The sequence below is a fragment of the Grammomys surdaster genome, unplaced genomic scaffold (genome assembly GCF_004785775.1).
Source record: "Grammomys surdaster isolate TR1022 unplaced genomic scaffold, NIH_TR_1.0 126248, whole genome shotgun sequence".
Taxonomy (NCBI): domain Eukaryota; kingdom Metazoa; phylum Chordata; class Mammalia; order Rodentia; family Muridae; genus Grammomys; species Grammomys surdaster.
This window is the reverse complement of record NW_021621048.1, coordinates 5919228-6043275: the sequence shown is the minus strand read 5'-3', so window position 1 is coordinate 6043275 and position 124048 is coordinate 5919228. Positions and strand designations below refer to the sequence as shown.

At 37.3% G+C, this 124048-nt stretch overlaps 3 protein-coding genes and 1 non-coding gene across 4 annotated transcripts in view; 1 reads left to right on the top strand and 3 right to left on the bottom strand.

Moving 5' to 3' along the window:
• Xrn1 (5'-3' exoribonuclease 1) overlaps positions 1–12682 on the bottom strand; it is a 91783-nt gene extending 79101 nt beyond the window's left edge. Inside the window, exons 1-3 of the mRNA XM_028758974.1 lie at positions 12536–12682; positions 4244–4476; positions 939–1036 (exon numbers count right to left, since the gene is read on the bottom strand). Of these exons, the coding sequence (XP_028614807.1) occupies positions 939–1036; positions 4244–4476; positions 12536–12610 (406 nt within the window). The 5' untranslated portion in view covers positions 12611–12682. The remainder of the gene's footprint in view (positions 1–938; positions 1037–4243; positions 4477–12535) is intronic.
• Positions 12683–16674: 3992 nt separating this feature from the next.
• On the bottom strand, positions 16675–104476 carry Atr (ATR serine/threonine kinase). Its single transcript, XM_028758921.1, has 47 exons — positions 104367–104476; positions 98807–98898; positions 97458–97607; positions 94657–95534; positions 93710–93888; positions 92755–92946; positions 90316–90506; positions 89605–89757; positions 89185–89377; positions 88709–88965; positions 87830–88020; positions 87646–87746; positions 87222–87393; positions 86346–86516; positions 83691–83885; positions 81362–81547; positions 79787–79879; positions 77614–77744; positions 74713–74856; positions 71910–72003; positions 70729–70854; positions 66657–66863; positions 65189–65302; positions 62302–62417; positions 59939–60059; positions 58455–58592; positions 57247–57439; positions 54824–55002; positions 50217–50381; positions 47532–47623; positions 44273–44364; positions 43899–44076; positions 42910–43089; positions 41854–42013; positions 37722–37901; positions 36103–36245; positions 32421–32518; positions 31468–31700; positions 30365–30499; positions 28587–28787; positions 27111–27254; positions 25450–25600; positions 21014–21170; positions 20758–20911; positions 19609–19760; positions 17707–17812; positions 16675–16886 (listed from the first exon to the last, which is right to left on the bottom strand). Exons 1-47 carry the CDS (start codon positions 104423–104425, stop codon positions 16713–16715), a joined length of 7911 nt encoding a protein of 2636 aa, XP_028614754.1. The 5' UTR covers positions 104426–104476; the 3' UTR covers positions 16675–16712.
• Positions 33223–33390, bottom strand: LOC114613637. Its single transcript, XR_003710207.1, has one exon. It is a non-coding gene; the product is annotated as a U1 spliceosomal RNA (small nuclear RNA).
• Positions 104477–117602: 13126 nt separating the features above from the next.
• Positions 117603–124048, top strand: part of Pls1 (plastin 1) — a 90346-nt gene continuing 83900 nt past the window's right edge. Inside the window, exon 1 of the mRNA XM_028758925.1 lies at positions 117603–117693. The gene's annotated coding sequence lies outside the window, so the exon portion shown is untranslated. The remainder of the gene's footprint in view (positions 117694–124048) is intronic.

Below are 124048 nucleotides of genomic sequence, written 5' to 3'. Positions count from 1 at the left end.
AAAAATGTGGTATATTTACACAATGGAGTATTACTCAGCTATTAAAAACAATGAATTCGAGAGGTTCCTAGGTAAATGGATGGAACTAGAAAATATCATACTGAGTGAAGTAACTCAATCACAAAAGAACATACATGGTATGCACTCACTGATTACTGGATATTAGCTCAGAAGTTTGAAATATCCAAGATTCAACTCACAGACCACATGAAGCTCATGAAGAAGGAAGACCAAGTCAGGGTGCTTTGGTCTTTCTTCGAAGGAGTAACAAAATACTCATGGGAGCAAATATGGAGACAAAGTGAGGGACAGAAACTGAAGGAGGGGCCATCTGGAGACCATTCCACCTGAGTATCCATCCCATGTGCAGTCACCAAATGTAGACGCTGATGTGGATTTCAGGAAGTGCATGCTGACAGGAGCCTGATATAGGTGTGTCCTTAGAGGTCTGCCAGAGTTTGACATATCCAGAGGCAGATGCTCACAGCTAACCATTGAACTGATTATAGGGTTTCCAATGGAGGAGTTAGAGTGAAGACGGAAGGAGCTGAAAGGGTTTGAGGCCCCATGAGGAGAGCAACAATACCAACCAACCAGAGCTCCCAGGGTCTAAACCACCAGCCTGGGAGCACTTAGGGAGGGATCCATGGCTCCAGCTGTATATGTAAGGGAGGATGGCCCTGTTGGACATAGGTGGGAGAGTAGATCCTTGGTCCCATGAAGGCTGGACGCCGTGTGTGTGGGAATTCGAGGGTGGGGATGTGGGAGGGGGGTAGGTAGGGGCACATCTGCAGAGAAGCAGGAGGAGGGGTGAATGGGGTAAGGGGATAGCATCTGAAATGTTAATAAAATATCCAATAAAAAAATGAAAAAAAAATAAAGAAAAAAAAAGTTCAATTGCAATCTTACATCTTTAGAATATCCCTCAGTCAATTTACCTGGCGTAATACAGTTGGAATCAAATCTGGCTTCTGTAGGAAGTGTTTCTCCCTTTTCTATTGCTTTTTTAATTTTGTCTTCTGCCTCCTTGGCTGACCTTAAAAGTCAAAGAGAAAAAGTATCTTACATTTTCTATAAAATAAACATTTTTACACAAACCATTATTTAGTAGCTTTTACAAATAAAACAAAGTTGTCAACTTTATGGTTCAGAATTTATATATATGTATATGTATGTATATACTTCTGTTTAGACAGAGTTTCTCTCTGTAGTCTTGGCTATTCTAGAACTAGATCTGTAGACTGGGTTGGTCTTGAACTCACGGACAATAGCCTATCTCTGTCTCCTCAGTGCTGGGATTAAAACTGTGCATCACCATGCCAGGGTAAATTTTTAAAAATAATTATAATAAAAATGAGTAAGTCCAGGAATTCCTTGCTTTTATTTACAGAATTGAGGTTTTTCTTTTTTAATGTGAAGACTATTGAAGCTGGACATTAAAACAGTAAAAAATCACATAAATCATTACAAACACTTACATAATCACTTACATAATTCTAACATAAATATATAGCTAATTTATTCCAGAAACAAGATCAAAAGCTTCAAGTGTCAATTATGTTTGCCATATTTAATTATATCATTTGATTATTTTAATATTTTATTAATCATCAATGATATGAGTATACAGAATATAACAAAAATAACTTTAGGTTTTAAAGATTACACTTTACAAGGGAGGTAATAATGAATAGCTATGTTTAGTCTAGCTGTAACATAGAAAAGATTACTAAGGAAAGGTAAGGAAAGACAATGCAAGCATCCTCTGAAAGACTAGACTCTGCAAAGATGATGACAACATGTATAAGCAGGCTGTAGATGTAACGAATGAAGACATAAGAAGGAGCACAAATCACTCTTAGACTTTGGGTGGGGCAGCTCATCACACAGTATGGCAGCAGAAAATTTAAAGGAAAACGCTGCTTGGGGAAGATTAATTCAGTTCTGAACATGGTTAGCCTTCTGGTATTTAGGCTATCCAAAAGGAGGCATTCAGCAAGCATTTCAATACAAAGGAACTAGGGAGTGAGAAAAACACCATAAAGATAAATTTGGGAGTCATTAGCACAGACACAGTAATCAAAGTCATTAGATGTGATCACTTAGGGATCAGGATATAGACTCAAAGATGTAGTTTTATTATTATTATTATCATCAGTATTTTTGAGACAGGGTTTCTCTGTGTAACAGCCCTAGTTATCTTGGAACTTCCTTTGTAGATCAGGCTGGCCACAAACTCATAGAGACCTACCTACCTTTGCCTCCAGAGTGCTGGTATTAAAAGCATGCTACATCAAACCTGGCTTTCAAGGAAGTTAATTTAATGATAACTTAAGAAGAAAGAAGCAGAGAAAGGAAATATGATAGAGTCAAACATGGCACAAGCAGAGCAAAGCCAAATGAAGGTCATGAAAAGAAATTCCAGAAAGAAAGAAGGATGAACACTGATACTGTGGGCAGAGGAAGCAATGCAGACTTATTCTTTGGAGTAGGACATAAGCCTGAGCTCTTGTAAGGAAATTTTAGTGGCACAGTATGGATAAAATCCAGAAGGCAGATTCAGAGCTAAGACATTAATGATTAAAAAGTATGAAGATGCTGGGGGACTTTCTAGGAAACATGGGACTCTTGGTGACAGTCTAACATTTACTATATGTTTGTGATAGTTAAAATGGAATAGTCCTCAATCCCTAGCCAGTATTCTTCTATACTTCTGATACTGAAAAGGTTATGAAGTTAAAAACAGATAGAGCTGCCAGGCTTTCCTGAAGTTAGGTTTCTGGAAATGAGTTGATTTTTGTTAGTTAGATGGCTCCATAAAACTTTGGGAAGGAAGTCTGATGATATTAATGTGACAGTTGAGGCTCTAGGGCTGCTGGGGGTGGGGGCTCAGCAATGGGAGAAGAATGACCAGAGGAGAGGCCAGCACTTAGTAACTCGCTGCTATGAAGCAATGAGTAGGGTATCTATTTTGTCTAATATAGAACTAGTAGACAAAGCTAAGATACACTGACACCTTCTGGTGGCTGAACTCTCTATATAGACCAGGCTAACCTTGAACTCATGGAGATCTGTCTCACAAATATTGGAATAAAGGCACTGCACCATCAGAATCTTAACATGAATTTTTATGCTAGTGATTCCCTAAAACTAGTTTAATAAATACTATGGCAGTCTAGTATAAATATTTTTTTGAACATGGAGATTCTAATTAAGTCAACTCTTTAAGTAGTCCTTAGAAATCTAAATTTTCGATTTAAGAAAAACATCTTGGGCTGGAGAGATGGCTCAGCAGTTAAGAACACTCACTGACTACTCTTCCAGAGGTTCTGAGTTCAATTCCCAGAAACCATATGGGGGCTCACAACCATCTATAATGGGATCTGATGCCCTTTACTTATGTGTCTGAAGAGATCAACAGTGTACTCATATACATAAAATAAATAAATCTTTTTAAAAGAGTGCCTTTGAATTTAAGGGTCTCAGTATTTTCAGCATTTTGGGACTGTTTTCCTTTTAATAGTTAAATCAATACTCTTCACCGTCTTTTCCTTGGTCTCACTGGGAGTTCTCCCTAAGGCACTGCCCCAACTTTTCTGACAACTCCCACATTTGATGCATAAACAGTTCTGTTATTCCTTATCCTGCCCTATGTTTAGAGGGTCTTTCATTATGCTAATGACTCACCAAACACAAGTTTATAGTTCAGTCTCACTGTTGTTTAGATATGGCCTACACATGCAGAATTTTGATTTTAAGGCTCTTTTTATCTCTAACCCTTTTACTTCGACACAGTGGTAATGATGATGCCAAGTTCCTAATTGAACTTTCTTCCAATAGTCCATCAATTACTTCTAATCTCATTTGCCTTACTGCCCAATTAGGGCCCATATTTACTCAAAATCATCATCTAGACTAAGAGCTGGTCATTCAATGAGGTTTATTGAATGGTTGTCATTAGACGAACCTCTTGGTCTACTCTGCAGTACTACATCAAGGTAGATCACCAAGACCTCTACTTTTCAGATTATCACATCGAGGTTGGAAACTTGTGACTGAGAACAGTGACTTTATACGAAATCCAACACGAACTTGAGATACGATGAGTCATCAAAATTACTGGTTATTACTTGACTAGTCAAAAGCGATATTAAGTAATATAGCAATTACTTTGAGGATTTAAATAGAAAACAAATATAAACAGAAGATGCACTGTATTTTGTCAACTGTTTTACATGATTACCTAAAACGCCTCCCACGTTGCTGGTTCATTTTTGCTCGAGGAGCCACACCGTCAACAGCCATAAAGAACACTTTCCTAGGTTTAATAATTCGAAACAACACCTCCAAGTAGTGAAAAATATCAGTAAAGATTTTATCATCTGAAATTCTGAAGTGAACATCATCATCATTAGGATGGGAACATTGATGTATAATTCCATTCATATCCAGGTACAGGTTATCAAATTCTGGAATCTAAAAAGCAAAAACAATATGTTCCAGATTATTAATTATTGTAACTATTTTCATGCCTAAGAAAAGTGATTCTTCCATAGTTCAAAACAGAAATCAAGTCAAACCAAACCAAGCCAGGATGTAATGTATTCTGATTATATAAAAACTCCAGGGGTCCTCTTTCAGAGATCCAAGTTTGAATCCTAGCACTTAGATGAGGCTGTGCACAACCATCTACATCTCCAGCCCGCAGGGACTCAGTGCTCTCTTCTGGCCTCCTCAGGTACCACATGCATTTGTACAAATGTGCAGACACATAAACATACACATAGAATTAAAAATAAACCTTAAAAAACTTAAATAATTACAGTTGAATAAAGCAGGTAAAGGAAAGCAAATAGAAGGAACTAGTAATAGAGACAAGTTATGTAGTGGCCTCATCAAATTTACTATGAGGAAATTATTTATTTAAATTAAGGAAAATACCAAGTCTTTACATCAAAAAACTTAATAAAAGAGTATTAAAAAATTTTACAAGAGATTTAATTTTACATTTAGTTCACTCAATCAGAGCCATTTACTTGGTAAGATTAGTTTTTAAAAGCTTAGATTATGAAGCTGGGCAGTGATGGTGCATGCTTCAGATCCCAGCACTCAAAGGAAGAGGCAGGCAGATCTCTTTTGAGTTGGAGGCCAGCCTGGTCTACAGAGAGTTCCAGGATAGCCAGAGCTACACAGGGAAACTTTGTCTAGAAAAACAAACAAACAAACAAACAGACAGACAAACAAACAAACAAACAGCAAACGGTCAGGTTATCTGTAAATGGAGGCAGAAGAGATGACCTGATAACATTAGAAAGTCAGACTCTTGATGTCACTGTGGGGCTTGGTAGTATTGGGGTCCAGGAGTTGCCTCATAGACCACAGGAACACTGATCTCAGTCAGACAGCTCAGACAGGGATAGTTTATTGAGTATTCCCCCAGGATTGATGGATCAGGGCTGCAGGACAGACTTGGGAGCTGACTGCAGTGCTCAGTTAGAATTCTATAGATCTTTTAAGCTTGAGGTCCACAAATATCTGGGCCAAGTTATTTCACCAATCAGGATTTATGGATAAAGGATTTCTTTAGGCACATGTCTTTGTTGTCCATTTATCCTGCTCCCATTGGCTGGGGTATTCAACTGTGGCAGGGCACTTGCCTTGCCTAACGTTTATGTCTTAATTTGCTAATCAGGATGTCAGTTCCTAGGAGGTCTAGAAAACTTAAAACTTTACTCGACCCTTACTCAAAATGGAAGTCTTATTCTAAATAGGTGCAGGTGTCTCTCTTATGCTGGGGTCCATCCTAGAGGAAGCTTATAAAAGTAAAAACCATAAAAGCTTATACAGAGGTGCAGGAAGTACTACCTGGTAGTTAGTTCAGTTGTGGGTAAGTATACAAAGCAGTTCTAACTTATTCTATTGTGATTCTTTCCCAAGAATACAGACAATAACAGAATATGCAACCAACTTGGGCATGAAAAAGTTTCTTAGTAACAGTTGTAATAACAACATAAGTTTCCTTATAACATTAGTAACAACACAAGGTAGCAGGCTAGATATGTAACAGTTACCTAGGCCTTAACAGCAGGGGTAGGTGACAGCCTGTGCTATCTACTTTTAAGATCTTCATGAACTTTGGTTTTCATTTATTTTTGTTTTAAGTAAGTAATGGGAACACTATTGACACAAATGTACAATAACACAAAGCTAAATGGCTGTAACTAGCCAGTTCTATCTAGTATAATCAAAGAATTTTTGCCTAGCCTCTTTTATATATTAATTAAAGAAAATTAACTTGAATTTATTTAGTAAAAACCTGCAGGTAACAATATATTTGCTTGTTATTGAAAAATGACATGCCTTGTGAGGTTTGAGGGTAGCAAGTTTTAAATCGTTAAACACTGCCAAACATTTATCTAAAACTTCTACTTTATAGCATTAAATAAGTACCCATATAAGCTTTTGGGACTGTCTCCGAGACAACAAATACTTCAGGATAATACAAGTTACATTTACATCTGGCACTCAATGTGGTTAGAAGAAAAAGACGTGATTGGAGAAGAACAAAGCCCACCAACATTGCAGAAAGCAGAGAACATCTGACAGAAATGTCATAGAGGACAGGAGACATCTAACAGAAAGCAGTGGGGGCAGAAATTCACCCAATAGAGCATCAGTTCTTTATGATCTGCCAAGCCAGAGAGATTCTGGAAACTCCAAGATGGGGGTCTCCAGCCAAGAACAAGGGATGGTGTAGGAGTCTCTGTGACAGTGAATCACAGTAAGTCACCCCAAAAGACAGTTTTAGTTACATAGACAGCCTCCTCAGGACCTGGGTGCTGGGAACTGAATGCCAGTCTTCTGAAAGAACAGGGGGCATTTTTTTACTACACAGTCCTCTAGTCCCAGAGGTTTAGCTATTTTAATAGCATTGTGCTAGGTCAAAGAGCTATACAGCTCTAACGATTTATGATTTAGTTGTATGATTTTTGTAAAGAAGACAGGTCAAGAATATGTGTTTACCTTCTTTCCTTTCTGGACATCCACCCTATGGGAAGTCTCAGACAAGCACAATTTTCTACTAAGGAGTGATTAGGCTTGTATTAGTGGATTTTAAAAAAGGAAGGAAGGCTTTCTACACATTAGACAACAGCTATCCCCAGGGCTTCATGCATATTAGTCAAGTGCTATGCCAGGAACTACACCTTGACCACAACTGCTATCTCCTCCCTTCTCAGTGTGGTGCTACTGGCTCTAAAACCAAACCAGAAGCTCATCCACAATGAAATGGAATGTAATTGTCAGCAGGATAGGCCACAAATGTGGCCTCTGTCAGCAGTGTAGCCTGAAGAGTTCTCAGAATCTTGGGGACATCTGGGTCTTTGCTGTCCACCATAGAACAGAATTTCCTGATGAGTGAGACTGAAGCAAAGTTAAAATTATTTTATCAGCCAGAAAGACAAAAGGTACTGTGGACATCCTGAGAAGAATGTCTGCAGAGCAACATGTGTGACTGGAGGCTTGATGGAGGTTGGTCTGGTGCTACTATGTATTCTAATGCTAAATACTAGCCCCTAAGATCTGGTTGCAGTCCAGAATAAGCACTTTCTCATGTACACCAAATGATGTTGTGTAAACTTTGCTCGGTTTTATTCTCTAACTGGTGAAATAAAAGTGGCTGACAGCCAATTACTAGGGAGAAAAGAGGTAGATGGGCTTTGGTTCTCTAGCTGGGGTCATAGGTGAGGGGGAGAGAGGGGGAAGAGAAGACGAGAGGGAGGGGAAGGGAGAGAGAGAGAGGAAGGAAGGAAAGAAAGGAGGGAGGGAGAAACGACAGAGAGAGCAGGTTTCCATTAGCTGGGATAGACTAGAAGCATGTGACTAAGGGCAGTACTCCCTGAGGACAGACTGATGGAGCATAAACAGGCAAAATTCAAACAGTAAGTAATTTGGGGAACACAGCTGAGAAATAGCCAGTCTAGCATAGAAAAATATTTTAGGGATTGTGATAGCTATTCCTGGTTGTCAACTTGACTACATCTGGAATGAGCTACAATCCAGAAATGGAGGGCACGCACACCTGTGATCCAGATCTTGAGGTTGGAAGACACTAGTTTCTGACCTGGATCTTGACATGGAGATCTTGAGGCATAGTGGCCATGAAAAGCTTAGGTCCAGGCAAAGTAGTATACACCTTTAGTTCCAGGAGACTGAGGTAAGCAGGTTACTAAATTCAAGGTCAGCCTGGAACAAAGTAAATTCCAGATCTAGGAGTGGGTGCACACCTTTAATCTGGGCCACACCTTCTGCTGGAGGCCTACCTACATAAGGACATTGGAAGGAGGAAGATTCTGTTGGAACCTACTTCTACAGAAGACCAGCTTAAACAACTAGCCTTACAACTAGGTGTTCTTGTCCATGCTTCCTGTCTCTTGTCTCCCTGTCTGTCTGATCTTTTGGCCCTGGTAAAAACATAAATCATTTGGCCTATAAAATGCCTCATGCCTGACAACCTAAGATGGATTCATGGAACTCACAGTAGAAGCACAAAACCTGACCCCTGAGGATTGTTCTCTAACCTTTCCAATATGCACCATGACATGCTCCCACATTCCCACACGTGTATCATTCATAATAAATACACAGTAATAAAAAGTTGTTTCCCCTCCAGCAGTTTTGGGACATTAAACTCTGCAGCCACAATCCCAGCCTCTGCCCCTCTCTCCCCCTTTTCTGTGGTACTGGAGAATTAAACCTTAGAATGTCATGTGGGTTAGGCAAGTATTCTACCACTGAGCTAGCTATATCCCCACTGCTGTTTTGTAAAGTTTTTACTGTGAAATAGTTTCTCTGAGTTACTCAGACTGTTCTTGAACTCATTCTGCAAACCAGCCTCTAGAGTAGTTAGGACGCCAGGTCTAGGTCTTGGGGTGGGGGAACACATATGATATGACACTCAAGTCTTTGTTTTTTGGGTGTGGGGCAGGGGCAGTGTTTCTCTGTATAACCCTGACACTTGCTCTGTAGACCAGGCTAGCCTTGAACTCATTGATCCATACGCCACCACTGCCTGGCTCAGTCTTTGCTTTTATTGAGATAAAGTCTTACTTTGTAGTTCATGCTAGCTCTGAAATGGCCATCTTCTGCCTCAGCTGCCCTAGTGCTAAGATTACACATGTGTATCACCACAGCTGGGTGGGGGACGTAGCTTGTATTCAGGGCTGGAGAGATGGCTCAATGGTTAAGAGAACTTTTTACTCTTGCAGAGGACCTAAGTTTGGTTCCCAGCACCAACATGGTGATCCACAAATCAACTGTGACTCCAGTCCCAAGGATCCACGACTCTCTTCTGATCTCTAGGGGCACCAGGCATACAGGTGGTATACAGGTAACACAGTCATATACATAAAAATGAAAGAATCGAGCCAGGCGGTGGTGGCGCACGCCTTTCATCCCAGCACTTGGGAGCAGAGGCAGGCGGATTTCTGCGTTCAGGGCCAGTCTAGTCTACAGAGTGAGTTCCAGGACAGCCAGGGCTACACAGAGAAACCCTGTCTCGAAAAAACAAAAAAAGAAGCTGAAAATAAGAACAAATAAAGGTATGTCATTTGGCCTCAATACTTTTTAATATTTTTTTGTTGTTTTCTTATATGAACTGACATTTCTTGCACTTTAGAATGAGGAGGCGTCAGAAAAGCTTCAATTTGACAAGCTCTTTCTTTTGCAGAATGTTTTAAAAAATGGTAGTGTATTTTTAAAGATCCCTTGACTCTAATTCTTTCTTTCTCTCTTTCTTTCTTTCTTTTTGGTTTTTCGAGACAGGATTTCTCTTTCTCTGTATAGCCCTGGCTGTTCTGGAACTCACTCTGTAAACCAGGCTGGCCTCAAACTCAGAAATCCGCCTGTCTCTGCTTCCCAAGTGCTGGGATTAAAGGTGTGGGCCACCACCGCCCAGCTAATTCTTCCTTTCAACCGGATAATTTTCTTCTATGTTTCTAGTATCCCTTCCATGATAACATTTATTTTATTCTCAGCCACCTCTCCTTAGGGCATACTGTGCCGCATAATGGTCCCTTGGTAGGCCAGCTTTGAATGTACAGGTGAGATACTGCTTTTTCTTCTGACAGATCCTTCATTCAGTTAGTCTTTAAAAAATTAACACCCCCCCCCACCTAGTTTTAGGTACTGTTATCTAATTGGCTAGTACAGTCCTTATTGAAACTTACAGGGTATTCTGGAGTTCTGTTCACAAGTTCATCACTGTCTCTTGGTAGTTTGCCCTGTTAGTAGTATTTTGACTCAGTAACATGGGGATACTGTATCACATGAATTGTTGTAATTGTTTTATAGACTTTATCTAGTTTCTCTTTCTATTTTCATGTGATGACTCAAAGGATGAGTAATTGTGCTGATACCATCCACATTCTCCTCCCAAAACATATAGCTCCCCATCCTCTCCCTCTAGGTACACTCCTGTTCACCCTGGCACCCACAGGAAACTGTTCTTCATTTAGTTTTGTTGTTTGTTTTTTTTAGGCAGGGCATCTCAGTGAACCTGAAGCTCACTAATCAGTTGGACTAGTTGACCTGTGAGCCCTCAGGCTCTGCCTGTCCCTGTGCTCTAGTGCTGGCTACAGGTGCTCTATGCTACTCCTGGCTTTTATGTGGGTACTTGGGTCCTCCCCTCCTAGTCTCCCTCTTTTGGTCTTCTGTTAAATAAAATATTTGTGAAAGCCCTAACTTTGATACATCAAGTTTCTATTTATGTATTTATTTATTTTTATGTATAGGTGTTTTGCCTGGTCTGTGTACCATGCTGTGGAACTTGATTTACAAACAGTTGTGGATGTTAGAAACCCAGGTTCTCATAACTGGGGCTCTTAACCACAGAGCCATCTCTCTATCCTCTGTGTGTGTGTGTGTGTGTGTGTGTACATCTGTCTGTCTATTTACCTACCTCTGCCGGGATTGAAGGTGTAGGACACCATGCTCCACTGATGCAACAAGTTTTAAAGTTTACTTTCAGTGTAATTTTAAAGCAATATTTACTTTCAATTTTTCAATCTAGTGTAAAACTTTCACAAAATCTATCTTGCTTTCCGAGTCGCAATGTTGCTTTAAAAGATTGTTTGTTTTTGCAACAATCCAAGATATTTTAACCAAATAAATGTCTGTGACCAAAGAGCACAGAATGAAAATGTTATTGAACACATTAGATGCTATAAAATATTTATTGGATCAAAGATCTTGAAAAAGGCCGGGCAGTGGTGGCGCATGCCTTTAATACCAGCACTTGGGAGGCAGAGACAGGCGGATTTCTGAGTTCAAGGCCAGCCTGGTCTACAGAGTGAGTCCCAGGACAGCCAGAACTACACAGAGAAACCCTGTCAAAAAAAAAAAAAAAAAAAGATCTTGAAAAAGAAAAACAATGTCTCCATTTTCATTTTTCTCCCTGAAAAAATACCATCTAAATTTAACTCCACCAAATAAATACCATCTAAACTTAACTAAGTAGAAGACAAGTCAGCATTTTAGAACTTTTTATAAGACTTCTTTTATATGCCAACTATCATATCAAAACTTAATAGCAAAAGAATTATAGATATCTTAAAAAAAACCCATATAGTTGACAAATCCCAGTATTAATACAGCACTACTTATCACAAGTAATTTAATTAGCTATACAAATTTCAAAAACGCGGCTTTTTTTTTTCTGTAAACCAAAGTCATTATCAAAGTCATTCAATGTGACACACTAAATTATCATTCAAAGTCTAGTTTACCTATTAGAACATTTGGTTTCTCTCCTCCGTCATTCAAACATGCAAATATATTCTAGTATATAAACATACAAATACACACTTTAAGAACTCACATAAAGGCTGCTGTGGAGTCATTATACACTAAGTATTAGTAATAATGTTTTGAGGTCTTCCTGTCATATCAAAGCCTTTAAGCATCATCCTCCCCATCCCTGCGCTCCATCTAAACGTTTGTTCGTTTAGACAATAGGGGGTCGGTACTGTTTGGGGGCTAACAGGAGCATGAAAAAGTATCAAAAATCTAAGACACGAGCTAGCTACAGCAACCGGTCCAGGCGTCGAGGTTAAATGCAGCTCTTCAAAGCTGGAGTACTCCGCGATTCCACCACAGGGACGTTATTGCTTGTATACCTTCTGTTGCTTTGCTAGGGATGAGGGACCCCAGACGTCCCACACAGCTTCGCAGCCTAAAGCGAAGCGCCAGGTCCAGTTCCCAGGAGGACAGAAAGGACTCATTAAAAGCCTTCCTACTAAGGGCTCCTTTGGAAGTCCTGGAGTGCTCTCCCAAGGGGGCGCAGATCTGCGGCAAGCCACTCTGACCTGACCTGCCTCTACCCGGTGCGGCTCACCTGGAGGCCGCCAAGGCTAGGTTCCCCCTTCTCTTCCTCCCGTCCGGCCGCTGACCAGCACCACAGGCAGCTGGAAGGCCGGGGTCCCACAGCGCAGAGAGGCCCGCGGGCCCGCTTTTTGCGCCGCGGCCTGAGCTCACCCACCTGATGCTCCTTCACCACTTCACTGAGGCAGGGGTACCGCTCCGAGATCCATCGGTAAAACTTGGGGACTCCCATTTTGACCGTCGACACTAATTCCAGCCGGTGCAGAAACGAAACCAAACGCCCCGCCCGGGCCTCCGCCGCCGCCTCCGGCCGTCGCTCGGAGGATGACAACACAAGGTCCGCCAGACCATAGAGCAAACCGTGGGCCTAGAGGGGCAGGACGGCGCGGGTGGGCGGTGGGTCCTGTCTATCCCGCTGCCTCTCTACTCTTCCATACTCGGTGGTGACACCGCAAGAGGCATGATCTGTGCATTAGGTGAGCTCAGGTTTACGATGCCAATTGATTGAGGTGTGGATTTGCAGATGGTAATGAGAACGTTTAAGGGACAGTTGGTTAGATTTAGGTTAACTTGAGACATGGCAGAGTCGTTGGGAAGGGAAACCTCAACTGAGAAAAATGCTGCTTCCAGATTGGCCTGTGGGAATGTTTTGATTAATGATCAATGCGGGAGGGCCCATCTGATTGTGTGCTGCTGCCACCCCTGGGCCGGTGGTCTTATGGTATGTGAGAAAGGCGGAGTGAACAAGCCAGAAAGCAATGGTCCTCCATAGCTTCTTCGATTTCTCCTTCAAGTTCCTTTGATGGTGGGCTGTGATGTGGAAGTGTAAGCTAAATAAACCTTCTCCTTCCTAAGTTTTTTTAGGTCTTAAGTGTTTATAACAGCAATAGAAACCTTAAGTAAGACAGGTATTGGACACTGCATTTATACTGAGGTTTGCCCCCTCCTGGGATCGTTAAAATCACTATTTTTCAACACGGACTTGAAAAGCTCTAGTTAGTTTGTGAGGGGAATAATTCTCTGAGTAATATAAACCTATAAAAGAGGTTTTGTTTTTTGTTTCTAGCTTTTAAGAGTTTTAGTTTTCCTCTTTCTTTTATTATTTTATTTACATTCCAGATTTTGACCCCCTTCCCGCAGTTCTTCACCCCTCCTCCTCCTTCCCAATTCTGAGAGGATGCTTCTACACCCGCCCCCACCTCACATTTTGGCTGTTATCCCCATTGAGTCCTGATAGCCTCTCACATCCCGTATCTCTGTGACTTTCTAGAGGTTCCCTTTGCCCCTAACCTCCACTGCTGCATATTTTGATCCATTTTCTCGGCCCTCTGGGCATCTCTCCTGTCTCTCCCCATACCTGATCCTGCCCCTCCTTTTTCTCTTCCCTTCACTTCTCTGACCCAGTTTCCGTCCTCTGCCTCCCATGATTATTGTTCCCCTTCGAAGTGGGTTTTAGGTGTCCACACCTGGGCCTTCCTTCTTGTTAGGCTTCCTACGGCCTGTGAGTTGTATTATGGGAGAGAGCAATCTCCCACCACTTCAAGACTCTGGGTTACTCCCCTCACCCACAATTTTTGATACTCTGTTTCAAAACGAAGAAACCAACAAAATTCAAAAAGCCTGTTGTGGTCACCTAGGAGGCATTGGAGGATAAGAAGTTAAAGGTGATTCTCAGGTACATAGCAAGTTTAGGGATATCCCTGGTGATATGAAAGGCCATCTCAACTCCAAAACTCATAAATCTGTGTGGCATGAAAGTTTGAATCTCAGCACTTGAAGGATGGAGGCAGGAAGATCAGGAGTTCAAGGTCATCCTCACTTACATAAGTTCCAGACTCATCTGCCCTACATGAGAACCTGCCTCAACCAAACAGGACAAAAACTATTATGAACATTTCTGTTCCTGTTTTTATTATTATGTGACTTTCCTGACAGTAAGTACTTCAGACGTTATTGGATTCTTTCCTTTGGCATTGCTTGTCTTCCATGGTTAGCACTTGGACAATGTTCATCTTTAGTAAAGAGATCTCTCCATATAGGTGGCTTCAGTCTCCATGCAAAGACCGAAGAGAAGACTCATTATAGAGAGAAGATGCGTTCACATGCACTTTCTCCTCTTAATAGCTACAAACTCACACAAAATACTGCTTTATTTATTTTATTTTATTTTATTTTTTGGAGACAGGGTATCTATGTATGGTTGGCTATCCTGAAACTCTATGTAGACCAGGCTAGTCTTGAACTCACAGAGATTCACCTGCCTCTGACTCCCAAGTACTGAGATGGAAGGTGTGCACCACTACACCCAGCTTTCTTTTTTTTAAATTTCATTTTATTTATTTTTTATTTATTCACATTACATCCCGACTGACTCCCTCCTGGTCACCCCTCCTGCAATTCTTCCCCTATCCTCCCTCTCCTTCTCCCCCTACCCTGACACTTCAAGTTCTCTCCTCTCCCACTGAGTCCAGACAAGGTAGCCCAGCTAGAATATATCCCATTTACAGGCAACCCAGTTTTTTTCTTAAAGTGTTTCCCAATCTCATTGTCTTTATACAGGTTAGATTTATAAAAATATTTTGCATAGGAAATGAAAATCAGGTTGAAAAATTATAAAGCATTGACGTTGACCTGCTGTGAAAAGACACCATGACCAAGGCAACTCTTAAAAGGACATTTAATTGGGGTTGGCTTACAGGTTCGGAGGTTCAGTCCACTATCATCGAGGCAGGAAGCATGGCAGCATCCAAGCAGGCTCAGAGTTCAGCATCTTGTTCCGAAGGCAAACAGGGAAGACTGACTTCCAGGGAGCTATGAAGAGAATCTAAAAGCCCACGGCCACAGTAACACAGCTATGCCAACAAGGTCACACCTCTTAATAGTGCCACTCCCTGGGCCAAGCATATACAAACCATCACACATTGTATTTAGAAAATGATTCTTAAAAAAATATATTTATGGGGAATGGATATAGAAAATTAATACATGTGTATATATTTTCATTAATGAAGAAATTATATCTTTTGTAGGAAAACTGATGCAAGTGGAGATCATCATATTAAGTAAATTAACTGAGTCTCAGAAAGATAACATTTCCTTTCATATATGGTTCTTAAATTTTATATAGCTACTTAAAATCATGTATGTATATGTGACATGAAAGCAGAGACAATACTGTTCAAGGAAACGAAGGAGACTGAGGCAGGGGAACAATAGGAAGTGGGGAAGGAATTTGTTCAAAGAATATTATGTATTTGTTTGAAATGAACCTTATGTAATCTAGTACAACTAAAATACATCAATGAAATTAAACATGTTTATATGAATAAAATGCTCAAATCAAAATGGATAAAAAGCACATACATGCATGCCCCCAACACACAGAGTATCTAAAAAGATATTCTAATTATCCTGTCCTTAACTGTTTGCATCAAATCTGAGTAGGAAATTATATGTTCAGTTTTCACATTTATGCCTTCTGGCTTATTATGGTTTACTTCATTATACTTTTACTTAAAGGAAAAAATAAGGCAGAGTTCTATTCAGCAGTTTCCCATTTGACTGTAATAAATATTACTTTACAATTCTTTTCATTTTAATCTATTAGAAAATGTGCAGAAAACATCTAAACATATTAAAAATTTTAGATTTCAAAATCGTATACAATTTTAAATATTGGTGTTTTCTACAACTACTGTACTGGGTATTGTGGCACATCAACAGTGTGGTGTTTTTAAATGTACAGAATACTGGGGTTAAGATGTGGCTCAATGGCAGAACATATACTTAGCATGGTTCAGTCTTCAGTATCACCAATAATTACACAGCTGATTTAGTTTTCACATTCATATTTCTTGAGTTTCTCTTCTTTGATCACATTTTCACATATACTAGAGCTTTATGAAGTGAATTTAAATGATAAGCTGTCATTTCCTACAGGGCAGAAGAGGCAGCTCTGGGTACATGTCCAATCCAGTACTAACATGAATTCAATATAACTTTGTTGCTATTCCAATGAAATCTTATACTAATACTTTGAAAAGGAAATTGATATAAAGTATAAAATGAAATTACGTTGGCTGCTTCCTTGCAATTACATTATTTTTTGATCATGAGAATACATGTTTTATATTTCTAGTTAGACTAAACATGTTCTAAGAAATCAGTGTTTAATAATTAAACCCATTATTTTAAATACTGTTAAAAATCACAGAGAAATATTAATTTCTCTAAGAATGTAAGTAAATGTATGTTGTACTTTAGAATTAAAGGCAAACCACTGATTAATAACATGGATTTCAGATTATTAATATATTCTTTGAAATAATTTTATTTTACATATATGGGGTCCAACCAAGGTACATCTGGCAGAGTAAGTTTTCATCTGTAGCTTCTTGTATGAGGTAATGTACATGTCCTTCAATAGATAATGGCAGCCCTGTTACTCTATTTCGGGTCTTGATTACACCTTGTAGTCGTTGTTCAATGTCAAGAACATGGGTCTTGGCCTAAAAAAGATACAGAAAGTCATTAAGGCTACGGACCCAATACAATTTGGAGTTTCTACTTTTCTCACTTAATGTTAGCAGTGTTTGACTAAACAATATCCCATTGTAAAAATGAAACAAATCCAATTAACTTGAGATCTTACTTTGATGTGTACAATGACTGACTATGTACTAATGGGACGTGTTTCTGCAATATAAAAACCACTAGGTAGCTCTGCACATCATAATTCTAGGAAAAGTAATAATTTGAAACATCTGTTTTGAGGGCAAGAGGTATAGTTCAGCAGTGGATTGCCTGTTTAGTAGACAGGAGAGCCTGGGGTCTATTCCCTTCCACTATCAAACAAAATAAAACAAACAGAAAGCAACCTATTTTGAAATGTCAGTTCCTAAATATTTTAGTGAAGATTCTAACAATGGCGACAATGCTTTAATAGTAAACTTACATTAGTGCATGCAAATGGAATTTTAACTACTTGGGATTCTTTACATCTCTCTTAAGAAAAAGCATATCAGAATGCAAAATCAAGAATGATGTTATTAGAAAAATAATTTCAGACTGCGGGATGAGTCTGGGATTTGTTAACATTAGTTAAAGCATATACTTAGCATATGCAAAGCCTTTGGTTGAGTTTCAAGCATAAAAAGAAGGTTGGGGGAAAAGGGAGTCTTCAGTGTGTATCTGTCAACTCTGAGGTTTTAACCAAACTTTAGATTTCAGGGTAAATCAATTATTTTGGTCACTGATAATCTCTGGAGTCAATTTTCACTTAAAGAGAGAGAAACTATTAGCTCAGGCCAAGCTGCAGCTTGTACTAACCTTCTCATTGACAACTTCCCCGGTTTCATTCAGTGGTGCTTTGGAATGTCCTTTCACTGGTTTACTCCATTCCACGAGAGGATCATGCAGAAAAGTCTTTAAGACACTAAAATTGAAACATATAACTAGTAATAATACATTCATTCCCTTTGCAGAAAAGAAATCTTACTTAAATCAATACTTAAAAGTAGAATAAGTGAAGAATAGGAAGATAAAGGTATTATTACAAGATTTAAGAGTATACTACATTTTCAAATAGCTTATGTGAAATTATTTTGGGAGTAGAAGGGGCAAGTTAAGGGAAAGGTAGAGAGGTAATGTTGAAGAGACTCAGATGTTTTGGGGAGAGTAAGATGAATTCTGTGTGACATCTCAAGATGTATACTGTCAACTGTTAAATGAGTATTAACTTATTCTTGAACCATGTTCAAGGACTATATAATACCTTCAGTTACCATACAGATTAATCCCACATCTTTCTGTGCTCTAGATATCAACTCCAACTGCCTTTGGAAACTCGTCTGGATATATTATAAAAATCTCAAATTATCTTCCAAACAAAATTCATTCACTGTCTTTTTCTAGCTATTTTTCTATATTCCTAAATCAGTAACAAATATCATTTGTACTCTTGCCCTGAACAAAAAATAAACTATCATCTTTACCTGTTGTTCATCTGTCATCCAGTTTTACATACAAACCAGTTTAGAATCCCCCCACTCACTCCATCTCTGCTACCACTACTCCATTCAGGTATAGCCTGGAACTTGGATTTTTCTGCAGTGCAGAATGGATGCTTTCATTTCATTTTCTCTATTTCTTTTTTAAAATTTCCTTCATAAAACTCATTTATTTTTACTTCTCAGAATACTTTTCTCCTGTACTTGATTAATGATTTAAGATTTCAACAAGCCGGGCAGTAGTGGCGCACGCCTTTAATCCCAGCACTTGGGAGGCAGAGCAGGTGGATTTCTGAGTTCGAGGCCAGCCTGGTCTACAGAGTGAGTTCCAGGACAGCCAGGGCTACACAGAGAAACTCTGTCTCCAAAAATAAAACCGGAAAAAAACAAAAAAAAGATTTCAGCTACTTCAAAAGGTTATTTTTTGACTTTTCTAGAAAAAAAGTGTGTGTGTGGCTCTCTTACTGACACATAAGATGACGAGTGTTCCTTTATCTATGTTTGACAAAGTATTAGACTAGAATGTCTAGAATTCTGCTTTTAAAAGTATTTAGACAAGGAAAGAAGAGCATTACAATTTGAAAAGAAACAGTCTATTACCTGATAATTGAATAAATAAACCATGGTCTCATTAATATAGTAGAACACTATTTGGTAATTAAAATGAAGTACTTACATATGATGAACCTTGAAACCACTATGCTACATGAAAGAAGACAGACACAAAAGGTGGCACATTATATGATCAAACTGACATTAAATGTCCACTAAAGCCAGAGACAGGGAGTGGATTAGTGGAAAGGGAAAGGAGGAAGGAATAGAGAAGATCTGGTAATACTCACCGAAGTGTTCTATGTCAGGTGCCGAACATATCTTAAAATTAGAGGATGCTAATGAGTAATTATAGAACTATTCTGAAACCCTCAGAAGTTTTTTTTTTTTTGGTGTGGGGTGGGAGGTAATAGATCTTACTATGTAGTACTGATTGGACTGGAACTCAGTATGTAGACTGGGATAGCCTAGAACTTACATGATTCTTTTGGCTCTGTCTCTTGAGTACTGGAATGCCAAGCATGGACCATCATGCCAAGCCTTAAGTTATCATTTTAAAAAATATACTTTAAGTAACACAGAGTGGTTTCTATGTAAAGAATATGTATTAATAGACCAGTATTTACATTCAAGGTCACTAGTATATTATTTACAAAGTACATATAATTACCTCATTAAAGGTTCTCTCTGATCCCTCATCAGTCTCAGAGTAACTTCACATGCTCTTCGAAACAGACCCTCTGTTCCCATAGGACCCATTCCATTAACCATATTATGAGTCAGTCGAAATGGTACAATTTCTGGAACTTCAAATGTTTCTCCCTTAAAAATAAAAAGTTTTATTAAACAGTAATAATAAACTTACAAAACTTTTGCTCAGAGTTTGGAACTTCACGTCTGGACTCTTAGGAAAGAGAAAAAATACCCTCCAAATATTTATATAATTACATAGAGGCATCTGTTGAAAAAAGCCATATAACACTGCCTTTGCTTTTGGTCAATTTGAAACCATGGCTTAATCTTAGATCAAGAAGATGAATGGATTCGCCTTGTCCAGTTTAGTATACTGAATATTATAGTGCATAGTTACACATTCAGTATTCATTCTCAATAACATAATGTGCAACTATTCTCATGTCTATTGTCCTAAATTCTCCTTTTGTATGGTTTGATCTATACCATTTATTTATCTTTGATTTCTTTTCAGCCGAATCTATGGACTTTTTCATCTTCCTGTGATAGCTAATGGCATCCCAAAGAAGATAGGTCAACGAAAACTGAAATGTTCTTCTAGTCTTCCTCTAGAATTGTAATAGGAGAAAATTATTGAATTTCTTAAAGATGTATCCATTATCCTTAATTTACCTCAAGGACCCACTCTGGTACTATTTGTTGTAGCTGTTATTACCATTTAGTTGCTAGGGCTTGAAATCAGGACCTAGCATATTTGGTAAGTGCTCTACTACTGAACTGTACCCCAGCTTGACTTTTTCGTTAACCTAGATTAGACTTATATATACTGTCAAATTTGGAAATGTTAAACAACTCCAGCTTTATGGAACTAGGTCTCTGTAAAATGAACTGATCTGCCCAAGTTCACATAGCTGCCAACAAAGTCAGGATTAAAGCTCATACCTTTCATATACCATTCTTCTAACTTCTCTGCATCCTAAATAGCTTTTCTAAGGGATCCACTGATGAAAAGCAGTCAAGAGACTTTGTGTTATGCAGCTATGACTAAAAGGTATAGCTAGGGAGAACAATTGTTGGAGAAAGAAAATTCAAGGGAATATATCCAATAACCAAAGTCACATCATACCTTATTAAAAAGACAGTTGAAGTCTACATGTACACATTCACCAGTGAAAGAATCAAAAAGAATGTTTTCACCATGACGGTCTCCAAGGCCCAGGATGTAGCCAACCATAGACATGACTGCAGTAGAACGGCAGTATGCAGATCTGCTACTGTACCTAAAGAAGTACAATGCTTGTCAAATACTTTGTGCAGGTTAAGTAAAAAGATAAAAATTTAAAAAGAAACATTAAACTATAGCAATATTCTTGGTAACTTGCCATGATGTAGGATCAGGGAATGTTCTCAGAAACCACTCATGAAAAACAGGAGGGTGCCTGGGCAGGAGTAATTCTTGGAATACTTTGAGTTTTTCAGATAAAGCTGCTGACTTTGGTAGCATACACTGGCGAAGCTCCTTTCCTGTCATATACACCCCTACAAAGCAGAATGATTTTAATTGTTTGTACAGCCAAATGAGAAAAGAAGTAAAAATAATTTTGTTAAAATATGACAGTGTTAACTTTTGCTACAACTGAAAAGCAAGAATGGAAAAATACCAATTGTGCATATTAATGGTTATAACTTGACAGCATAACAACAATAAACCCTACTATGTTTCTTTAATACTTATTAAAAGTACAGCCTCTGTCACAGTTTGAATATGCTTGGCCCAAGGAGTGGCACTACTTGGAGGTGTGGCCTTGTTGGAATAGGTGTGCCACTGTGGGTGAGGGCTTTAAGACCCTTGTCCTAGCTGCCTGGAAGTCAGTATTCTGCTAGCAGCCTTCAGATGAAGATGAAAAACTCTCAGCTCTTCCTGCACCATGCCTGCCTGGATGCTACCATGTTCCTGCCTTGATGATAATAGACTGAACCTCTGAACCTGTAAGCCAGCCCCGATTAAATGTTCTAAGACTTGCCATGGTCATGGTGTCTGTTCACAGCAGTAAAACCGTAACTCAAACAGCCTCTTACTATTGAAAATTAATGTAAACAAATAAACCTAATGTTTCATCAAATAATTCCAGAATATAAGGTTTGGAATAATTCAGGTGTGAGCGATTACTCTGGACTGTGAAAATGCTACACTGTTACTAAAATTATAGTAATTTTTCTTGATCAGAATGTCATACTGGGGTAAACTGAACTGCTAGTAAAAAGGACACACTGGTATTCTGAAATAATTTACTCTGAGGCTAGTGTATGAAATTTCTCAATTACTATTATTGTTATTTAAATCCAGATCTCACTTTATAGCCAGGGCTATCCTGGAATTTAGAAATTTATTTTGTAAACCAGGCAGTCTTGAACTTTTAGTAATCCTCCTTCCTCTGCATCCTGAGTTCTAATATTACAGGCATGCGCCATTACACCCAATATGTTATTGACTATCTTTTCTTTTTGTGAGGAAGTGTTTCATTATGTTGCTCTGGATAGCCTGGAACTCACTGTGTAGACCAGACTAAACTTAAACTCAAATAGACCTGCCTGCCTCTCTTTCCTAAGAGCTAGGATTAAAGGGTGCCCAGCTATGCCTGGTATGTAACTAATTTTTTGTTTGTTTGATTTGTTGTTTTTGAGAGAGGTCTCACTATGTAGCTCTGGCTATCCTAGAACTCGCTATGCAGATCAGGCTAGCCTCAAACTCACAGAAATCCACCTGCCTCTATCTTCCAAGTTCTGGGAAAAAAGGCTTGCACCAACACTCCTGTCTCTAGCATATTACTAACTTTTAAGATAAACCTTAGACTGAAAATCATCTGGATACAAAAGTCTTATGGACAAGCTCATAGTTTGAGACTTTTAGCCTCATTCATTGCATATTTCTACCATATTTATAAAATGGATTCTTAACATTTGATTGAGTCTTTTTCAGTTCAAGATATTTATTTACCATGTGATCTTGAACTAGTTATTTAGATAATTTGACTTGTAAATTAACAGTGAAATGATCTATATAACATGCTTAGTATAATACTCCTACTATAGTAATTTGTCAGTACTACTATTGTTATGAACTAAATTGTGTTTCTTAAAAAATTATGTTAAACAGCTGCTGTTGTGGTGGAAGACTTTAATTCCAGCACTAAGGAGGTAGAGACAAGAGGATATCTGTGGATGTAAGACCAGCCTGGTCTACATAGTAAGTTCAAGGACAGCAAGGGCTATATAGTGAGAGACCTTGTCTTAACCCGCCCCCCCAAACAAAAGACAAAGCATCCCCCAAAATATGTTACAAAATGTAACACTATTTGGAAATATGATCTTTGCAGATAAACCAGTTTAAGAAGACTGTATTAAGGTGGAATTATAATTCAATAATCTAACAACTTGTATTCTTATAGTAGGAAAAAAGGGACATGCCAGGAAGATCAGGCCAGTGATAAAATGCCATGTAAACATAAGGATTTGACTTCAGATCCTGAGAATTCATGTAAAGCTAGATACAGAAGTGCCATTTTATTTTCCCAAAGTTTCCAGAGCAAGATGGGAGGCAGAGACTGGAGAATTTCTGAAAGTTCAAGGCCTGTCCTATATCCTGACTCGAGACCCTGTCTCAAACAAGGTATGTGAGGAGTAACACCTCAGGTCATCTCTGACTACCTCATGAATACTGTAGCTGTTTTTATGTACATCAATTTTAAAAAAAAGGAGAAAGATTAAAATACATTGTATACATGTATAAAAATGTTAAAAAATAATTTTTTTAAATTCTAAAAAAAGGGGGCATATTTGGAAGAGCACACCTTTAGTCTAGGCAAACTTTGGGAGGCAGAGGTAGGCAGACAGATCTCTGAGTATGAAGCCATCCTAATCTACATAGTAAGAGCCTGTATCAAAAAGAAAGAAACAAAACCAACAACAAAAATATAGGCATGTTACAAAACAGAAATTTGATCAGTTACTTTCTCTATTATACAGTTACTATGTTTTTTTTTCCTCTTCACAATAAACAATTATCTAATTGCAATGGCTACTCTTGTCAACTTGACCACATCTGGGATGAACTACAATCCAGAAATGGAGGGCACGCCTGTGATTGAGATCTTGAGGCTGGAAGGCACAGGCTTTTGATCTCTGAATCTTGACATGGAATGTCACATGCTTTTGATCCAGATCTTGAGGTATAGTGGCTATGAAAAGCTTAGGTCCAGGCAAGGTGGCCAGCCTGAGACAGAGCCAGTTCCACATAAAGAACAGCTTAGATCCAGGTGTGGTGGTACACACCTTTAATCTGGGCCATACCATCTGTTGGAGGTCTACATAAGGACAACGAAAAAAGGAAGTTTTGTTTTTTGTCTGCTTGCACTTACTTGCCAGTACATCTGTTGGAACATACTTCTTTAGGACTCCAGCTTACATAGAAGACAAGCTGAATCACCTAGCCCCACAGGACTGAGCAACTACTAGACTCTTGGACTTCCCATTCACAGCTGCCTATTGGGTTGGTTGGACTGGAGACTTAAGTCATTCCAATAAATTCCCTTAATATATACACTCCATAAGTTCTGTGATTTTACAGAACCCTGACTAGTAGATTCATAAAAAAGGATTTGATATTACAAATTACCTGTTTCTTATCATACTTTTGCCTTAATTTTTTTTCTTTTCAAAATTTTCGGACATGATTATCATCTGCAGCCATGGCTGACACTGAACTCATGTCCCTCCTGCCTTGGATTTCCTGAGTGCTGGGATTACAGACAAGCATCACCATGGTTAACTACCTTTCTCTATTATATTAGAACCCATATTAGAATAATTGCCTATGATATCTATTCCTATGGTGTTTGCTAGTTCATAATATTCTATTTCCTCAGTCTTGCATTTATTTATTCCAATTTTACTATAATAAAGACCTTTTCCTACTTTTTTTGACAGTATTTGCTCATTTAAGTATGAAGGTACATTTATTTTATCTCATGGGTTATAATTATTATAATCAACATCATTTTCCTAAGGTTATCCCAAGCTAGAACAGCTTTCTAATCCAACCAAATTTTTTTGTTGTTGTTTTTTTTTGTTTTTTGTTTTTTTTTTGTTTTTTTTTGAGACAGGGTTTCTCTGTGTAGCCCTGGCTGTCCTGGAACTCACTTTGTAGACCAGGCTGGCCTCGAACTCAGAAATCCATCGGCCTCTGCCTCCCAAGTGCTGGGATTAAAGGCGTGTGCCACCAGTGCCCGGCCCAATCAAATATTTTCATTTCTCAGAAAGCTAACTTTTTTTTTTTTTTTTTTTTGTTTTTTTTTAGACAGGGTTTCTCTGTATAGCCCTGGCTGTCCTGGAACTCACTCTGTAGACCAGGCTGGCCTCAAACTCAGAAATCTGCCTGCATCTGCCTCTCAAGTGCTGGGATTAAAGGCGTGCACCACCACCGCCCAGCAGAAAACTAACTTTTGTTATTCAAAGAATATTTGGTTATTTGCTATAGGCAGATGAAGATTTCAGAATTGCTAACAAATATTTCAGAAAAATAAATGTTCAGATTTATTTGTAAGCTACCTCAAAAGTTTTTTGCACTGAAAGATGGAGAAAGGTTTCAAAGGAAGGAAGGGAAGAAAAAAGAACTTACATGCTTCTGTATATAGAATATAAATTTCACTAGACTTAGGTAAAATATGTGCATTGCTATGATAAAAACTGTTATATGCATATTTTACATGTTTGTAGCTAACAACCTCATAATATATACTTGTAAGAATAAATATAATACCCTTTTCTTTATATATTTTGGTCAGAATAGGTCTCAAGCCAGCAGTGTTGTTCACCCATTCAATAATCCCACATTCATCATTCAGTGGAATAACTGCGTATGTTCGGATATGAAGTTCTCTTCGACGTGATTCTGCATCCTTTCTTAAGCTCTATGCAAAACATAGACAGAAATGAAAAAAATAGAATTCAGATTCCTATTATGTCAAATATATCAAAATATTGTTCATCTCCCAAGGAAAGCCCTGATGACAGCCTGTAATTAATAATTCAAAGTTAGAGAAGGAAGTTATGGGATAATGTCCCTATTCTACATCTAAACCTTAAAATGCCTTGTGGAATAGCTTCTTTTTAGTTCTCCACTATGCAAGGAACAGAATACTACATTTGAAAAGCAGTATTTATAACCATATCAACAACAAAACACTATTGTTTACTTTTCTACTACATTACAGATAATGGTTAACTTAAGCACAGAGACTGATGTTTAATTTTAATATAAGAATTGTTATTTTATTTTCCTCTCTGAAAATGTCATAAGGAATCATACTATCTACCCAAAAACAAAATTCCGCAAACCTGGAATGCATGTCAGTCTGCATATAAATATATATAATTAACCTTTTATTCTGAGACTGGATCTTGCTTGCAAAACTTACTAATAAAAAACTAAATTCCATTAGTCTACAATCCTTTAAGTCATTTTCAGCTTATATATTATGACACTTATGACTTTCTTTTTTAAACAGAGATCTGTGACTTCTGCACAGAAAAATGAATTTTTCCAGAAAGATGGTTTTTTGAAGCCTACCTATTCTTGAAACCTTCCTGATCTAGTCTCCTAAATAGTGGTACCACCATCACTCTAATAATAAGCCTTGAGTTACACTTCCCATATTTCTCTGAGTCAGATAGCAAGCACTTACTAACAAATGAAAAAAAAGGCTAATGATTACTTTTAAACAGTGAAGTCATGAAAACAGAACCTATTGTCTCTCTAGCTTTGAAACAAAACCCTGAGGTCTAGAAAAGAAAGAATGTTTTATACAAAGCCATTAAGCAGAAAATATTTTCCTTCATTAATGTCTTATATCCCCTATAAATAAAATAATTGTTAAACATTAGCTGAAGCAGACAATTTAAATCTATGAATATATCCAAAAATCTGATAAGAGGGACTTGAACAAATATTGGTATACTCATTCAAAGTATCAGGTAGAAGAAACTCAAGCACTCATAATGGATAAGTAGATAAATAATGTGAATACACTCAGTGGCACTGAGATATATACTTGATTTAAATGATAGTATGTATATTTTACCACAGAAATGAGAAAATTAAAACATATATCCCATTTCAATAGAAATCTGCCTATTAAGAAGTCCACATTACTATGACAATTATTTTCCTAATTCTTTAAAAAAAAGCAATGAGGTTGGGCAGATGGCCGAGTAGATCAGAGCACTTGCTGCTCTTCTTGAGGACTCAGATTTGGTTCTCAGTACCTATCTCAGGTGGTCCACAACCATCTAACTTCAGCTCCAGGGAATCTCATGCCTCTGGACTTAGCAGGCACCTGTATACTCATATGCACAGAGATGCAGTCATATACATATTGAAAATAGTATAACTAAATCTTTAAAAAGTAAACTGTTTCCAACCTTGTTAATCAAAGAATTGAATTCCATTAGTCTACAGTCTTTTCTCAAGTCATCTTTTGGTTTACACATCATGATGTAGAACTTTCCATCTGAGCCCTTTAAAGAGATTTTCTTTGGTTTCTGAAGAGAAGAAAGAATTTCTACCTAAAAAATAATGAGTATTATATGTAAGACAAGGCTGAAATTCTTTGTAAATCTGAATATTATATTGAGTTATGCATTATCATAATAAGAAAGAGTAAGTGGGAGTATATAGTAAATTTGTGTTTTAAAATTTTCTTTTATGTTTGTTATCTAGAAGCTAAAAAGTAAGATTATCTATGAATAGGGGCATTACCTTCTTAAACATTAGGAATATATAGGAAGTAAAAAAAAAAATTAAGAAAACCCTGACTTTGTCAGTAAAACAAGTACTTACACATGCATATTCAGGTGGTCCTTTCGGAGCATTCACAAAATTTTGCGTGATAAAAATTTTTATCATAATGTTCTAAGAGTATTATCAAAATACATCATATAAATGCATACAATTTTCAAAGAATAAGTTTATCAATTGAAAGTACTTTGTTTTTGAAAAAGAAACTTCTCTAAAATAAAGCCTACCTCATGAGGTAAATGAGCTAAAAAATACTGCTTAAGATAAAAACAAAACATGATTGTAATAATGTACAATGTAAGTGGTTATAAAAATAGTTTTAAAATGTCCTAAGCCACAGAAATTTTGGGATAAATATGGAGTTTTTAAAAGCTTTTCCCTAGGTCTATTTCCTTAAAATAAGCATACATTTACAGTCACGTTTCATGGGTAGGCATGCGGGACAGAAGAAAAGGGGATGCCTGGCAGGTAAGAGGTCACAGGCTCTTTCCCAGCAGTGTGTATTTAAAAAATGAGGGATGGGGTTGAGGAAATGTTCGGTTAGTGGAACACCTGCTGGGCAAGTGTGAGGAACTGAGTTTGGAGCATGCCTGTAATACAATGCTTTATAATGAGGTAGAAGGCAGAAGCACAACTGTGGAAGCTAATGGGCCAGCTAGCCTGAAATTCTGTGTGAAACAAAGTAGAAGGTGAGGACCAACATTTGAGGTTAATCTCTGACTTCCTGTGGACTGTGGCACACACACATATAACTCATGCACACATAGAGAATAAAAAGCTATCTGAATCTTGTTTCCTCATAAGAAACAAATAAAAATGTATTTTGTTCCATTTCCTCTCCATTTTTCTAAGACAAAAGAAAATATAGGAAAATACAATTATGAAAAAATAACCACGAAATAAGAGCATGTGAAAGTCAAACTTTTAGGCTTGTTAGGATTCCTTATCACTTAACTTTGTACTATAGGATAAGACGGTTTCACTTCTCTACATTTCTAAGGTTTGTAAAGAAACTCACTTAGATTTTTAGCTTAATTTGTAGATATAAACTTAACTACATTTAAGAATTATAGTTACAGTTATATAAAACTGAAGTTTACCACATCATCGAAGCCTGCAAGATAGGCCCAATGCCCAGGAAAGGGGTCATGATTGGCATGGGCACCCAGAATTGACGGAAGAGTAGGTATCATGACTGACTGCAAAGGGATGAGGATTTCACTAAATGTTGGGTCTTCTACCAGCTTTTTAAGCATTTTAAAGTGAGTGCTCATGCTTAAGGTGGAATTACTTCCATCAACCTGAAAAAAACAAGCAAACAGTATATTTCAATTTTTCTGAGTTAACCTTGAATCACAGAACATTAATCACAGTAAACATTTTCCTTTTACAATCTCAATTACAAAGCAGTGTGCAATGTCCTAAGTATTTTCTAATCATCTCATTTAAACCTCTTTTACCTTATAAATAACGTTACTCTATTATAGAGTATTTAATGATCAGAGGAGATAGTAGAAACCAGAGACCTATTATCAGACATAAGAAAATCTATAAATAACTTTGGTTACCAAATTTCATCTAGCAACAAAATGATCCTGAATTTCTTAATGTAAACATGAATGCTCTGTGTGTTTTGATTATGGGATATTCCGATACATTATCATCAGTTACAATAGCCACTATAAGTATGAATACCTTTAAAATCAGAATAAAAATTGAATTCCTAAGTGTAGTTTCCAATAAAGAACTAAGGATTCAGATAAAGGACTAAGCACCTGAACATGTAAAGCACTTACAGGGCCAGCATCCAATACATAAGTGTTTCCTAGTGTCAAGTACATCAGAAGTCAAGTAGAATTAATGGAAATAATGAAAGATTATGCTTTTGAGAACAGTTTATTCATGAAAGGAAGAGGAAAAAAATAGGGTGACCTGTATGTTTTTACCTAGAAATGGTTTCTGGATTTTGATCATCAAGTGAACTAGCTGTTTACTTGATAAAGAATTTTTCCTTTTAATAATCACCCCCATATAATTTAATCTCTCCTACATTTAGCTTTTTCCCCTAGTCCTTACACAGAACAGTGATTTACCCTTGTATCCACCTTCCTACTTCAGTCACAAGCATATTGAAAATAATAATTACTACTCCAGATGACAGCCATTGCTTAGATCCTTACAAATATACCAGCAATTCTAGACAGATTTCTATTAGTCATCTTTGTTCCTTCATCACAATGACTGTGCACTGAAATATACCCTGAAAAAAGTGAAAATCAAGGGCTCATGTATAAAGTGCTTGCCTATCATGGATAAAGCCTTGGGTTTAATATCTAGCACTATAAAAAGGCAACCAATTAACAAACAAAAACCCCTCCATTCTCTTTCCTACCATATATGTAGATTAACATATGAGTTGTCAAAGCTTAAGGATATGACAATATAATCAGAAACTGCTTTAATGCATTTTATATATATTTTACAGTTGATTTAGTATTTTTTACTTAAAACTATTGATAACTATTGAAATATACTTTCAGAAAAATTCAGAAACATTGGGGACATATATTACAAACTAATAAAAACAGATTTATTAAGATAAATCATACAGAGGGCAGAGAGGTATATCTCAGCAGTAAAGCCCTTGTTTAGCAAGATCAAGTTTCTAATTCAATCTTTAGCATATCAAGAAATGGGGTGGGGTGGGGTGGGGCAGATATAAAGATACATATTTAAAATATACCATTTGATATATTTTGATATGTGTATACTAATGTACTTAAAAACTTTAATGAAACATATAAGCCCAAATCACATGTAAGCTTCTATATAACATTATTTCACATTGGTTGATAAGCACTAAGATCTGTGATGGTACCGATTTGTTGCATAATTCTAGCAGCTTGTCTGTTAGGCGAGTTGCATCTCCAACAAACTTTTCTAAAGACTTTTTCATATGGATAGCTTTGGTAAGAATTTCCTTGCATCTGTTCACACGCATGGGATATGAAGACTGTTAATCAAAAAAAGGGTAAATACAATTATATATGAAAACTTATTGGCAAGAATCAACTTAAAAGAATATTTAAGATGTGAGTTTGTAATGATAAGTATCCAGGAAATCAATTCAATAACACCATTTTAATCCTACAGCCTATGAATACTCTTGATGGGCTCTACACTGAGGAAACAATCCAGTATTTTGAGATGTAGCACAGCAGATAAAAAGGAAAATAAAACAAAACTTTAATGATTTAATGAATAGTCAGCTATTTTAGTAATTTTGTCCAATTACAATTTAATTAAAATTTACTGTTAAAATATGATTATAAAAACATAAAACACTACAAGAAAGTACTAATGAAGTTTGAATTTTAATTCTTTTTATTTTTATACTAACTTTTCTATAATATTTACTTATTAAATATACTAATCAATTTGTATATACCCACTAATAGATTTTCAAGATTTTGGATTAAAACACTTAAGAAAAGTAAGCTATCACAGGACTGGAATTAAGGAATTAAGGGATTAAGAACCCTTGTTTTCTCAGAGGACTTGGGCTCAATTCCCAGCACCCTGATGGCAATTTATAACTGTTAATAACTGCAATTCCAGTGAATCCAACAGTTTCTCCTGACCTCTGAGTACCAGGCATGTAAATGGTACATAGCCATATATCCAAGTAAAACACTCATACATATAAAATAAATCTTTAAAAAACTGGCTATTATAATCATTTACTAAAAACTTCAAAAGGACAGCACTATTCAAGTCTTTAATCTTCAGACACTGGTCACTTCATTTCATTTAAGTATCTCAAAATATTTAAAGAAGGTAAAATTTTTCTCTATATAAAAAATAATTAAAAATTATTAACAATATAGGCCAGAACTCTGGAATTTGTATTTATATACTTGCTTTAAAAATACAGGACATAAGTAGTCGAAGACACTGTGGTGACTGACTAATGATTAGTACCTTTGACACAGCAGTCATCATCCACATCGCTTGCTGAGGATAGGCCAGAAATACTTTGGCTATTATTTCCATCAAGACAATAAAAACTTCATCATGAGAATGACAAATTCGAGAGATCAACTGCGAAAAAGCAGTCAAAAACTGATATGGTGCCAACCGATTTGTATGCTCTGTGAGTACACTATTTATTTTAGCCAAATCATTTCTCATTTGCAGACGATCAGAACGACTACCTGAGGGCAAATCAGTTTAAGACAGGAAAAACAAACATCATTATTTCAACTCATTTCACAGAAAAAAAAAAAAAAAAAACAACCTGAGAAAAACACCTTTAAAGATACGACATTTTATGCCCCCCGGCTAGCTGTCTGACAAGACTGTGTAAATAGAAGCGTTTAGATCAAAAAGGCATTTGTTTTCATCATCTGCTGGAAGTTTTATGGTATTACGTGCTTAAACTGACATCTTTCAAAGTATTAGGGTTATCAAGAAATGAAAAGACTATTTCTTTCCATTCCTGAATTACAATTACTTTGTGTCTATGGTTTTATCTTTCCCTTTTTTCACACTTAATTTGTTTTCATAAGATTAATTTTTATTATTTTTCAAGAATATGTTAGTGTTTGTGTGGGTGTAGCACACACATATGCATATGAGTGCATGCACCTGTAGGAGGATAAAAGCTTTGGATCTCTCAGGAGCTGGAGCTATAAGTAGTTGTAAACTGCTTGATATGGTACTGGAATTAAACTCAGGTCTTTTACAAGAACAGTATGTGCTCTAACTGCTGGATCATCTTTCCAGCCCCTCACACTTATGTTTCTTACATTATAATATTTTAATAATCAAATTATTTACTGGTTTTTATAAAGTGAAATTGTGATGCCAAATGTTATTTTATACCAAAGTTATAATTCTTCCTAGTGCTTTAAAATTTTTACATGAAGTTATACCTTTTTCCCATTCGTATGCCTTAGCACCAAAATCAAGCCATAGCGATAACATTCGTGGCATTGACTGATATATGAACTGATTTCCATACTGAAGAGATCTGCAATTACATGAGCGAGAAATACCATTACCACAGAGGTTTTTTGTAGGTTATATGAACTGGAATGTAAAAGCTTAAACTTTAGTTATGTACAGTCTTCTGATAAAAACTATGATATCACCTACTTATCCATCTATCTGGCCCTGAACTCAGTATATAGCTGTATGAGACCCTGAATCCTCTGCTTCTATATCCTAAGTTAGAGACTACAGGCATGGGTGAGTATTTGGTGCCACCTACCAAACCCAAGGCTTCAGGTATGCTAAGAAAGCACTCTACCTACTGTGATATAGCCCTAGCCCCTGAAACAATGGTACTGATATTTCTTCATAGTAGGTTATTTTCCCTTCTTTTATCTTTTCTTGCTAAAGTACTCAAGTAGCTCACATCAAAAATTATATACGATTTGAGTTAGTCAAAAAGGCTTTTTAATACTTAATATGGTCCTTAAAATCTGTACCTCAATTTGTATTCCATGGTAGTAAGCTTAATGCTCAGGCCTAATCATTCTATTTCTGAGAGATTTCATTTCTACATTTTTCTTCATGTTTTTTCCCCCTTTACAGATGATGCAGAAAGAGATCTATGTTTATAATCATGAAGCCAGTAGCTTGAGTTTTTATCACAGATTTTCCCAGAGTATATAACCTTTACATGTGTCTGCTTTGCTTCTGGTATGGTGCATATACATCTCCATCCAATCCCAGGGAAAAGTGGGAACACACGCCCTTACTACCACAAATTATGCAGTAGCTTTCCCACATTTGGAGAAACCACATATGACAGCACATCTTGAGTACAATGGCTAAGCTCAGCCTAAGAAAAGGCATCCTACTGATCCTCAATCTTTAACTTCTCTGCCAGGCAGGTAAGCTTGCTTGCTTGCTTGCTTTTCTTTTCTTTTTTTCTTTCTTTCAATATTTGTATCCTTCATTTTTATATCTACACACAAACTATTACAAACTTTTATCTAAATGTTTTATATATTTAAGGTTTCATATTTTTGTTTGTGTTTTTGAGACGGGGTTTCTCTGTGTAGTCCTGGCTGTCCTGGAACTCACTCTGTAGACCAGGCTGGCCTCGAACTCAGAACTCCCAAGTGCTGGGATTAAAGGCGTGCGCCACCACTGCCCAGCAAGGTTTCATTAAATGTAATATAATTAAATTGTTTTTAAGGAAAACATTCAAACTAAAGCAGTAGTAACATAGTTATTTAAGATACAGTCAGATATTCAAATGAGTATATCTCAATAGCTAATTTTTACTCTTTTAAAAATACAAATATAGGGGCTGGAGAGATGGTGCAGTATTTCAGAGCACTTGAGCACTTGTTGCTCTTGCAGAGAACCTAGTATTTCTAGCACCTATATAGTGGTTTATTATCATTCATTATTTCTTCAGTTTCCAGAGGGTTCAATGCCCTCTTCTGACCTTCATAGGCACCAACCACATACATGGTACATATTCATACATACATACAGGCAAAACACATAAAATTAAACAAGGAAATATGATAATAAAATCTTTAAAAACTAGTATAAAATCCAAAATTTATAGTATCACAGCTATAAACACACTGTAGAAGCTGTCAGTGGTTATATACATTTAATAATCCTAGCATTCAGGAAGCTAAGATTGAGAGGCCAGCTCGGGCTATATAGGCAAGAACCTATCACACACAAAATCCCCATAAACAACAAAAACAATAACAACTGAAAGACAGAAAAACAAACCCCGATGTAAATTACCTTTCTTCTTGGAAGTGTGATTTCAGAAATGTAATGAATACATTCTATATATTAAGAGCCCTGATATATACTAAGAGTAAAAAAAAATTAAAAATTGTTTAAAAACTCAATTAATAATTTTCTTATTTCTGATTCCATTTCAAATACCAACAAGCCATGACTACTCCTTTAATAACACAGCCATTAAGAAAATCAACAATTGCCAGGCGGTGGTGGCGTGCACCTTTAATCCCAGCACTTGGGAGGCAGAGGCAGGCGGATTTCTGAGTTCGAGGCCAGCCTGGTCTACAGAGTGAGTTCCAGGACAGCCAGGGCTACACAGAGAAACCCTGTCTCAAAAAACCAAAAAAAAAAAAAAAAGAAAATCAACAATATTTATAATTATTAGCAATTATAGCTTTGGAAACAAATTGATGAAATTAAGTCTAGATTTTTCAAAAATTGAAATTTTCTTAGGAAAATGAAACTTAGCTAAATGTTACTCTAATATGGAATACATAAAATTTGCTTTAATTACTGGAAAGCAATATTTAACTATGAAAAATAAAACCTAAAAATAAGGGATTTTAATAAATTTATTGCTGTTACGTCAGAGTTCTTCACTAGAAAGTAACAGCATATGAATACAAGAATTATGTACTGAAAAATTAATACATTGCCAAATATAAATACTAAGCATGACTATATATATTTATATAGATGTAAACATATACATAGATCTATATATGTATTGGCATCTGAAATTAAAGTTATATTCCAATCATAGCGGGAGGATCAGGAAGGTCAAGCCCAGACTTAGCTACATAGTGAGTTTGAGGTTAGCTTGGGCCCTATACAATCCCACCTCACAAAACAAAACAAAACAAAACAAAACAAAACAAAACAAAACAAAACAAAACAAAACAAAACAAAAGGCTCTATTTCATCCTCCGCCTAGTTCAAGAACAGGCTACTGACAGACGTGGTGGTGCACTCCTGTAATGTCAGAATTGAGAACACTGAGGCAAAGTATGAATTCAAGAGCATCTTGAGCTATAGAGCAAGACTCTATCTCTAAAATGCAAAAGCAAAATAAGGAGAAAACCAAGCTCTTTATTCTATATAACTTCAAAATAATGCCCTTATTTTGTTTTTTGTTTTGTTTTACTGGATTTGACTAGGAAGATACACTCAATTACCATTAAATTTAATAATTAAACATATTAAGTTTATGGTCTTCTGAAAGGTGACTGTCACAGCCTCCTGAGTATTGGGATTATCGGTATGGGCCAACCATTTCCAGAAAAAAGCTGAGTAAAAAATAGTTTTTGGTTAAATGTGCTAGGCAAGTGTTCTACTATTGAGTTATGTCTGTAGTCTAGTACTGTTGATTTTCTAAAACTGTAACTATAACACCTTTTCTATAAACCTATATCTATAAACTTTTTCTACATACACACAGAAGGTATTTTTGAAGACAAAGGAGAAAAACTGTATGAAGAAAAATATTCTGGGATGGGAGATGGCTCAGTTCTGGCTGCTCTTATAGAGGACTTGACAGTTACCAGTACCCACAAGGCTGTTTACAGTTGTAACCTAGTTCCAGGGAGATCTGGTGCCCTCTTCTGGCTCCCAAGAGTACTACACATGCACATGGTAAATAAACATACATGCAGGCAAGTAGGCAAACACTCATATACATAAAATAAGGAAAGAAAAAAAGAAAGAAAAATATTCTCTGTAATTACATTGTAGACTGGATTCAAGCATAGTAAAACAGGAAAAGCCCTGATTATGCTATGGTATGTGATAACATTCATCCATTTTTAATCTCAAACATGAAGTTCTCATATTTACCTTCCAAAATGTAGGACTATATATCGGATGAGATCACCTTGTTTTTCCATTTTGTTATCTGTTACCATTGGCATCAATTTGTCATAGTATTTGGCAAGGTAGAAATGCCCATCTTCCCACTCTGGCAGAAACAAGGTCACATCCTATAAAAAAGACATATGTTACATATCTAAGCAAATCTTCCCCTTGGCTGGGGCATAAAGTAGTAATAGGTGATTAAACATCAAGAGTATGTATCACATAGCAAATTCAAGTTATTGCGTGTTACTTTGGTTTGATACATAGTATTCCATCAGAACAATAAGCTCAAATATATGATGCTGATAAACATTTTTGCCAGATGTGGCAGGCAACACCTATAATTCTAGCACTCAGGAAGCTGAGACAAATAGTATTCAGTAAGTTTGAGACAAATCTGGGATGGAGATACACACACACACACACACACACACACACACAGACAGACAGACAGACAGAGTGAGTTCCAGGCCAAGTAAAATCCTGTCTAACATATGCAATTCCAACTTCTCCCACCCCAAGAATCAGAAACCAAAACCCATCTCAAAAAGAACATTCTTGCCTATAACCTTTGCAGGCATGATAGGTCAGATTATATTCATATTATATTGTTATATTAGCCTCTTATGAAATTACAGTTTCTCTTATGCTTAGTGTTACTAGTCTGTTTATAGATATGTCTCACCATGATGCACTAAGGTTGCTAAGGTTTTCAAAAGTGTCACCAGTTTGAAACTAGTATGAGATGCCCAAGTAAGTACCTGGCCAGCCAGAGATACAAGGCAAGATCTGATTTCAACTGCCCATCCCACCCTAACAAGGAAATTCTAACTTAGACTAACAGTTGATTTGTTTATGATGTGAAGGGATCAACTCTCTTACCCCGTAAAATGTCTAAATGACATAGCACCATGTCTTGAAGACTATTTTTTAGTACCCTATAATAATCTATAGCCTGTCTGGGCTTTGTTCTGTTCTTCTGGTTTACTTAACTGTGTATGAATATAATATTTTGATTACAAAATCTTTATAGGTTTGTATATATGTTTGGAGGCTAGTCTCTGTTTTCTTCAATAGATATACTTACTACTCTATAGCTTCTTTATCCCACTTAAGGATGCAATTCTGCTAATTCTATTATTGAGCCTGTTCACCCTCTAGCTTCTAATCAAGTATGAGAGAGTAGGAGTGAGGTCAAGGTTGTCATATTCTCTGGTTTCCTTCCTACTGAGCTGTTTCTGCTCCTAAATTCAGGTGTGGTCTAATTACTCCTTCCTACAATAATAATCCTTTAGTCCAGGAAATCCTCTCGCATCTTGTTCCTTCGGATCTAGAAATGCTACTGAATCACCATCCTCTGTTAATTTCCTTTAACATAGTTATTTATTAAACTGTTGATTATCTCTTTTAATTTGCCATCTATTTTCTACCTATATTCACTATAAAGGTATCTTGGATATACTGGAATATGTTAATAATAATAATGATAACAATAATAATAAATGACAGCTAATACTGTATAGGATCCTGAATTGGATTCTAGACCGAAAAAGACATCATTGACAAAAAAATTAAATGGTTTACAGTACACACATACTCACCTTATATTTCTTCATAATCGCGTTGCTTTCAAAGTTAGCTGTTTCTTCCATAAACCGGCCAACTAGCAGTGTAGCTCGACCATGGATTAGCATGTGCTTACTCTCAGTTGGGGATTTGTTTTCAGGAAAGCATAATTCAACACCCTTTTGAAGAACAATAAGTGCCTGGTGAACATCACCCTAAAAGGAAAAGGCAGTAATATGTCTTTAATTTAAAAATATATCCATAGCCAGGCTATGTTGGCATACAACTTTAATCCAAGCACTCTGGAGGCAGAGGCAGATGAATCTCTGACTTACTAATTCATTTGTAAATTAAAGTTCATCTACCACTTCTTACAGAAGCACTGACTCACTTCATGTAGAATGCTTTCATCATTCATCTGTTTATTCATTCATTTTAAAATTTAAAAAAATGTAAAAAAAGTAATTAAAAAAATGTAAAAAAAAGTAATTAAAATTAAGTACAAGGCACTGGAGATATATATAGATGATCTAGAATAGCAATGAACCATAAATTAAAATCTTTGGCTTAAAAAATTGTTACTTTCTTAATAGTTAATTGGATGTGATGATATTTGACTATAATATTTGTACTACTCAGAGATGTGGGCAGGAGGGTCACAAGTTCAAGGTCAGCTTTTGCTATAGTTTAGATATAAGCAACCAAACAAAGAGAATAAAATGAAAAAAGTTCACAATCAATTAAGGAAACAAACTATGTAAAACACCAACAAGTGTTATAACATATAAACATAGATGGGTATTTTGAGGGATAAGAAAGTTCCCCATATCTATCAAAAGGTACAGATAAATAAGAGAGCAGGAAACACTTAGGAGGCTGAGGCTGGTGAATCTCTGTGAGTTCAAGGCTAGCCTGGTCTACAGAGCTAATTCTAGGATGGCCAAGGCTATACAAAGAAACAATGTCTTGAAAAATCCAAAGGAGAGGGAGGGAGGAACATAGGAAAGGGGGGAGGGGAGAGAGGGAGAGAGAGAAAGAGAAAGAACAAGCACGAGAGCAAGATGGAGCAAGCAGTAGTCAGAAAAGAAAAAATCTCATTTTAATTTTAAACAGAAAAAAATCTGAATTTAGTAAATGAGTAGAAATTTTTCTGGCACACAATTTAGTAAACGGCATTTTAGACAAATTTTATTCTATGTGTACAGATGTACAAGGGAGGGCCTAAGTGGGTATATGTGTGCCATATACATACAGACGTACTCAAAGGTCAGAAAAGGGTGTCAGATCCCCTGGAACTGGAGTTACAGGTGGTTTCAAGCCACTTCATGTAGATGCTGGGCCTAAAATCTAGGTCCTGTGCTCGAAGTACAAACATTCTTTTTTCCCTTTCTTTCTTTCTTTCTCTTTCTCTCTCTCTCTCTCTCTCTCTCTCTCTCTCTCTTTCTTTCTTCTTTTTTTTAATGTATGAGTACACTGTAGCTGTCAGACCCCATTACAGATGGTTGTGAGCCGTGATATGGTGTTGCAAATTGAACTCTGTCGGGAGCAGCCCTGCTTATACACTGAAGGCCTAAAATCAGCCATAGGCCTAAAATCAGTAATAGGCCTGACATACATGCCTGCTCCCACCAAGTCTTGGGTCTCTGTGGAAAAACACTGAAACAGATAGCTGGGAGTTATTGTAAACAGACAGCTTTGGTGGAAGGCTGCCAAGCCTAGTCATAAGGCCTTGTAGATGGGTAACCTTGGTGGATAGTACAGACTTAGATAAAGAGAAGTGAATCATAGGCGGAGTCATAGTGGTCTGTCCCCTGAACCTTCACCCAGCTGACACTCTGTTCTGGAAGAGATCTGTACTCCCCCTGAACACCTACGCTCCTGCGTCATCCCCTTCCCCACATCCTGCCTTTTTGTGTATATAACCTGTGTGTGCGAAAGTAAAAATTACGATCTGATCAGATTATAGACAGGTCGTGATTCCTTTCGTCTTTGCCTGCTCCCCCCGCCCTCTTTCAGGTGACCTCCCCAGACCCCTGTTTAATGTCCTGCTGGACAGGACAGAACTCAGGACCTCTGGAAGAGTAGTCAGTGCTCGTAACTGCTGAGCCATTTCTCCAGCCTCAGAAGAAACACTTTTAATTTTGGTGCTTGAGAGTTTGGAATGTGATCACTATATGACCCTGGTTGGCCAGACTGTTCCCTATCTAGACCAGACTGTTCTGGATTTCTCTTCTCATGAGTGCTATAATTTCAGGTCTATACAACAACATCAGGCAGAAACAATACTTTAAATTATGATCTATGATCAAGCAGTGTCTAGTCAATGGTAGTGAGCCACAGATGCCAGTCTACATACTGATAAAAGTAAACAATTGATACTTACCATTATGCAAATTCCCCTTATTTGCAAAAGGTATATTCTAAGACTGCCAGTGGATGCCTTCAACTGTGAATAGTAAAAATCCTACAGATGCTAGATTTTTTCCCTCAAATACATACATCCACAGTGAAGTTGAATTTATGAATAAGGTACAGTAAGAGATTAAAACACTGTAGTGACTTAATATTTAAATATTTTTAAAATGTATCACTACAGTGCTAAAGTTTATGGGTCATTTTTGAGGTTTTCCATTTAATGTTTTCAGCCATGGTTTGACCTCAGGTGCCTGAAAGCAGGGAAGGCAAAGCTGAAGGAGACTATGTTTGCCAGTTTTGGGATATAAACGCACTTCTGACTTAAAGGTATTTTTAAATTTACAGTGAGCTGACTGCAATATAATCCACTATGAGTTGAGTGGCAGCAGCAGTCTCATTTTTGGTTAAGCTTAACTAAAGCATTTGCGAGACTAGGCCATAGGAAGCTGAGGCAACGGGACACACTCAACCAGAAATGGATTCGCCTATTTCCCAGAGTTCACACTTAATCCAAAATGTATGAAGACTATTTTGAAGAGTTTAATCTTTTAAAGAAGTAGTATGTTTCAAAGTGTGTTTTGGAAAGGTCACAGACTAGTTATGTAAACAGAGAAATTGTGAGATTCTTAAGAAAGATTGTTAGGTGCTGAAAATAATGGCATGAATTAAAATAGGAGAAAAAAAGAGAGAGATGATTCAAAACACATTTCTAAAATTAAAGAGCAAAGACTGGATGTGAAAGTGAGGGTGTGGGAAGAGTTTAAGATAAAGCCCTGATTTGTTCTAGAGAAAGGAATGGAAATGTGGCTTGTTCAGAAAAAGAAGCAACATGAAAAGAGAAATAGGTATTAGTAGATAACGAATTGCCTTCTTGGCATAATGAGTTTAGGCAACACAAAGGCTAACACTGCTATCATCTAACACAGGATTACCACTCTCCCCACTGGTCTAGAAAACATCTCCCCGAACTCTCTTAGCACCACTAAGTTTCTACTCTCACATATGACATTAAATAGAACTACAAAATGTTAACTGCAAAACACGCTCTGCCTACTATTAACTCTAAATTAGTGACTACCATTTAAATATAAGACATAAAATTAGTAAGTAGTTTATATATTTAAAAAGCTCCTATTTCTATTGCTGGAATCTGGGGGCTGGAAGTATCTGTTCTGAAGCTCAGTCCTGACAGGTAATAACATGTAATACTGACATGTCCACACAGAAGTGTTTCTTCCCAAAGTCATTAAGTGAGAAGGTGTTGTAATCATTTTTGAAGTACATACTTGAGGACTTACTACATATATCCTATATACCTACAGAAAGTAAAATACACCGAGAATTGGTCCTCAGAAATATGTAGGACAGATGAAAACTGAGAGAACATTATCGTAAGACTTAACAGCAACTATATCGTGGCTCACAGCCACCTGTAATGGGATCGGATGCCCTCTTCTGGTGTGTCTGAAGACAACTATAGTATACTCACATATATAAAATAAATAAAAATAAGTCTAAAAAAAGAAAATGGAGGAGGAGGAAGAAAAGGAGGAGGAGCAGCAGCAGGAGGAGCAGGAGCAGCAGCAGCAGGAGGAGCAGGAGCAGCAGCCTCTTCCTAGACTACAGTAGAGAATGAAGAAAACTGACAGCAAAAGAGTTCTGAATCTGGACTAAGGGTTTTCCTAGCTAGACTTTGGTAGACATGTACAATTCCAACAGAACATTTTCTGAGGAGGTTCCCTTGGCCAGTACCTTAGACCACAGCCACTTCGCCCTTTCCACATACAGTTCAGCAAGTCGTGACTCTCCAGCATTAAGGAGAGCATTGTAGGCTGTCTGATGGTGCCCAGCCTTTCTAGCTACCCTGGCACTCTGTAGCCAGCATTCTCCAACCATTTCGTTGTAATCTGGCCTAAAAAATGTAGCAAAACAGAAAAATAACATTTGTGAGTACATTCAATAATTTAAACAGCTCTTCCCAACATAAACTATTCTCAGTGTACTATCTCAATTCTTACTTTGTAAAGCAACAACAAACAAACTGTTCCATCAGTGTCTTATAAGTCTATCTGGGCTTTATTAATTTTTGTTGCTGCATTTTTTTTTTTGGATATTGAGAATGAAACCCAAATCTAACACTTGATAGACAGGCACTCTACTTAGATTTATCCTTGCTTAAAACTTTATTCTTGACTTGTGTTGGCATTCGCCTCCCAAGACATGTTTGTTAAATTTTTAAAAAAAATTAAAAGATAAAATCAACCACATATTTTTTCACACAGGTCTTCTAAGAAGATCTTCTTGTGTCACCTGCTTGAATACTGAGATTATAAGCATGAAACATTATGCTTGGCTAAAAAAACTGATTCTTTAAATTTTTCTTTAAACATTTTAAAATTTCTATTTATCTTAAAATTTTTTTACTTATTTATTTTTATGCATGTAAGTATTTTGTCTGTGTGTATATAAGTGCACTATATGGCCCTGGTGCCTACAGGGGCCAGAAGAGGGTATCTGATCCCCAGGAACTGGTGTTACAGATGGTCGTAAACCACCATGTGGGTGCCTGGAACCTAAACCTAGTCTTCAGAAAGAGCAGCAAGTGCTCTTAACTACAGACTGCGCAATCTCTCCAGTCCTTAGTAAAAATGATTATAAAGGTCTAGGTTTGTTTCAACTATGTAATGAATTCCCAAGAACTGAAAACAGAAAATGTAGATGTAGAATGAAAAATACTCCCCCCAAAAAGTATGAATGTGATACTAAATTTAAGACAACTGACTTTCTTTAAAAAGTAGTATGGACAACCTTTTGTTGAGACTTAATAAAGCCCTCCGGAGGGCCAGGATAGGCTCCTTGGCTCTATAGGAATTCTGGGTCATTTCTAGTCGAGCTGCCCAGTTCAGAGAGTCTTCATTACAACTGTCACCTGGAGACTTGTGAAAAAGTGGTTTGAGGCTGTGCTCCAACTCACACAACATGTGTAATCTGAAGACAGACAGAACATGTTAAAATGTTACAATACTCAGTCTTATTAATGTCAGATATGAAGCATGCATTTTAGATCAGCTATAAAAAAACCAAACTTTTAACACTTTTTTTGGTATATAAACAGCAACTTTTATATAATTTAAAGTTAAGTGTAAACAACAATGTATTCACACTAAAACATTCAGTACTTTGGTGTTATCCCTCAATTCTTGTGAATTAAACTGAAGGATACATAAAAACTAAACTCAAATGTAATTAAACTTTACTGCCAACATGAAAAAATATTTATTCATTATAACTGAATATGAAATATTTATATAATACTGGTAGTAATGTTAAGAGGGCCTGATATAGTAAATATAGTAATTTTTAGTAAATAGTTAATTTTTCCTAGGTGACAGAAGCCATGATATATAGTCGTACTATCTCAGTGTCTATGACTCAGTGTTGAAGGCACAAAAAAAGTAGCTGAGTAGCTACAGAATGAAATTCAATTCAGTGATCCAATAAGTGGTTTCACTTAAGATATTACTGAAGATCATAAAAAGTATAATAAATTCTAACAAAGAATTGTATTTGACTTTTAAACTTAAAGTACTTAAATTATAGCATTTATTTTTACCATTTTTTCTGACGTGAAAAAGTAGACTTAAAGGAGACTATGTCATGATATTTAAAAAAGAATGAAAGAGACGATTTATGTTATTAAGCAATATACCAAAAATATTATGAGATTATTTACATATAAAAATTGTCCTAGGTGACATATATAAAGGAGAAATATAAAAGTGGTATAACCAAAATACCTGACAATAAATTCATATCCTCGTTGGTAAGAACCTCTTTCGAAGCTTGCAGCTGAGAGAGGTACAATTTGTTCTGCTCTCACTAGTTTCAGTGTGTCATAGAAAGCTGTGGAGTCTCTCTTTTTAGCTGATAGCAGTAGCTGTCCTAGTCTGACACTCCATGTTGTGGATTTCCCATCTGAAAAACAAGTCAAGAAGTGATGTGACGAGCATGCCCAGGAGCAGCTGGCTTTGCTGCTACACTGGTTATATTCTACTTCAAACAACTAAACAGACAATCACAAAATGGGCCAGAGTAATTGTGAATTTGCTAAGTATCTAAATTGAAATATTTATAGAAATGTAATGCTGCTAACAAAAAGGAGTAACTTTACCTGCTGCCAAATAGTTTTCCACCAAATCCCACTGTGACAGTTTCCAAGCTGCTTCAACTCTGTATGTGTTTAATTCATCTGTCCATTCAGACCTATTAAGAGAGAAGCATATCAACTACATTTTAATCTATTTACACTTAAAGCAGCACTTATATTTTTATAGGTTTAGATATTTTGCTTGTTTACCGCTCTGTTGCATTTATATTGTATTTCATAGTATGACACAGAGTAATTACCTGAAACAACCAAAAAGATTTTAGTCTTTGTTACTGAAGAACATTTTCCACTAAATTTTAAAAAATTAAGTCAGGTATGACAGCATAACCTTTAATCTCAGCACTCAGAGAGGCAGGGTCAGGTATATCTCTGAGTTTGAGGCCATCAAGGATACATAGTGAGACTCTGATGATGGATGGTAACTTGTAAGCCAAAATAAAAACTCTCTCCTCCCCAAGTCGGTTTTGGTCAATGTTTTATCACAGCAATAGAGAAACAAACTAAAATAGCCACCCATCACCAATCAATGGGCTACTTTCCTCTAAGGATTCTACTCAAGGTGACACTAGGAGAAACTAGGAGAAACAGTGATATTTTGGGTTATGAGTGGGTTATGAAAGCAGCTACCCTTTCCGGTTTTTTAAGTATGTGATTCTGGATAAGGAATCTGGCTTATAGGCAATATTCAAATAACATATATTTAAAAATGATGATTCCTTATCTAATAACATCAAATACAGGTAGACAAATACCCATATTATTAAAAAACAAACAACAACACTGAAAAAATGAACAAAGTAACAAGGATGGATTAGGACCAATATCCTTAAATGCCTGCCTTGTTCTTTTTACAGCAAAATCATAAAATTATGACAAATAACTTAATAACATTTAGTTTTAAAGGTCTACAAATAGGGCTGGGATTAAGCCCAATTGGTAGAGTATTTGCGTGCATGCACAACACCCTATGTTCATAGAAACCCATTGTGGTGTTGCATAGCCATAATCTCAAAACTTGGGAGGTGAGGGCAGGAGGACCACAAGTTCAGGTCATCCCTGGCTACCCAGTGAACTTGCGACCAGCTGGGGCTACATGAGACCTGTTGAAAAACATCTCCTTCTCAAAGTCTAAAAACAGCAGTATACTAAACATACTTCAATTTCTAAGTATTAATATTACCGAAACCAATGTAGAACAAAGCTAAGAGCAAAGTAATAAATATTTAAAATTTTAAAGTCTAAATGAAAATAATTTTAAAAGCTTAGCATCAAATGCGAAAGTATCAAAATTTCGGGATTAAAATTATGATTATTATTGGAGAGTATCAGAAATGTGTCATCCCATCTTATATCAAAAAAAACTGCCGGGCGGTGGTGTTCCACGCCTTTAATCCCAGCACTTGGGAGGCAGAGACAGGCAGATTTCTGAGTTTGAGGCCAGCCTGGTCTACAGAGTGAGTTCCAGGACAGCCAGAACTACACAGAGAAACCCTGTCTTGAAAAACCAAAACCAAAACCAAAAAAAAAAAAAAGAAAAAAAAAAGAAACAAATGATGAGGATTAAGATGAAATTATTAAAATTAATTAATTAATTAAATGGAGTTATGTATTTAGGTTAAACACAGAAAAACAACTGTTTAAATCTAAGTAGAGATCCTCCCCCAAAATAATATGAGCCCTTGTGACCATTTTGCTTTACTGGAATACAGTTTCTTTCATTAACATGACCAGAGCCTTTTCACAACCCAAAGACTGAGATGTATTTGGTCCTAGACAGAAAACAAGATGAATTAATTTTACATTGTATATTTTAAAGAACTTCACACACAAATCTGTGCTACCACAAAGTCCCCTGTCAAACTCCCGTAATCCCTTGTTCATAATGTTTCTCAATTTGCAGAAACACACCCACAGCATGTAGCACTCTCCCCCATCTGCATTACTTCTCCTACTGCTTCATGAACGCCACTGTGGTAACTATCAAACTGAAGTGAATGTTTCTGTCTTAAGGGCGAATGGAGGTCCTTATTAATCATAGATTTTAACTTACAGAAATTAAATAAGTAGCTTCAAAGTATGTAATTATAAACACAATCTGTATTCTCTAATTAAGTGACCCATTCCTTGTAGACCAAATCTTTCTTCCTAGAATAGCTGGGGAGTGGGTTATATAACAAAACAGGGAGTTTTTGTTCTCAGGGAAAATATTTTTAAGAGCAGAGATAACTTCCTCATTAATCTTTGAATTGGAAGACATGTTCAGTCTTCACCTTTGCCATGAGCAAACTTTTTTTTTTAATTTGGTTGGAGGAATGGTATAATTTACTACAATAAATCCATTTTCTTTAGGGAAAGAAGACTGCTTTCATAATTATGGATCTTTTAGATAAAATCAATTTTATAGTAGTATTTCAAAAATTTTCCAGCATAAACAATTGGTGTTTATACTATAGTCAGAACTCTGATGATTTTTGAAGCTAGGTAACTATTCATATCAATGACAGGTGAACTCTGAAAAGTTCTTGCCTTAAAGAACAACCTAATTTAGCTAGGCATGTGGCACATACCTTTGATCCCAGAACTCAGGAGGCAGAGGTAAGTACATCTCTGAATTTGAGGCCAGCCTGCTCTACAGAACGAATTTCAGGAGGGCTAGAGCTACAGAGAGAAACTATATCTTGAAAAATAAAACAAAAGAACAACCTAATTCAAGAATGATTCTAGACTCTATGAATAAAAGCTAAGCTATTAACTGGGAGATGAAAGATTAAAAAGTACAAGAAGGGCAGCAAGAATGCTTAGTGCAGAGAGGTTTTGCTATGTAAGCCTGACACCTGAGAAGCAACATAAGGGTGGAAGGAGAGAAGTGACTCCACAGAATTGTCCTCTGACCTCCATACATGTATGCCTCTCCCACCAAACCCTGCCTACAGTAATTTTGGTGTTATCTCCAACATCATAAAAGCATATAAAATATTTTGGTTCTTTAGTGAATATAAAACCATGCAATTCACAAATCAAAAGTTCCTATCCAGAATAATAAAAGAAAACTATTCTTAGCCAGGCAGTGGTGGCGCACGCCTTTAATCCCAGCACTTGGGAGGCAGAGGCAGGTAAATTTCTGAGTTCGAGGCCAGCCTGGTCTACAGAGTGAGTTCCAGGACAGTCAGGGCTACACAGAGAAACCCTGTCTCGAAAAACCAAAAACAAAACAAAAAAAAAAGAAAAAAGAAAAGAAAACTATTCTTTAATAAAACATTACCTATTAGCATGCACTCCATTGACCTGAGTGATTACAGTAGACAGCTGACCAAGACCTAACATGGACTTCACGACACCATGATAATGAATGATCTAGAAATTAAAAAAAATCATTTAAGATAATAATTTAATTTCAAATACAGCTGAGGAAATAAGAACATCTTAGTTTCCTATATTGCCACTTATATGGACCTTTCCTAGTTTACCAATTATCTGGCTTGACTATGTAGCAGCGCTCACTACCAATGTTGTAACATATTGAACATAACAGAAAAAAATTTTAGTTGAATTTATTATATTTTTCCATATTTTTTTTCCCAATTTTTGGTTCAGATCAAATAGAGAACATAAAAGTATTCAATACATTTAATATCTTGCTTAAGATTATGCATCGTAAGTCAACAGATACAACATTAATATAGATTTGGGGCTCTAATACTATTATGGCTAATGTCAATTACCAATGTTACGGGATCTAGAACCTCTTAGAAAAAGGCAGTCCTTCTAAGTCACTTGTTCAGCTGATTTTCTTCACCTTATATAGTTCAAGAACCCCTCAGCAAATAGTCCTACCCACAGTCAAGATAGGTCTACCCATTAACTGAAGTAAACAAGATAATTCCCCACAGACATGCCTATAGGCTCATATCCAAAAAGATTCTACATTCTGTCAAGATGATAATTAACACAAGCATCATGTATTTAATTAAATTAAACATCATGAGAAGACAATTTGTTTGAGGCCAGACTGAGCTACATGACACTATGACCCCACTGCTCTAAATAAATAAATAAGAAAATGAAGAAATAAACTATAGAATTACTAAATGTACTTATCATAAATATACTCTAAATAATTTGGGAGAGTTCTTTTGTCTGTATGTTTGTATTATGTCAGGAGCCATAATGGGACAAGCTAATAATTAGCAGGTGATCATCCTGAAATGCTTGCCTTGGATTATTATATAATCTGCGACAAGTGAGTTCTTACCCAGCAAGGCTGTGAGGGACTTATTTTAGGAAAGATTCCTACTATTAATATGCTTTTCCTATTATTTAAACATATGTAACAATCACTAAGCAATAGCACACCCCTTTGGAGCAGATCTCTGCAGATCCACAAAGATGTACTGTCTTGTAGTGATGCTATATAGACAAATAGATGACTTCTTAAGTTTTAATGATGATCCTATAAGAATTCCTAAAATTGTATCAATGATTATTAAGCTCTTTTATAGTGGGACTGCTATTAAGTCCCTTTCTGATAGTCAAAACTGCAATGAGAACTCTGCCAGTCTCCCAAGTGTCATCAGTTAACAGCCCTTAGATAGTAACCAGACTTTCTCCTGCTCAGAGCACATTCCAAGAGGTTGTAAAACAATTAACCAAAGGTCACTAAATGATTTATTATAGGTACTAGGACAGAAGATAAAATATTGCCTGGGTTTATCTATACAAAACTTCACTAATTTCTTAGCTATAGTTTTAAACCTTCAGTGAACCTGTGGAGCTAGACAGGTGATGGATGTTTAGCCAGATAATTACTCCTAATGGATATGCATGTAAACATTCTCTGTTGTAAACTTCTATTTCAATTTATGATTTGATTTTTGGTGTGAACTTGTGATGAGCTTTGTAACATGTGACCATGTACTCAGAATGATGCGTAAGTACTGAAGACAAAGACAGAGAGTAGTAGTCGTGGTAGTTCTAGTAGTAGTAGAGTAGTCGTAGAGGTAGTAGTTGTTTGTCCCTTCCTTTCCTTTTCCCCTGCCTAGAATTCTTTCCCTTAGAATTTTTCCTTTGTTAGAACTTTTTCCTTTTCTCCACTTAGGACCTTTCCACTTTTCCCTTTAGGTAGCTTTCATAGGAAAGTTTTTACACTTAGTAATAAACTATATAACATCTCTAAGTGTTATTTCTTTCTGTGGCCTCAGACTAATAGGTTAGAGCCTCAGCGTCTTCTGCTGAGATAGAACAAAGGCCACATTGACTAATCCTCTGCTGTTAGACTACAGGTGTTAATCACCTAAGTCTTTTACCCTCAGAAGAAGTTTTTAGGACTTTTTAGAAGTTATCATCAGCATTTCAGTACAGGTCAGAGAGCCAGAAAGCCCTGAGACCCTCAGACTTTAAAGCCATCACCAGAGTCCTACTCTGTGCCCCTGCCACTACCCTCTCCAGGCTGGGGGGCTCTCAGCAGTATTAGTTGTGTGTGGGGATACATGTGTATGTTTGTCGTGTATAGAGACCAGAGGTCAATCTTGGGTACTGTTCCTCCAGAGCTGCATTATGCACCCCTACCCCTGTTTAAGATCAGTTCCTTGTACCCTGCAGCTCTCCAAGTCTGCTAGGCTGCTCAGCTAGGGAGGCCCAAAACCCAGAACTGGTATTACAAGTGCATGGCACCACACCTGATATTTTTATGGCGGTTCTGGGAACTGAACTCAGGTCTTCATGCATGTCAATCACTGAGCTATCTACATAGCCCTCATTAAGGGATTTCTTAAGTCATAGAAGTTTGGCATTGAAAAGAATTTCCAAAACGATAAAGCACAAGGCTCTAATTTGAATGGTCTGGAAATTAAAGTTTAAACATTTTCCAGATACATGACACTCAGCAATATGGTTTTGAAACCAAGCCTGCCATCATTCTTACTTAGCAGCTTTTAAATGGTCATCTTACCTGGTCTGGTTCTAGCTGAATAGCCCTGTCATAACAGGCAGTGGCATCCCTCAGCAAGCCAATACTTTCATGTTCAAGAATCTGTTCCTTCAGGGATGGTTCTGCTTTTCGAATTGCACTTACTCCAGCCACTCCATCTGGCTCATGCATAGCAGCATACAATTTCTTTTTTCATCCATTTAAAAAAAATAAAAAGGCAAAAACAAAAACCAAATCAATAAAAGGGAGAAACACAATAAAAAATAAAGCCAAAACCATATAGAAACATTTTTGAAACATTTTTACTGAAAATAAAACTTAAGTATTTGTTTTGAGGCAGAATCACAGTAAAATTATCAGGCATCCTGTTACCGTGACACTTTTATTCTATTTAAATACAAATTGACATTAGTAACTATTACTGATCCTGAAGACTGAAGAGAACCTCATATCCTAAAATTTTCTTTGAGTACAAATGAAATAGTTTAAAATTCAAGTAATTCATAATTTGGGAATGGGATACACACCTTAATTCCAGCATTTGTAAGGTAGAAGCAAGAGTGTTAAGGAATAATAGGCTACATATTAAGTTCAAGACTAGCCTAGACCATATGAGACCCTGTCGAAAGCAAGCAAGCAAACAACAACAACAACAAAAAAAAAACCCTCTATATTTAACAAACTGGAAAAAAAAAAACCACTCATAAATGACCACCAAAACCAAAACACCACCCTGGCTTAAAGAAGATATTTAGGCTTAAAGATAAAAATCTGGAAAGCAGCTAGCTTATTAAAGACATTCTTTAAAGGCAGAGAAGATATACTAGAAATAAACAGAATAAATGGAAGCTAAAGACAGATGCTGGAGTTTCAACCTGTGTGCACACTGAGGTCGAAACTCCAGCATACAGGGATACAGGGCGTCACCTCTGAGGCAAAGAAATGCAGGGTCAAGAGACAACTGAACCAACCACAGCTGTCTCTCTGTCCTGGTGGACATGAAGTTGTAGCTTTCTGTGATTATCATGTACACTTCCAACATGGCAGATGCTGAACTTTTGTTGTTTATCTCAACAAAAATTATCTACTCAAGGTTTAAGCAGAAAAATTGAATACCTTACAATAGCAAGTGAATTTGCTTATTATATTGAGAATGGCTGTAAGAGGTAAGTATGGAACCAGGCAGAAGTAGTAGGATATGTGGATAAATTTGATAGAGAACTAAGAAAAAGTAGTCAAGAACAATTCCACATCTACAGCTGGAGCATGTCGGAGAGATGTCTGACCTTGATGGTCACACTTTCTGCAACCAACTATGAATGAACAAATGATGCCACACTGGAATATGATAACTGAGCAAGCATGAGTATTGGGAATTGTTACAGATCTCGTTGCTCTGATCTTAAGGCTCACTTATTTGTATCTGAAATGTACCACAGGTTGATAAACACCACTTATTACTTTTAAGATATTTGATCTGTGTTTAAGGTTTATTACGTGGGAAAGTAAAAACTAGGAATAAAGCAGACCTAATAAATAAATGCCAGAAACAAGGAGTCAGCTTGAGTGTCATGCCAAATACCATTGGATTCATATTAGTTCTAAAATGTACAGTGGTAGTCATTATAATTAGGAAGAAGTTTAATGACACGTACAGTGGATTTGGCATAATTTCTAACACCTCTCAGGATGTTTTAACTATACATAGAGAGCTTATGAATTTCAAGAATGCTGCTCTGCTGAGCATTGAGGTGGTAGATACTGCAGATAAAATTACCCATGGCCTGAGGTCAGTATTTCTATTTTGGTCAAGCTTCAAAAATGGAATATATAGCTTGATCATGCTAGCCTTTTTTGTCCTGAAAATACTTTTATTCCTGCCCATTGTGTTAAGGCTTTTCTTCAACAACATCAACATGTTGGCAGACAAGTACATGGCTTGAACCTGAAGATGGACCCCCCCAGACAAAGTTATTAAATTAACAGGCTGGTAAGCCAAGAACGTGTAAGATTCTGCACAGTGCCTTATCAACCTAAGACATAAATGCATTGCTTTTGATAATGCATATTCCATGACAGGTAAGGAAGGCATTCTTGTCAGAATGACCTAAGACAGGCTCAGTCTTGTTAATGAAATAAAAAAGGAAGAGAGGCGGAGAGCCTTTGGGGCTGCTTGGCAAGAATCTGACATAGGCCAAGGACAAGGAAATGGGCTGCTTGGCAGGAATATGACATTGGCCAAGGACAAGGAAGTAGGCTTCAGGCAGGAATCAGACATTAGGCTAGAACAAAGAAGTTAATTTCAGGTAGGAATCTAAATCTTAGGCTAGAACAAAGAAGTAATCTCAAGCAGGACCCTAAATATTAGGCTAGAACAAAGAAGTAATTTCAGACAGGAATCTAAATTTTAGGCTAGAACAAGGAAGTAGGCTTCAGACATGAAAATGACCTTGGGCTAGGACAGGGAAGTTGGCTCAAATACTTTGGTCATCCTGATAAGCCCTTAGAAACAGTGATCACAGGAGTGTTGAAGTAATTGGGTGTAATGCCTTGCTTTTTCTTTGACTATTTGTGTTTATTGTATTGCTTGTTCCTTGACTGTTTGCATCTATTGTATTGCTAGACCCTCAACCTAGAACTAATCTTAACAAATGCATGTAATCAAAATGGTATAAAAGCATAAAGGAGGAGGGAGGATGGGATAGGGGGTTCTAGAGAAGGGAAATGGGGAAAGCGGATGGCATTTGTATTATAAATAAATAAAATATCCAATAAAAAATAAATAAAAGTAGAAAGGAGAAATGGTCCTTGTCATGGCCTGGAGATTTGGAGACTGTGAAATTACACATATACATTTACACTATAAAAGATGAGTAAGCCATACTGACTGAAGTTAGTGTATATTATTGAATTCTTAGAGTTTAATAAATGTTCTTATATTAAATGCTTTTAACACACATACACACAATCAATAAAGAGTATGGGAGAAATTTTTAGAAGTAATGATGCTCCTAGTATTATGATTACAGATTTTGGGTGTATTATCTACAAACATCATGTTGCACATATAGAACTTTTTGTGCACCAGCTATGACTCAATAAAGTGATTTTTGGGGGAGTAAGAAGTATGCACTGGTAAGGGAAATCAGTGAGAAGAGAATTCTGGGAAGAAAATATTCATGAGGCCATGGAAGAAAAGCAAATCTCTCCTATATTAAAAGACAAAACAACAACAAAGCACTTCTGTCTACGTGTTTTGAGACAGAGTTGTATAGAGCCCAAGCTAGCCTTGAAGACCTTGAACTTGTGTTGAGTTTAGCACTATACACCACAAAATCTAGCTGAAATCAAAAGTTTTGCTGAGAATAGAAAGGTTGGGCAAGTTTAAGAAAATATGGACAGATCATAGAGACCACTGATCTTTTTAGCAAGAATAGTGCTGAGACAAATGGGTATGGTGTCATACTGCTATAATCTCGGACTTTGGGAGGTGGAGGCAAGGGGATCAGGAATTCAAGGTTATTCCTGGCCAGCTTATGAATTAAGAAGCTAGTCTGGGCAGGGTTTTTTGCATGAAACCTTGTCTTAAAAACCCAAACAAACAAACAAGCTAGCAAGTTAAAAGTAAAGAGAGAAAGAGAAGTCTTTGTTCTTTGTTTGTTTGGTTTGGTTTTTGGAGACAGGATTTTTCTGTGTATTAGAACTGTGGTTGAAGCCGGGCGGTGGTGGCGCACGCCTTTAATCCCAGCACTCGGGAGGCAGAGGCAGGCGGATTTCTGAGTTCGAGGCCAGCCTGGTCTACAGAGTGAGTTCCAGGACAGCCCGGGCTATACAGAGAAACCCTGTCTCGAAAAACCAAAAAAAAAAAAAAAAAAAAAAAAAAAAAAAAAAAAAAAAAAAAAAAAGAACTGTGGTTGTCCTGGAACTCTATTTGTAGACTAGGCTGGCCTTGAACTTACAGGGATCCATCTGCCTCTGCCTCCCAACTGTTAGGAATTATATTATATATATGAGATAATATATTAGCTTCTTTTGTTTCTCATATAGCATCATATTATTTTATAAACCTTTGTTTCATTAGCATTCTTACATCTTTCCTATTCAATTACCCCAAGCTGAGGCTAATGCCTCTTGCAGGACAACAGTAATGCCCGGAATTATGGCCCTTTATACTCTTCCTCCACAACTGCTACAGATATTTGGCAAAATATCATCACACTGGTCCAATATATACCTTCTAATGTTCTCTATGACACAGAGCATTCCTTTATCATCTCTACATGCCATTCCAAAACTGTCATTTTACTGTTTGTCTACTTGATGCTCCTTTCCAACTCCATGGAGATGCCTCTAATAACTACCGTTACTTCAGACATCATGGCTATGAAGTTACTCATTTCCCTACTCTCATTTTAAGCACAAGTGCCTCTTATTCAGAACAAATGCACCAACACACTTAGGTATCTTACTAAATTCATTTTAGTCTGTTCCCACTGTCAGTAAGGATCTAAAGTATTACATGTATTTAGTACCTAAGAGTATCTGGAATAGTCAATTAAAAAAAAATGTCACCATAAATGACCACCAATGTTACTACTTTTATTAAATTAACTATATTAATTTCAAACCTGTAGAAATCCAAGATGCTTTTGAATATTTTGCTTCTTTTCTGTAATAAATGACTCAAAATGCATTACGGCTCGTGTGTACGCTTTGGAACGAAAGGAAGCTACAGCCAGAGTATCCTGAGGTATGAGGTCTAGAAAACGAGTTACACTCTGATAGTCTTCAAAATTCACATTTGAAACTAGATTAAAATAGTAATAAAAAAAAGTAGTTAAAGACTGATAAGATAAACATTTAAATGATGACATATCTAAGTTTAATTTTTTTCACTAAATAATACAAACGTATTAGTGGCTGGTATTTTGGTCTTTATGAAGAACACGATGTCTGCTTAGAGGATCTTGCTCCAATTCTCCCATTATTATTAACTTAACTGTGAACAACTATTCAATCATTGATCTCATTAAACAGAAATTGTGATATTTGTTTTGCCTTCCTTAGAAGTTATTGCAAGGAATAAATGTAAAACTATAATTAAATGTTAAAAACAGATATGAAGATGAGATAATAGAAATACATTTTGTTTTTACTGATGACTACAAAATACTGATAAGATTCAATTATTTAGTAAGGAACATGCAGAATTATGGAATACGACTTCTTTATAGTTTAAAGTTTAGAAGCTTTTTGTTTTGCCTCCCCCAGTGCAGAAGACTGAGTTCTGGCCTTTCTTCATGCTAGGCAAAGTTCTATGAGCTAATTTTATTCCTTGCCTCCAAGTGTTAGTCTTATAAGACAGAATTTTAATTGCAGTGTTAATAAAATAACAGCCAAGTTAGTAAGCTTGCTTCTAACAGTAAGTTTTACAAACAGAACTAGGCTATTACAAACAAATGGTTTACTGTTACTTAATCATATTCCATAGGAAACATTTCTGCAAACAGGTAATTATTTGAAAATATAGAAAAACTTGTAAAATAACCTATTGTGTTTATCAGGCATATGGACAAAAGGAGGAAGTGGCTCATAAGCTGACAATTTTGTAAGTGGAAGTCTCTTTAGGAATATCAGATTGTCAATTTTAAAGATTAGTCCCAAAACCTAGAAAGAACAATGTGATAACTATGAGAATGGCTGAGGGATAAACAGCAGCAATAGGGTTATAACCTTTGTGTACTGCAAGAACAATTAAAAAATGGTTCAAAACCATGAAGAGTATTCATTTCTGTGTGATCAATATAATTCTTGTCAACAAACGATTATAGCACAGAGACTAATTGGTAGGGTAATTCTAATGAGATTCATTTAACTCTAAAAGGTTCTGTGATCTTTTTTTTTCTTTTTTCTTTTCTTTTCTTTTTTTTTTTTTCAAGACAGGGTTTCTCTGTGTAGCCCTGGCTGTCCTGGAACTCACTCTGTAGACCAGGCTAGCCTCGAACTCTGGAACTCAGAAATCCACCTGCCTCTGCCTCCCAAGTGCTGGGATTAAAAAGGCGTACGCCACCACCGCCCGGCTAGATTCTGTGATCTTATTAGTGAAACTGTAATACCATAAAAACAAAAATTACAGAACAGTAGCTCTAATGCTGTTGTTGCACAACCATGTGCTCAGGTGCCAGCAGATTCTGCTGGGTAACAGCCTAGGGTATTGGAACCCAGGAAAATAAACAATGAAATAAAAAATCTTCTTTAAGACTTACAATGTAAAACTGCAAATGACACACATAAACACCGAGGCACAAAAAGCAAATGAGTTAAACAGTGAGGAGTGGCACAACTTTAGTATCACTCTATCATGTATTTCATAGCTCACACTGATACTCATATATACCATCTCATTAAACACAAAAATCAGATGGAGAGACCCCATCTTATATAAAGAAAAATTAAGTATGTATCTTGTCCATGGATATAAGAGTAAGAACTTAAAACTGCATTTTCTTGGATTTTGTTTTTATTTTTACATTACTGGAGGTAAAAAACTCTGGTATTTATGTCTCCAACATCCTAGATAAGCATTCTAGCTCTGAGCTCCACTCTAACCCTAGAGTGAGGTCATATACATTAATTGTCTTTTCTCAGTGAAAAGTGTATATCATTACCAATTTAAAAATGCACATGGGCTGGAGGTGTTGCTCAGTAGTAGAATGCTTGTGTACCATGTATAAGGCCTCGTGCTCCATTCTCAGTAGTGCAAAAACAAACAAATGCATAAAACCAGATTTAAAACTAATGCTTAGCTGATGTGATAGAGCACACCAATAATCCTAAACACCTTGGAGATAGATAAAATAGATTTCTGAGTTTGAGACCAGCCTGGTCTATATATGGAAAGCTAGGCCAGCTACGGCTACATATTCAGACAGTGTCTTAAAAACAAACAAACAAAAAAGAAAATAATTAATGCTTAAATTTAGAATCAACTCAAGGACAAGTTGACTGGTGGATAGTACAAGAAAATATTCACACATTTAGTTGACCTTACCTCCTTTTGGTTTGTTTTGTGCAAGTTTCTCAGCATTTAACGCCTGAAATTTGTGCCTTGCCCACTGGGTGAGATGGTCAAGCATAGAGAAGACAGTCTGTGTACTCAGCTGGCACAGATCAGATGCACTGTCTTGGGTACTGATGGCATGCTGATCATCATGCTTAAGTACTGCCATAATTTCTGCATAAACCTAAATAATTCAGTTATAGTTAATAACGTATCTCTATCATATCATTTTATTAATATGAAATGCTAAACATTCTAGCAAAAATTAAGAGAAATGCCAGATTAACAATAACCTTTCTTATCTACAGCTACATCAATGAGTAAGAAAAACTGATAAGAATAACTAAAAAGATCTAGAGAGATGATGGTTCAGCAGTTAAAAGTGCTTGTTGGTCATTCAGAGAATGGGAGTTCAGGAGACATACATGAGACAGAACTGCCTATAACTCCAGCTCCAGGGGCTCTGAAACTCTTTTCTGGTCTCCCTGGGCACCTGCAAATATATGTGACGTCCACCCACACATAAATAAAAAGTTTTAAGAATAGTAATTATAATCAATTTCAGAGTAAATAAATAATTGAACTGATAATGACATTACACTTTTTTATATTAAACATTTTTTTAAAGCTAGAAGACAGAGCTCATGTACTACAGGTTGGACTTAAATGGGCTGTGAAGCTGAAAGTGACTTCTAGCTCCTGACGCTCCGGCCACTCTGCCTTTCAAGTGCTAGAATTTCTTATTTGTTTATGTATGGGAAAGCAAGTGTGGGTGTTCCATGGTGTATATGTGAAGGTCAGGGGGCAACTTTTAGGGCTTGGTTCTCTGTCTCTAATGTGGAATATGGAACTCAGCCAGGCGGTGGTGGCGCACACCTTTAATCCCAGCACTTGGGAGGCAGAGGCAGGTGGATTTCTGAGTTCAAGGCCAGCCTGGTCTACAGAGTGAGTTCCAGGACAGCAAGGGCTATACAGAGAAACCCTGTCTCGAAAAACAAAAACAAAACAAAACAAAACAAAACAAAAAAACCAGAATATTGAACTCAGGTTATCAGTTTTGTGTGGCAGGCATTTTATCCACTGAGCCATCTTGTTAGCCCCTAATTCATAGCTTCTAATACTAGTAAGTTAGAGAAGCTAAGTTTTACATGTTCAGAACTCAAGTCACATGTCTGGAAACCAAGTAAATTAACTCTCACCTCTTGCTGATCTTCTTGATTACAACCCAACAAGACATATACTAGGATATGCGGAAGAAGATAGATGGTGACTTTAAAATCATGCTTCATCATTATGCTACAGCATGTGAAGATTTTACTGGCAAGATTATCCCGAACCTATAAACTCAAATGGTTTAAGAAAGATTAGTACTTTTACATTTTATTCTACTGATTGAATGTTAAACTGTACCATGTGAAATAATTCATGAATGAGTAGGTATTCTTCATGAAGAGAAAGATGTACACTCAACAAGGGGAACTTCAGATCATCCCTCTAACTGATCCCAAATGACAGACGTACTGAGAACCTAGTGGCAATGTAGATCTAACTGTTAGCTACATTAGCATATGTGGCCACTCCTCTTTTACAGCTCTTTTTATGTCTCATGTTTTGTTATAGATTAACTTCCCTGAGTATATCTTATTTAGCTAATATCAAGTATAGTATGCTAATTCCTTAAGCCAAGTAACAAAAATGTATGCTGAGTTAGCACATTAAGTATGTAGCTGGTACTTTTAAGTAGTATGCAATGACAAACTGTAAGATAGAGATAAAAGAAATAGAAAACTAAGTTGGGCATTAAAAAGTTCAAAACATAAACACTTTAAATCTATTCAAGTTTCAGCTTTCAATTTAAAATCAAATGTCAACAGTATGATCTAATCTTCAACATACTATGATTATTGAACTGTTAGGAAATGTTTCAAAGGATTTTTTAAACTTGAATATAAAATTCTGACTTAAAACAAAAAAGATAGTTTACTTGAAACAATCTCAAATAATATTAGAAAATAGCCAAGTTAATAATATTCAACATTTCACATATTTTTGTGTTTTCTGCTTTAAAATTGCCACTTGATACTTGTTATTTTGAAATACTAACAAGCTTGTAAATTTAAAGCAAAAGTTGTACATTTTAATTATCCCTTAAGCATTTTCTTAGAGTATACAGCATATTTTTGTTAGTTAGACCCACAGAAATTTTTTATTAAAGAAACTTTACAAATATACCTTTATTTTTCTAGGAAATTTCATTTAAAAATATCTTTATTTTAGATACAAGTATAGGTAATATATCTTCTTCCAAAAGTATCAGTAAATGGTAAGATATCTTGTTTACATTAAAATATGTAAGCATAAAAATAAACAATACCACCTTTTAATTCTTTCAGCCCGTAAATTCTCTTAAGTGGTATTATTTTGCAATGTAAAATGTAGATATAATGGATGCTTTGCAGTAAATTAATTCTATAATTTATCTGAAAGAAGAATTGTCTTTTTACCTAGACACTGTAATTACTAAATTTTTTAATTCAACAGTTAAAAATTGTTATTTATTGGTAAACATTTTCTATCATATCAATATATTATTTTTGTAATATGTGCCATGCATTCAGGTATATGTTTCAGATTCTTCCAGAATTTCTCTTCAGTTAATAAATTCTGAACTAGGTTCTCTTACCTTTGTTATAAGATAACCTGCCCAAGATGATGACCATTCTGCAAAGTTATTACCTAGTTTACTTAAGTAAATTGGCTTCATTACTCCAGACCAATCTGTTGACTTCTGGGAACTCTTATATCTGTAATTTTAAAAATTTATATATTGAAAATATGTGTTTAGAAATATTGTAAAGAAAGCATAAGAAGTTATATTCACCTCTTTACTGTGAACAGGTACTCTGATATATTTGCTCTGATATATATTACTCTGGTGAAAGACAGTACTTTTCTACTACTATCTGTCATGACACATTCCTTGGTGCACCTTAGAATCTGAGTATGTCTCACCCTCAGATTCTCCCAACCTCCAGTCAAAGCCAAGCTGCTCACTTATGTTATCCTCCATTATTTCTCCTTTTGGACATCCACTAAACTCACTGATTATCACAGTAATTGACAAACTCAGTACACTGCTATATTCTTTCTGCCTTAAGTTTTATAATCATGACTGACTTCAATGTTTGGCTAGACCACTTAATCAAATGCTAAGCATCTGAAAAATTTTCCCCTTCACTAATGCTAAGGGCTCCTCAAATTATCTGTACCACGCCTACTGCGACTTTTGCCCAGTGATCTCATCTCCTGTATTTCTGATTTCACATAGGATAAAAATAAACCATCACAGCCGGGCGGTGGTGGCGCACGCCTTTAATCCCAGCACTTGGGAGGCAGAGGCAGGTGGATTTCTGAGTTCGAGGCCAGCCTGGTCTACAGAGTGAGTTCCAGGACAGCCAGGACTATACAGAGAAACCCTGTCTCGAAAGAAAAGAAAAAAAAGGAAAAAAAGAAAAAAAAAATAAACCATCACGCTTTTCTTAAAATCTAACCTGTAAACACACAGATGTCTTTAGCTTTCCTTATTAAAATGAGAGACCTTCTCCCACCAGTGCAATATGACTTTCCTTTGTGTCCTCAGCACTATATTTTTGTTAAACATGTTCAAACAGCTCTCATCTCACAACTGCATAGCTGTAGAATTTTCTGAAAGGCATAGATTCTAACTGATATTTATAATACTTGCTCTATACTCAAAGTCTCCAACAACAACAACAACAACAAAAAATACATTTTACTACATTCCATGTTTTAGAAAACAAGAAACCCCCAAATCTCAAATATAAACACTAAAACAGGAGTAAAACTTTTGTGTGAACACATTTTTATGTGACTAAAACACTTAAGTGAATTTAATTTAAAAAATTAGTAAGTATGAACTACAAGTCAGGCTCTGCCTACTCATATTCTCAAGTTTTCTGCACAAATTATTTCTGTGGCAATTTTGAACTTCATTAGATTTAACTGGTTCTAAAAATTAAATCTTCCAAATACAGGTATCATTCACAGCTGCAATCTAGGTTTAGAGACTGCATATAAAAAGCTCAACAGTACCCCATCTGGGAAGTTCCTTTAATCTCTCTGTTACAAATGTGTCATACCATGGGCTAGTGTAAAGGCTCAGCAGGTAAAGAAAGGTACTTGCTGCCAAGTTAGATGACTTGAGTTTGCTTCCTGGAACCAACATGGTTGGAAGGAAAAAGTCAACTCCCATAGGTTGTCTTCTGACTTCCATGTGTGCCATGGCATGTATGTACATACACACACACACACACACACACACAGTCACATACAAATAAATAATGTAAAATATGTTAAATAGGAAAGTATCATCTACAAATTCTCATTACTGTCCTAAGGTCACTCTTGTACACAACTACATAAAACTTGGCACAACTACTTAAAAAGTGGCAGAAACGTAGGCTTCTACTTTTTGTGTGTGCCTGTGTGTGCTCTGGTGCAAATGTGTGTATATACATGTGGAGGCCAGTGGAAAACCATGGGTGCCTTCTCAGATGCCTAACATCTTGTCTGTCCTTCTGTCCTTCTGTCCTTCCTTCCTTCCTTCCTTCCTTCCTTCCTTCCTTCCTTCTTTCCTTCCTCCCTCCTCCTCCTTCCTCCTCCTTCCTCCTTCCTCCTCCTCCTCCTCCTCCTCCTCCTCCTCCTCCTCCTCCTCTTCCTCTTCCTCTTCTACTATTTTTTCTATTTTTAAACTGAGACAGGGTCTACAGTTTGCTAAGCTGCATTTGGCCAGGCTGGCTGACCTATGGGTTTCAGGTCCATGTGAGAGGTCTGGCTTTTTATATGGGTTCAGGGATCTGAACTCCAGTCTTCATGCTTACACTTACAATGAAGCAGGCACTTCATTGACAGAGAACCCCAACCTCAAAAATACTTTTGATGTTAAAAACTCTACGAAAGTAATATTAAATTTACAAAATTAGAAAAAAAATTGTGATAATAATTTAAATGACTAGAGAGACCTACCTAGTATTGAGATGAGGTTCTAATATTTCCCGGACATGCTCAGGGAATCTCTTCCACAACTGGTGACCCGGGCCATTGCTCTGTATCTCTCTACAGTCATAAATAGAAAGCAACTCCTACAAAAACATATGTTACAATTGTAGGTCCACAGTGAAACAGATAAATGAAAACTTTTAAGATTCCAAACTTCTTTAGGACATGTATTTTAATGATCCAAACTATTCAGGTACTATACTTGGGGTCACAAAGCTACAGCAACACTTGATTACAAAGCTAGTTCATGTAAAATAGTCTCTAAAATATAAAATTAAGAACTATTTTAAAGTTGGGTGGTGGTGGTGCAACATCTTTAATCCCAGCACTTGGGAGGCAGAGGTAGGGTAGACCTCTGAGCTCAAGGCCAGTCTGGTCTATAGTGAGTTCTAGGACAGCTATACAGAGAAATACTTCTCAACTCCCATCCCCCACCCCCCCCAAAAAAAAGAAAAGAAAAAAAAAGGAACTATTTTGAGACAAAAAGAACTTTCTATATTCACAAAATCACAGTCCTTAGAATGTTTCTTTTGGTGCTAAGGACTGATCATACACACATACACTAAGTATGCACTCTGTAACTGAGCTACACATCCAGTCCCTGGCCCTGAGAATCTGATTTCTTTGGAGCTATAATAAAAGTAGCTAGGAGTTCAAAAGAGTGCATAAACTTAAGGCATCTTAACTTCTAGATATAAAATACTGAGCTTAAAATCCCCTCAAAATGATAGCTAGATACGGTAGAACACACCTGAAAGCCCCACATTAGGGGCAGTGAGACACATGATTTCCACAAGTTTGTGGCTTGAGACCATGGACTACACAGGAATTCCAAACCAGCCTGGTCTACATCATGAAGTACTGTCTTGAAACAAACAATTAAAAGGCCCAAACCACTAACTTATTACTCAAGCTCAGAGACATGAATGATTCTATTATCATTCCTGTAAAGAACAAAAACAAACAAACAAACACAAAACAAAACCAAAACCAAAACAAAAAAAACAAAAAACCAAACCACCAAACATAGTTGGGCACTGTAGTCCATGCCTGTAATCCTAGCACTCATGAAGTTGCAAAAGAATTTAGAATTTGAGGTAAGGCTGGCCAGTGGTGGCGCATGCCTTTAATCCCAGCACTTGGGTGGCAGAGGCAGGTGGATTTCTGAGTTCAAGGCCAGCCTGGTTTACAGAGTGAGTTCCAGGACAGCCAGGACTATACAGAGAAACCCTGTCTCGAAAAACCAAACAAAAAAAAGAAAAAATAAAATAAGATAAAGGATTTGAGGTAAGAATGACATGACATACATAATTAGAGACTGTCTGAAAACGCTGAGAGGGAGAGAAAGGGAGAGAAGGGGAAGGGGGAAGGAGTTGGGGAGGAGGAAAAGATAAGAGAAGAAAAGAGAAGAGAGAGATATGTTTTTGAGACATAAACTCCTTGTCACTATTATCTGTAAAAGTAACTTTTATTCTCCTGATTCAACTGTCATCTCTGAGGCTTAATGCCTCAGTCTGTTAACCTAGGCCTGGAAGCTTCTAGCCTCAATACAATCTTATCTAGACCTAGAATATTTTCAGCCTCTGAGACTTGCTATTGAGTAAGCTGACCCTTTCTAGTTCTTTCTGAACTCTGGCTGGCTGGTCAACTCAGCTGTTCTGGCTCAAACTTCTCTCCCAGCTGACTGATCCAATCTGATTTCTCTCAGCTTCTGACTGAATTGCTCTGCTTGGCCTCATACTAACTCTAGCAATTTGTTCTAATCTTCTGGCTCCTTCCCATCCTCTGGCTTACTGTCTTCACCTGTGTCTGAATTGTTTTCTCCCTCTCTCTGTAACCTGTCTCTGTACCACTGCCCAGTAAAAGTGCCTCCTTCCTTTCTAGTTAGAACCCCAGAACCCACATGGTGGAAAAAGATACTGATTCCCTCAAGTGTTCTTTGACCTCCAGATGTGCACACACATGAGCGTGCACACACACACAAAGACCTATAAAAATGTGAGGAAAAAAATAAAGAAGGCCTTTTTCTAGTAGCGAGATGTATTAGATCAGTGATTCTCCTTTGATTTCAGGTCACTTACCCACACAGTTAAAAACATCAACATGGGGCTGGGTGTGGTGGTGCACAACTTTAATCCCACCACTTGAGAGGCAAAGATAGGCAGATCTCTATGAATTTGAGGCTAGCCTAGTCTACATAGTGAGTTACCGGTCAGCCAGGACACTATTTAATGAGTTCCATATCTCAAACAAACAAACAAACAAACAATAAACCAATAATATAAATATAATATAATATAATATAATATAATATAATATAATATAATATAATATAATATAATATAATATAATCTTATAGTTACAGATCTTGTTTCAAATTTCAGAGAAAAGAGAAATTAGAAGACCTCCCAAATTTCCATTCCTGGATCTAACTGGCAATACCAGTTTCCTGTGCTCATATGATCCGCTCTTTACTGTTACTACAATTAACTCACTATTTAATGTGTGTAAGTGTCTGTATGTATATCTGTACACCACACGCATGTATTTATGGAGGCCAGAAAAAGGCACTGGATCTCCTGGAACTGGAATTGCAGACAGTTGTGATTATCATGTGGGTGTTGATAATCAAACTCAAGTCCTGTGGAAGAAGGACTTTTCATATTTATGTCATATTTTGTTCTTATTCATTCAAGAAAATATACTGTGTTCTCTAAAATATTTATTTTGAATCTGTATCACTTAGATGATAAAGGTGATAGTTAAGTATTTTACAAGTATGGAATTTATAACTTTCTTACTAGCATTTAATACTGTGAAGTCAGTAACGGCTATGACATGTGAGCACGTTTACCTGAATAGCATAAGCAGCTGAATCTTGTGCTCGGCTGTTATCAGCATATGCAAGGTAAGCTCTTGTCAGCTCCATCAGCAATCCATAGGCAAAGCTTAAATCTTCTACTCCAGTCTTAACATAAGAAAAAAAAAAATCAAGAACTGACATAAATTTTCTTCAGATGTTATTGTGCCGCCCACAGTGAGTTTAGAAATAGGAAAGGAGAATAAAGCTCAAACTATGCTGCTATCATGGCTAAAATATACTCCGAAGCTAAGACGTCAAAGGCTGTATCTTCTTAACATGTTATGAAATTGTATAAAAATCATTCAACTTTTGAATAGTTAGGTCAGCTTGTGTTTTAACAGGCAGAAAGCACACTGTAGGGCCACCAAGATGGCTCGGTGGGTCAAAGTGCTTACTGTGTACAACTGGTGACCTAAGTTCAAGCCTCAGAACCCATCTAAAGGTGGAAGTAAGCTAACTTCTTAAAGTTGTTCTCTGACCTCCACTTGTGTGCAGTAACACACACACACACACACTCACACTCAGATTCACCAGGTACACACAAACTTTTCTTTTTTTTTCTTTTTTATATAAGTACAATTTTCTTTTTCTTTTTAAGATTTTATTTATTTAATTATTTTATATATATGATGAGTACACTGTTGCTGTCTTCAGGCACACCAGAAGAGGGCATCAGATCCCATTACAGGTGGTTGTGAGCCACCATGTGGTTGCTGGGAATTGAACTCAGGACCTCTGAAAGAGCAGTGGGTGTTCTTAACCACTGAGCCATCTCTCCAGCCCAAACTTTTCATTTTTGATTAGTGATATATCTCAGTGGAAGCACACTTGCCTAGTAGCAAGGCCCTGAATTCAATCCCTAGCACTGAAAACAACAAACAAACCCACACATACACACACGCAAGCAAGCAAAAAACATAAATTGATTGCTAACATGGATTACTAGAATATCCTAAGAAACTAGTTTTCTATGGAAACACTAGCAATTATGTTTTTGTTAATCTTTAGATAACTAATTAGGCCTTAACTATTATGATAATTAGATTACTATGCTTTGTTTCCAAAAACAGAACACATTAGATTGGGCTCAAAGTATTGCTTTTGGCTAAAGAGTTCCATGATAGTATTTAATTAGTAATAAAAGCTATTTAAAATGTCTGATCGTATACATGGCGTATATAAGACTCAATTAAGGAAGAAAGACTGCTCAGGAGTTAAGAGAATTGGGTGCTCTTGCTGAGGACCTGGGTTCACTATCCAATACCCACATGAGAGCTCACAACTGTCTTCAAGTCTAGTTCCAGGGGATCCAATGCCCTCTTCTGGCCTCTGTGGACACCAGGCAGGCACGTGGCACATGGACATATATTTAGGTAAAACCCTCATACACAAGAAAAACAAAACACAACAGAAAAAATAACTTAGAGAAATATTATCACTCAAAATTATCATTACTTACCACAAATGTAAAATCTTTTCCTTGAGTTTCTGTTGTTGAGAAATCTAATCGTCCTGGGTCTATTGCCCCCAATTCTCCTAAACATTCCCCACAGAGTAAGCGAGCTTGAGAATTTGCATCTTGGCAGCCTTTCAAAATTACTGTCACAAGCTTCGAGATCACAGGCTCCACTGTTTCACTATCAGTTGCATATTTTATCAATTTTTCCTTAAATAAAAGTAGAAAGTTATATAGAACTCTTACAGCATGCTTTTCTTAACTAGAGAGCTTAAAAATATTAATACACCCAAAATTAAATTCCTGTATCTTCAATCTCTTCAATCAGTTTTTGATGACTTTATATACCTCATAGTATGCTTTTCAATAGTAGTATGTGTAACTGTTAAGACATCTCTCTTGCCCAAGAATTATTTTTTAGGTAGTATAACTTAGTGCTCATTCCTGTCAAGCCTATAGCTAGCTTGCCAGCTTTATATGGTATATAATGATACACAGATATTTTACTTCTAGGTATTGCTCATGTAAAAAGGGCTAAGTTATTTATTGGAATATGCAACATTCATAGAGATTCCCTTCTTGCCCAAGTATTATTTCATCTTAGACTTACAATTAAATCAGCTAAATATAGAAAGAGTAGTTATCTTTTTTTTTTTTAACAAAGACTACTCTTGTCATCTAGACCAAATAAAACCTATCCTCAAATAAATGTCTTAGGAATGGCTAATTTGTAAAAATGGTCTTTCTTAAGTTCTTGTATATTTAAAGCTGTGTTCTTAACCATAACACTCTAATAAGCACAGCTGGAGGGGTATTTTTTTTTGTTGTTTTGGAGACAGTCTCTAGGCTTCTATATCAATTTAGCTACCTTGCCCTTGCCAATGAATTTTAAAGGTGTGGGGGTGTTAGAGTGACAGCTAAGAGTACCTGCTTACAGAAGACCTGGGTTGAGTTCCTAGTCCTCACATGGTAGCTTACAACCACCTATAACCCCAGTTCCAGTTCTGACCTATGCAGGAACCAGGTATGTATCCATACAAAAAAAAAGTATGTGTGTATGTAAAATATATATATATATATATATATATATATATATTAAAATATGTATATATTTAAATAAGTCTATGTATAAAAATAAGTCTAAAAAATTAAACAAATTTTCATTTTTTTGTCTGGAAGCTCTGATTTTTCTATATTACTAAACTCTATGACTTATCTGAGTTGATTACTTGGTATTTTCTTTGTATAAAATGGACTATTTCAGTATTTATAATAGATAATTTATTATATTAATTAGGTTTAAATATTAATTCTGTTATATTACTTTGGTATCTTTATAAGATACTAATTGTTTTTAATGTTTTATTGAAGACACTTAAAGTTTTTAGTCAAATGTATTCTAATAATCCATAATTTGTTCATTGTTGTCAACTGCCTTCCTGAGTTCAGTCACCTGTGGTTCATATCTTCTTGGTTAAACCCTTTAATCTCACTTATTTAACTTCATTTTCCTAAAGCTCATTCATTTGTGTATGTGTGTGTCTGCAGTGTGTGTACCTATGTAGTGCCAGAATAGGGCACTGGATATTCTTTTCTATCACTTTCTACCAATTCCTTTGAGGCAAGGTCTTCTTGTACCTGGGGCTCAAGTTTTCTAGGCTACACTGAAAACCAACAAACTCCAACAATTCTTTCTCCTCCAAGTCAGAGCTGGCATTACAGGTAAACATAGAATTCGAGACTTGTTATGTTGGTGTTGGGATCTGAACTCTGGTCTTCACAACTGACAGCAAGCACTATTAACTAGTTAGCCATCTGTTCAGCACTCTCTGATTAACATTAAATTCTCATTCATTTTTTTCCAAACTTGCAAATAGCTGAAATTCTTAATTTAGGTTATAATGCTAAATCTAGTTTTCTTTTACTTTTTTGGTGTTTAAGAAAGAATTGTCACAAACTTGAAAAGAGTTTTTTTCTTTGAGACAGTTTTCACAGTGCACCTTAGGTTGGTTTAAGCATCTTTCCTGCCTCAGCCAGCCTTTCAAGTGTTGGGATTCCATGCTTGGATTTCTTTTCCACTTTCTTTATTTTGTAGTCTTACTAAATACCCTTGGCTGGCCTGGAACTTTCTACATAGACTAGGCTGGCCTTGAACTCACAGAGATCCATCTGTTTCTGCCTCCTCAGTGCTGGGATTAAAGGCATGCAGCAGCACACCTATATGTAATTTTTCTATTTATATTGTGAATCTTCCATATAGGCTCTAACAGTAAACACTCTGTAATGGCTTTAAGATTTCCATAAATAAATAAATAAAATAAATAAATAAATACCTATGCCAGCATAGTAAAGTTACCTGTTTAAAAATAAAGCATTATTTTATTTTTTGTTTTTGACATCAGAGGTAGGATTTGATAAATTTATTTCTACAAGATCTTTAAGTCTTCCCCTTGTCTTTTTTTTGTTTGTTTATAGCAAGGTCTCTAAAGCATGCTTGCTCCTCTTTCCTATTCTTTTACTTCACCCAGAGACAATGACCTTAGCATCTGAATACTTTCCAGTATCTTTTATGCAGAAAGTACTTGGACAGCATCTCCAGTGTTGTCCAGCATCTCCAGAGGGAAGATTCTTCAGATTCTCAAGATCCCATCTTCTAATGATATTTAAGGTGTGGATTATGCTTAGATTTTATGTGCTTTCCATGTTGCTACTTTTTATTTGTAGGGTTTCTCTGTGTAGCCTTGGCTATCCTGGAACCCACTCTGTAGGCCAGGCTAGCTTCTGCCTATCGAGAGCTGGGATTAAAGGTGTATACTACCACCACCTAACTTCTGTTGTTGGAGACATTGAGAGCTGATTCAGGAATTCATCTTTATTTTAGGACAATCTAGAAGTCTCTAGCATTTTATTTTCAATGAATTTGTCTCTGCTATGAAATAATTAGGAAATATGACTTTTAAATAAGAATTCTGAATTCCCACCAAAATTAATTTGTGCTTCTTACAGTTTTCTTATTTTTCTGGAATTTGCCCAAAAAGATTCCTTTACTAAGAGTAGCACAACTGGACAGATGGAAGAAAGGAACAGAGGGAGGATGGAAGCAGGGAAAAAGGAAAGAAAGAGGGAGAAATGTCATGGTGGTATAAACCTGCAATTCTATCTCAAGAAGCTGCAGCAAAAAAATCATGAGTTCAAAGCCATTTTTGGATCTACTCAAAGTTTGCGGCTAGTTTGGGCTACTCAAAACCAAATAAACAAAAACTAATAAAATTAGCTTAGTACAATTATAAAATAATAAAATTATAAAGATTTACATGACAGATATCAATGGGATAGTTACACTAGAAGAATCACATAAATTATTGATATATTAACATCCAAATCCCTACTTGTAAGGAAGTCATCATGACTGGGGAGAGGACTCAGTGAGTTAAGACTGCTTACTGTGCAAGCATGAGGACCTTAGTTTAAACATCTAATGCTTACTTTAAAAAGTGGGAAATGGTTGTACATGGCTGAAAACCCAGAATTAGAAGGCAGAGGCGGGAGGATACCAGAAGTTTCATAGATAACCAACCTAGCCTAAACAGTGAGATTTCAGTTTAGTGAGAGAGCATCTTAAAAGCAGAGTTATTATAGATAGAGTAAGACATCTGCACACATGAGGATGTACTACATATTTATGCCACATAATAAAAATAATTTTTAAAAATTCAAAGATGATGCAGGAAGACACCTGAACACATGAGAATGTACCACATACTTATGGCACATAAATAAAAAAGAATTCTTAAAAGTTCAAAGAAGATGCAGTAGACTAAAGCACAACTATAAAATCAGGACCCTTCAAGACAACAAAATTCTGCAATTTTCTGAGACTGAAATTGAAGGGCATCTATATAACAGATTGCTCATTTTCCAGTCAGATCTGATAATCTAGGTAAAATAAAAATGTGTAAGCATGAAGACTAAATCTTTTGAGTTCTCAAGCAAAAATGCCAATCCTTCATCTTTTCTTTAAATTCCATATATATATATAGAAAAAGTGATATATATATATCTCACTTTAGCATACCTGATTTTTGTACAAGGTTTCCTTCAAGCTGGTAAGAGCATGAATACGAACATCTACATTTTCGTGCTGAATTGCTTTCATAGATAGCTGGAGAGTGGTTTGAAGATCAGTACTTTCAGAGGTTTCCTATACAAAGAACAGAGAAACATTCTTTATTAACTCTCCTAACAACATCTGAAAGGCCTGTAGTCTCTATATTACCAGTTATTATTAAAATAGCTAAAGTGTAACCCAACCAAAATTTTTTCACCCCTTTCTTTGTAAAGTCTATATCATCAGTATAATTTTTTTCAGGAAAATCAATTTTATTCTAAAATCTTTAGAACTAGAGGTTTTCTTCCAACTGAATAAAAACTTATCTAAAATGAGTGCTTCTTGATAATAATAAAAAAAAAATAGGTACAAGCTTTCCCTAATTTATGGACGCTATATAGTGACTCTGAGGTAGATTTACAGACTCTGCAGATGATTCTACTTAGTCCTTTCACTCCTCAAATTCTAGTTTCTGTTCTGAAATTCTAATGAAACCACAGTATTTTCATAATTTTAGAAAGTTTATAAGATTTCAAGGTGATCGAGAATCATTTAGACTAGACACAAAGCTATCATAGTGATACTATGATTTACAGCATAAGTAGAATCATCCCACATTTTTATGCTCAGGAATGTAGACAAGGTGGCTTCTATCTAATGCTAATGTGTCTCTCATCTAAATTGGATGTGGTAGCAGTGCATGACCAGATTTTGGAATGGTAGGCAGGCAGATGAGATGTTCAAGTCCAGCCTCAGCTACATAGTGTTATTTGTTGACAGCCTCAGCTATAAGAGACAGTCAGAAAACAAAGCAAAACTAAAATTCAAAACAAACAAAAAATTTAAATAACAAAAGTTCCCTCCCAAAGTCACTGATTTGCAGTACTATTATCTAATTACTATGGTTATATTACTCTTTTTTTTTTTTAAGGACAGGGTTTTCTATGTCATCTTGGCTGGAACTCACTAAGAAAATGCTGGCCTCAAACTTATGGAGATCCTCCAGGCTCTGCTTTCAGAATGCTGGGTTTATATGCATGAGCCAACACACCCAGCTTTGATGGAAAAAGGATCTTCTTTAGTGTACTGGAATCAGGTACAATTTTGTATTCAAGATCTTCCATACCATAAGTAAAGAAATCAAATACCTTTCTATATTCCTGGAGAACTGCTTTTATCTTTTCTAATTCTGGATGATCAGGCAAAAAATATATTTCATGAAGAAAATCTTGCACAGCATCCCTAATAGTTAGAAAGAATTATTTGTAAGAATATCAATGTAAAAGTTGAAGGTAAAGCTATAAAATTCATACTTAAAAGCTCATTGTGATTATTTACATGCAAAGTAATCTTCCTGGCCATGTCTAGTGTCTCAGCTAAATTAATACTAGCAATTACTCTAGGAATAATTCAGTGACTGCTTAGCATACACAAGGCCTGGGCTCAATCTCTAATATCACAAATTAAATAAAAATAAACAAATATATTAAAATATTTAATAATGGTAAATAACCACAGCTATGAAAATCATCCTTGATAGTCTGTTATATCAGTGGCCCACAATAAACCATGCTTCCCAGTACAAACATTCATATATACAGCATCTTGTTTTTTAACCAAGACTGGGTACAAGAATTCACTTAGCAAATACATATGTTATGTATTTTCTAAACACATGGAAGAAGATATGCTGTGGATAGAAAAGGGCTTAAGCTTAATAGTTTCCATTTTTGTGCTCAGGAAAATTCTGAGTCACCATGGAATAAATCTGGCTATCAACATGGACAGGACACACAGAGAGAAAAGTTCTGACATTACATGGACAGGGAAGAGTCCACTTCAGTCTACCTTCTAGCCAAATGTGGCCATACCAGTGACCTCTGGTGAGACCAATAGGAGAAATAACAAGCTGAACTAAGCCTAAACTACAAAATTATGAGCAAATAAAGGTATTCACTGTTTCTAAGGTGACATATTTGCAGTAATAGCAGGAAGTAGTGAAAAACCAATCCCCAAATATAAGTTTTTATATAAAAGTTTTAGAGAAAAATATGAAAGTAATACTTATTGATACCATAAGTTTTACCTAAATTATAATAAATAATCTTTCTAGGTTTAAATATATTTTTAATTCTAGTCTTTACTAACAAAAAACCAGAAATAGCTACTATGTGGGCTGTTAGACTCCAAGTTCTGTGCTAAGACTTGGGATGAGACAATAAACAAATCCAGAACAGGGGCTGGAGAGATGGCTCAGTGGTTAAGAGCACTGACTGCTCTTCCAGAGGTCCTGAGTTCAATTCCCAGCAACCACATGGTGGCTCACAACCATCTGTAATGGGATTTGATGCCCTCTTCTGGTATGTCTGAAAACAGCTACAATGTACTCATGTAATAAAATGATTTTTAAAAAAAAAAAAAAAAACAAATCCAGAACAAGTCATTCATTCAGGAAGTTGGAAGGTCTACCTAGCACCAAGTAAAATAAAATTTTTCTTATGACATGAAAAAGTCAGAAAAAATTATTCTACCATCCATAAGAGACAATGCGTATATGTATATTAGTATAACAACTGAAAAGAAATGTGAAAAGTAATGTTGGTGTTCTAGCATGTAGAAAACTAACAAAACAAAACAAACAAAAATCCCTAAAACTATTTCCAATGAATAAAAAGATATTGTTACTTCTGTGTTTTCATTCCCGAATGGTTTCTGGAATAATTTAAAGTAATGGCAACAGCATATGGATGGGCAAATGCGTAGTACTTACATCCTAACTTTTCAGAAGAAATGAATTATGATATACAGCAGTTAGTTAAGTAACAGAAAAAAAAGCTCAAAATATGTTGGAAGATATTTTAGATTAAGAAGCAACGTGAATGAAATTTTAAGTGTGGATAAAGCGTGGACTGCTCTGTCACTAGTTCATGTTTCCTACAGCCTCCTGCTACAGTCATCAGTGGGGCTGGAAAATCAGTAGAAAAAAATGTCAAGAGGTAAGATTTGTACAGCTTTAAAGGTCAAGCTAGCCAACTTGCAATTCAGTATTTAGAAAACAGTGACCTAGAGACCATCTCGCTATGCTGAAATAATACATATAAAGAAATGTTTTTAAATGCCATAAAATAATAACGTCATAAAAGTCTAAAGTAAGGGAAGCTGGTTCAAAGGTAATGGAATAAAGTAGGAATTCAAAGTAACTAAGGAGGTATGGTACAGAAAGTGATAACTATTCCTCATAGCCTTCCTTAGGGTACCTGATTTACTTAAGAAAGATAAAATTACCTTTACCAACTGAAAAATCAGTAAAAAAATTTTAATTGTTGATCTATTAATCAATGAGTTTCAAATATATTTAAAATAGAAACAAGACCCATTGAAAATGCAACTTTTTAGTAAGTAGTTATATACTAATAATTTTTCCCCAAAGACTAAACCCTATCAAAATAGTAATTTATTTATCAAAGTAACACTAATACTTTGGGACATAAAAATACATTTCTAAATGTTTTAAGGCTGGAGAGATGCTCACGTGCTAAAGTAAGATTGAGCGTAAGTTGATCCCCAGGTAACCACAGGAAAGTATGTGCCTGTAATCCCAGTGCCAAAGAAGCAAAGGCAGGAGGATTCTTGGGGCTTTGTTGGCTAGATAGACTGGAGGAATCACTCAGTTTTTTGAAAGACTTTGTCTCAAAAAATAAAGTGGTGCCATTTAATCCTAGTATTCAGGAAGCAGAAACAGGCAGATTTCTGAGTCTGAGGCTAGACTTGTCTAAATAGTGAGTTCCAGGACAGCCAGAGCTACATAGTGAGACCCTACATCAAACAAACATTCAAAAACAAACAACAAAAACAATAAAGTTGGAGAATGATTGAGGAAGACACCCAATGTCAACTTTTGATACACACACACACACTTTACTATTTTCTGATTAATTTCAGTTACAATACCTGTTTTCAATGATGAGGTAGTGAAAGATAGCAGCAGTTTCCTTAGGCTGCATGTGTATGAGAGGTAACAAAGCCACTATGACATGACTGAGCAGGGGTCCCAGGTAAGCGTGATCCAGACAGCGAACAAAGCAGTCCCATGCTCTAAGTGAAAAACAAAAATTAATTCAAGTATTTTTATGTTTGTAATGTACCATCATTTAGTTGTTGGCTGAATAATGATATATACATATAAGAGATTAAAGTAGCTTTTGATCTAAAGATCAATGATACATACAAACACACAGTGATCTCTAAGTTATATTAAGTAAAAACAAAACTTAAAAATACCAACCAACCAACTAATCAAACGAATACTCAAAAAAAAAACAAAACACCAAGGTGAAATCAGTTTTTCATGGGATGATCAATACAAAAGAAGAACTGAATGTTATATATTTATGCATTTGCTTACACAGATAATCTATAAGGACAGAACAACTTAAGAATATTTTTTAACTTTAGAATGCTGCAAATATACAACACATTTAGAAGAAATTGTGTTTGGCAGTTGGATATGGTGATTCACAACTCCAATCTCAATACTTGAAATGTAACATCATAGAATTCAAGGGTAGCCTGGGCTATGTAAGAACCTTAGAAAAATTAAAAAACCAAACTCAATTTTCATCTTTCCATGAATTAGGACTAAAATACAACTTTTCCCTGTGATGCTGGGCAGTGAGAACAAGCCATAGTTTCTAGTCATAGGTTTCCTGAAACCATGGGGGTGAGCAATGGATATCGTACTGAACAGCATACTACTATATTCAGTAGACTAAATGAGATACTCAACACTTTATTACAAGCAGGCTTTGTGTTATATGATTTCAGTCAACTGAAAGCTAACTGTTAGTGTTCTGAGCTCATTTAAGCCAGGTTACATTAAGTTATGGTGTGGTAGGTTAAGTATGGTAGCTTAGGTACATTAAAAATGTATATTGGTATAGGACTGTAACTCCAGAAATCAGGAGCCTGAAGAAGCAGTGTGGCCAAATACATACACAAAGACAAAACCAGACCAAACCAGACCAAACCAAACCAAATAAAAAAACCCAAACCACAATGAAATCAAACAAACATACAAACAAAAACCCAAAAAAGACTGATGTAGTGGCACACACCTATAATCCCAGCTCTGTCCACACAGAAAGTTCCAGGCCAGCCTAGGAACTATGGAAGAGGTAGGTGACGAAGTATGCTGGCTAGTTTTATGTCAACTTGATATAAACTAGAGTCATTTAGGAAGTAAATGTAATCCCAACAGAGAAAATGCTCCCAAGAGATCAGCCTGTGGACAAGATTGTAGTACATTTCATGATTAATGATTGATGTGGGTGGGTCCATACTAAATGGGGTGGTGTCATCCCTGGGTCAGTGGTTCTGGATGGTATAAGAAAGCAGATTGGGCAAGCTGTGAGAAACAATCGAACAAGCAGCAATCCTTGATGACTTCAGTTCCCGCCTCCAGGTTCTCGCCTTCCTTGAGTTCCTGCCCTGACTTCACACAGTGATGGACTGTAACTTGAGAGTTAAAAACTATTACAGCAATAGAAATCTTAATGGGACAAAAGAAAAAAAAAAAAAAAAAAAAAAAGGCACCAGAATCATGCTGTGAATCATTGCTGTGACAGACCTGGAGGCCACTAGGTTTTGGGGAAGACTAGTGTCATTTGAACTTTGGGCTAGAAAAGCTGTTGAGTGTTCAAAGTGCAGTGGGCTGTTCAGTGGGAAGATAAGTGTGCTGAGAGCAGCACAGATGAAGGAGGCCTGATGAAATCAGGAGCTCCAGATGAAATCAAAGACTCTATTGAGACCATTTTGAATTAAGAATCTGCAGTTTGGCCAGCTAGAGCTGAGACCAATACCACTGAAGTGAAACCTTTACTTACCAAGGTCAACTGACTCTGGTTAGTTGGATCTGAGAAATTGGTACTGATTTAAAAAAAAAAAAAAAAAAAAGATCAGCACCCTTGAGGACCATTAATCTGGGAATATGTCCAGGGTCAGCACACAGAAACTTGTGTGCCAAAGGGGACAAGGCTGCATCTCATGCTGGCAGCTGAACTTAGTAGTGAAAGACTCACATATGAGCTACAGGTTTTAAAGGAATGCAGTGATCATGGGAGAGTAGCTGAGGCTTGGTACCATGTAGCAGAGTTAGGGTCCCTGAAGAGAGTCTAGGAGAGTCTACCGGCAAAGGTGAAGTTCGTTTAGAGATATCATTATCATGGGACAACTACGAGGACAGCAGCAGTTGTGAAGTGGTACCAGCCTAAGCTTAGATGACTAAGTGCATGTGCTGTGAGTGGCAGAGCCAGAGGAGTAGGGCGGTCTATAAGCCCTTTGGAGCCTAGAAGAGTATGCGTAAATCCCAGACATTGGACACTGAATTATTTATTTACACTGTTGGGAATTTGGCTTTGATTTGTTCAGAATGCTACTGTGCTCTGGTTCTTCCTTCTTACAGTAAGAGAATATGTAACTTATTTTTGACTTTAGAGAAGCCCACAGTTAAAGGACTTTGAAATTTTAGAGAGACTTAAATATTTTAAAGAAATTAACTTTTAAAGTGTTTGGAATTTTAAAGACTGGGACCTTTAGAAGTTTTATATACCACCTTGGGAAAGATCAAGAAATTGGTTATGACTTAATAAATAAGTGATGTGTTTGTGCATCGAGTTGACAAAGGGTCAATTGTGCTGGCTAGTTTAATGCCAACTTGACACAAACTAGAGTCATTTAGGAAAAGAACACCTCAATTGAAAAAAATGCTCCCATCAGATCAGCCTGTGTGATAAGAACTCAAGTTAGAATTATCTAGAAATATAAGAAAACATTTCAAATATGATGATTATTTACCTGCAACATAACTCAGGAAAGTCATCCTTGAACCTGAGTCCAGTTCGCAGTGTGGTCATCATTTTTACTCTCACAGAACTGACGTGTTTAGGTCCCATCAACTTCATCAAAGACATTAAACTAGTCAAGGCCTACAAAGAAAGTAGTGTTTGTTTAAAAAACAAAACAAAACAAAAAAAACCTTCTAAATAAGATGCCAGAAAAAGACAAGTAATAGAAACAATTGCTTTCTACCTAAATGTCAAGGTATCAATGTACATGACACAAAAGGCCTAATAAATGGTCAACTTATGAGAACCAAGACTCTGAAAAATACAAACTGCATTCTTATTTTTGTTTCTCTTGAAACTGCACTGCTACTATTGTCCAATAAATCTTGAAATTTACAAATGATATATCTTATTTTTTTCCAATATGTTTCATATCACTAGTGTAAATACAGATATAAATTGAATTTAAAGTGATTTATAATATAATTTAAGCAGAATGTTTCATAATGGTTAATAATGGTCTTAATGTTACTAAATTCAAGATATTTTGAATTTAATTCAACAAACAACTGCCAGATAGTCTTATAATAGAAACAGAATGAGAACTGCATCAATAGTTCTAGGTGCTAATGAACAGGTATAGAAAGTCTCTGGTTAATCTTTTGCAATATTGTCTTAGTTAGGGGTTACCATTCCTATGCTTAAACACCATGGCCAAAAGCGATTTGGGTTATGTTTCCACATCACTGTTCATCATTGAAAGAAGTCAGGACAGGAACTCAAATGGGGCAGGAACCTGGAGCTAATGCAGAGACCACGGAGGAGTAATACACACTGACTTGCTCAGTATGCTTTCTTATAGCATTCTCCCTCATGGATCACCAATTAAGAAAATGCCCTACAGGCCTGGCTATGGCCTGATCTTATGGAGCTATTTTCTAAACAGGCTCCCTCCTCACCAATGACTCTACCTTGTGTCAAGATGCATAAAACTAGTCAGCACATGTACCAAAACATGGAAGCTCTTTATGGTTCTATAACATAAATTCCATTTTTCTTAGACTTACAATCATCCAAGTGTTTGGGAAGCTATATAGATGGAATAGAAGTTACTGAAAATTTACTAGTTAAAACTGAAATTATAGGCATTGACTGTTACAATTTGTAGCTAAACTTTGCTCTGTGTCTTATGTGGATACTTAAAGTTATCAGAAAGAGAATGCATTCTGAAATAAAAGCTGCTACTGGCCAGCAAGGTGGCTCCTAAGGTAAAGGCTTGCTGCTAAGCCTGACAACCTAGTTCTAGCCTAAAAACCCATATAGTAGTAGAAGGAGTATACTGATTCATGAATGTTGTCCTCTGACCCCTATGTGAGTGTTGCCCACATATGCTAACATACATATACATTAAGAACAGAAATACCAACAGTAAATCCAGGTGAACCAATAAAATTCAATTATACAATTGATATTCAAGCTCTCAGTTACTGCTGGCTTATGTCTTCAACTGTGCTAGATGTCATGACGCATGGGCCTGAAGACATTAGTATTATTACCTGACAGGTAGAAAGCTAACTGAGCAAGGTGGGTGTCATAATCCCAGCATAAAGGAGGCTGAGGCAAGAGGACTACCAGAAGTTCAAAGGCACCCTGAGCTATAATAACAAAAGTAGAGTTAACCTAGGTGACTCTGACCAAAGATACTGATTCTGAAATGTTCTTTGAAACTAGAATCAAGTCGTAGCTGAAGTTATATTATCTTTGTCTATTTAGTAACAGAGCCAACAAATTCTTTAGGACAGCTTGAGTTGGGTTTCCTAATTCTCATCATCAGTAAAAGAGCTGCCAATGGTACAATTCTATTTTTAAAATGTCTAAAGAACAAATAAATGATATCCAGTAATAAATATCAAATGTTTGGTTGCTTTTCCTTTTTGACAGTCTCATACTTAGTTAAGGCTTGCTTGGAACTCATGATGTAGCCCAGGCTGACATTAAGCTCTGAACTATCCTTCAGCCTCAGTCTTTCCACATGCTGAAATTACAGGTGTGAGCTACCACACCCAGCTTGTTCCATGACTTTTTATACTTGAATGTTTACAACTAGAAGCAGAACTCATATTCCCTAAATATTCAATATGAATTTTATTCTAGTCTCTGGGAATTCAAATACCACTACTTACCATTTTCTTATCTTCAATGCCAACACTGGAGCTCAGTAACTGCATATTAAAAAAGGCCAGAATGCCCAACAATTTCGGTTGCAAATAATCAGCCTATGGATTAAAAGAAAAGATGTTACATGTTTTAGATATATTAAGTGTCTCTCTTCTTTTCCTTTGAACTGGAGATTTACTACAAAACTCCCAGTGGCCAGCTTTTTACCACTGAACTCTACCAGGCAGGGAAAATTGCAAGAAAAGGAACTAGGGATGAGTGTTAACTGAAATGTGTTCTAAGGTAGGATGGCTTAATATTGAGGCACCTGATTTAGGTTACCTTAGGGTTATATACATGGCTGAGGACAGATGAGGAAGAATCTGTACTAGTATACAGTGAAGAGGAATTAGGTATCTATCTAGCATACAGAAACTTTGCCAAGCAAAGAAATCATCTGTTTTTTAAGTCCAAATTTACCTTTTGGTTTGTGAACTTTAAAAAAAAAAAACAACTAGTTTTTTGAGATTAGCATAATATTGGGTTTCATCACAGCATCTCTAAAATATGTGTTTTGTAAACTTGTAATTTAGATTGAAATTAAACTTTGGCATGATAAACCGCAATTCATTAGTTATATGGTTCACATCTGTTCTTAAATAAAATGTAGGTATAGGTGGCACTCAAATCTACATAAATATTCTAATTTCAAAGTTCTGGCATTGAGTCAAACAGTACTTTGAATATGTATATCTGCCATTCACCAAATATATGTGTTTCTATACTATCATGCTAGGTACATGTGTTAAAGATAAGCAATAGTATACACGGCAAAATTAAAAGAAGGCACTAAATAAATTCACACATAAATATGGCTGATAAGGGCTATAAGAAAATAAACATGAACATGTGATAGAAACTGGATAAATCAATTTAGGTAGGGGTGATAAGGAAACTGTGAATAGTGAAAAACATCCTGGGAATTATTAATATAAGTACAGAGACCATCTAAAGGCAACAACTACAAATCTGAAAGTTTGCCATCTTTAAGAAACAAAGATAGAGCTAAAGCAATGGAAAGAACTGAACCAAAGGCAGGTGGAAAGGCACACTGTCACACATGCTCTTACAGATTTTATTTGAAGAACTTATATATTATTCTCAGGTTTTGGTTGAAGCAAAGGAGTAGGTGATAGTACAAAGTACCATTGCCCAAAATCGGGATGATTAGGGGAATCAAGCCAGGAAAGAATAATAAAGATTTCTTTGGGGGCTGAGGTTCCACACATGGATAGCCCAATAGTGAGGCACTTGATGTGGTGGGTGTCAACTTGACACAGGCTAAAGTTATCTGAGAGGAGGAAATCTCAGTTAAGAAAATGCTTTCATAAGATGGGACTGTAGGCAAGTATGAAGGGCATTTTCCTAATTAGTAATTAGTGAGGGCGATCCCACCATACAACTTTAACCATTTCTAAAAGAAAAATATCAATTAAAACTTAAAGAAATACCTATGTTTGGAAAATAGGGGAGAGGAGTTTCCTCAGCTTTATAGGTAAGGTACAGAAAAGGAGAAAACCAAACAAACTTATACCATGTACCATCAGTTCAGGTGATGTGATATCTCGTGGTCCCTGATATGGATCATCACTAGATGCAAATGAGGCAAGTATTGACAAACCATTGAAAACTTGTTGATAATGTTCTCCAATTCGAAGCAATAATTCATTGTGTAATCCTTGAAAATCCTGTCTTAACAGGCTGCCCAACTCAATTTCTGTTTCATTCTAAAGATATTAAAAACATTTTCTTCATATTAGCATCCAGACTTAAGTACATTGATTTTTAATGTGTTTTTAGTAAATCAAGAGCTCTAGGTCAAGTGACGCTGTTTACTAGTAGTACTAAGAAAGGACACTGGCAAAGGATTCTAATCTTGTTCTCTCCTGACAGGTCTCCATGAGCTGTATGTAATGAAGAAGAGGGATCAGACTTAATTTTGACATGAAATTTTAAAAAGAAGACTCCTATGCTTGCACCAGGAACATAGTATTTACAGATGCAAAGACCCTAGGAGTAAGAACAGTGGTTCACAGCATGGTTTCAGTTAGAATGCTGGAGTTTAAATTCTAGCTGTCACTTATAGGTTGTCCTGTGATTTGGACAAGTTACCTAATCTCATTGCCTTAAGTGTCATCATCTGTAAAACAAAACACTGCCTGAACGTTTCTAATTAAAAACACAAATACCAATTTTTGAACACTATTATGATACAAGAAGCAGAAAATGCCATACTTGACTTTAAAACACAAGTTGCTGTCAAAATGTGAGTACATTGAAAATACTGTATAAAATTAGCTTTGGGCTATACATTTAAGATATATGTGAAACAGGAATGAATTCTGTGTTTAGACTTTGGTTTCATTCTCAAGACATCTCATTTTATATATATGCAAATATTCCAAAATGCAAAAAAACCCTGAAATCTAGTCTCAAGCATTTTGTATAAAAGATAAACTGTGCTCCCTCTATCTTACCAAGTAAATTAAGTGACCCAGATAGCATACAGACAGAGAAGATTTTGACATGTAGTATGTACTCCATAAATATCATTCTGTCTCTGTAACACACAGGTTAATGCTCTTGAGATGAAAACAATTAATAGTCATTACTCCCCAAGTCAGAAGAGATCTGCTATCCTCTTAGAAAAAAATGAAATTAAGGTCCTCTGTTCCCATTGTCTTATATTCCTAGAAGACACTGCTGTTAATGTAAAACTAAAAAAGAAGCCTAAGCTATAATTTTAAACTTTAAAATTAGCCAGACATGCAAATTTAACATCCCAAACCCATAATGAAATGAGAAAATAAAGTCCCAAAAGTTGTTGTCTGATCTCCACACATGAACACTGTCTCTGTCTTTCCCACACACTCTAAAATTTTAAGATTTATTTATTTTCAGCCAGGTAGTGGTGGTGCACGCCTTTAATCCCAGCACTTGGGAGGCAGATGCAGGCGGATTTCTGAGTTTGAGGCCAGCCTGGTCTGCATAGTGAGTTCCAGGACAGCCAGGGCTATACAGAAAAACTCTGTCTCAAAAAACAAAAACAAAAAAACAAAACAAAACAAAAAATTATTCTATTATACACAAGGGTGTTTTGTCTCTATGTAGGTATATGTATATGGGTGCTTGGTGCCATAGAGGTCAGAAGAGGTTTCAGATCTCCTGGATCTGCAGTAACAGGAAGATATGATCTGACATGTGGGTATTGGGAACTGAATGCAGGTCTTCTGTTGTAATAAGTATTGTTAGCCCTGAGCCATCTTTCCAGTCCCATAAAAATTTTAATATTTTAAAATAGGAAGAATTATAATCAGAGCAGCAAGTAAATAAGCCAAGTACAGGTATACGATTAAAGATAGTAATCTCTTCCTATAACTATTTGTACAATATCAGCTAATTTATAACTGTAATCAGCACAAAATCACCAAAATAAAATTATATAAAAAACTCAGGTCCATGAAAGGATGACTATTCTATCCCATTATAGTAAATGATCAGAAAAAAAAAAAAAAAGAAGAACAATTTTATTTAGAATCCTCTCAAGACAATGATTATTTTTTAAATGTAGAAGTGCTCTGTCTGCATGTACACCTACATGCCAGAAGAGGGCATCAGATCCCATTACAGATGGTCCTGAAACCATGTGGTTACTGGAAATTAAAGTCAGAACCTCTGGAAGAGCAACCAATATTCTTAAGAGCTGAGCCATCTCACCAGCCCAATAATGATTATTCAACACAATATTTATATATCTCTTACAGTATAAGCTACAAATTACTTACTGCCTTTCCCATATTACAATGTTATAATAGCTTTTCCAATCTTAACTTAAATAAAAAAATAAAATACATACAAATATTCAAATACCTTCAGATAATGAAGGGCACGTTCTAATTCATCTTTGGAACAAGAACAAACCAAATGAGAAAAAATATATTTGAAGTTATTTATTAAAATCTCTCGACGATTGACATTTAATTGTTTCCCTAAAGTTCGAATGAGAGCTGATGCAGCAGGACTTGCTTTGGCAGCAAGATCAGGAAGTAGAACTTGTAATGTCCTCTGGGGAAAAAAAAACAATAATTATCAAAAAGTACATTTGTCTGGGTGATAAACTGTTCAAATAAGCCACCCACAAGAAATATTCTTTAATGCTACAGGAAGTTATGTATGGAATCGTACTTGTATTCGGTTTTGTCATTTACTTACTTGACTACAATAGACTGATAACATTACTATGACCCAGGGCCTGAATAAACATGTAGAGAATAGCCATAAATGCAAACTTAAAGAATTTTTTAGATCATAGAATTGATGCTTCATAATTACAGAAAACAGGCAAGAACCCCAGTGGAGTAATAAGGACACCAACCTACCCACAAAACTTTCAACCCCAAATTTATCCTGTCTACAGGAAATACGGGCACAGGGGATAGAACAAAGACTGAAGGAATGGCCTACCAATAACCGGCCCAACTTGAGACCCATCCCATAAGCATCAATCCTTGACACTATTAACGATACTATTATGCTTGTAGACAGGAGAATGTTGTCCTCTGAGAGGCTCCACCTAGCAGCTGACTCAGACAGATATAGACACCCACAGCCAATAAAACAACTAAGCACATCTAACATCCCAATACTGCAATAAATCTATTTTCCTTTTTGGTCTATTTTTTTAAAGATCTAGCTAAGTAAATTTAAATAAACTCCAAAGGGAAAATAGTTATTTTTAATTTATTCTACATGTCTTAATGATTACAACTACATGTTAAGTCATTATTCTAAATCTGGGATGTAACAACGAACAAGATTCAGGCCTTGCTTGGGAGTGTGAGATTCTGTCACTCAAGAAACTGAGGCAAGAGAGAACACATTTGATGCCAGGTTGTGCTACAGAATGAGACTCTGTCTTAAAGAAGAAAAGAAAGAAAGAAAGGAAGGAAGGAAGGAAGGAAGGAAGGAAGGAAGGAAGGAAGGAAGGAAAGGAAAACAAACAAAATAACAAATAAATAAGTTTCCCTTTATAGACATACCTTAGGCCTTTTTAACTTTAGTATTACTTAGCTTAAGATGGTTATATTATATATCTTAATTTTAGACATTTAGTTTCTTCTCAGAGTGTTATTTTGCCAATAGGTAATGTTGCAATAAACATTGTGGGTTTTAATGAAGTTAATAATAAGGTATGAATCTGTGGTTCTTATGAAATAGCAGCCTATTTTCTTTGTATATATAATCAATTTATAAGCAATTTACATTTGTTAAAATAATATTATAGGAAAAACTTCTGTATAAATTGTTATCACAATTTATTAACAATAAACCTGATTTGGGGAAAGAAAAGAAGATAATATGCTCCATCATCCTTTAAACCTCAGCTCTACTGAACTTCATAATCTTCCTAAACTATCCCATGCTACAAAGTCTGACATTCGAATTCATAGCAGATCATACCACTAATTCTATATTTCATAATTCAACTTAAGGGTAAATATTAATTTTTCAATGACTAACGGAACCTAGAACATACTGAAAACATAGACTCAAAAGACTTAACCAGAATACAGAATCATTAATTATGATATATAGAACAGTATATAAAGATATAAGTTTAAGTTATACTGTGTAAGCAATAATCTCTGTCAAAGTAAAAATAAATATACAATTTAGGAGCTAGGGAGATAGTTTAGGTGGTAAAGAGCACCTCACATAAGCATGAGGATGTAAACTCAATCCTCAGAAAACACCTGGACATGGTGACATAAGCCTTTATTCCCAGTGCTATGGAAACAGAGACAGAAAGAAGTTGAAGGCTTGCTGCCCAGCCATTCAAACTTACTTGGCAAAACTCCAGGGCATTGTGATAGAACTCTGTTCCCGATAACCACACCCCCAAAATTGATGGGCAGTACCTGAGCAACAATAGCCAAGGTTATCTACTAACCCACACACAAACACACACATACACGCAGGCATGCACGCACGCATGCACGCGTGCGTGCGCGCGCGCGCGCACACACACACACACACACACACACACACACCTCTTGTAATTTTAAAAATTTAGGGTTCATATGGTTCTAAATGTACTTGTGATAGTTTGTATATGCTTGGCCCTGGGAGTGGCACTATAAGGAGGTGTGGCCCTGTTGGAGTAGGTGTGTCACTGTGGGTGTGGGTTATAAGATCTCATCCTAGCAGCCTGTAAGCCAGTATTCTGCTAGCAGACTTCAGATGAAGATGTAGAACTCTCAGCTCCTCCTGCACCATGCCTGCCTGGATGCTGCCATGTTCCTGCCTTGATGATAATGGCCCTGAACCTCTGAACCTGGTAAGCCAGCCCCAACTGAATGTTGTCCTTGTAATAGTTGCCTTTCTCATGGTGTCTGTTCACAGCTGTAAAACCCTAGCTAAGACAGTACTTGTAAGGTTTTCTTTAAAAGTAAACAAATAGAATGAAACAAATAAAATGTTGAAATGAAAGCTTCAAATAAGTCAACTACACACACGGCAACTTACTGTCAGGAAACGATTAAGATCAGGAAAGTCAAAAACATTGGCAATTTCTGATAAGGTATTTAAAGCCATTTCTCTGTGATGAACAACATCCTGTTTTCGCACCTCAGCAGACTGGGAAGGAGTACTTGGGAGTGCTGTCATCTGACTGGAGTGGAGAGATTCTACCAAAAACTAAAGCAAAAGATTTTTCTTAGTTTTCAAAAGATGAAGGAACTCTAACTAAGCTCCCTCCCTGCCCACCAATGAATACTTTTTAAGCTAGAATAGAGGATAGTTTTAAGTTCTATACTGCTATAGTTGGGACTCTCTCAATTCACTTTAATGGGGTAGATTATGTCACAATCTCCATTTTACAGAAAAGCAACCAATCTTTGTTAAGAAACTTTAATATCATGCTAAGGATTTTATCACAAATCAAGGTAAGAACAATACTTTTTAATATGGCCTAACTTTTCAGACATTAATAATTTGCTTCTGAACAAAGTGTCCTACTTACAATATCATCACTAAGAAGGCTAAAAATGATGACTCCCTAAACTTAATAAGAACATAATAATTTAACACATTATTAAAAGATGATATTCCTTTTCATTTACAACCCATATCTTCAGACAATTATCCTTAAATGCAAATGGCAAAAATTCAGTTCTAAATAAATATAATTTAGAAAGTACTCTTTTAAAACAAGCCAATTAAGAAGACATGCATATATTGTTTTCCCTAAGCTCAGTCTTGTCTCAAAATTCTGGACTCAAGCGACCATACACTACCCCAGTATTCCAACACACACTACTTTCTTTGCCTGGCTTCAACTTCTTTTTTAACTCCTATAAAATATTGCTATTGTCTACTGAAAAGCTGAATGCTGGCTCTCACCTGACAGATTGGTTTCTTATATTGACTGAAAAAGTTCTGCAGTTTAACACTTTTAGCTGCAACTAGTGCTCGAATCTCTGTGTATGCTGCTCCAGAGACAGACGCAGACTTAGACAACAAGCAATGCAGTAAATGCAAGAGTGCAAAAGGTATCAAGTCTCCTTTTGCTGCCCTGAAAATAAAAACATGTGAAAGTCAGTGTCTCAGAAACTAATGCAGACACACAATTAAATATATGGAAATCATATTTTTTTCTGTAATATACAACTTATATCATAATTTATTCTTTTTATTTTTTTCAGTTTCAGTGCACAGTAGGCATATACTCTACCACTGGACTACATCTCCAGCCCTCATATCTCTAATACTAGGCAAATAAGACAGTGACAAAAATAAATTTCAATTCAAATATGATCAAACATACCTTCCAATATCCCCTGTGGTGAGAATCAGAGTATCCTTTAGCTCATTATTTCTTGATATTTGGGCATGTGTATATGCTTCCTTCATTCTTAAGACAAAAAGCTAAGAAAGCAAAGTTCATTGGTCAGAATAGTTCTAGACCTGGGTTTATAAAAATCTGTAGGTTTTAATTTAAGTCTTCTAACCTCTTTTATGAATCCATCTTCAGAGTTCAAGGATTCCAATATATACTTGATATTTCCACTAAAAGCAATTCTAACATCCTTGTCTGGATCTTCCATCAAATTTAATAAAGTCCCAAGAACTGCTTTCACCTCTGTTTCATCTTCTTGAAAATCAAGATGCTTACAGAGATGATGTAGATTGTCTATGAAAGCTAAAGCGAGATAGTATGTATTTTCTAATTTGACACATCATCTAACAAAGTTATAAATAGTCAGCAAATAAAATACAGCAAACAGCCCCATGTTGCCTTATATGTTAATGTTTAGGTATACATGGCACATATAACTTAAGGAGATTAGAACTTATTAATTTATTTGTTTGGTTTTGTGGTTGTTTATTTTGAGACAGGCCTCACTGTAGAAACCTGGCTAGTTTGCCTGGAATTCTGTTTGTAGACCAGTTGGCCTTAAAGACAGAGATCCACCTGCCTCTGCTTCCTGAATGCTGGAACCAAAAGGCATGTTCCACTACAGCTGGCAAACTTACCAATTTAAATTTTTTAATACTTAATAAAAGTTATATGTGATTTAAATTTAAAATAAATTCTAGAATCTAAGTTATCAAAAGATCATTTTTAGGTTTTGTAGATTATTACCTATTAGACTCAAAAATAAAGTTTAATTAAAAAACCTCTCAACTGAGAGGGATCTTAGTCTTATTAATTTTATAGAACTTAGGAGTTCTATAGAGCCACTTATCAACTATCTGAAAGCTTGTGAATAAACTGCAAGTTACTATCTATGCACATGGATCTTCCTGGTGTATGTGTAAATCTCAAGCCTCCAACAAACTCATACTCCAGTACACTACAAAGTGTTTTTTAATTTCCAAGTACTCACCAAGTTTTACTGGACTAGGTGTATTTTTGGTCAGCAGAAAAAGGAATGGCTTGCAAACAGAAGCTTTTACTTGAGAAGATGAACATTCATGCTGAGAAGTAGCTTTCAGGTTCTTACAGAATAAGTCTACATGTTCAAAGAAAGGCTCTACTAAGGAACTTGTCAAATAAAACATGCCGTGAAGAGTACAGACAAGTTGACCAAGGACAGAAGCAAATTCTTTCTTGACCATGTCAGAATCATCTTTGACTCTATCTCTTAAGAGAAAAGAAAAGAAAAAGTATAAATCTTCCCAGTAAATAGTTTGGATTAGACTTTCCTGATTTGAGACAAAGGGTAAAAATAAAATATTGAATAGAAAATACAATTTCAAAGCTACAAGCAATATTTGCTGTATGTATTCTGTAATAATAACTTGGACATTCAGATTATGATTTATACAAATGATATATTCAAATCAAAGTCTTAATACATACACAAGCATCTTGGGAATTTGGTTACAAGAATTCTGCTGCTGCAATAAGATAAAAAATCCTTTAACACAACTAGCCCGGATTACTTCATGGGAGCTCTTCAGGGCCCAATTATAGACTGCTGTTCGCCATTCAAGGAATATTCTTCTTGGAAACAGTGTCAGAAGAAACACACATTGTGACTGTGCCTGTGGAGCTAAACAGAATTAATTTTATGAAACAAGATTTCTTTAAGAATGTTTGCTTATTATTTTGAGGTATAGGGCCAAGTATACAGCTAATATACTAAACTTGTGTACTCTTCTAAGTATTCTCCTTTTAATTACTGAAAAATGTATGATAAAGTATTATAAATTCTATACAGAGATCAATTAACCATAACAAAATAAGCTACATATATCAGACAATTTTGTGACTACTTACAGTAACTGTCCAAAACCCTCTGGCTTAATGGCAGAAGGTTAGTAGCAAATGTGGTCATCTTTAAAGAGTTATCATCAGAATAGGAATAAATCCACGGAAGTGAGAGCATTCCACATAACTCTTCCAGAACATGATCCTCAAATGAACTTTTTACTACAGGGACAGACAAAAGGACATAAATTAACCTGTTCCTTCATCATATTCGTCATTTTACTTTGCCAGTAAGAATGTAGACATCCAAAACATTAAGTGAAATTACAACCAACATTCAATTAACACGAATTCTTAAAACAAAGGGCAAAAAAACCAATCTTCTGTTTTAACTGGGAGTGATCTGTGGCAAACTCATAGCCTGGTACAAGTTTAATTTGTATTCTCCACTGGGCTATACATTCAGGTCCATGCTGAAGTCTGTGAGGCCAATGAAATCAGATGTGGCTTAAAAACATATACGCCTATATACTGTCTATAAGGATCATAGTATTCTTCAGATTCTCAAACCAAAACATTTAAATGTTTCAAATGAATGTCTATTGACTAAATCAAAATATTGCACAAATAAATGGGAAACTCAGAAACTACCAGTAAGTTTAATTAACAAAAAATCTGAAAATATTCTGAATATTAAAAATACTTGTGCATTTAAACTTTAGGCAGAAACAGAAAGCCTCCATCTACAATGACTAACGTCTATCACTTATTTATACTCACCTTGCATATACATCAAAGCATCATAAATTCTCACCATGCTATCAATGACTAATTCCAGTTCAAGTTTCTGAACAGATTCTAACAAACTCCTACAGCTTTTAAGCACTTTTGTATAAAAATCCAAAGACATCCAAGTTATTACTACTGGAGGTTTCTTCTTATATTTGTGTTGACAATCCTTGACATTATAGCTGCAATGAGTACATTTTTAAAAAAGACATTAAAATTAAGAATTCTGTTATAGTCTAACATAATATTTTAATAAAGCCAAAGGAAAATTAAGTACAGAACTAACCTATAACCTTAAGCCAATTTAAAGTCAGTATGCAAAACAACCCAATCTTTATATTGATTTAAGTCACTGCTTTTTTTCTATTGTAATGTGTGGCATATGTGTATACTTGGGGACAGGAGGGGACACAGAAAGGGTAGACACCCTGAATCTAATTTGTAGCCTAGGGAGCTGATCTAGAGGCAATCCTCCTGTCTCAGCCTCCTAAATCATCTTGTGATGTAGGGAATTGATCTAGGATCCTTGAATGTTTAATTACCAGGCTTAAATAATGATAGAAGACATGCCTGTGCAATTATTAACTGATGTGGCAAATACTCTTCATAGAAAAGTTCAAGCATCTAATAATCTATTCCTTAATAATCTATTTTATTCACAATGAAAGAGAATATCTCATACAGTAATTGCATGTCAAAGGCATAATAATTTTCATAGTTTAGTTTCATTTTCAAACTTTTTACTTCCAGTCCAGAAAAATGTATTAAGTAGTGAACTGCCTAGTAAAGTAGAATAGATTATTTTAAAGTAGAATTTATATAATATGTGTTTTTAGCAGCATTAATTGAGAGGGGACTGGTTATCTTAATTGTAGAAAACTAAATCACTGAGAATTTTTTATCTGTGAATTTATCTCAAATTCTAAATTTAGTGGCAACTAAATTAATAAAATTTCCTAAAATCTCTCCCTTTATAACGCTGTATTCGTTAGTCAATAGGAATTGGTCGAAAGTACAGAATAATCACAAGCTGTTCTAAATTATGGTAGTAAAAGTAAGTCTTCACTTGTTTCTTTTGATAGAACAATTATATTAAAGATAATCTACCTCTTCTGAATTCTAAATTTCTACTCTATTTTAAGAAATATAGCCAAAAGAACATGAGTTTCTGAATTGCACATAAGTATGTTCTGCTATCTTCATATCATGTGTCCTTGGGAAAAGTTATTTAGGCTTAAGAGAAAAAAAGAATCTACCATTTCTGTACTTTAACATCTAACTGGTAAACAAGGTACGAAAGAATTTACCTCTAGGACTGACATAAAGAGTAAGGAAGACAGAAGCAACATTTAGCACAGTACCTAGCCTTTAGCAGGTATACAATACAAAATGTCTTATTACTACAAAGATTGTTTCCTAAGGTCACAGAAATCAAGTGAGTAATGGTAAATACAAACTCATTAGAGGAGATGGGCCACTGAGATGATTCAGTGGGTGAAATACTTGTCCTGAAGCATGATGACTTGACCTTCATCTCTGGAACCCATGTAAAAGCAGGAGAGAACTGGCTCCACAAAATTGTCCTCTGAGCTTCACATGCACTCCATGGCATGCATGCACTAAAAGTAGCTTTTATTCTTTTGTAGTAATTGTCGTCTGAGGCTTACTGCCTCCATCTGCTAACTCAGACCTAGTCCTGGAAGCTTGTAGCCTCCATACAATCTTATCTAGGCCTGGAATATTTTCAGCCTCTGAGACTTACTTATGAATAAGCTCACCTTTTCTTTTTCTTTCTGAACTCTGGCTGGCTGATTCAACTGAGCTGTTCTGACTCAAACTCCTCTCCAAGCTCACTGATTCAATCTGGCTTCTCTCAGTTTCTTACTAACTGCTCTGCTTGGCCTTATACTAACTTTGGCAATCTAATCTAATCTTCTGGCTCCTTTTCATTCACTGACTTGTTCTGTCATCACCAGTTCTGTCTACCTCGCTCTATCTACCTCGCAATCTGTCTCCTCGCCCTCTCCCTCTCCCGCTCTCTGCACTGCTTTCTTAAGTAGCTTCCCCCCTCTCTTCTAGTGAGAGTCGGGCATATCCTATTCTGTCAAATCTTTCTCAGATTTGTCACATTGTTGCCACTCAATTAGACATCACTTTCAAACATGGGTGCTTCCTTCTACAAACTAACTTTACCTTCACTGTTCAGGATTAAAGGCATGTACTAAGCACAAGGGCATGCATGTATTCCAGCCAGAGGGATTAAAGGTTTGTGCTAAGGGCTGAGCCACACCACAACTAGAAACAGCATTTTCTCAGTGAATAACATAATCTTGGGTTCACAGTGTGATCAAATATCCTGCAACATGCACCCACAAACATCATACACACATAATAAAAAAAAAACTTAAAAATCTTTGAATTTTTTTTTACCCATCCATGTCTTGATGAGAACAATGAACAGTGCAGAGAGCAGTCAGCTGTAATACAATAGTAATTCCTTCTAATGCTTCAGCAACAGAATTCTTGAGAGTACCACATTCAAGGGAAATCTGAAGGGATTCAGCTTTCTGTTTCAGAACATTCCATAATATGCTCTTTTTGTCCATATCCACATGATTAATTCTATAAATAAGTATAATCACAGAAGGTATTAATATATGATATAAATGTGTTTCAAACAAAATATGGAATGGCGGTACAGCTCAGGAATAGGGTTTACTTAATATACATAGGCCCCAGGCTTAAAGTTCAGCACAAAATTTATACATAAATGCCTATATTTAAAACAAGAGTCATCAAGACAGCTCAGCAGATAAAGACACGTGCTGCCAAACCTGAGAACCTATTTGATCACTGGGGACCCATATGACGAAAAGAAAGAACCCATTTCCACTGATCTCTACACATTCGTTGTGATACATACATACATGTAGACAAGACAGACAGACAGACAGACAGACAGACACACACACACCCCAGTAACTGTAAAATAAAATAAAAATTGCAATGTATTATCAACTTTTTATCACATTAGGATAGATTTAAAACAATGTTCAGTTTGGCTGAACTATGCATATCTTTGGCTATATACAAAAAATAGTATATTAACTAAGATTTGAACTTGTAATGAGACACACAAGCTGATACTTTCCAAATATTAAAAACCCAAATAAACAGGCATGCAAAAACATTCAAAATAACTACATCTACATCTATAATGTCATACTAGAGTACATCATAATGACTAGCAAAATATTTTAAACATTCATATTGCCTATGTTTAGAAAGATGTTCTTTGTGTTCTTAAATCAGAATAGTTAATGAAACTTTATTTTTAAGATAAAATTTTATGAACTGTTTAAAATAAAATCGGATGAGGTCATACTCTTCAGACTGTCTGGATGGCCTTTTGTAAGAGCTGAGAGAGGAGCTGAGTCTACGCCTCTTTGGTGACACCCCATCATCATTACCACAGAGATTCTCCTGTTGAGTTTGGCATTGAATTCTCTCAATAATTTCCATACTTTCCATTTTCAAGGCTGCATAAAATGGTCCCAACAAATACTGAGAAAACAAAAATAATTTCAAATACCATCTCTTAGATGTTTACATTATTTATTAACAGAAAATGCATTAGGTGTTATATGTTTTCTAGAAAGCTAAACTATTTCTGAGTCTTTTAAGAAAAGCCAAACATTCACATCAATCAACATTATTTTACATTCTATTAAGGATGGTTCTATAGCTTTAAAAAGGTTTACAACAAATACATACTATAAACCCTCCCTGCTTTCTCCAAATGCTATGCAGAAATCTTTATAAGGGAATCATTAACTATTTCATACTACAAATCCAGCAAGATTTATAGACTAAAATAAGCTAAAATGTTTAATGTTTAAAATACTGAATCAAGTTACTGCACAATCTGAGTATTTTATTGCCCATCTTTCCCCACAGTCCAAACAGGAAAAATGGTATAAACTAATAGAAATAATTACACATTCTAAAGTGAAATTCACAGATAAAAATGATTAAGTTTTCTCCAATTAAGATAACCAGTCCCCTTTTAATTAATACTCTATAACACATTTTTTAATAAATTCTACTTTAAACCAATCTATTCTACTTCACTAGGCAGTTCACTACTTAATGAACAAATTTTTTCTGGACTGGAAGTAAAAAGTCTAAAAATGAAACTAAACTATGAAAATTATCATACCCTTGACACGCCATTATTATGTGAGATGTTCTCTTTTCTTGCTAATACATCCTATACATATGCACACACTAAATGAACAAAACACTAAATGTGTAATCTTAATAATTACTTACCCCAACATGTGTCTGAACTCCAAGAACATCTACAAGAGCTCTACAAATATTTGTCACATAAACCTTCCTGACCTGTAAAGCCGATTCATACCCAGCTGGCACAAATGTAAGGAAATACTGCAGTAAATGACACAAAGCTGCTTTCAGCAAATCAGACTTGAGCCGCATAAGCACGCGATCTTCAAACATGACACAGAGTTTTTCCAGCAGCACGTTTAAGTAGACAGGTTCAATACTTCTATAAGCCTCTGCTTCAAAGGGGAATAGTGTTTTTACCAGCTTTGACAATGGCTCTTCATACAATTTCAATTGGTCAGCATCCATTCCTACAAGGTGTTGTAGCAACTCCAAAAATAAGCTGAAAAAAGTGCTGGCTGGCTGTGCTGGTAATCCTCCAAGATCAAAGAGTTCCGTTAAAAGGCTAATTGCTAATGATCTGATTTTGGGACTACCATGCTCTAGCAGAGCACAGCCGATCTGCCACAGTAACAATTCTTGTCGTCTAAAAAACACAGTTGGAACAATATGAATAAGAACCATTAATAAAGTGACTTCAATAAATTCTACATTTTGCATGTTCATGAATTGCAAAGGAGTTGGCTGTAAACATCCCATGTGTTCATCCAATCGACTTAAAAATCGACTAACAACCACTGGCCATTCCATAACATCACCCACTGCATTTCTTTTGTGGAGGTAAATTAAGTCTTCAAAAAGATAAAGTAATTCCCTTGTGAGTACCCCAAAAATAGCAGGATTCTTGCTTTTAAAAAGAAATAATAACGAGCAGATAACTTCACATATTTTCTTGTGTAGCGTATGGCAGGATGGAGTTGCTGCAATCCGTAAAAGTCTTGTAATGATCCAGTGACTGAATTCTTTAAAACAAACAGGAAATATATTAAGTGAATAAGTATAAGTGTGGATTTGTTAAATCTTTGGTGATTTTTAAAGTACAAATTTCACTAAGAGAACAGTCTACAAGACAGAAAGGCTGTACTTCAGAACATCAACTTCGGAGTTAAAAATGGTTTTAGCCATCTACTAGTTATGTCAACTTCACATCTCTGAAGCTGTATAATAATATCTATGTTAGTGGCTACTGTAATGATCAAGTAATGTAACATATGTGAGATAATCAATATAGTTCCCAAAACATAATAAATATTCAACAAACAGTAGCTACTTTTACCCCTTCAACAAAAATCACATTTTCTTTTTTGAAACAGTATCTCATGTAGCCCAGGCTGGTCTTGAAATTGCTATGTAGCCAAGGATAACTTTAAACTCTCTTCTATTCTCACCTCTCAAGTGCTATGGATTGCTAGATGTGCAAGTCACAATAGCCAGCTTCCTTCAATGGAAAGTTACTGAGTGTAGAGCTGGAGGTGTAGTTTAGTGTTAAGATTATTTATCTACTACATGTAAAGTGCTAAATTCAATCCCCTATCCATATGGAGTGTCATTCATTCATTCATGACAGAGTCTCTCTACATATTTATCTATTTGTTTGAGACAGAGTCTCTCTACATAGCGCTGGCTCTCCTGGAATTCATTATGCAGACTGGGCTTGCCTTGAACTCGCAGAGATCTGCCTGCCTCTGCCTCCCAAGTGCTGGGATTAAAGGTGTGTGACACCATGCCCAGCTCATTTTGTTTTAAATGTTACTAGCTTTAAAGTTATTTCATAACCCACTGTGGATTGTAGTCCATACTTTACAAGATATAACAAAGACTGAAAATGTGATTATAGTATAATTTAAGAACTTATGACAGAAGAAAAACAGACCATCAAGAATAAGAACATATAAATCAGCAGCAAATACGCTAGTCCTAGGTGGCCAGAAGGAGTCAGAAAATATTTTTTAATTAAAAATAATTATCTACTTATTTTATGTATATGAGTACATTATATCTGTCTTCAGACATACCAGAAAAGAGCATTAAATCCCATTACAGATGGTTGTGAGCCACCATGTAGTTGCTAGGAATTGAACTCAGGACCTTTGGAAGAGCAGTCAGTGCTCTTAACAGCTGAGTCATCTCTCCAGCCCCCAGAAAACACTTTTTGGAGGCTGTATTATCAAAGCAGATACTATTAACAAATTTTAAAATATTTCATTATATAGGAAAAAGTTTTCTCTGCATCCTTTTATGAGAGATTCAGAAAGGGAGGAGGAAGCAGATTAATGGGATGGTAACAATAAAGTAAAAGCTTAGAAAAAAAAGCTTTAATATACAGAAAGCAAACTTTTCTTAAAAGACAATATAATAAGTTTGGTTTGGTTTAGTTTTGGTTTTTAAAGAAAGTTTTTCCTCTGTGTAGTTCTGACCGACTTGGAACTTGCTCTGTAGACCAGGATGGAGTCCAATTCAAAGATCCTCCTGCCTCTGCCACTGAGCACTGGGATTAAATGCATGCACTACTACACCTGGTGTAAGTATTTCTGAATAGAAGGTCTAAACAAACTCTGTAGTAATTAGAGATGATGCTCCAGTAAAACTGTTTAAAAAAAAAAAAGTAGCTAAAGGTGGGCATGCTGGCACACACCTTTAATCCCAGCACTCAAGAGGCAGGCAGAGCTCTGAGTTCCAGGCCAGCTGATCTACAAACGCAATCTAGGCCAGCCAGAGGTACATAAGAGACCCTGACTCAAAAACAAAACAAAACTGCTACTCCTTTCCCCAAAGGCAAATATGAATTCTGGGAGTACGTAATTATATAAGTGTGATATTTAGAAAAGCAGCAAAGGGGATCTAATAAAACTAGTTAAACATTAACATAAAATAACAGCACTTACCAATACAACTGTCTTTGGCCTCATTTTGGCCCTGGCTTCCATTCACATTTACAAACATAAGTGGAGAAGACTTCATGATGTGCTGGATAAAGTCAAGTAACATCACAGAGGTCGGCTGAGCGTCAGTTTTCTTCACAAGTTCTAGAGCAACTAAGAGATAAAAAATTCTTTTTAAAAAAGTCCTGACAAACTATAGAGCTTTTGTTAAGAAACTAGATTTTGGTAATCAAAACTTTGTCCAGTGGAGTATTCATGCTAAACTGGCATATGGAGAAGTGCTATGATCTTATCTAGTATTATTTTTGTACGTGTATGGTATATGTCTACATACATGTTCGTGTGTGTGTGTGTGTGTGTGTGTGTACATGGATGTGGAAATCAGAAGTCAATGTTGGGTGTCTGCTTCAATCATTTTCTACCCTAATTTTGAAACAAGGTATCATACTGAACCTAGACTTCACCAATTTAGCTGAACTGGCTGGACCAGGCAGCTCCACAGAGCTGCTGTGAGACTGCAGCAGTCACAGGTGTGCACTGCTGGAGCTGCTTTTTAAGATGGTGCTGGGAATTAAAACGCAGCAAGTTTAATGTCTGAGTCATCTTTCCAGCCTACCACCTAATTTTCAATGTCTAATAACCATATACATTCATCTATAATATGGCCCATTCTGCAAACATTTGTACTATAGGCCTGTAAAATGCCAAGCACCATGCTAAAATCTTAAGGTAAAACAAAACCAATAATCTGGTGAAGGAGTTAAAAAATTAAAAATAGTAGTGCAACTTGGTAATTCAGGATAAAATGAAACAATTCTGGAAAGACACTATGAAGGAATTCCTAGATAAGGAATTGGCTGAGAAAAAAGGCAAGAACAGGAAGAACCAGAGGAAGTCATGTCTTACAAGTGTTCATAGTCCTTTGCTATCTTTTTAGCAACCTATAACCTCTGACTGAAAAGAACAAAGTTTAAATGGTTATAATAAATCACAAAATGTGTTGTCACCAAATTCCACTCTTTCTTGAATTTGCTGTATGTTTTTACCACTGGTACAAGTTGTTAATAAAGTCCATATGATTGGACTCAGTCAAACTTTTTTTTTATAGCTAACCCATTAAAGAATTCTAGTAAGCCAGTAGAAAATCATAGTTATTAATAGAAACACACACTTGATTTTTAAGGTCTAAATAACATTATGTTTTAAGTAATAAGCAATACTGAGTAACAACTTGCTCGAAATTAGTATCTATAACAAAAACTAATTCTGACTAAAACTGCCTAGAGGAAAAAAAGGTAGTACAATGTTACATGGAAAAGCACAGAAGTTCATGGAAGAAACAATTCACTTACCAACATTTACATCTGTAAGTATTCGGTCAATGAACTGGCAGAGAATTTGTCTTGGTTTCTGTACAACAGTATTATATTCTTCTGGAGTAGCACTGAAATACAAAGTAAACCTTGAGGCACAATGGGAGCTAGCAAGATGCCTTAGCAGGTAAAGGCACATGCTGCCAAGCCTGACCTTAGTTCCAGTCCCAGGATTGATATAGTAGAAGGAGAGAACCAACTCCCAATAGTTATCCTCTGGCTTCCACATGAACTGTGATGTGTGCGACCCTCCCTCCCAATAAATAAATTAATGTAAAAAATGTTTTATTAGAGGCATAACGGTACATACCTACTTTAATTGGAAGCTATGGCAGAGGTTAGCAACTCTAGGCCAGCATAAGCTATTTAGAGAAATTCTGTCTCTACAAACTAAACCAACAAAAAGCGTTTAATCTTTAAAAGGACGTACCTTTCAATTTGTATGAAAACTCTCTAAAGTTGAACTTAACAACAAATATGATTGGTTTAAGTGTTACCATAGACAGTATTATACTTGTTAAAAGTGAAAATCTAAAGACATTACTAATTTTGGGGTGGGGGGTATTAAATGCCAGCACAGACATCTAACCTGCAGATTTTAGAATTGTACAGCTCAAAATGGTAGCCATTAGCCACATGTGACTATTTAATATTTGAAAAGAGGTTACTCCAAATTAAGATGTATATAAGATACATACTGGATTACTCATACTTGGACAAAAGAATTAATGTCACATTAACCATCTTATACCAGTTACATATGAACGTGATAATATTTGGATATAATGAGTTAACACATACCCTATAAAACATATTACTAACTTAATTTTATTTCCTTCCTACTTTTAAAAATGCGGTTACTAGAAATTTTTAAATAATTACATATGTAGCTTCTACTATAGTTCCATTAAATAGTACTGATCTAGCCCTTGAAAAGATCTGTAGCACATAGTTCTGGAGTTGGACACTATGCCTTTAATCCCAGAACTTAGGAGAGACGGAGAAGAAGTGGGTCTGAGTTTGAGGCCAGCCTGGTCTTTAGAGTGAGTTCCAAGACAGTGACACAGAGAAACCCTGTCCTGAAAACCAAAAAAAAAAAGAAAAGAAAAGAAAAAGAAGAAAAAAAGAAAGAAGAAAAAGAAAAAGGAAGGAAGGGAAGGAGGGAGAGAGGGAAGGAAAAAGAAAGAAAGGGCATAATGGCACACACCTTTAATCCCAGCACTCAAGAAGCACAGGCAGATGTGAGTCTTTTGTGAGTCCCAGGACACCCAGAGCTACTGTCACAACAGAGACTCTGTTACAAAAAACAAACCAACGAAACAAACAAAATCTCACAAATCCTAAGAGTAGAAAAGAGAGTAAAATCTATAGTTAAGACTTAAGAACCACAAATAATTACAATTTGTGATTCTAATCTGGACCTCCCCAAATGATATTAGTATTGTTAAATTGATAATGGTACCATAGTTATTTTTAAAAGTCTCAAACATACTCCTATAATGTAGCAGTTATCATATCTACATTATGTGTATACACACTATACATTACGTGTATAATATCTACATTATGTGTATGGGTTCAAGCATCAATGGAACTATGAGCCATCTTGCTCATGGTACTCGGCAGACAGACAGCTCGATATTAAGAGCATTTGCTAGTCTTGCAGAGGATACTGGTTTGGCTCCTCTCTGCCCCCCCCCCACCCCCATTACAACCATCCTTAAATCCAGTTCTAGGGGATTCAACACCCTCTTCTGACCTCTGACATGTATGGCACCAGGCATACATGTGATATACACACATATGCAAACAAAATACTAACACACAAAACATAAAATAAACAAATCTAAACTAGAAGTCTCTGTCCTTTACTGGTAATTACTGATATGGATGAAATGTCTGAGATTTACTGCAGAATAATATGTGTTGAAAAGAAGGCTATAAAGGAGGAAATCAGTATTTTTTTCTTCTTTTGTTATATTTGAAAATTTCCATAATAAAAAGGCAACAAAAATGCTAAGAAAGAAGCATATATATCTATTCCTAGGGCTAATCTAGAAAAAGCATTAAGAGAAATACAAAGAGGCAGAGCATTTGTCTACCACCTGGGAGGTCCTGAATTCAATCAGCATTGGAAGAAAAAAGGGAAAAATACAACTCCCTAAAATCCTGGATAAATTCAGCTTGAGCTCTCTAGCTTTATATAAAATCACCACAAAACAGGAAATGAAAATTTAATAGTATCTGTGTTACAACACATATGATAATCATGCAGTTATTCTCAGAGTCAACAGAAATCTACTATGCGCCCATAATGCATCAGGCAATGCACAAAAAGCTAATATTGAGAAAGCAAAAGAAGCAGTTCAGTGGAGACTTGATAATTCAGGGGAGACTGTGAGGCCACTTACCACACAGTCTGCAGAAGAAGCACAGATGTGGGAGAAAAGTCAAACTAGCAGAAATACTGTTTGAGGTTTCAAGGTAATAACTAAGTGGGTTATCTACAACACACATGGATACTTTTAGATCTTAAGTTACATGGAGATGTAGTCATAAAATATCTACTATATAAGACTAAACATTATTGTCAATGCTATTTCAACTCATAAGCAATAAGATAGGATACGAAGCCTAATTTGGATCTGAGACGCTCTAGAAAGTAAATCACCTAAGATCACACAGTTCAGACTGGTGGAAGCCTGAGGTATAAAAGCAATTGTGATTGGTAAGACCAGAGAGACACCTAAGCTAGCTAGAAGAGCCATAAGGAGATATAAAAAGGCCAAAGAGAAAAACTGAGGTTGATTCTAAATGCCAAGAAGGTAGGAATTTCACAAAGGGAGCGGTGAACAGGATCAGATCAATTTTAGAAAACATCTTTTGGTTTTATTTTGATAAAGTATTAAAGTTTACCATTTTATGATTTTAAAGTGTACACAGCATTAAGTTCAGCACAACATTACTACCACTCATGTATAAAACTTTTTAACCTTCCCAAACAGCAACTCTACATCTAATTAGCAATAACTTACCATTTCTCCTCTTTTATTCCCTGGCAATATTCATTCCACTATTTTATCTCCATGAACTTGACTACTCTAAGATTTCTTATACTTGTGGAATACCATATTTACCCCTTTGTGACTTATTTCTTAATGCAGAGGTTCTCAACCTTCCTAATACTGTGACCTTTAATGCAGTTCCTCAATTCTTGGTGACTCTCCAACTATAAAATTATTCTCATTACTACTTCATAATTATAATTTTGCTACTGCTATTAATTATAATGTATATATTTTTGGAGATAGGGGTTTGCCAAAGGGATCTTAACCTGCAGGTTGAAAACCACTGGTTTAGTTGTAGCATGTTAGAATTTCTTCCCTACCTGGGCAGTGGTAGTGCATGCCTTTAATCCCAGCACTTGGGAGGCAGAGGCAGGCGGATTTTCGAGTTTGAGGCCAACCTGGTCTACAGAGTTCCAGGATAGCCAGGGCGATACAGAGAAACTCTGTCTCAAAAAACAAAAAATAAATAAACAATAAAAAATTAATTTTTTCCTTATCACACTGGATAATACTATGTTTATGTCACATTTGGGAGGGTTATGTCTACTTGTCTGTTGGTGAACATTTGCTTCCACCATTTAGCTATTGTGAATAATAATGCTAGGATGAGCAAAAGTGTAAAAATATATGTTCAAATCCATTTTAAATTCCTTTGGGAATATATTATAAAGAATTGTCAGGCTATGGGGTAACACTATCCCATCTTCCTTTTGTAGAACCTTTGTTCCACTTCACAATGATTATACTATTTTACATCTACACTAACAATATACCACAAGTTCCAATTTCCCCATATTCTTACCATTTCTTTTACATATACAATAGTTATTGTAATGGTCTGCAATGGAATCTCCTTGTTTTGTTTTTGAGGAAGGTTAAGACAAGATCTCACTATATAGCCTCTTTTAACACCTTGGTAGCCCAAGCTGTCCTCAAACTCAAGTGAGCCCCTTGCCTCCCAAGTCAGCACACCAACTTCCTTGTGGTTTGGATCTGTGTCTCCCTTATTATTAAACGTATCAAACATCTATCTTTTTCCTTGCTTATTAGCCATTTTATATTCTCTCTGGAGAGAAATCTTCTCAAATTCCTTATTCATTTTTCTCATCAAACCATTGTTTATTGTTGTTATATAAGTTTTTAATATATTAATAGCTGTTAAACTCTTAAATTTTTAATTATTTTTAAAAAGTCTGTATGTATGTGAGGTATATATATGTATGTACGTACATGTTTATATAAATACAGGTACTTGTGCCATGGTGCATGAGTTAAGGTCAGAGAACAACCTCTGGTGTTGGTCCCTGCCTTCCAGAATTTCAGTGATGATGACAAAATTTGTATTATCAGTTTCCCAATATCACCACTTTAACTCATATACTTTTAGAAAGAAATTACTAAATTCAAATTTTTAATGATTTTTGCCCCCACAAAATCTATTTGCCACATTCATGCAAAGTAAAAAAAAAAAACCAAAAAACCAAAAACCAAAAAAAAAAAACAAAAACAAAAAACAAAAAAAAAACTTCAGACAGTCCAAAAGTGGTCTTTTCATTTATCCTCTAATTGATGTTTTTGTTTTTTGGTTTTTTTTTTTTTTTTGGTATGGCCAGCAGGAGGAAATGAACACAGCTGCGGTGCAAAAAAATAAAAGGAAACAGCTCACAGACTTAAGGTCAGCAATGCCTGTACGTGAGAACCTTCCAGTTTATGAGAGAACCGATTTTAATTGAGACCGCAACTCAACTGTCTGGCGGTCTCCAGAGTTCTTCCCTACTAGCGAAGAAGGGGCGTGGCAAGCACTAACTTTTCTGATTGGAAACTCTTGGGGTTGACAGAAACAAGGGATTTGCTTCCCCCCACCCCCACCTTTTCTCTTGCCTTTGTTTTTCCTGAGGCAAAGTCTCACTATTTAGTCCTGGCTGGCCTAGGAGTTCCCCTGCCTCTGCTATCCAAATTCTGGGACTAAAGGCGGCGTGCGACGCTACGTAAGGCCCGAAAGAGGCATTTGCTGATGGATACCAACGCAAGTTCGGGGAACGCTGTGCACGTTAGACTCCGTGGACCTGTGGCCAGTTCCTGGGACTTCGACTAAAGTAACGGGCTGGCGGAAGCACGGCCTCTCTTCGAGAAGAAGCAACCGCGCTTTCAGCCATTGATTTCCTTCTCTCAGAAGTAGGGGCCGTGATTTTGAAACAAAACCAAAGCCAATTAATTCTGCCAACAACGATCAAGGACCCAGGGAAGCTTTTCCAGAAGCAAACGAGTGTGGTAAAATGACCAGAAGAGACCATTCTCGAGGCAGAAAGAAGCTCGCGTGGGCAAGCCCCCAGCCGCTGCCCGGGCACCCCGGCATGTGGGTTGCGTCCGCGCTCGAGCCAACTGCCACAGTGAGGAAGCAGCGCCCACAGGCCGCGGCGCGGGCTGAGGAGACCCAGCGTCTCGAGGCTAGCGACGACGCGCGGCCCTACCTGCCCAACTCTCGCAGGGCGGGGATCATGGACGCCAGCTCCAGCCCGTGGTCGCTCATGGTGACACAGAGCGGCTCTCAAAACAGCCGCCACCTGTGCCAGGCTTCTCTACTGCCGCCTCCAGAGGAGAGGGCGGAGCTTCGACGGGGACCCGCGAGGTCCAAAACTCCTCCCGGAAGCCGCTGTTGGTTGCTGTTGGGACCCGGGAAAGCCCCGGAGGCGACAGTGCGTGACCCCTCCGCGGGTGATTTTGCTCAAACCTGGATGGTCAGCGAAGCAGAACGACGGGATCCCGGTAGGAGAGGAACTTAACGATCCAACAAAGTTAGATAATTCCCTATGTCAGATAAGGCCATGCAGTGATGCTTACATTTGCTGTTTAGGACACAAGGGTAATTACTATACAACCTCCAAAAATAAAATTAAAAAATGTTGGAATGGTAGCCAGATGCGCTCCTGACTGCAGGATTAGTACCTGCTGTACTTTGAACACCCATCCCTTTGCCCCTTTTCCTTCAGGTATGCGTGTAGAAATGACACTAGTCTTATACAGCAGTATAAACTCACTCCCCCTCTTCATCTTTTAAAATTTTTCTTTATAGCATGTAGAACCTAATGATATTAAGTGTGTATTTTGAGAGCAAGGACTTGTTTATTTTGCCCGTTGCTGGCAACTCAAGACTAAAACGGTTCCTGGCGCATAGTTTATGTTTTAATAATTTTTTTTTTGTTTTTTGTTTTTTCGAGACAGGGTTTCTCTGTGTAGCCCTGGCTGTCCTGGAACTCACTCTGTAGACCAGGCCGACCTCGAATTCAGAAATCCACCTGCCTCTGCCTCCCAAGTGCTGGGATTAAAGGCGTGTGCCACCACTGCCCTGCCAATAATTATTTTTGAATGAATTGTTGAATGTTAAAAGAAAATGGATTAGGTGTTATAAACTCTGAAAAAAAACTATTATTTCATTTTCTAGAAGCTATATGACCTCAGGAAAGTACTTAATCTTTTTGTATTTTCATTTATTCATCTTCTAAGAGTACAGTAAAGGTTATAAGGTGCTAGAGTCAGACGAGAGAAAGCCACTTATTTCTCTTGCTCTGTTCCCAGCTCTCTCCCTCTCCTTTTCTCTTTTTCCTCTCATTGTTTTTAAGCCAGAATCTCCCTATGGATCCTTGGCTGGTCCTGATGCAGGCTCCTATTCCTCAGCCTCTGAAATGCTGGAATTATAGATGTGTGCCCCTATTGAATGGCATATGTATGTCTTTAAAGTTTAAATTATAAGTCATTGTGCTGACTAGTTTTATGTCAACATGACACAACCTGGAGTTTGTTGGGGAGAAGGAACCTTAATAGAGAAAATGCCCCAACCAGATTGGCTTGAGGGTAAGCCTGTGGTACCTTTTCGTGCTTTGGTGATTGATGTGGGAGGCTCCAGCTCACGGTGGAAGATACTGCCCTGTGCCCAGTGGGTCTGAAACCTCTTTTTAAAAGCAATGAAAAGCAAACTAGTAAGTAGCACTCTTCCATGGCATCTTTGTCTGCCTATAGGTTCCTGCCTTGGGTTCCTTCATGGCTCCCTTCAGTGATGCAGTGTGATGAGGAACTGTAAGCTGAAAAAAACCCTTTTCTCCCCAAGTCACTTTCCATCATGGTGTTCCTACACAGCAATAGAAACCTAACATAGGACAGGCAACTATGAAAAATAATGTATCGGCTAAAAAGTAAGAAAAGCTAGCTAGTTTTAAATCACATTGAGAAAGATTACAATAGTGACAGAGCGGAGGGTGTATCCCAATGGAAGAGCACTAACCTAGCACCTGAGGCTCCAAGCACAGAGGACCTATAATACTGTGCAAACAACACTTAGGAAAAAAAAAAAAAAGATAAAACCAGGCATAATTGCACATGCCTACAATCCCCTCACTTTGGGTGTAGAGGCAGAAGGATCAAGAGTTCAAGGCTATTCTTAGCTTCATAATGACCTGGGATACAGGGGAACCCTGTCTCAAACAAACAAACAAACAAACAAACAAAGAACTAAAACAACAACAAAACCCAGTGTGTAATTTATCATTGAATAGTGCTGCAGTTTTGAAGTACAAGACCCCAAACAGCAGAGCTCTGGCAATCTAATCCAAAAAGTAATTTTTTAAAATAATTATTTTTCTAGTATCAGCCCCCTCTCCTCCCAGTGCCATTGGTGGACCACCTCGAGCAGTCCACATATGTCCTAGGATATCTGTGAATGTGATCCAGCACAACTGTGAATGACAACATCATGACCCAGTGTCACAAGGATACACTTCAGTAAGTTGTACCAATAGTTCTCCATAGAGTGAAAATAAGCTGGCCACGGTACTGCCTGACTATAATTATAGTGATTTAGAGGCGGAGGCAGCAGGGTAACTAGTTTGAGCTATCTTGGGCTACATGGTAAGGCCATCTGAAACAGTAGCAAAAGCTACTCAAAGGTACACTTGAATATGGAGGGGGATGCAAATCAGAGTGAAAGGAAGCTGGCAGCCATTATATGGACAGCTTTAGCGACATATCAATAAATGAGCGACAGATGTCCAGGCCAGTGTTAATCCCCCTTCCAAGGACTCCTGTCTTTCTCTGCCAAACTCTGCGGAAGAATTTTTCATAAGGCTGATTCTATTTTTCATCTCCCATTCTGTCCTAACCCAGTACTTACTATATTCTGTCCCTCTGTCCCTCCCCTCCCTGCCTTAATTCTCCCCAGAATCATCAATAGTTTCTCTTTTTCTGCTGTTGCTGTTGTTATTGTTGCTTTATTGACATTGGGTCCCCCATAGCCCAGGCTGGCCTTGAGCTCACTGTGAAGCTGACGATGACCTTAAACTGCTGCTCCTCTTTCCACCTTGTGGGGGATGGGGTTACAGACATGTGCCTCTATATTCAGTTTATGTAGTATGGGATTCAGACTCATGGTGTGGTGGTTTGAATGGGAATGACCCCCAGAAGTTCATATATTTGAATGCTTGGTGCCCCCAGTTGGTGGAACTGTTTGGGAAGGATTGTTGGAGGAGGAGTGTCACTGGGGGAGGGGGGAGGAGGTGGACTTTTAGGTTTCAAAAGCCCATGTCATTCCCAACTAGTTCTCTCTCTGTCTTCCTTTCCTTCCCCTCCTCTCCCCCCAACCCTTGTCTCCCCTTTCTCTCTTCTCTCTCACCTCTGTCCTGTGCTTGTGGATAAGATGTAAATATTCAGCTACTGCTCCAGCACCGTGCCTGCTTGCCTATTGCCATAGTCTCTGCCATAATGGTCATGGATTCTAACCCTCTGAAACTGTAAGCAAGCCCCCAATAAAGTGTTCATCTCTAAGTTGCCTTGGTCATGATGCCTCTTTTCTGAAATAGAACAGCAACTAAGACTCATGCTTTTGTTTATGCTAGACAGACACCTGGACAGACCTTCCAGATGATCTTGGAAGCAGCCCCACGGACTGGGTCACACACTGTAATCTTTCTCTTTTTTCATAGCAGCTGGAAGGCGTACCTAGCTGCGGTCAGGAGTCTCACAGGCCTGCATGTTTCTCTCCTCACAGCACTCATAAAAGTCACTGTTCTCATTTCACCACGTCACTGCTGCCCAGGGGCCAAGACAGCTTGACTAATGTCACACAGTAACCAGCCCATTGCCCTATCCAGTGTCTCCGTGACTCCTGTCATCCACATCCCAAAGCACAGGTCATCTATTAACTAAGCCTGCTTCTTCAGTATGCAAAGCTCACACCCTGAGAAAGAATGGACTCTGGCTTGGTTTTGCATGGTGGGGACTGACGCCTCTTCCCTCAGGCTCCAGCTGTACTGCCCGTGGAGTTAATAACTGTCTTAATAAAGCTCCCACCTAAAGATGTTCACCTGAGTGCCTTTCTCCGGGGTCCACCTCCCCTCTCATGGCTTTCAGATGGCTAAGTCCCGAGACCGGTCACCCTGTTTCTTCCTCCTTACACGACTTGCTAGTCTAGATCACTGCCTCCCTGGAACTCGTTCTTTGACTTACTCGCCTGTGTTTTAGCCGTATGTCCTGGTCCATCTTCCTTCACTTTTCTTCAGGATCCTCCTTGGGTTTCTCCCTCTCTTGACTTTCTCCCCCTCCCTAACCCCAAAGCATCAGGGGTCTTCATTGCTCCTTTTATTCTCCGGTAATCTTATTCCTTCTGAAGACCTCAGGGAACTCCCCTCAGTCGAGCACTCTGGAGCTCACTACCCTCTCTGCAAGCCCTCCAGGCTTTATTTCATCTGTCTGTCTATCTTACTGGAATTTTCTACCTTGACTGTTCTCAGGCACTTTATTTTTATTTATTTATTTTTTAACAAGAAAACAGAACAAACCTATAGGGAAGACAAGCTAGCAGGGTCATATGCTTAGACTAGCCTTGAAAGCGCCTGCTCCCCCTCCACCCCCACCTCCCAAAGACTGGGCTCACAGATCTGTACCAACACAAATATAACAAAGATAGGTAAAAATCCAGAATCACCTTATGTCTACCACCCACCCAGTGGTTCTTTCATTTGGTCAAGTCTGTCCCCACTGGTCCCCATCTGACCAGGGACCTTGTGCAGGTACTCTACTGAACTACGCACCCCAGCCTTCACCAGTCTTAAATTTATGATCACCCTCCCTATGCCCCCTTTCCCCAGTTGGATAATTTAAAATGAAATCCCAGATGCAATATCAATTTATCTGTGATTGCTTTGGTTTGTATTTCTAGAATTCTATTTCCTAAATATAAAACCCTCGGATTTCCTGTCAGATCTTCACCGCACTCTGCTCTCAGTTGATCATCATGCCTTGACTAAATTTACTTCCCAAGCATTCTAGGGTGTGTTAGTGCAGGTCTGTAATCCCAGTCTTTGGGAGGTAGAGGCTGGAGGAGCCCGAGCTCAAGGCTAGTCTGTGTACGTGTTTCCCTGTCTTGCTTGGTTTCCTATAGGCTTACTTTTTCTTTAAACCATTCTCTATATACTTGGGGCTCCATGTCTTTTTTTTTTTTTTTAGGTTAGTGGCATTGTTGAAAAAATTTAAATATATGTCTTAATTTTTGCTTGTTTTGTTTGTACCATCGGCTATTCTACAATTCAATCCAGGCTGGCCTTGAACTTGCAATGATTCTACTACTCCTGTCTCCTGGATGCAGGTATTACAGTTGTGTGCCACTATGTCCAGGAAGTATATTCTTTATGTACAGTTTTTATTAATCATATATATTCAGACATTCTACTATATAATATGACATTCTACTATATAATATAAATTGTAAAATATAAATCTTAAGTGAGATAATGTAAACCATTTTAGAAATTACTTTCTGTACTTAAATGTATACTTCCTTAGTATACAAACTCATTTAGTAATTGTTGTCTTTTTGTAGTGCTGAGGACAGGGCCCCTCATGCATGCTTGTCTCATTATTTGGGGAGATGAAGTTTGGGGAGGCGGGTGAAGCTTTAAAGCAGAAAGTTTGGTGTGGGTATATCCAATGTCCCTGCAATTTGCTAAGCTTTTTGTCCTAGGGGAGTGAACAAAGGGATACCAACCAACCTGAAATTTTTCATTAGTCATGTATATAGAATTGTCTCTATTAGTGATAAAGTACTACCAAAGTGGCCACTAGGTGCCACTACAATCCCATTGAGACTTTTGTGACTTGCTGTCCAGAGGCTGCAGAAACTGTCTGCCAGCTCGAGTCCTGTCATAACACATTGTTAACATGACTGTTTTTCTTCATTTACTGTATTGTCAGGATTTCATTGTGTGACGCACAGTATAAAGTATACACTTTACACAGTATACATTTTAGTAAATCCTAAATGAGACAAGAGTGTAAACAGTTTCAAAAGTTTCTGTACTTGGTAAATGAGTTAATTCTGTTATTGGTGTATTTTCACTTTGTGGTGCTGGCTGTAGAATATGAGGCCTTGTGTACTTAACAAGCTCTCTGATACCAAGCTATCACCAGTCCTCCATAGCTGATGCTTTAAATTAGTGTTGATGTAATGTTGACATTATTTGGAGTTGTTTTACTCCATAGAATACAGCCTTTGCAAAAGTCAAACCTGATTAATTCATTCCTTTCTTCAGTAGGGTGGTTATGTATTGAATATTGTCATACATGGGTTAGAGTTACAAGGGAAAATATGTCTGTTATTATCTGCTGGGTAGGCTAAAATAAAGAACACTCTAACTATAGACCATCATTCTGAAACTTTATGAAGGAAAACAAATGATTCCCTAGAGCCAGACTGCATGAGTGTACCTGTCTTATTTAGTAGAGACATTGAAAACACTCATTACAACCCAGACCATGTCTACTCAGTGAAGCCATTTGTCTTTCCATTTCTATAACAGTTGCATGTATACACACACACACACATATATATGTACACATATATACATGTATACATACATACATACATACATACATACATACATATCTAAGGCATCACTGAATTTGGAAGCAATTCATAAAGGACAAAGACTATCCACACATGTAGGAGCTTTCTGTAGAGATAACAAATTATTGTCATTGAAATGGAAAAGGTTTCAGATATGACCCTAAGGGTGTATAAAATACAACAGTAATGATTAGAATAATTATTTTTTACTGTTTTCAAAATACTTTCATCTCCCAGGTAGACTTTCAACCTGATAAAACAGGAAGAGATTGGAGCATGCATCACAATAACCTAGAGAGCCCCTTAAAGCAGATTTCTGGAAACATGTCCAGAGGAAAGAGAAGTTGGAAAGGAAACTCAAATTTTACATTTTTTTTTCAGTTACAGGTAAATGTGGTAAATATTACTTTTGGCTTTCCAGAAAGGCAATGTAAAAGAGTGTGACAGGTCATACACCTGTGTTCTTTCGTTACCAGTGGTCTAGAATTTTGAGGTGCTGTCACTTTGATGCTTGTATAATTTCATCTGTAAACGGTGAAGGAGCGTGTAGCTCCGCCATGCTACACATCTGTTTTCTTGGATAACTTGCCATCTGTTTGAGCTAATGCGTGTGACGCCTGCTCCTCACCGCTGCTCAGTGTGCTCACTTCCCTCTAGCACAGTTGTTCAGTTCGAGTTCCACTGACTCATCTGTGTCCACTTCAAAAGCTAGACTACCCATTTAGCTTTGAATTCTAGTCACTCCTTTACATTCCTAAAGGCTTAGCTAATTTTTATACACATGGCACCCGTAACAGGAAACGATCAAACAGAAGAGATGGAGATTTGTTTCCAGCTCTGTCTTATTTCTTAGATTATTCTTTTTCTCCTCTAAATGATGTTTTTAAAAAAGAAAATCAACATAAATCCATAGTAGAACTGAATGTTGTTAAACGGATTATTGTCCTTTCACTTCTGTTTCTTTTTACTTTATTCTGTAAAAAAAAAAGCTAAATAAACTCAAAATATTTATATTATACTTCCTGGTTTCATTTAGAATGCATCACAGTTAGACTGAGGGCCCATCAACAGATGAATGGATAAAGGCAGTGTGGTCTGTATACTCAGTGAAATGTTGTTCAGTCATAAAGATGAACGAAAGAGTGACATGTGCAGGAAGTTGGGTGGGCTGGAGATTATTATGTTGAACCAAATAACCAGACTCAGAAAAGACAAATAGCACATGTTTTCTCTCATGTGTAGAGTCTAGATCGAAAACAACAGTAACTAGACCAATGACTCACTGCAATGAACATTTGCAGGTGAAGATGTGTGGACAGGGTGGTATACTGAGGGACACACTGTGACACACTACAGCTTCCCTGACTAAATGCTTTCTATGCTTTGGTTTTGTCTTTTTGCTTTGGTGTGTGTGTGTGTGTGTGTGTGTGTGTGTGTGTGTGTTTTATTTTGGTGGGGAGGTTGTAAAGGCAGAGGGCAGGTATGAGGAAACCAAGACATGAGTGGGACTGGGGTGCATGATGTGAAACTCACAAAGAATCAACAAAGAGTTTTAAAACAACAGTAACTTGAAAATAGAAGTATTTGAGGAGAGAGATGTGACGAGGATGCGTCAAGAGAGGGTAATGGGGCAGTTGAAATACAGTAAAAGCATATTAATTATGTGCGTGGATGAAAAGGTTGCAGTGAAACTCATTGTTCTGTGTGGTTAATATATGCTAAACTGATTTAGTTTGTTTGTTAGAGTTTTTTTTTTTTGGGGGGGTGGATTCTATGTGTAGACCTACCTGGCTATCCTGTAGTTGACCGGGCCTCTGCCCCTGGAGTGCTGGGTTTAAAGGTGCAAGCCACCTTTGCCCAGCTGCTAAACTGTTTTTTTTTTTTTTTAAAGATTTATTTATTTATTTTATTTATGAGTACACTGTAGCTGTCTTCAGACACACCAGAAGAGGGCATCGAATCTCATTACGGATGGTTGTGAGCCACCATGTGGTTGCTGGGATTTGAACTCAGGACCTCTGGAAGAGCAGTCAGTGCTCTTAACCGCTGAGCCATCTCTCCAGCCCCCTGCTAAACTGTTTTTAATGGATCTAGTTTTTCTGAAATTCAAAATGAAACGGGTGCCTATGGTGACCACTGATTATGATTATACAGAGTTTGAAACCTTATGTTCTAGAGAGTAAACATCAGCTAAGTCACGGGGGCTCACAAGTCCAGGATGTCTGCAGAGTAAAGACATACCTTCTCATGGACTAGCTTTGTGATAACAGCACAAGTTTCGAATTGATCTTGAGTTGAAATCCTATACCTTTATGCGTGTGAGCCTGTACAGTAGTTAGTACAGAAAAAACCATGGGCTGAACAGTAGGAGTAACCATGGCAAGCACCAGAGTTTCCTCCTTGGGATAGCCCTTCCCTTATCAAACAGCCTAGATAGACTCATAATCCAGGCGAATATTTGTACAAAGTGTAGAATCAGAAAAGATGGTCTTTATATGAAGGGTTTAATTATTTAGTTGCCTTCAGTTTCTTTGTAGTTGCATTATGGAAAAATGTGAATGTTTTGGGGCGTGTGTGTTTGTGTGCGGTAGCTGAAGGTTGACGTTGGCTGTCTTCCTTGATGACTCTCCACCTTATATAGAGAGGCAGGGTCTCTCACTTGAACACGGAGCTAGTCTAGCTATCCTGCTTCCTTCAGGATTCCTCTGTCCCTACCTGTCCCCAGGCTGTGATTACCAGTAGCTGTTGAACCCCACCTTTGTTGGCTACCCTGCTGAGCCTCTGAACTCCAGATCTCAAGATTTTGTGCAACAAGTACTCATCTCCTCAGCTCTGAAACAAACAAACAAACAAACAAACAAAAAACCAAATATATTTTACATAAGAAATTTTACCTATAAATGAAGATAATTTCTTAGAGCTGTTATGCATATTCTATGGGGGAAAAAACCCCAACATTTTATAAAGGCAATCTTTTTTTGTTGTTGTTTTGTTTTGTTTTTTGTTTTGTTTTGAGACCGGGTTTCTCTGTGTAGCCCTGGGTGTCCTGGAACTCACTCTGTAGACCAGGCTGGCCTCGAACTCTTGAACTCAGAAATCCACCTGCCTCTGCCTCCCAAGTGCTGGGATTAAAGGCGTGCGCCACCACTGCCTGGCTAAACCCAACATTTTAAAGTGCTTAAAATGGTGACTTATACTAAATAGCCAAATAACTCTTAGCTATTATTATTTTATACAAACAATAGAAGATATAGAAAATATTCCCATTTCCATGTTAGTTGATAATATTTCCTTCCTAAGCAGCAACTGGGATACATGTTTTAACCTATTTCATGTAATAGCAAATATTCAAAATTGGGAATTTTTCTAGAAAACATGGAGCATATGGTGTAGTAGTTAATCTTGGTCATCAGTCTGATTGGATATGGAATCAACTGTAGGGATCTGCATTTCCTGGAAGTGATTAACCTAGATGGGAAAGCCTCCCCTAAGGCACGCCTCCTCCAGTGAGTGGCATGCAGATATAAGGAGACCCTAGCAAAGAGTTGCTTCTCTCCTGCCTGACCGTGCCTCTTGCTGGTGAGTGTATCTACCCTGTAGCTGCCACAGCGCTGCCATTCTTTCCTGACATCAGTACTCAGCCTCTTTGTCTTTCCAGTGTGGACTAAAGAACAGCGTCTCTCCAGGAATCCTCCAGAAATCGAGTGACAGATTGGGACTGCTAAGACTTCCAGCCTTGGGGACTGAGCTGCTACAGGGCTCTCAACCTCTCCAGTACATCGACAGCCTTTGCTGACTATTCAGACTACCCAGGAGGTGTTGTGCAAGCCTGTCTACTAAGTGTCTTGTATAATATATGTTCATTCTATTGGGTCTAGGGAACCCTGATTAATTTTGACATGTTTACTACAACTCTTTAATCTGTACATTTTAAATTAGATTTATGCATTTTTACTTTATGCATGGGTGAATATTTTACCTACATGTATATCCGTTCGCATGTATATCCGTTCGCTATGTACGTGCTTGGTGTCTGTGGAGGTCAGAAGAGGCATCAGATCCCCTAGAACTGGAGTTACAGGTGATTGTGAACTACCATGTGGGTGCTGGGAATCCAGGTCCTCTGCAAGAGCAACAAATACTCTGAATCACTGAACCATCTCTCTCCAGGCCATGTTTACTATAAATACAATATACTTGTGATTACTAAGTAAGGCTACTTAGTGAATTCTTGCTACTGAGACTATTACGTCAGTCACTCCCCTCTCCCCCCAATATGTGTTTATTTGAGATAGGGTATCACATAGCCCAGGCAGGTCTTGAATTTGCTGTGTAGGAGACTGGCCTAGGATTCTTGATTTTGCCTTATCTAGAGAGAACTGGGATTACAGGCATGATTTTAATTACTTTTAAATGGTTGATCTTTGAATTCTCAGTAGAGTATGTTTATCAAATAAGATCTGAGTTGAGGATATATATATACATATACACATACACATATACATATACACATACACATATGCATACATATACATATATATATACACATGAATGAGAGGCAGGGCCTTACTATGTAGCCATGGCTATTATAGAACTTCCTATGTCCTAAGGGCTGGCCTTAAACTCACAGAGCTCTTTGTCTGTCTGCCTCTGCCTCCCCAGTGCTGGCGTTACAGAAATGGGCCACCATACCCAGCTTTCTCCATGAGTCTGAAAATCTTACTTTTCACTGGTGATGATATAGTCAGTTGAACAGACAACTTGTTTTCCCCTTTCCTCTTCCCTTCTTTTACTGGGAATAGAGCCCAGGCTCTTAGAAAGTCTCTTTATGCCTTTGTCCAAGCTGGTCTTCCATTGTAATCCTCCTGTTGTAGCTTTTCAAGCTAGGCTTATATCCCTACCTCACTGGGCCCACTTAAAATTGTGTTTATAATTATGTGCATTTCTTTTTTTTTTTTTTTTCGAGACAGGGTTTCTCTGGGTAGCCCTGGCTGTCCTGGAACTCACTCTGTAGACCAGGCTGGCCTCAAACTCAGAAATCCGCCTGCCTCTGCCTCCCAAGTGCTGGGATTAAAGGCGTGCGCCACCACTGCCCGGCAATTATGTGCATTTCTAATGATATACTTTGCCATTTTAGGTTTGGGAGAAACTTCTGCAAAGTACTTTGGTTTTTATCAACAACAAGTTGCATCTTGGGACTAATTACTTTTAAAAATGATTTAAAACTGATTATTTTACCTTCCTTTAGGGGAATGAGTTTCTTTTGTCTTCCCTCCAAATCAAGTGATGTCATATTTGGGTTCTGCATTTCTTCATGGGCTTATCAGTCAATATTTCACTACATATATAGAATATACATATATTTGATTATCATTTCCAATTCTATTGGGCAATAACTTATATAAAGTGAATTTTACATATTTAAAGTAGCCACTTTAGCTTTGGTACGTGTATACACCCAGAAAATCATCATAATTCTCAATAAAGAGAATGTCTCTATGGCCTGGAGTCCAGACCATCCAATCTCAGCTTTTTTTTTTTTCTGTCCATTTGTCTCTGTGTGTTTTCTTTTTCTTCATTCACTCCTGGTATAGGAGGGTGTGGCAGACTATAAGTGAAGCATTCAAATAGGTCATTCTCTTTCAGTACCAAGTAGTATTCCATTACTGATGTAGCACATTTGTTTTTCATTCACCCCTTGGCAGTCAATTCCTTCCAGACTTTGGCTGTAGAAAAAGGAAGGAAGGAAGGAAGAAAGGAAGGAAGGAAGGAAGGAAGGAAGGAAGGAAGGAAGGAAGGTGCTATATTAGTACTCAAGTGATATGTTTTAATTTATCTTGGATAAGAGCTATGAATGAAATGGCTGGGTCATGTTGTACATACATGTTTAAGTAAATATTTTGTAAGAACACAATTCCTCTTGTAGATCTGAGCTCAGACAAAAACGTTAAGTTTATTGGACTTTCTGGGTTATGGGATTTTCTAGGCATGGAGAAGTCCTTATCTCACTCCTCTGTGGCCCAACCAATTCTTTTGGACTTTAAACAGTTTCAGTCTACTTGAGTCACATTCCTACTGGCCTGACTGCTACCTGTTCCGAATCAGTTCTGGACTACTGGGCTAAGTGCCACATGGGACCTTAGGTCAAAGGGCAGCAAAGGTACCCTGCACACCTGTGGATTATCCTACCAAAAAAGTATACAAGAACCCTTGAAGCTGCATTCCATTTGCTTGACTCATATGTTGTCGGAAAAAGATCCCACCTTTGTTTGAGTGTGGGCTTTGGTTATTTATTTTAAACAGGTGTGGCTGTTTAATAAAGAGGAAGAATTATCTGAATTCTCCAAAAGGGAGAAGGATGAGAGAAACTGTTTTACTTTAATACGTATCTTGCCTTTTGAGCTGTGCTTTTCAAAAGTGGTACGCATACTAGTGTTCTGAGAACACATTAGAAACACGCAGCTTTCAGACACAAGAAGCGGATACTCTGGGTTTGAGAGCTGTTTGAACAAAACCTCCAGGTAATCCCGATGCGCCCTTGTTTGAGAATCACGGTGCTAAACTCATTTCAGGGGTGCAGACATTCGTAATTAGGTTGAGTGAAGCATGAGCAGCAGGGATAAAGCCCCTGTAGCGCGGGTCCACTCCCCCATCCCCACCCCAAACCTGCAGCTCCTGCAAGCCTCCTTTCACCTGACTGCAAAGGTCTGCCAGCCTCTCCCCTGGGTGCAACAACGAAAACCCGGCAAGTGGATTTCAAGGGTGCGGGCGGGGGTGTGGGACGAGCATGCGCAGTAGCGCGAGCACAGGGGCAAGGAGGCGGGCGAGAGGTAGCGGCAGCAGAGCGGAGCAGAACAGACCAGCGGGCGCGGGGATCCCGGGCAGGAGCTGCCGAACGGCCGCCGCAGGTACCGGGGACCCGGTTCCTGGACGCGCACACGGGCGCGGGGCAGGAAGGGGAAGCCGGGCAGGAAAGCCAAGCTTGACTTAGAGGCGCTCAGCGGGGGCTCGGGGTTCCTGGGCGCAGGCGTCTCCGACACCTGCGGGCGCGCTCCTGCCCTGCGGCGGAGTCTTGCGCTCAGGTGTGAAGTCCTGTGTGTAGCTGCTTAAACCACAGCCCAGAAAGCGCACCGTGATAGCCTGCGTCTAGGAAGGGAGGGTACTAAGTTTTCCGTTTTAAACTTTGCGTGGCTGTTGAAGAGGTTTTCTGATCCGTTGGTGTTTCTTTTAAGTTGTGTGACTGCCAGTGTTTGCCTCTGGTGCATAGGCTCAAATAGGGGCAGAATGAAATTGCATCTGTGTTTGCTGGATTTAGTGCCTTTCCTGGAGCTCTGGGGCCTCTGAATGCAGTGTAAGAAGTGTCAGTCTTCGGGGAAAGTGCCAAGAATTTTGTGCGGGTTCGGCAGGGTGCATTTTCGAGTACAAACTTTAAAAATTAAAAAACAAAACACGGAAACCTATTTTCAACATTATTACCTCCTCGTCCCCCACCCCCCATCCCATGCTTCAATGGGTAGTATTGAAAAGAAGAAAATAAACCTTCCTGGTCATTTACGTTGTGTGGCTTATACGGACATGTATTCTACCTCAAAGCTGTATACTATATGGGGCCAACACTGAACATTTCTTGGAGGAATGTGAAATCATAACTAGAATTTCAGGATGAATACAGCAGAGACCCATGGTTTGGCCCACAAAGGTGAAGCAAGGGCATTTAATTCCACCCCCACCTCCTGTAACCAACTCCTCTTTAAACTGAATTCATTAGTGAAATTCTATAGGAAAGTGTTAAATTTGTGATGTGAGAGGCACATGATTGTAGTAAGTTTAGGAAACCGAAAATCGAAGTTGAGGAAGAAAAAAAAGAGATCACAGAAGACCCCTCCCCCCTCCTCCCTTTATTTTCCTGCCATGATGAGGGTTTTAATGGTAGAAATAATATACAATTGGTCTGGTTTTGTTCCGAGGGACCTTTGAGGTCAGCCAGTTCAGCTGCTTCAGTTTACAAATGAGAAAGCTGAGACCAGGGAGGTTAGATGACTCCCTATGCCTGCCCTCGCCCCTCTGGGCAAACCTGGGCCTGGGAACCTGGTTTTCTGATTTCAGGGATCTCTGTACTGTGCCTCTCTGATAGTCTTGTTGCTGGCTTAGATGATTAAACTTCTCTTCCAGCTTCTCCTGCTCAGGCTGATTGAGGCAGGACGTTCTACCATCGCTCATCCTTCACGCACTCAGTTCACAAAGGCCCACACTGATGGGGTTTTCGGTCTGGGAAATGCCGTGCCCTTTCTCACCCTGAATGCTTGCTTGTTTCCCTCCCAGTTTGCACTCATTGCTCAGGTGTAGCCCCTTCTTGGTAGCTTCCTTTGATAGCGGCAGCCATGTGTAGCTCTCTTCCCAACCCCAACCCCACAGTATTTTATGACGTCTGTCCATGCTGCCGGTTCTCCCCTTTCGATACAGCTTCCTGAATTATGGTTTAGAACACGTCCCTATTTTCTGACTCCCGAGTTGTTAGGTGCGTAAACTCTGGATAGTGTATGACTTAAAGATCCCACCCAGTACTAAGTTCAAACTCATCTCAGCTGCTGTTTGCGGGAGGAGGGACATTCCTGGGGATTTGGTGTTCATGGGTCTGTGATTAGAGGGAGTTCACCTTAGAGCAAACAGTGCAAGAGATCAAGACAAAAAAAAAAAAGCAAGTTGGAGTGAGATTTCTGAATCCAGAAATCACAAGTTGGAGTGAAAGCCCAGGTGAGGAGCGTTCCCCAGGACATGTGCTAGCCATAAATGAAGAGTGGAGAATGCAGACTTAAGAAATGGCGGGCTGGAGAAAAGGGTCAGTGGTTAAAAGCTCTGGCTGCTCTTCCGAAGGACCTTGGTTTGATTCCCAGCACCCACATGGTGGCTCACAGTCATCTGTGACTCCAAGACTAGAGGATCCACTAGGTTCTTTTGACCTCCTCTGGCACCCAGCACACACCTGGTGCACAGACATACATGCAGTTAAAACACTCTTACACATAAAGTAAACACATTTTAAAAATGATGTTAAGGCCTCGTGTGATGTCCACCTCTCATCCCGGTACCTAGTAGGCTGAGGCAGGAGGATCTCTGCCAGTTTGAAGTCCATCTGGTCTACATAATGAGTTTCAAACCTGTTTCAAAACAAAAAATAAACAAAAAGAAATTATATAAAATAAGAATGTGGTAAAAAGATTAGGTGTAGAGAAGGGAGAGGTGTTGAAAATTCTTCTTTCATGATAGTGCTATTGTTGTGGGTTTATAATATCTTTTTTAAAGTCTTACAAGCACTTGCCATTGGAACATTGTTTCTTCTCTGTGTCTTACTGTTGTAGTTGCCTTCTTGGTCCATAAAATGAACTCTTTGAAAGACAGTCATTACACTTCATCCTCAAATGAAGATACTGTTCAGATACTCAGCAGTTACGACATGAATGAATAAATCGTGTTTTGACATGATGAAGGTGGGCAGTTGGGTTGATAAGCTACAAGAAGGTACTTTGTCTCTCCCACGACCTCACTGTACAGACAGTAAAGGTTGTACAAAGGAGGAACTCTCTGTGTCATTGGAAGAAATGAGAGACAGAATCATTGGCCAATTTGTAATCAAATGTATGGATTGTGAGTTGAGGTGGGGTTGTGGGGTGAGGCTGGGGAACTGAGAGTCTGTACACATGGAAGTTGAAAAGAGTCTAGAAAGATCATTGCTAGCTTCGTTTATAAGCAGGTTAGCCGGAAGTCTTTGGACAGTGGGCTCTTCTAGGCTTACGATACTCTACTGTGCCAGAACCATGCTCACACAGAGAGTAACACTGACAACTGGTCCTTTTGAGCCAGCAATATGTGGCCAGGGTGAGAGAGAACAAGGACAAATTGTGATCAGACTCTGCCTAGAAAAACAAAGCAGAAGGCAGCGATTCTAAACCTAAATTCTAGTTCAAAAGGCGTTTGGAATGTACTCGTTGGCGACTTGGAACCCATGTTGGAAATGGCTGCTTTGCAAATCAAAACCCAATCTTTCTGTTGATCTATGCACAACACAGAGGAAGCAGTTGGAGGGCACATTCTTGCCCTTGGCCTTATATGGCATGATTCATCACTTCATTTTTGACAGGCAGTCTCATAGCTGGTCTCATAAAAATGGCAAGGAGGGCCAGGCCAGAAGAGCTTTCAGTAGTCAGCAGCAGAGAAGTGAAGGGCTGGCCGAGTCAAGAGAGGTTATTAGTCTGAGATGAGCCAATTAGCAGAGCTCAAAGCTCAAGGTTTGACCCCAGCACCCCATAAACAGGGTGCAGTACCACAATCCTGTAACCCCAGTACTCAGGAAATAGAAGGATCACAGCGAATTTTATTTTGAGGTCAGCCTGGTCGAAACCCTGCTGGAGTGGGAAAGAGAAACTTTTTAATATATATATTTTTTCCCCTTGAAACAGGCTTTCTCTGTGGAACAACTCTGTGCTGTCCTGGAACTCCCTCTGTAGACAAGGCTGGGCTCAAACTCACAGAGATCCACCTGCCTCTATCTCCCAAGTACTAGGATTAAAGGCTTTTGCCACCACTGCCCGCATTTTAATTTTTAAAGAAACCATATTAGACAAATTGTTGTCTATGTTTGAATGGATGTGCGATATATTTAAACAAATAGTAAATATAATTGCACATGGTAAGTTAGAATTTACTATGGCCTTGTGTAAGATAACTATATTATGTGGCTTTCTCAAGATAACAGTAGTACTATATTGGTATTTCGTTTCCTAGTGTTTTCTAAGCACCAAAGTTAAACCTTTACAAAGCATCCTATGAGGTAAATTCAAGTATTACCCTCATTTTATATAGGAGAAAAATGAAAAGTAGAATGATAAGGATTATCTGTGTTAGGTCACATGATCAGTGTGTGACTGAGCTGAGATTTGACCCTAGGACTTCAGATCTGGAGAGCTCAAATAATCAAGTCTCTTTATCTGTGGAGATTCTAACAGCTGCTTAGGATGGCCAGAGGCCATGACGTTCAATGTTCCATGAGCACGATTTTAATTTGAGAAAGCAAACAATACTAAAGGAACTTTCTGTTATTTATTTATACTTAGTCTTTTTCACTTAGTCACTTTTTTTGAAGCATTTCTAGAGATAAGGGACAGCTGTCTTTTTTTCTTCTCCTTCTTCTCTGTATGAAACATTAAAAGGGCCTCTGACTGGCCATGGCTCTCTCTTGGGTAGAGCTGGGTGAGTGCAGGGTGAGAGCAGTGATCCATTCGGTGGAGTTGTGGGTAAAAGTGCATCTGCCGGGGAAGAAGGTAGCAACTTTGGATGATCGGGTTTGTCAGAATTGTTTTTTTTCCTGACAGAATCCTTTTCTTGAAGCTTCTCAATTATGTGTGGGTCTTAGTTTCAGGCCTAAGGTTTGTGTTCATAACCCCTAGGGAAAATCCTTATATGAAGTGTGTCTTCATGCATTCGCCAAGATTGAAGGGGCTAGAGAGATGGCTCCAAGGTTAAGAGCACTGGCTGCCCTGCCACAGGACCCTGGTTCCATCCCCAGAACCACGTGGCTGCTCACAACCACCTGGCACCCCAGTTCCAGGGGATCTAACGCCCTCTTCTGGCCTCCTCTGGCAACAGGCATACAATTCAAGTGGTGCATAGACATACATGCAGGCAAAACACCCACACACGGAAGGGAGGAAGGAAGAAAGGGAGGGAGGAAGGAAGGAAGGAAGAGAGGGGAGGGAGAGAGGAAGCAAGGAAGGGAGGGAAGGATAGGAGGGAGGGAGGGAAGGAGGGAGGGAGGGAGGGAGGTTGGCTGGCGATTGCTGAGTGTTCAAATGAGCTTTGAGTAGTTGGGCACAGATGCTAAGGGCAGGTGAAAAGCTACTGAAAGCCTGTGGAGGCCAAGATCTGACCACATGTGATCTACTCAGTTGCTAATGAGGAAGTGTTCTCCTCATGGACCACCAGGCCTCTCCTGAGAACCTCGAAGTGGAAGCCATTTCATTCCATGAACTTCCCTAGAGTTATTCAACTTGAAGATGAAGCAGGCCCATTGGTGTCTGGCTCCACTTATGGTTTTTCAATATGCAGCAGCTCATGGTGTCCAATGGTTTGGAGCAAACATTTTATTGTGGGTGCTGAAGGAAACTGGGGGAGGAGAAGGGTCTTTGTGTTACAGCCGTGTTTATTGGTTATAAAATGATTGCTTGTCGGTTGCTGGGTCCTTTGCTACTGTATGCGGTCACATGATCATCCTGTATGAGGTCAGCTTCGATTATCCAGTTTCTGTTCAGCACGCCTGTGTTTGGAAGAGCCTGTTTGGTGTGTGCTCACAGCTTCTGTAAAAGCAGGCTGTTTTTATTATTTCCTATTAGTTAGATGGGTAGGATGTTCTTTCCTCTTTTGAGAAAATATTTTTGACAGGATCTAGAGATAGCTTTGTTCCTAAGGTCCCCTGTGAAGAAGGACTTTATTTAGTCTTTATAGTAAACTGACCAACTGATTTTCTTTTTTTACTCAGTGCTGGATCCAAACCTGGGGCCTAATTCTTGCTTTGCAAATTTCTACCATTGAGCTAAGTCCCAACCTTATAAACAGGAGAGTTTTGTTGTTGTTGTTTTAAGTTTTAGAGTAAATTTGTTGTAAGAAAAACTACAAGAATACCAGGAGGATAACTTATTATATAAGCATGCTTTTTTAAAAAGATCCCATCTGGGGCCATCAAGATGGCTCAGCAGGTAAAGGTGCTTGTTGTTAAGACTCACTACCTGAGTTGAGAAGCCACAGAGTAGAAGGAGAGAACTAACTCCTGAAAGTTGAGTTCCTGCCTACACACATTAAAAAAAGGAGAAAAAAGAGAGAGATCCAGTCTGATCGGGAAGAAAACAGGAGGAACCATAGTCGTTTTTGATAGTAGACTAGATAGATGATTTGGTAATGTAGAAGAAAGTGTGTATGTTATGTTGAGGGTGGGAATTCCTTTATGACAAAAAGCTAAGGGGCTGGAGGTGTGTCTAACTAAAAATGCTGAAGGAAACCAGTTTTACTATGTTATTAAGAAACAAAATCTTAAGTTGTTGAAAGATACAGATCCAGGAAATAACTTGTTTCCTTCCTTCCTTCCTTCCTTCCTTCCTTCCTTCCTTCCTTCCTTCCTTCCTTCCTCCTCTTCTCCCCCCTCCTCCCTCTCCCTCTCCCTCTCCCCCTCTCTCTCTCTCTCTCTCTCTCTCTCTCTCTCTCTCTCTCTCTCTC

Bases quoted from the DNA above. Each gene is read 5' to 3' on its own strand.
- Atr (XM_028758921.1), bottom strand. From the start codon at position 104,425: ATGAGCGACCACGGGCTGGAGCTGGCGTCCATGATCCCCGCCCTGCGA. The intron at 77,745-79,786 runs GTAAGTAGTGGT...CTTTCTTTGTAG, and splicing joins GCATTGAAGATAAGAAAATG to GCCTTGACTAGTTTAATGTC. The intron at 57,440-58,454 runs GTGAGAGTTAAT...TGAATTATTTAG, and splicing joins ATCAAGAAGATCAGCAAGAG to GTTTATGCAGAAATTATGGC.